General features: G+C 40.9%; 3 protein-coding genes across 3 annotated transcripts; 2 read left to right on the top strand and 1 right to left on the bottom strand.

Moving 5' to 3' along the window:
• The first annotated feature begins 1,074 nt into the window (after positions 1-1,074).
• Positions 1,075-57,208, top strand: col16a1 (collagen, type XVI, alpha 1). Its single transcript, XM_054606036.1, is given in 66 exon segments — positions 1,075-1,338; positions 6,682-6,797; positions 14,739-14,807; positions 14,905-15,022; positions 20,727-20,850; positions 21,552-21,833; positions 22,675-22,755; positions 24,940-25,008; positions 27,906-27,938; positions 30,934-30,969; positions 31,374-31,406; positions 31,558-31,602; positions 32,071-32,109; positions 32,251-32,313; positions 33,259-33,303; positions 33,405-33,500; positions 33,932-33,970; positions 34,161-34,205; positions 34,325-34,360; positions 34,458-34,580; positions 35,209-35,244; positions 35,790-35,825; positions 36,000-36,086; positions 36,270-36,314; positions 37,081-37,188; positions 37,546-37,668; positions 37,878-37,931; positions 38,043-38,084; positions 38,704-38,739; positions 38,822-38,875; positions 38,976-39,044; positions 39,141-39,194; positions 39,642-39,668; positions 40,554-40,610; positions 40,954-40,998; positions 41,142-41,213; positions 41,942-41,995; positions 44,515-44,568; positions 44,796-44,918; positions 45,135-45,176; positions 45,291-45,356; positions 45,461-45,505; positions 46,170-46,214; positions 47,580-47,633; positions 47,735-47,788; positions 47,880-47,933; positions 48,021-48,065; positions 48,179-48,232; positions 48,321-48,356; positions 48,447-48,509; positions 48,599-48,670; positions 48,788-48,841; positions 48,970-49,014; positions 50,118-50,162; positions 50,409-50,462; positions 50,604-50,657; positions 50,753-50,803; positions 50,932-51,021; positions 51,149-51,184; positions 51,296-51,340; positions 54,362-54,410; positions 54,413-54,555; positions 54,789-54,852; positions 55,022-55,195; positions 55,316-55,393; positions 55,599-57,208. Coding segments are annotated over 65 exon segments (4,434 nt in total). The 5' UTR covers positions 1,075-1,338; positions 6,682-6,721; the 3' UTR covers positions 55,793-57,208.
• Positions 57,209-59,055: 1,847 nt separating this feature from the next.
• col9a2 (procollagen, type IX, alpha 2) lies at positions 59,056-74,967 on the bottom strand. Its single transcript, XM_054606647.1, has 32 exons — positions 74,885-74,967; positions 73,646-73,720; positions 72,601-72,636; positions 72,423-72,485; positions 70,522-70,575; positions 70,237-70,272; positions 68,641-68,664; positions 68,458-68,511; positions 68,281-68,334; positions 66,659-66,709; positions 66,512-66,568; positions 66,180-66,233; positions 64,365-64,418; positions 64,144-64,197; positions 63,621-63,674; positions 63,458-63,511; positions 63,249-63,302; positions 63,107-63,160; positions 62,955-63,008; positions 62,127-62,171; positions 61,984-62,037; positions 61,832-61,885; positions 61,699-61,752; positions 61,548-61,619; positions 61,144-61,179; positions 60,979-61,023; positions 60,517-60,549; positions 60,266-60,412; positions 60,126-60,180; positions 59,811-59,999; positions 59,651-59,728; positions 59,056-59,261 (listed from the first exon to the last, which is right to left on the bottom strand). Exons 1-32 carry the CDS (start codon positions 74,954-74,956, stop codon positions 59,056-59,058), a joined length of 2,076 nt encoding a protein of 691 aa, XP_054462622.1. The 5' UTR covers positions 74,957-74,967.
• An 18,433-nt stretch (positions 74,968-93,400) lies between these two features.
• On the top strand, positions 93,401-115,848 carry angpt2b (angiopoietin 2b). Its single transcript, XM_054605859.1, has 9 exons — positions 93,401-94,117; positions 99,353-99,508; positions 100,195-100,316; positions 102,441-102,673; positions 103,174-103,298; positions 106,983-107,084; positions 110,883-111,049; positions 113,820-113,950; positions 114,181-115,848. The coding sequence occupies exons 1-9, from the start codon at positions 93,800-93,802 to the stop codon at positions 114,339-114,341; spliced, it is 1,515 nt and encodes a 504-aa protein (XP_054461834.1). The 5' UTR covers positions 93,401-93,799; the 3' UTR covers positions 114,342-115,848.
• The last annotated feature ends 6,048 nt before the right edge of the window (positions 115,849-121,896 follow it).

Genomic DNA, 121,896 nt, shown 5'->3' with positions numbered 1-121,896 from the left:
AAACAATATGGAGGCTGCGGACCTGGCCGTCAATCAAAGGTAAGTATGATAAGCAAGTTCATTAATTTTAATGGAATAAATTCTTCTCAATAATACACCGGCCACTGCTGCAGTTATCCATATTTCTTGTCCTAATACAGTGCTTTCACCCAGACGGAATGGAAGTTTTCCCCTACCCCTCCGGTAAGCCATGAATCAAACCGTGAAAGGTGAGGGAGGGGGAGGTGGAGGGGGAGGTGGAGGAGGAGGTGGAGGAGGTGGAGGAGGTGGAGGGGGGGTACAGGGCCTGGGAGAGCCTGCTGGAGAGATTAGAGAGATGCCCCGGGCTCATTTTCCAGCTCTATGGACAAGGTGATGTCAATACATGTTCCACTGAGGGATCTCCCATTGAGAGGATGGGAGAAACTGAGGGAGAGAGAGAGAGAGAGAGAGAGAGAGAGAGAGAGAGAGAGAGAGAGAGAGAGGAGAGAGAGAGAGAGAAACAGATCAGGAAGAGAGCTGGGCAGAGAGAAGAGTTAGAGACTGAGAAGAAAAACAAATCAAGGAAGTAAGGAGAAACCAGAACGACTTAGAGAAAGCAAAGGACGAGTAGAAGAGGGGGAGAGAGGGAGAGAGGGGATTTGAGACTGAGCAGAGTGGGAGAGAGAGAGAGAGAGAGAGAGAGAGAGAGAGAGAGAGAGAGAGAGAGAGAGAGAGAGAGAGAGAGAGAGAGAGAGAGAGAGGAGAGAGAGAGAGAGAGAGAGAGAGAGAGAGAGAGAGAGAGAGAGAGAGAGAGAGAGAGAGAGAGAGAGAGAGAGAGAGAGAGAGAGACAGAGAGAGAGAGAGAGAGAGAGAGAGAGAGACAGAGAGGAGAGAGAGAGAGAGAGAGAGAGAGAGAGAGAGAGAGAGAGAGAGAGAGAGAGAGAGAGAGAGAGAGAGAGAGAGAGAGAGAGAGAGAGAGAGAGAGAGAGAGAGAGAGAGAGACAGAGAGAGAGAGAGGCAGAGAGAGAGAGAGAGAGAGAGAGACAGAGAGAGACAGACAGAGAGAGAGAGAGAGAGAGAGAGAGAGAGAGAGAGAGAGAGAGAGAGAGAGAGAGAGAGAGAGAGAGAGAGAGACAGAGAGAGAGAGAGAGAGGGGAGGGGAAAAAGTTGGACACGGAAGATCTCGCCCTAACTTTTGTCTTCTTTCCACTTTCTTCGTGGAAGAAGCCTCGAGAAAATAAAATAAAAATAAAAGTCAACAGGACGGAGACGCGGTGGATTACATGAGACTCACATCAGCATCCCCTCTGGATACACACGCGCTTTGATTTACGGATTAATGTGGACGCAGAGTTGTGGATTTATCAACAACTGAAGGTATTTATGTTTCTCACCTTTCTGTCCCACAGTTTACTCAGTAGAGAGTTCTCCGACTGTAGTTTGTAAAGTGACTGTTCAGGGGGAAACTTTATTCTGAAACTTTCTTTTTTTTTGCAGAAGGTTCATATTGCAACCCGGCGTAATCATATTAGGTTACATCCCACTGTTTCTATTATAGGAGCATTGTTCAGCATATGAGAAGTACACACAGTCAGTGTAAAGTCATTACCAGCACTGTCCCTATTGTTATAGTGATGCTAAAGAAAGCTGTCATGACATTAAAGCATGATTCACTTTCTCCCACTGGGGATCATTAAAGTGATATCTGCTGAGTAGGCTTGTACTTGCTTATGGTAGAATTGTTGTATTTCTTAATGTTTCTTGGAAGAAACTTTTTTTTTTTTAAACCACAACTTTAGTACAGCTGCTGGCAAAAGTGATGCTGATTTCCCCTTCCTATATCCTTAAGCAGCCTTAATACAACGCATTATGGGCTGAGCTGTTACTGTAAGTGTTTGTGGCTCTCCTCCAACCCCTGTGGCATGGAACAGCCTCCATTATTCAGGCTAAGTAATGTCTGAGCATAGCACTGCACTGCTTTGAGACCAGTGTCCATAATCGAAATGTGCCTCTACCTCTAACAGGGAACACTCAAAGAAGGAGGCTTTAATGCCACAGTCACATCTGTTTTCTTCATCACTCAGCCATCCCATCCTGCCTGCACACCCATCTTGAAAGTTTGAAAGAGTCCCCCCCCCCCCATGCAAAATGTGGAACTGCTCAATGTTGCACGTATTTCATTTTCCCAGACAGCTGCCTCTTGAGACAAAGTAAGATTTATTTCTCTGATCAGAGGTGTCCTTCTCTCCACTGTAACATCTTCACCTTCGGTAAACAACAGATATGTTTTTTTTGTTGAACGTCATTTCAACAAAAAACATGATCTGAAAAGCATTGAAGTTACTCCAAGAAGGCTGTTCCCCCCCCCACAGGTTCTACTACTTCTTCAGACCCTGGGGAGAACATCCTGTAAACATTACAAATCGGTGTCCTCAAATTTTACAACACATTAAGCGTTGCTCACTTAACCTGCTGCAGGCTGCACATGCAGTGTTTAGCTGTGGGCCATGCAGTGTTAGTTTCAGATACAATGAGCCTGCAGCTAACTGTATCATGTACTTGAGTCTTTGCTTGTTCAAGTCAGCAGTGAAGTGAACATTGAGCAGAAATGGTCAGCCTTCAGCTGGTCAGGCTGACAAAACCATGCAAACCATGGGCCAACCAGTTCATTCCATCAGAGTAGGCGTCATATTACAACATACTTTTTTGTAAGTGGACCAATAGTGTACATGGCAGTGGAACTTTGAGGAAACCCTGAGCAGAGGGAGGGTTGCATGCATCCACACTCTTGAACATCGCCCAGTATGTAAGACTAGTAAAAACTTGCCTCAGTTTCCTTTGTGTGTCATCCAGCTTGGGCTATTGGTTTTTAATGCCTCCTGGTCTGTTGATATCTAGCGTGTCTATAAAAGCCTCAGGGCATCTTTAGCTACTTTTATTCACTCCAAGTTCCCCGTTGTAACAGGCCTGCAATGCACTCTCCGGTTCGGGCCAAAGTGCATCTGAAATTTCAAGAGCCATAAGTGTATGTGTACTTGTTGTTAGGGTCATGGTGACTTATCAGAATTACAGCAAAGAGAAGCTTCTGATGGTCCAAAAACATTTGATGAAGGGATGCTGCTAATGAAGGCCACAAGCTGAAATGCACTGGTCTAAACAAAAGAGTTTAACTAAATACGGTTTTCCTGGAGTTTGGACCTCTTCACCTTGTCAAAAAACATTTGACAAATAATGCTCTCGTGCTTTTATCTGTCAAAAATAACTCAGTACCTGATAAGATGGCAGCATATGGATTGAACGTCCACCACTTTTTTTTGCCAAGCTAGCAGCATGGCTCTTTGGATGGCAGTGTCAGTATTTTGATCCACCAGTTTGTGGTCCCCAGAGGATGAATCCTAAAGTATTTGGTGACCCAGTAAATGTTCTTATAGCGCCATCAGCTAGTCAAAGTTCTGACTTATCCTGTGAAATATCGCAACAGCTACTTCATGGATTGGCACAACATTTGGCACAAACAGGCATCGTTGGCAGAGGATGAGATTTAGGAGCTCCTCTGACTTTTCCTGCAAACTCATCACTTTCCCATTTGCATCAGCTGTACTTCGGGTTTTGATTCAATAAGTAATTAGCATGCGAGCATGCTTGAATAAAGATGGCAAACGGGGTAAATAATATTCCTGCTTATTGTCGGCATGTTAGCATTGTTATTTTTAGCATGCCGGTCAAAGCATCACGTAAATCTTTGACCCTACTTCAGGACAGACATGAACGTAAACAATTACGGACTTACATCTGGACAGCAGACATGCTGGTGCAAGCGCTGCAATCAGAGGTGTGCTTTACGTGTTCCACACATGCACACCAGGCAACAGGATGGCCACTTCCTGTCAGCAAGATGGAGAGCTCACGTGTTGGTTGTGTTTGGTCTGAAAACATGATATGTCTTGGTTAGATTTGCAGATTGTTCATCTAATCATCTGCCATTTATTTTTGTGCCTGCCTTTTTCCAAACAGTTTCCTAGGAAGGCGTCTCAGATGTTTTTGTGTAACAAACCGTCTGGCGGGTCAGGTTACACATGATGTACTCTATATGAATGTTGTCAATGTATGCATTTGCATCTGCCTGCCTACCTTTTTATAAAGGGTTTCTATTTTATAGCTGCATTCCAGTCAGCTTCTAGTGGACTTTCCTGCACATTCTCTGCTGAGATAGGACTTTCTCTGGAGGATTCAGTCAGGGTCACAATTAAACAGAGCAGGCGGTTGTTTTCACTGCACAGCACCCAAACCACTCTCGACTGTGTGTTTTTTTGTGTGTGATGATAGAGCAGGGAAGATTGGAAACAGATACCCTGTTAGCGAGCTGTCCATCAATCTTCTCGGTACAGAATGCTGGGAGAGACAGCTGGAAAGGCAGTGAACCCACAAATTTTACATGACTGACACATTTATGATGGGTTCTCCCATTCAAACAGATGGAAAGTAGTTGAAACAGTGGGCTACTGGTGCACTGTTATTTAATCATCCGTGTCTGGGTGGCTAATAAGCAATTCTCCTGTCAGGCCATAGAGAGGACATGTTATATTTACCTCTGTCAGAGTGTGTTTCTCTAAACAGGCTTGGGGCTGTTTTTTTTTTATCTGTAAGTTGTGGCAATGATGATGAAATGTGTGACAACAAAAACTGCTAAGCATTGAGCACCACTGACGACCTCCTTCCCTTTTGTCCGTGTATTCAAACCATAAAATGGTGCTGGGACAGGTATCTAGGCAATATGTCTGAACCTCCAACCAAAATGACCCCAAGAAATACTGGGCATGCCTGTATCTTCAAGGGAGACACATTGTTGTCGTGGAAAAATAAATCTGTCCAAGCTGAAATGATGAGGCCTGTGTTTTGATTGTCGAGGTTGGTCACTAATTCTGTCCACCTGTGCTTGTCTTCAGGCTTTTATTGCTGGAAGACTTTCAAATTTGTCATTGTTTTCCTGCCTGTATTGGCTTCGTATTCAGTGACCCGGTCACTAGCCGGCCTGCTTACCGGGCTCAGCGGCCAAGCCCAGTGGCCTAACCCCACATTGCCTTTATCTGCTGTAGCCAGCTGGGTGGCCCATGAAGCTGCAGATGAACTGCAGAGAGAAAGAGAGACATCCGTAGCAATACATATTAGGAAGCCTATTAAATTGTTTTGGATTATGGCCAGATAATAATAGCAATGAGCTGTAACTTTTCCCTCAGCCTATGTTCTCTGGACTGTGATGCATTGTGTATTATGTACTGTGTGGACTTTTTTTTATTATTGCGATCATGTGGCATGAAGCCTATAATAATGGCTGCAGCTTGAAAGTGCCCAAACTCAGCCGTCTAAGGCATTGATTAACTTTCCACCCATCCAACTGCAGGGGAAAACTTTTTTTTTTTTTTTTTTTTTGAAACTGTAATTCTAGCAGTTTAGCTTGCAGCTACTTTTGTATAAAGTGTCCATGTACACACAGATAGATTGTGCCATAATATGATTAATCAGTGTCTTGCTAAGATATTGCTCTTGTCATGAAATGGTAACCTGGCCCCTTTTTTAAAATGGAAGAAAACAATGGACGCCACACCTTGAGTCAGCAGCCCCCAACATTGAATGTATGATTCACAATCTGGAGCATGTCAAGCTGTCCTTGTTATTTCAGTGCATAATTTGAAACGCTGTCCTCCACCACATTGTCTGTTAGCAGCAGGCAGTCGGGTCAGGCTGGATAGAGGTGTCCTCTGCCGGGCAGGAACGCCACATTGTGCACCCCCACGGGAGCATGGGGGTCATTTCTCCTGGCAGACGGGACAGGTGTGTGTACAGACACGCAGTCTGCTCGCTTTCCTGCCTTCAGGGCCCTGCTGTACCTGTAAACACCTAAGAGTTATGGGGTGGCTCGCACACATGCTGAGGGCAAGTCCGGGTCAGCTGGGATGTAAGTGTGTGTGCATTGATGTGTGTGTATATTAAAAAGGGGTTGTAGAAAGGGAGAGTGACTGTGGAGACCGAGTGTAATGATTATCTAGACGTGGCACATATTTTAATCTCTGTGTGTGTGTGTGTGTGTGTGTGTGTGTGTGTGTGTGTGTGTGTGTGTGTGTGTGTGTGTGTGTGTGTGTGTGTGTGTGTGTGTGTGTGTGTGTGTGTACTTGTTGTTGGGCCACGTGGAAGCATCTGGTGCAACACAACCATGGCTCCAGTGGAATAGTCTCCAGATGTGTTTGTGTGTTTTGGCCCCACTGTGTGTTTGCCTTGGGACCAACCAGCCTGCATGCAAATCATTTTAATTTCATGTGTGCATTTTGCTTTGTTGTCTTTGTGTTTGTTTGCAGCACAATGCAAATCTTTCCCAGATATGGTTAAGTGCACCCTGGAAATTCACATGTGTGTTTATGTGTGCTTGTGTGTAGCAGCTGTCCAGTCAAAGGCCAACCAGACGGACAGTATAATGACTATGATCAGACTTTATAGAGTTACACTACTTAATGAGGGACATTCTGGTTAATTCATATGCCACTAACAAAGGCCGCATCATACCACATAATTAACACATCAACTGTGACTGACTCATAAATATACATGAACGTCTATTTAGGAGTCAAGCATAATGTGCAGCTGTCAGCGAGCGGCGTTCTGACAGAATGTACGAATGATTTGACTTTTTTTGACACTCTCTTTTTCTGTTTGTCCGTCCATCAGCTGGTGGCAGAGGTGAGGCGTTTTTCGGCGGAGTGAAACCATGTGGCTTCTCTGCTCCTGTCTGACTCTGTTGGCGCTCAGCTATGGCTCGTGTGACGTGCTGGCGTCTGATCAAGGTGAGTTTCCTCAAATAAAAAAAAAAATGTAAGCTCCAGTAGTGGTTATGAATGGTAGAAATTGTGAACTTCAGACAAAAGAGTACATCCTTCTTTGCAATAATAATTAGTTCAACACACCCTCATTTGTTTTCTTTCACAGATATAGATGAGAAGGCGCATACCACTCTCATATATGTCCTTTAATGCCACAGTCAGCTGCCTGTTCACTCATCCTAGAATGAAAAAATGCCCATCGGTACCTCTAAAAAGCGCTACATAAAACACTTAGTGAGCTTTAGAGGCATTGTCTCCACCGGTTGCCTGTTCCGAGATATAATCTGCAACAAAGCCAAAAGTAAAACCACAATTTGGCATGTTGTACACTTTGATGTTTCTAGGGATTAAGCAAATGAGTTGTAACATGTTGGGTAGTAATCTTTACTGATGCTAGTAGGCTGATTTTGTTACCGTCAAATGGAACCCAGGCTAGCTGTGTTTCTCTAATCCAGGCTTTACACTAATTTAAGCTCACAAGCTGCTCGCTGAAACTTAATATTTTCCGTACATATATAGCAGTATAAATCTTCTCATCTAACTCATGGCAAGAAAACAGATTTGCTAATTTTCAAAAAATGTTGTCGCAGCTCATTGACTGCAGTTAGCTTTTGCTGCTGGATGCTGGAAATACTTACTCATTTTCACTTCCCTGCAGCATGACTAGAACCTAGAGCCAAAAAGGCCATCCTAAGGGGCGCACGTCTCAAATGGCCACAACCAACGAAGGGTCACGCTCACCGACAACGCTGTAATCAGCAATACCGGGAGCCAAGCAATAAGCCCGTTCATATGGGCACGCGCTCCGAACAGGCACACCGCAAACTGGCACTGCACTCTTCATTTAAACGCTAAAAAAGACGATAAAATCCCCAAAACATTCTAACAATTATATATGAGACATATTTTCAATATGGAGTTTTATGCTAGACCAACTCGTCATGCTTTCCATCCCCCCTGAGTTAGATGGAACTGTGTCCATTTGTGTCGGGGTGTGCGCGTGGGTGACGGGGCCCAAGGCTACAATGAAAAGGGACTGTAATTACAGCTTATGTGTGTTGCGAGCTCGTGGCTGTTGGTGGCAGGGTGGTCAGGCTGTGGCAACGAGGCGTATGTGTTTACCATGTGCGGTTGAGTTTCTTTGCGTAGAGGTTTTAAAATGATGAGTGTCTCTATGTGTGTACATGAAATTGTGAGGATGTTCGAGTGTCAGTTTAATTGTCTGTTGGTGTGTTGAGAGATTGTGCATTTAAAGAAACCAAGTGGTAGAGAGGTGAAGAACAATCTGTTGTACTGATTTGTTTAAAATATTTCTTTCTTTCCCAACTGTCAAACTCCCTCACCACATTCTCAGTGTGTTGTCAGGGGCCAGATCTGTCATATCACTTGGGAGGGGGGGCCCGAGCAATCCTCCATAGCTTGAGGAGCTCTGAAGCAAGCTCTTGGCAGGGGGGCGACCCTCTTGGGAGTCTCAGAGCTTTTCAGATGAGAATGAGTCAGCTTGCAGCTCCCCTGAGTCATCTCCCCCGGTGGCGAGGAAGAAAGTGCTTTCTCAAGTGCAGCTATAATACTTTGTACCATACAAACTCACACACTCATATACACACATTCGTCTGACTCATCCAAATCTCTACTTACTGGTGATTTGCTGACATTACAGCAGGAAAGCCGGTTTAGGTAAAACTAGTGTTGAGGAGTCGAGCTGGATGATTGCGCTGCAGTTCTGCCAGTGTATTCAGCCGGACAGACTAGTCCCCATAGTTGAATTAAATTGCTGATATTCCCTGCTTTTGGGGAAGTGTTGCTGAAAGGTCTTTTTTATGTGCACCGCATGCCCTATGCAGTCTGAAGTAATGGATTTGTGCATTGATCTGTTTTCACTCAGTTTCCCTCTGTCTGTGTCTGAGCTAAATTGTAAGTTTTCTGGTGCCAATGAACTGTAGTAGCAATAAGCTAATTTGCACTAAATTGGAAGTTAGAGAAGACAAGCATCGAGCAGCAGAAGCAGACATACATCACTGAGCCTGATTACGGGTACGGCTTGTTGTTTGGGTTAGGATAATAATAATTAAAGTGAATATTCTAAATGCTGTGCTGTATGTGCCTCTACACTGAGAACTGGTTATATTCTGTAGCCTCTTACTATTACTAAATACTGCATTCCTCCATATAGATTCAAATGTATATTTAAATGAAATGACAAGTTATGTAAAAACACCATGAAAGGGCCTCTTAACTCTCAAGTTTAGTTAAAAGTCTTTATTCAACACCCTCATGCCATAGGCCCATATCAAACCATCACTGTAACCATATATACATACATCCTCTACTGCGGGTTCCAGCAGTCTGAGTTAGCAAACATATGTATTGTGAGTGTTGTAGTTAGATAGACTTCAACAAATTTGAATTCAGTTAATGGGCTGTAAATCCAGTTGAAACAGGAAGTTGGGTCAGGACACCAAGGAGGGATCTACTACAATGTCAACCAATGTAATAGGGTAAAGATGCTGTCAGATATGAAAGGAGGGGCAGAGAGCTTGATTTCCTAAAAAAAACAACTTTGTTAGTTCAAATGATTGTGCCCAGGCTATCACAGGCAGTCCCATAACTTCACCAAAGAACTTAAGCAAAACCCTTAAACTTGTAACTGGCTCATGGATGAACCTATCCTGTTATGTCTCTACAGAGCATACAAAACGTGTATTGCAGTAAAGTAATATTGAGTCACATCTCAATGCTGCAGAGTGCATAAAAAAACCAACCAAATGTGATTTAAAAAAATGCTAATGTTTGAAACTAATGTTGAACATTTTGACCTTGCATGTAAGCAACCAGTTTCCTGCAAAGTGTATGTTGTCCCTTTCTCTTAACCAGCCTCACTTACCAATATGTATATATTCACACTTTGCAAACACAAACACACGGGTAGCCAGACATCTTAACAAACAAAACAATCTCGTTGGAGTAGTGTACAACATGTACTCTCTAAAAAGGCTCGTGAAAAGCTTGTCAATGTGCCGTGAGTCCAGTCTGTGTCTGTGTGAGCTTGTGAGAGAGTATTAAATATGGGCCAGAGGCCTTCAAAGGGGGAAAAGAGTGAGCTCATCCCTCTGAAGTGCAGTGTTTTAAGTCTCTCCACTCCTCTGTGCTGTAGTTTTATCTCTGGGAAAAAACAGGAATGTTCTCTCTTGTCTGGCTCATTTGGCCAGGAAGGCAAGTGAGACACACACTCTCACCCTCTGACTGGATTATATAAAAAAAGGGGGGGGGATTGAGACAGTTTGTCATTTTACCAACACTTTAAGCTTACATAGGCTGAATTGAATCATAGTATTGAATCATCAAACTAAACCACCCGGCATGCCCTTTGCCTCCCATATGTTGCATGCGTTTAATAGCTCCGGGACCTGGATGAGTCTGACTTTCTGCTGATCAGCAGCCCAGTCCAATTATCTTGGAATGCCACATTGTAAAGCACATTCAATAACTACCATAGCCTCTCTTATTGCAAACCACACACCAAACACTCCGTAAGCACACTAGTGACCTCTTCTCCCTAATGAAAGTGCTCTGCCAAGTGCTCACTGCTACGGAAACAGTATTAAAACTCGGTGGCAGTGGGTTTCACTAGACCCCGGCCACAACAAAGCACTCGTCGATAAGGCCATTGATTCCTCAACGTTCTGAAGGTTGTTAAATATCTTGCAAGATGCAGGTCACACATCACTTATTTTAGCTGGGAAAAAATGCAGCGGGGCGGCTATAGTTGAGTTGTTCTCTGTCACAATGCACACCCGAGTGGTAGAAGTTTTTTTTCCTTTGGACTATCTAATGTAGGAGTTTTCTATTATTTTTTAATTGATGCATTTACAATAATCAAATCATCCATGTTTGCCCTTGTCTGCTACCTTTCACTCTCTCCAAGTTAATGGTATAAGTCTCTACATCAAAACGCAGGATTTCGCCTCCTTAAAGAATTTGTATCTTTGGCAAAGTGGAAACTTGGGGGAACTCTCACAGCAGTGTACTGCATGACTGCCAGCGTAGTATCATTACCTGCTTTGGCAAGACTCAAAACGCAACCCATCAAAGAGGAAGTGAGCCCAGCCAAGACCATCCAATCTCTTTAAGGCTACATGCAGCTGCTAGCAGGATCCTGGACTCATACTATGTAGTAATTAGCTTGTCAACAAGCAAACACTTTCCTTTGATCACAGCTTGAGAGGAAATGGGGTTCAAGTTCTGAAGTATGTCCTCTGCCAAATTGCCAAGTGCCCGAGTACCCAACAGTCCACTAAAATATCATCCATCCGCCGAGCTATGTAGAAAAAACTTGTGTATCCCGTAAAAGCGAGCAAAAGTCTGAGGCTCTTACAAGTAAACACGACATTTAAATTTAGTCACAGCTTTAAAAGAGGTAACAAATATTTGTTGTCAAATTATTTATGTCAAACCTGCTGTAATTCATATTTTGTATCAACAATGGATGAAGTGGCATCGTATTATGTGAACGGGGTGGCTCATGGTGGTAAACCTACAGAGAATTACCACCCAACTCCAGTTTCTCTCAGCCCTATATGGTACGTTTTAATGTCTTTCAGCTCATTGTTTTGGTTAAATTACCAAATGACCAAATATGTTTCAATCCCACATCAAAATATCCCACTGTAGGTCTCCAGCATCAAATGACAAAGTTAGCTTCTAACTGGACAATAACAGCTTAAACAAGATTAGATCAGGTGGCCAGAAACGCCAATACGAATGAATGCTAATGTTGCTTTGTGTCTTCTGGATCTGTAAATAGAAAATGTTTGCTAACACATTAATCGTACCAACGTCATTATGTGGTGATATCAATGTTGTGTTTACAGCTTGATGCGTTGCTGCATTTAATAACAGGAGACAAGGCTCATTTTTCTTCTGCTAGGATGATCACCCAACAGTTTATCTGCTCAAAGCGTCTCTCTCTCTCTCTCTCTCTCTCTCTCTCTCTCTCTCTCTCTCTCTCTCTCTGTGTGGGTTGAACACACATTACACTACTGTTACACCAAAGAGCATAATAATGTAAACATATGGATAGCACCTAAACCTGGCCTTGTACATTTTCACTCGGTAGTATTGGAAGCATCTAAGCTGGTGTGTGGTATATTACACGTTTACTCCATCCATTGTCCTAGTGATCCAACATCTTTGCGCAGAGATGGCCTCGTCTCGAGAAAACATTTAACCGAACAAAAGGCGCGGGGTAGAAATTGGGATGCTAAATTATTTAGCGCATGTTAAAATCCAGCTCAGATTTAAAAAGGTTGAGCCAGGTCATACCATGTAGAGCAGTTGACTACTTGTGAGACAACACAGTCTTTAAGGTAAAAAAAAAAAAAAAAAAAAAAAAGCTAATATAACATTTTCACCTTCCTTCTTACTGCTCTCTGTTCTTCCACCTCTCTCCACCTTCGCCTGTCTGTGTGTTGCTCATTGACTTTTCATTGTGCTGCCCCCCTTTGCCTCCAGCCAGGATTACTCCAGACAAATCCTTCATTTTGATTTTGTTGGATGGAAAAACAAAACGAGAAAAAAAAGAAAGACTAAGTAGCGACGAAAGGTAGATCTTACCATCTCTTGATTCAAAAAAGGAAGCAGAGTCTTTGTGAGGCTGCAGAGTGTGCACTTTGTGCTGAGTCAGCACTGTGTGTGTGTGTGTGTGTGTGTGTGTGTGTGTGTGTGTGTGTGTGTGTGTGTGTGTGTGTGTGTGTGTGTGTGTGTGTGTGTGTGTGTGTGTGTGTGTGTGTGAACGATAAAAGGATGTACTGTCAGGCAGAGTGTATCCGACAGTATCAGAGGGCTCAGAAGACTGCTTGATATTTCCTGCATTCTTCACTGTATCTGATACTTTGTTCAGAAGTCACGTTCAATTCATACAATTTCTTGAGTTTTCATCTCAAGTTTCTCTTAACGTACTACAACACCACTGTTTGACACCTCTTATCTGCACCTTGATTGGTACTTGCAGGCAGCAACAATAGAATGACACACTGCAGCAGGCAGGCTGAAATGTGCTGGGCTTGGAAACAGCTTTTGATTTGAAACCAAGATGAGCAGAAGCTGCAGGGTGTCAACTGATGAACTTGATAGGAAGTGATGAAGCGCTGCAAGTGATTCAATTCTTTTCTTGAGCCGGCCGGCGTGAAATTAAATTTTGAAACTCTTAATTAAAGTCAGTTATGTGATTATTTAAGTAATTATATTAGGCTCTTTCCCCTTTGTTATGATGTGTCTTCCAGTCTGGATACAGTTTAATTGTGGTTGGAAACATAGACAGTGTGTTGCTGTTGCATGCAGCAAGGCAACTCACCATGCAGTGCATTCACTGTTTCATCAAACAGATGCTCTCAACAACTCAAACCATAAATCCAGGAGACACGAAAACTTTACTTATGGAGGTGAGCAGGGCTGTAGTGAAGACCAACTTTAACGAGTCCAAGTCAAAACCAGGTGCAGTTGGTTCAGAGTCAAGACCAAGTCTAGAGCAAGAATAGGAAATAGTCTTTTCAATGCTGACCCTCTGCTCTCCTGCGTAACTGCGCACACACAGCTTGGATAACAGCTCATTTTGGTTAATGCAGTCAAAATGGTATTAAATAACAGACTAGTTGTGACGAAGGTATTTAGCAAATGTATCCAAGTTATAAGTAGATTACTGGCCCATAAAACGTAATCATTTGCGTTACTATTCATCGCTGGTGTAGACCTTGAATGAAGCTTAAAAAATTGGCTTTTAAACATGTGTGACATTGGGTGTTGAGTCCACCATGATTATTTAACAATGGCACGCAGGACCTTCTCATCACAAATGGTCAGATAATTGGTATTTCCCCTGCCCTTGTTTCTGACTTGTCTAGATGTTCTGATAGCAGTGGATCAAAGTGACTAATTAACTCCAGGCAGCCCCAAAAGAGTCACATTTAGGGCACTCCCAGCAGCTCATAGTTGCCACAGAGGGGCAGATCTAGGAAAGATAGTTGTCTTTTTACGTTTTAAAATGTTGTGGCAAGGAGCCCCTGGCCATGTGCCAAGAATGCGTATGCCGCCTTAATCCTGCTCTGCTTTTGCAGCTGAAGTTAGAGCAAAACCAAGTTTAACCAAGCTCTTGCACTTTTATGTTTTTTTGTTTTCGAAAAGATGCAGCATTGTACCAGGGTTAATTAAAATGCCTAGCCCTCAGCTTTGGCAGAAGGCACACAGTAATGATTTAGAATATTACTAACAGCCGCACGGCTCAAAGAAAATGTATTCTGGTTAATGCAGGGTAACAGCTGCTTCCACATTCTCTGCAGTCATAGCAAAAAAAAAAAAGATAGTTTATGGAAACACTGTGCCCTGTAGAACGTCTTGCTCCAGGCCTTGGTCCTTGGCCCCAAAGAGATCAATTAGCTGTGGATCACAGTGATTCAGAGGGTCCTTGTCTACCTGAACAAGGCCAGTTTTTTCTTCTACACATCTCACATCTCCCCTCTATAGTGAGGCAGGCCGCTCTGACAGGCAACACTTTTCTCTGTAACCTCCCCTGACAGGGTGAGAACATATCCATCAAACGTAGGCTACCGCGACAGACAAGCTTGGTGCAAGACAACCTGTCAAACCGGGCTGTGTTCCCCTCTGCACAGCTTTGCCCTCATTTCATCGCACTCTTTGTCTTATACACTCTTGACTCTCTTTCAACCCCACCAACTCCCCTCAACTTCCCTTTCTTCCAGATCAATATTTCTTTTTCTCATGTATGTTTGCAGTTGCTTCCTCTCTCTCACACAAAACTCTGTCCATTTAACCCAGCAGGAAGTGTGAAAGGTAACATTTGAAGTTACTTTTCCTTGCTTAACCCTCTGTGTCCTCTATTTGTCTCCGCAGACGATCAGTGCCCGTTCTTGCATGTGGATGAGTGGAAGTTTCCTCAGACGACCCGGCACAATGTCACAGGTGAAAAGATTAGCTAAAATACGCTTCCAGACATTTTTTTTTTTTTCTTCTCCAAGTTTTATTTATCCGAGTGCTGATGGATGACATTTGTTGTCAGGTTTTAATCTGGTGAGGCAATTCTCCCTGCTCAAGAGCAAAGATGTCAAGAAGATCCGCAACCCTCGAGGACCCGTCATCCTCCGCCTGGGCAAAACTCCACTCCTACGCCGCACCGAGTAAGTTTCCACCGCCACACTGCTGTTTGCTCTTTTTCCAGCAACCTATTGACAAGCACATCTCACACAGACACATTGTGGTACACTTTAAGGTGGTAGATTATGTATTGCAGGACGTGAAATAAAGCACATTTTCTGATGGATTTTCGGCGTTCTGTAGGCCCATAGTGTCAATAAGCTCTCTCTTCTCATGCCATGTCTGAATAACGAAATAAGCAGAGAGACAGAATACCCTACGGCTAAGTAGCCTCTGAACTCTCACTCAACATGTCAGTGCTGTCCAATGGCTGTTGTGTAAAAAGCAGACAGTTGGCAAGCTATACAGCACGGGTCAGTCTCTGATTGCATTTCCAGAAATACAACTTCATTTCGCTCACCACTGACACTGCCTTGTAAAACTGAACTCTTAACAGCCTTTTTGGTTTTCCGGTGGTGACCGCATATACTTATTGTAACTTGTTTTCACATGAACTGTCTGGCTTATTTGCTCAAGTGCAAACTATAGGAGTGATGCCTTAGTTAGTAGGCATGATGCAGTTGCCAGTAAAGAAGTTACAAGGATATGAATTTTATAGCATTATTTTAGAGCCTGAGCTTTGTCCTGAGCTTGTTTCTGGGCAAAGAGAGCAGCAGCCATAAAATCCACCAGAGCACGGCTTCCCTGCACAACAATATTTTGCAGTATGACGTGGTGTAATTATGCTTTCCTGGGTTTTCATTTAGTTAATACATAGTAGTTGGGTGTAGATTTTGTTAGGAATTGCATGGCAAGTGCTTATTAGGTTTATATGATGGCTGTTTTTCAATCCTCCTTTTTCTTTCTTTTTCAGTTCTTGCTAATTATTGCAGGTTTTCAGACGGCTGAGCTTCTTTTAAACCCACAGATAAAGCAGTTTTTAAGAATTTGCCAATTGGGTCAGCCCAGTATTTTATCACTCTGTCCAGCACTGTGAGCTCCACTTGCTTGAAGGCCTGACAACATCTGTCTACAAAACACTGTTTTTGTTAGAAACATTTTGTTCTAAAAGTGTCACATATATTGTTTGTCACAGGCTAAGAGAGAACCTGTCCTGAGGAAAAGAGGGGTGGGGGGAGTTGTTGTTTTTCCTCTAACCATAAAGAGAGAAGACATCCACTAACTGGTTTGGGATTTAATGATGCTGCAGCATTTATTGAAATATGAATGCCATTGAGAACTCTACTGCCAGTTTTATCATTGAACAGTATTACCTGGGTGACTTCATTTTGAATTAATAATCAATGTTAGTACATCAGCCTCCCAGCTGCCTGTCATTGTGCTTCTCTCTATACATGGAATTCCCTGTCAAATATACATGTTTCTCAAAATGACTAAACAGAATTAGAGGATAGTTTTTTTTTTTTTTTTTTTTTTGCACAGGCTTATTTTTCTTTCTTGCCTCATAAAAAAGTAGATACAAATTTTCCTGCATCAGTTAGTCATGGTGATCCCTTTTTTTCTTTATTCGCTTCCTTTTATTGAACCTTTGCCTTCTGAAATTGCATTTTATGTAAGGGATTCATGTAGAGAACAGGTGGGGGATTGAGAGATGTAGCAGGGAAACAACAGGGTTAAAGGTTTAAATCCAGGCAATAAGTGAATGCATCAGAACAAACCCTCAGGCTTGTTCCATGCCTTTTTCTCTCAGTAACAGTCTGTGTGTGTGTGTGTGTGTGTGTGTGTGTGTGTGTGTGTGTGTGTGTGTGTGTGTGTGTGGGCTGAGCATGTATGCATGTACTTATGTGTGATGCTGAGCATGCATGTGTCTATGCTAGTCTGCTTAAAAATCTGTGTTTGTACAGTATGTGTGCAGTTGAAGCATCGCACATGAAATCCCCCCCCCCCCCCATTTTCTTTTTTTTGTCCATTCCCAGCGTATATATATATATATATACTGTATAGATTTCTGAAGCTGTATACTACGTGGCTCCTTTCCACCACAGACTCATCGTCGCTCAAGCAGCTTTTTAATTCATTGCCAGCTAGGTTGACTGAAGTGCAAGATGTGTGTGTATAGTAATTGGAAAGCAGCGTTTTGCTTTGTATCAGAGGCTAATCCATTCAGCTAATCCAAGCTAAAACAGATGAGTGACAGCCAGATGAAGCTACTTGTCTCTCGCCACTCTCAGTTGTGTGCAAGACAGTGAAATGGGCACTAGTCACAGCTGGTCACATGCATTTTCATTTCTGCAAAATATGAATTGATTGCTTTGGGCCTGTTTCTTTTATGCCGCCTCAGTGTGTAGGCGAGATGGGAGGCAATTCTGTGATATTATGGAATGAAGCCACAATATTTATGACAGAATTCAAATGCATTTGATGAATTTAAGATGTTTATCACATAGGAAATGTGGTACAATTTGTTTACACATTAAGAATTTTGCTGCAGGAATGCTGAAGGACAACTGTAAAAAAAAGAGTTGATAGAACTGATGCTATTAACATGTCTCTGTGACCATGGAAGGATCATACAAGAGAACATGTAGGAGAGGAATAAAAGAAAAGCTTAAAAAAGGAATCGTGATTTTATTTTAGAGAGCAAATGCAAAGGGCAGATTGGGAATGTGAATCAAAGAGGAGAGGGTCATGTACTTTTACAAAAATATTTCACCTTATATCAGCAGAGGAGGGATGATTGCTAGTCTGACTAATGTTGCAATTGTGGTACAGAAAGCCTGTACAGACTCTCTGCAGAAGCCGTACAAAATGACTGCAGCTTTTGGGCTGTAATTTTGTATAATATATATCAACCTTTATTGAGCTGAAGACTGTTATGACCATAGTTTTTAGCAGCTCAACTGCATATGTGCAGATGGAAGCACAAGAAAACAATCACTCGTTTGGTCTGTGGGTTAGTTACCGACCAATTTGGTCCAAACCGAAACATCTCAACATTTATAGTGTATTTGTTGGATTGCATTAACTTTTTTTTACCCCCATATATTGTCTGCTGAGGATAAATTCAAATGACTTTTCCTGTAGCAATACCAGCAGGCAGCTTTGTTATAAAATATCTGATGGACTGATGTGAAATTGTTTACAGATTAAATGCCCAGTGGATTAACCCTAATGATTTTAGTAATTCCATGACTTTTTTTGTGTTTAGCTAATGTTTCCTTACAACATAAACACATATGGGGAAAATCTTTTGCCTGCCAAACATCAGCATGTTAACATCGTCATTCTAACCAAGTTAGAATGCTGATTTAAGCATTTAGCTAAAAGCAACATTTTGCTTTGAGCAGCCTTACAGAGCTGCTAGCATGGCTGTAGACGGCTAGCCTTGTTTTCCAGTATTTAAGTAAAATCAAATCCTGGCAGGTTTATGCCAGTGATGGTAATTGTGATAGAAACCATTGAACTGCATGATCAGCAGTACAGCAATTCCATTATCCCAAAGGACATTTTTTTTACAATGATTGTGAAGTATGTGCTGCTGTCTGCACATTGTTATTTTTTTTCCTAAAGTTTTATACGTATTGGTTAGAATACAAAAGAAAATAGATGGCCATAGGGGAAAAAATGCAACTTGAAACAGCATTTGGTCACTATAGCTTCTTTTACAGCTTATTTTATATTGTCAGCTCCTAGCTATTTGAAATTCCTTTCAGTTAGGTGTGAATAAGACAGTCAGGGATTGAAACCCTTTCCACTGAAATAAATTGATTCCAGCTCAGTTAGAACCCAGTACAAGGGTGCTTATACACCTCTCCAGGTGATATTCCCATCCAAAGATCTGCTTTTTCAACATTATATTTCCTTTCCCCATCTTCCCCTGTGTCTCTCTTGCTTGCACTGACTTTCCTCTGCCTCTCTTTTTAAAAAGAAGAACAAGAGAAGCAGAAGTAACTTTCTTTCAGAGTTGGGGAAGGCTAGATCTGAATCTGTCTGGCCCATACTGAGTGATTTATCTCTCCACTGCATGTTTGTGCATACTGTACGTGTGTGTGTATGTGACTGTGAGGTTTATGTGTTTTTTTCCCAGATTTCTGAACGTAATAGGCAATGGTGAAGTACTTTGAACTTAAAAGTCAATACTTTGTGAGTGGTTTTGTGCCCTGCAGCTCATGTCACAAATCAACAGCAAAACAATCTCTTCTCTCAACATCGGTTTCTCTCTTTCTCTGTCTGTCTGTCTGTCTGTCTGTCTGTCTGTCTGTCTGTCTGTCTGTCTGTCTGTCTCTCTAACGCACACACTCTTTCCATCTTCACATTGTGTACCTACATACAGTTCCGTGCATCAGTTAAAGGGCACATCTCATTAAAAACTCACTTTTTAAGTGCTTGTGCATGTCCATTTGGGTATCTGGAGTGTCTACCAACCCACAAACTGTGAAATAAGACAATAGAATATATATTTTTGTTGTGGGGGGCCTGGATCAGAAAACATGAATTTCAACAAGCCACTCAGATTTGACTCCCCTTCCCATGTCACATGCAGGTTCATTAGAATATACCGCCCCCTATGTAAATATCCGCTTGAAAATACTTTTGCAAAGTTGTGCCATATTTTTCTCATAAGCCAATCAAAGCAGATTGGCCAAAACGAAACGTTTCAGACAGAGGCTGATTACAGGTAAATTCAGACAGACAGAATGACTAAAATAATGTATTTTTTGATAATTAAAGCACATAAACATGTTCTAGTAGAAACCCCAAATACATGTGTGAAGCTGGAAATTAGCATGATAAGCCCCCTTTAATATCAAACTCATGCATTTGCATATCTTGTATTCAGAATTTATTTGTCCCACACCCTACATTTCTCCCCCTCTATGCCTCTCTTTTTGTTTGCACCCCCCTCACCTTCCCTCTCTCTGCAGGTCTCCAGGTCGAATGTGTTTTCTCCCTCACCTTTTTCCCTACTCATCCCATCTTTGTTTTGATGTCCTGTAGTTGGCTGTTTTCCCTTGGATCATCCCTAAGTCATAAATCACTGTCACCCCACTTCTAGGAGCGGGAAACCAGCTGCCAGCATCAACAATTGAGTGTGTGTGTGTTTGTGTTTGTGAGTGTGTGCAAAGAGAGAGCAAGTGAGAATATTTCAAAGTGTTCACCATCTCAGTGAGCATGCATTTCACATGACTTGTTTGTGAACCCTTCATCTCTCAATACATCTACACACATCCATGCAGTGAATATTTTTGTGCGCGTATTTGTATGCTAAGATGCCCTTGACCGAGACTGAGGGAAGAGGCTTGCTGGACTGCATTGGCAATGAAAATGAAATGCTATAGGGGTAACAGTACACACAGCTTTGTGTTGTACTGCTGTCTGCATTCACAAATTCTGGGGAGAAATCCAAAAAAGAAAGAAAATTGGGAGAGAAAAATGCGTAGAATGTAAAGATGCTCACACAGGGAACAGATTACTTTGACATTGTTCTCAGGAGGACATGTATATAGTCTACATTGTTCCAGAGTGAATTTTGCAGGACAAGAAAGGCAGGCCCCTCTGGTCCTCTTATCAGAATTAATTGAAATGAAGAGTGGATTAAGGAGGTCGGTCTGGTGTCATTTATAGCATATCTTTGTCAGACTCTTTCTGCCTGGTTCTCCTGGTTAATGCCCACTGTGTTATAACTAACTAATAATCCCCAGAAACATTCCTGTATTCAGCATCACCGAATGGAGGAGTGACGTGTCACTCCTCCATTCATGCCCCTTCTGATCTTTTGTCTTCCAGTCAGGTGTTTCCTCTTGGCCTTCCTGAGGAGTTCACCCTGATCTTCACTCTGGTGTTAAAGAAAGCTGCCCTGAGAGACACCATATACCTCTTCCAGATATCTGATCAGCAGGGATACCCCCAGGTGCAGCTCACTCTTATTTCCTGATTGCCGGTTTTATGCATTCCTGCATCCTTTTGCCCCAGCACCTATTTACTCCATCACTTTCCCTTCCCCCTCTTCCTCGATCTTTTACCTTTTATTCATCGCGCCTTTTGTCTACTCATCCCTCCTGTCCCTCATCTCTCTTTTGCATAGTCATCCACTTACCCCTTCAATTTCTTTTCTCTCTTGACACCTTTTCAATTCTATCCCCCTTTCATTCCACGCGTCTTTTGTCCTCTCTTTATTTTTCATCTGATCCCCCTCCCTCTCTTGCTCTTCCCTCCATCATCATCTTCTGCTCTCCTCTCTCATTCACCTTCATTGTTATTCATGTGTGTTCCATGATGAAGCACTGGAGTCCCTCAGAGTCCCCATAATCACTAAGAGTCTGAGGCCAGATTTAAATACTCAATGTGTATGATGGATGAAGGCCAAGTCTCCTCATTAGGAGTGATTGATTAGCTGTACTGCCTGCGTGTTTAATTAATATGTCTTCCCTTTTACCTCATCTCTGCGGCTGTGTCTCTACAGCTTTGTTAGGTGGTAGCAGCATGTACATATCATTCTTTGTGGAAAACACTACCAGTCAGACATCTTTTAGATGAAGTACATTTTTCTTGTGCATTGGCATACTGAACACATAGTCTGGTGTTTTAATCAGCGCTTGTGTCGAAACCCAGCTCTCTATAGACTTGAACGGTCCCGATGGCACCCTGACGCTTCGTGCCGCGGGCGTCGAGCCCACAGCTGACCTGGTGAGCTCCACTTTCACCGGGGAGGGAGTGGATGCCCTGATGGACTTGCGCTGGCACAAGGTGGGACTCAGCGTGCGACACGGAGCCGCCTCCCTCCACGTGGATTGCAACTCCATTGAGACCAAACCGCTGGAGCCCCGTGGAGTTTTGCCCACTGACGGACACACTCTGCTGGGCATTCAGGCAGCAGATGCTGGGCCTGTGCAGGTATGGATCTATAAGACAGAGGGGAAGAAAACACTGAAATGAGAGGATGATATCTGTGTGCTTTTGATTAAATATGCAGTGTGTGACAGCCCTTGGCTATTGAAGAGCTTTTTGATTTAGTTTAAGCTATGTAATGTAAATGTCATCTAAACTTACTATTTGAAAGTGTGGTGACCTTTAGTCCTTCTCTGTGTGAAGAACAAACTACTTGTCTGTTTCAAAAGTGTTTTGAATGAACCAAAATCCTTTATTCGGACCTGTACCATTGAGAAAGGTTGGTACTGATGTACTGCATGATATCATTTAATATACCCTTGGTATTGACAATTTTCTATAAAAGAAAAAAACAGGCATTTTTTCAGAACCCCCTGTTTCCAGCATTACATTACATTACATTACAGTCATGTAGCAGACGCTTTTATCCAAAGCGACTTACAGGAAGTGTATTCAACATAGGTATTCAAGAGAACTACTAGTCACCAGAAGTCATAAGTGCATCTCCTTTCTTAAACAAGCATCTTAAAGCATAAACCAGAGCAAAAGTATAGTGCAGAGGCAAATTACTACGAAAACAATAATTGCAACAGACTAATACGAATATAGTAAGTGCTACAAACTACTACGAATAGGATAAGTGCAGTAAACAAATACAAATTCAATAAGTGCAACAACTAATACGAGTGCAATAAGTGCTACGAGGAAGGCTCAGGGTAGTACTTCTTGAAGAGGTGAGTTTTCAGCCTGCGCCTAAAGATGGGCAGCGACTCTGCTGTCCTGATGTTGGTGGGGAGTTCATTCTATATATCATATATTAATGTCTTTCTCTCCCTCCCTTTCTTAGATGGACATTCAACAGGTGATGCTGTATTGTGACCCCTCCCTCGCCATTCAGGAGGCTTGCTGTGAGATCCCTGGAGCACGGGTGAGAGTGGCAACCATCATTTACTGATAAACAATGATTAACAATGACAATACATTTGTGTAGAGCGGAGACTTTACACACCTGCTCCACACTGAATTATCTCCTGCATTGTCCTTTATAACCAAAAACTGATAAACCTGGAAATTAGAGGAAAAGTTAGAATTTTTGGTAAATGGTCTTTGCTTTCTGACAGTTTGATGAGAAGTTGGACACCACACTCGTGTCTGAACACTAAATATCAAGCTTGAGCCAGATGCTGGTTAACCAGGCTAGCAGATCCCTTTGTTTCCATTTTTTTGCTAAGCTAAGCTAACCAGTTGCTGGCTGTAGCTTTGTATTTAATTGACGTAAGAGAAGTTTCCATCTAATGATTTTCAACAAGTGGCTTGAACCTTTTATGCCATCTTAGGGAGCACCCATTTTAACCAGTTTTGCTTGGCCTTATCCCCCCCACAAATTATTGGGGGTAACATCAGTCTTTCCATGGGAATAAGGCGAGGTATTAGTGTGGATCCACATTATTAGGGGAAAAGCCTCTGCTGGGGCTTCACAATTGTTTTTTTTAGAGGTTTTTCACTTACACAAATCTTACCTTCAGGCGCCTCCCTCAATGCCACTTCTTTCCTCAATGAAACCTAGACCGGATTCAGTTATTTGTTAGAAGGTCACTGTGCAACAGCTGCGAGAAAGCTGAGTTCACAAAATCAAAATTCACCATAAATAGTCACTGCATTTGCTCTGGAGGCGTATTTCTTTTGTTAATCAGCAGCATATTGTCTTCAAAATGTGTTATGCTCGACTGTTTTCTTTCAGCTCATTATAGGGGTTCAGAAATAAGAAAATACTTGTTATGCAGTGATAGCAATTACTATATAGGACTCAATCAATTACTTGAGGTAGGCTTCCACACATATGAAAAGCCTGTCTAATGTTAGTAAACACATATTTTCCACCCACCAAAGGGTGTTATGTATACAAATTGACATGGGCTTAGAGTTATTCCATCCTGTGCAATTATGTCACATCAACTGCGGTTTGCCGAATGTTGTTTGTACTCCTAAAGTGTGACTAAAAGGCTAATTAAAAGTGTCACCCTCTTTCTCCTGCAGCCTCAGAAATACCATTTTCTACACCGATTCTTTATTTTTCTCATTCTTTCTTTTGCCTATTTACCTCTTCTCTTGAAGTGTATGTTTTTGTATGCAGGCTTCAAGTAGAAAACAGATTCATTGGCCCTAAATACAACAGCATGTTTCTGTTAGACCGAGAAAAACAAAGCGAGTGATTCTTCACTTCAGGTATGGGGTGAATTAAACAGACAGTTCTTGGGTTTATTTTTAAGCTGAAGGTATTTTTGTGCTCAGCCAACTTTTTGTCAGAATTCTCCAGGGTGTCTGTGCTTGCGTGTCTGTGCGTGCATGTGTGTCTTCTTCATTACCAAATGAATTTTTGAGAGGGATACAAATACGGTGAGAAGTTCCCTCAGAAGTTTGAAACTGTAGAGTCCTCTGGAGGGACGACTGAACGCCGTAGAATTGTTGATTAGAGGGTTTTGAAGAAGGAAACATCCTGTGCTTTGCTTTAGGCATTTGTGCTGCGGGGCTCCCTGCAAGCAGCGTTTAAGTTGGAAATGAAAAGTTGGAGGAGCATGTGTGCACATATCCACTGTAGGTACTCACCAGCATGATGCCACACACCAATGAAGCCCTGAGCTTCCTGAAACACAGAGAACAGATAGAACTGCTTGTTGTCAATTGATCTGACATTGTGATCTGATTGCTACAGTGCATATGACGTTACATGGTACAGAAATTAGACATTTTAGCTAGATATCACGGTGTTAAAGATTGTCTGGTGCTGTACAAAATCCATTTATTAGATGTCATTTTCTATGATTGAGCTGCTAGCATGGCCATATACTCTTAGTCTTGTTTTACATACATTCACAGTTTGACTGTTTCCATTCTGCCTAGAAGAAGAGACTTTTCCCAGAAAGAAATATATCTTGCAATATTACAAATATTGGATTATGCAATAAAGCATGAAGCTAAATCAAGAAATATTTCACCCTTGTACTTAAGGTCAATTTTTTACATTCTGCCCAGAATAGAATTAAAGTATTTAGGTAGGAAATCACAATGTTCTTTTACCCTGTCTTAACGTATGTCTGTTGTATATTTGCAGTGCCCAACAGATGGTTCCAAGAGCCGCCGTGCTGCTGAGAATGACCTGTTTGAAAACACTTTTAACCAGGTAACTCAACAAATGCACACAGACATTTTACCAATGCAAGACATATGTGGTTATACACAAACTCTGTATAACAAAGAATGCAAACATAACTCCATATACAGTATCAAACACTGAAAATACTGTTCCCATACTATGCTTCGGTTATTGTAAAATCAATGATACGCACTTAAATCCAGTAACAAATAGAGAGAAGATGTTTATGAATCTTCCACAAACACTCACACTTCCATCATGAATTATCACAACACATGGCTCCCATCAGGCACAGACCTAACACACACAGACACAGACAAGGACTTGGCCTCAAACAGTTTTGTTTTTGAGACATTTTTCAGTTGTCCTGCTGATGCTACTGCTGGCAGGCGAACGCTGGTCTGTAGGACTTTTACCAAATAGCTTCATTGTTCTTCCTTGCAATTCTTCTGTGGAAAACATGTTTTCGACTCTGCCGCAGACTCCAGCACATCTGAGTTTTATGTAACTTAAGTTCAGTTAAGTCCACTGGTAACAATACTTCACAGCGTCCACGGGGCAGTGTTAAATACATGACTAATAGAGCCTCATGCAACACATGGGTGGCGTTTTTTTCGTCATATTTCACACGGTGTACTTTATGGCTGCTTCAATGATGCATGATACATGAAGTTGGTCCAGTATAACTTAAAGGCAATTTATTTTTTGTTTCCACAGCCGCTTCTTTCATTATTCATATTAATGGGATCTATATCCAATTATCTATTCATTAGGGCCTGTTGTTTGTCTTGTGGAGAGCTGGTGTTAACTTAGAGCTCTGGCAGACTTAGGACACAGTAATCAATCCCATTGGCGCTTTCCAGCCAGACACAGTTACATTAACGCAGGCATGCCAATCTCTCTCTGTTTTTATTTCTCTCTCGCTATCCTGTCATTCTTTCTCTCCCTCTCATCTGCTATCAGTTGCAGACTGACTGATTTGAAATGTGCATTATGATGTTTGTCCTTTTAGTCTGCCTGGGAATGTTTCCACCATCTTCCTTACAGATCTGTAACTGCCATGAACGCTGCCCAGACTCATTCATGTCCTCATTTTGCCATCTCTTTTCACAACATGCTCATACATGCACAGACTAACTTGAGTAGTTTCTATGTTTATCCATATGTTAGCTTTGTACACAGTAAATGACCAATGTAATCCAAGATTCCAATGTGCGGGCCAGATGTTACTGAGCCATAGCACTGCTTTCATTAAACTAAGCCTCAGTGAGTGACAGCGTATTAAACTCTGCTTACGGGGAATGTCATGTGTTCCGTATATGGAAAGAGTGATGTACATTATTGGAATGAAGTGAGCACCGGGTAAGCTGGGGTCAGCTTTTGGTGAAATAGCATTTCTGTGTTAACCCTTTGTTAACCCAGTTAACATACAGTTTTACCCCTTTTTCTCCTTAAGTAGCCTTAAAGATTTTACACATGAAAGTCTGTTTACAGGTCTTTAAGAGTACCACTGAATATGTGAACAAAGTTGTATTAACCCTTGTGTGGCTCTTGAAGTCTCAGCATAACACACCCGTATCTCCAACTGGATTGTCGATGGTCGAGTTCCATTGTGGGTAATGTAGAAGCCAGGTTTTGACAAGGAAGAAGAATGTGTGTAATAAAACATATATATCTGTGGTTCTGCTGCATTGATATTGACTTTTTTTTTTAAGTGTTCATATTAATTCTGATAATTTCAGAGGAGGGCAACGTTAAGTACTCTTTTAAAGCAATAGTTCAATATTTTTTTATTATCTTGCTTGCCAAGAGTTAGATTGCAAGATCGATATTGCCTGCAGTGATGTTAAACAATCTGTTTTTGCAATTACTAGTCAAATCAGGTTTGGTGCAGAGCTGTGTGTGTACCGTTGCTTGTGTCTGTGTTTGGGTCACAGTAGTTACTGCCTTCCTGAGGTACAACAAATCTCTCCCACACTGTCTGTTTTTCATCCTCCAGCACTGTAAACCTCTTTTTTTTTTTCTTGCTTTCAGCTGAACTCCCGACTGAAAGGTCATCTGATCCTCATAGGATCCACATGCTTCTTTGTATTTTATTCCCCGGTCCAAAACCAGCTGTAAAATATCTTCTCCCTTCCTCCCTTTGCTGAAACTCTTCCTTATTTCCACCCCCTTCTAACTTGCCTTCCTGAACAAATTGTTTCCGTTCAGCTTTCCAGTCCTTCTTACATGATTCTTGTCGTCAACTTTATTTATTTTTGCCTGATTTGTAACTCTGTATACAGCAGGGTGCATCTCTTCATTTCCCTCTAGGCTTCACGGGGTACTGTACTTCTCTTTCTCTCTCTGCTTATCCTCTTTCATGTATTTTTTTCCCACTCAGAATAAAGAATAACTGTTAATGAACCGTGTATGAAACCAAGATGGCCCTTATTTGTCCTTTATTTGTTGTGTTTCTGATGCAATGAATTGTAATGGTAGCAAGGTTTAAAGGGTTGCACTCCACATGCAACAGGAAACAACAGTTTGCCTATGCCAAAGATGTAATATGATCTTGATATTATGGGGACTTTCAAGTACAATTGCTGCCATTCCTGGGAACATCTTCAATAGTTTCGGTTACTAAGAAATGCAGCAGAGCTGCCAGTGACTTGGAATAGAAACTATATGCTCAAAGGTTTGAGGAGAATTTTGAAAATTTTGATTCATTTCTTGATAAAAAATTGGGAATGAATTGGGGCTGAAACAAGAACTAGGTTACAGTGCTGTCAAAATGGACAAAACATGTCCATGTGGTTATATTGAGGTCATGTTCAGATATGATGTGAAAGGAAAAAGGCCTAACGTTTTCTTCTATTTTTCTTTTCTTTCTTTTTTTCCATTCTTTCTTACTCTTATTTCATTTTCTTTCTATCTGCCAACAGGAGGTTTTTGCATCAAAGGATCTGGCGGAGAAAGTAAGCCCTACAATTCACACACACACACACACACACACACACACACACACACACACACACACACACACACACACACACACACACACACACACACACACACACACTTGATTTTATTGTATTGCATTTCTAATGCAACTTGTGAGACAGCACAGTGGTTTTGACAAAGACAGTTGCCTTGAAATTTGATTTGAAGACAATATTTGTGTGAACACCTTTATGTTGTGTGTATGCGTGTTGTGCATGGGTCAAAATAAATAGTATGTCTCGATTTCCTTCTCCCTCCCACACACTCATCCAGCTTGCTGCCTGACTGAGGATTGATTTACACCTCTTTATGCGCCGAGCCCCAATTGGGAGTTGCTCATTTTATCATTCACCTACAATAGTCTGTTCACAACTAGAATACAAAACTCCAGACGCTTCATTATGTTGCTCCTGTGTGTGCCTACTGATGCAGCGGGCCACCTCCCCTGACTTCCTCAATGTCAGTTATTACCCGGGTTGGAGAACTCTGCTTGCCCTGCCACTGGGGCAAACACTCGCAGAGAAACAGAAGTGACAATTCTTCTGTTCTTTGAATTTATTATGGTCAAATTACACAGGAGATAGTTTTTTCCAGGGTAAAAATAGGCACAGTACCCAAAGGAATCCATTGATAATACAACATGATAATATGTGCTGCATCACAAAAACCCCAAAATATGACCCAGCAGGCCCGTGTATTAATTTGATAATGGTAATAAATGGTCTGAATAAGGGGTGGATTTGGCTTCTGCTGCACAATCCTAAAGCTCAGACAGAAACCAATTTTCATGGCAGTGTTCATGTCTTGCTGCTTCAGCTATTCCTCTATACCTTGCTCCTGCTCCATAAGTGGCTTCGTGGATTTGTGAATCAAAAGGCTCACCAGGAATCTATTAACTCAAAGATAACATTTCAGCATTTACTTTCTGTCTTTTTCCATTAGATTAAGAGTCAGTGTAAGCAGTGCTTTTGAGAAAGTGGCACTTAAACCCAAATGAAAATAGTTTCTACATATATTGAAACATACATTCCAGTATTTTTATTTGAGTGCTGTGTGTTGCTCTTGATCTGTCAAGTCCTGGCAGCTAGAGAGACAAATTCCAAAAAATAACTGCCCATTTGGATGTTTAATACCAAAATAACAAGACTCAGTGACAGGATTTTGGTGCCAAAATTCAGCCTGTCTTTTGAGCAAAGATTTTGGCTTGCATGATGTAGAATTAGCACCTGTGTATTAGAATGTTTGACATCAATAAGAGAGCCTATTTATTTGGATGTTAAATAGTCAATATGGCACTACTGATTCGGATATTTGTGCAAAAAACAAAAGTTTGTATCCGGATGCCAATTGTTAAGACTGAAACACTTAAGGGAGCACCGGTCAATACTGGTGTATTATCACTGGATAAAATGACTGTGTGTTGCATGATAAAGATGGCTTGTGGTGCGTAAGGTGATCCAGATGCAAAACATCTGGAATGAGGCACCAACAGTCAGGGAGAGAGATAAATAAGGATGACTAATGGTCCACCCCATAACCTGAGTGAAAGGATTGGACAGGGAAGAGGAAATGGAAAAGGGAGAGAGAGAGAGAGAGAGACAGACAGAGATAGACACGAAGGTACACAATGTGGACGCTCATGTGTTTATGAGAAAACAACCAGAGAGTAAGATAGATGCTGAAGTTTTCGGAATACCAGTGCATGTCACTGAATGAATACATACAATATAAATACAAACAACAAAACCTTCGTGGATATACAAACTTAGTATGCAGTGAGCGAGGTGTGTATGGTCTTCAGAGCTTTTCATTTCTGGTCTGTTAATTAAGAGTAATACAGACAGCATAATGTGCTCGGCCACAAAGATATTTTAACTCCATTTCATAATGCACAGCGAAAGTGAGCTGCCCTTTAACAACCATCTGACTCTTCCATTTCAGAGCTGAATGTAGATGATAAACAATATAGGCAAGGCTGCTGAGGTTTTGAGTGGAACTACATCAGGACTTGACTCAGCCCCAACGGCAGACAAGAGCTCGGAAAGAGTGACTCGTCACTGCAGCTGGTCGAGCCAGCCATTGATGGACTTGTAGCTCATAAGGGGGGATGGTGGAGGGAGGGAAGAGAAGAGGGAGAATTACACATTGTCTCTGTGCTGTTACTACCACCCTTTCTTCATGTCAGCGAGCTCATAGTCGCTGCTTCAGTATATGCAAATTATTCTGGTGGGTGAGAGATGACTCGCGGAAACACTGGGTGGGTGATTCAGCTTTAATTACTGGCTTCTGCCAAAAAAAAACATGCTTTTGATTATGGTTAACCTTATTTGGTATGTGTGTGAGTGTGTGTGTGTGTGTGTGTGTGTGTGTGTGTGTGTGTGTGTGTGTGTGTGTGTGTGTGTGTGTGCCCTCCTGTGAGGAGCAGCTGGTCTCCTCACTACGGTGCTATGGGAATCAGACATATTGATCCTGTTGTGTGTGTGTGTGTGTGTGTGTGTGTGTGTGTGTGTGTGTGTGTGTGTGTGTGTGTGTGTGTGTGTGTGTGTGTGTGTGTGTGTGTGTGTGTGTGTGTGTGTGTGTGTGTGTGTGTGTCCTCCTATTTAGCTGTGTACTGTGGCAGCACAGGGGTCCAGCACAATTTAGTTTTGTGTAACAGTGCCACCACCTGGCGACTGCATAAACTACAACCCATTTTACTTCCCTCACAAACTTTGACTCAGCCACACAACACGTTCCAAGACAGTATAATAATTCTCTCTCTCTGTGTGTCTATCTGTCTGTAGTGTGCTGGTTGTTTATTGCTGAATAGGGAAGAAAATGTTAGGATCACTGATCTTTGCTTTCCCATCTTTCCATCAGAAGATGTTATAAGTAGACCACTGCGCAGTGTTTAACTCTACGTGTGTGTGTGTGTGTGTGTGTGTGTGTGTGTGTGTGTGTGTGTGTGTGTGTGTGTGTGTGTGTGTGCAGGTAGCTGCTGGCTTAAAAGGGGAAAAAGGCGACAGGGTGAGTATGAAAGACAAAATGCTTACAGACACACACATCTGTATTGTTGTATGTGTGTGTGTGTGTGTGTGTGTGTGTGTGTGTGTGTGTGTGTGTGTGTGTGTGTGTGTGTGTTTAGTCAGACTTCTATCAGCGGAATGTGTGATTTCATCGCATGTGCTCAGACATGCCTATTAATGAGCACTGATACCTATCCAAACACACACACACACACACACACACACACACACACACACACACACACACACACACACACACACACACACACACACACTTTGATGCCCCTGTAGTGTAATATGATGCTGGCTTGGGACAAATCCACCACCGAGCTGATATGCATTCTCTGCTCGCTGATTCTGTTTCTGATCAATCATTTTCCTTTTCTGCCTCCCTCTCCATCTTAGGGTGATGGTTGTTCTGGCTCAGATTCAGGTCCAGTAAGTAACTTTTCCATTGCGTCTCAGTATCGCACCGTGCCTCGTTTTGCATTGTCTTATTTTTTTTGGCATTCAGCACAGTATAAACCTGAAAATTGGCTCAAAAGTGATCTGCGATAACACATGCCAACTAAGTGTCTCTAACCTCTAGTGCACAGAGGGACCCAAGGGCCAGAAGGGAGAGAAAGGCGAGCTGGTGAGTGCCAATCTTCTGCCACAGGTTACAGAACCACATCCCACTGCTTTCAGACCACGGCAACCCTTCAGCTATTTAGTTTGATCCTTTTTCAAGATTCTCCCAAAATGAATAATGCAGCGGGAGAGTGTGTACTGAGACTTTGTGTGTTTATGATTTATTTATGCAGCTCTCCGTGAGTGTGTTCATGTATACGTTTGATTTGTCCGATTTAAGTATATGCATATCTGTATGTACGTCCATGCCCATGTTTCTCTGGTTGTGTGTGTGTGTGTGTGTGTGTGTGTGTGTGTGTGTGTGTGTGTGTGTGTGTGTGTGTGTGTGTGTGTGTGTGTGTGTGTGTGTGTGTGTGTGTGTGTATGTGACTGTGTCACTGTGTTGTTTGCTATGCACCAGTAGTGTGTGTATTATGCCTCTTTGGTGTATGGTCATTGATCTGGGCCTTGTCTCCATTCCTCCTCTCCACAGGCACTGCCTGCCAACTGGGACGAAGCAGCAGGGTACAAGGTGAAATGTTTGCGACACTTTCAGTGATGAATAATGAAGATACGACCTCTTGATGTTCATCTAATTAATATCTAACCCCTTAATATTTGAAGTTGTCTCTTTTGTATGTTTCTCACCTTGTTTTATGCTGCCTCTGTCTAGGGAGTAAAGGGTCAGAAGGGAGAAGTTGGTCCACAGGGTCTCACCGGCACTCCAGGAAGGGATGTAGGTTAAAAAAAAAATGTTGTATGTATTTTGCCCTTACAAAGTATCTGTAATAAGGATCAATGAAGGCATGGTATTTGCCTTGAGGTTAAGTCAAACAGTTTTTGTAAATCCATATTGTCATTACCACAAATGCTAAAACGAGCATGCATTCACAAACACACTAATACAGCTACACACACACATGCAATTACGATGGCCACTATTATCAGGAGCGGATATTCAGTAAACTTATATGGTATTACTCTTTAAGCTAAGGCTCCTGTTGATATCTGCTCTCTCCCCTCCACTCTCCCATGGCGTTAAGTCGGCCTGTTAATGCCTGTTAGATTAGGCTAGAGCAACAAAGCTTGCACAATCAATGCTGCCTCATTGACTGTGCTGTTCATCTCCCACACAGGCAGGCACCTATTCAGGAAGACTTAAACCTTTTAATCTTCGCTGTTCAGCGCCGTGATCCTGTAGACGCATGGAAAGTTTTGAGGAACAAATTACAACGTGTGTGTGCTCTTCAGATATTCTGCCGGTTTTGGGCAGCAGACACACACACACACACACACACACACATTTAGCGTTTCACCAGGCTAAGTGCTTGTCGAGGGCAGATGGATTTGGTTGAGGATAGATTTTCGTAAGCCTTCCAACCATCTGACATTGTGAATATGAATGCGCTTGTTGATGTGACTTGAACCAGGCAGCCACAATTTATTGCATATGCACCGCTGAAGACGATGTATCTTACAAACACTACAATTCTCTCTTTCCAGTTCCAATCGTAAAATGTCAAACGCATTAGAGAAATCCACAGGTGTCTTTATCAATTCATGAAGACATTTTGGAGATAGATTTGTGTAGAGCTTGCTTCATTATTCTGGGATGACACTGATGATGTCACTGACCGTACTGATGCTGTCACTTCCCTCTCTGTCTGTCACCATTTCCCAGGGTCGATCGGGGTCCATCTGTGTGGCCGGCCCCAAGGGACAGAAGGTCTGTCTCCATTAAGCCTGGGAGTTTCAACAATCAATCTATGTGTCACTTGCATTCAGTTCAGTGGGTTTAATAGAGCTGTGCGCATCTTGTTTTCCCAGGGTACCCCAGGTTTGGTGGGTCCTGAGGGGTTGGCTGGGGAGCCAGGGATGCCCGGATATCCAGGCCCACCGGGAGTTGGAAAGCCAGGCCTACCAGTAAGTGTGTTTTTTTTGCTGCGACCAGCCACTCTATAGCTCGGATGGTCAGTCAGTCCACTAAAATGTCCCCGCCATTTGGCAGCCAGAGCTTTTGCCCTAGGAGGCTGGACTTTGGCATAGGAGTTAAGTGGTTTTGAGGTTTTGTCTGTGAACTCATAAACACATTGTGCATGCACGTCTGTGGTCGCAGCTTTTTCCAATTCAAACTCAGAGGATATAAAGTAACATATATGCACCTTTTGGGTGCTGTAACCCGTCATCTAAATCTCCTTACACTCATCTTAGCAATGGTCTCAGTTTGACTTTTATTAGACCCTGCTTTGAAGTTCAGGGCAGGACTTTGCAGCATTCATTGGCCATGACAGGAGCCTAAAAGCTGTCTTAAGAACAGCTTTTAAAAAGACTTATGTACTTTTATTTCCTGTCAGGGCCTTCCTGGTATACCGGGTGGTGGAAAGGGAGACAAGGTAGGTTCACCATTCGGTACATGACAAATGATTTTGTAAAAGCCACCATATGTAATTCATTTATAAGAACATATTTCTAACATGACGGGAGAGGTGGATTGGCTCACCTGATAGGAATGTGGGTGAACCACTGATCTGTGGGTAAGTGTAATACTATTCTGAAGACAAATGTTGTGATTTGTTTTAACAGGGAGATACAGGACCTCAGGGAGAAGATGGATTTCCAGGAGATCCGGTGAGAGACTCTTTTAAACATTGATTGATATTCAGCAATGTCTGCATGAGCTTCCAATATACAGTATTCTAACTGAGCTGATACATCAGTGTTTGACTGTGATTCTGCTGTTTTCATAGGGACCAAGAGGACCAACAGGGTTTAAAGGAGACAAGGTAACCTGTAAACATTGTCTTTAATCTCTTAATCTACATGCCTGTGTGCTCTCTCTCATCCACATATTGTGACTTGTGACTCATTTTCAATCATCAGGGTGACCCATGCGAAGTGTGCCCTGTGCTGCCTGCAGATATGGGTAACACAGTGGCTCTGCCAGGGAAGCCAGGCCCCAAAGGAGAGCCTGGATTAGCAGGGATAGGAGAGAGAGGACTGCCTGTAAGTACAACAGTTTGAACGTACTCTAATGTCAAACTGTTATGTATTCTGAACTTGCCCTGAGTTTTTAGTTTAACATTTTTATGATCTTGCTGCGTGTTTTATTAGGGAGTTGTAGACACAGTCTGAAAGCTGTAGCTGACGATTGAACCTTGGGCACTTGTTTGATAGTGGATATATTTTATTTTCCTTATCACTCCGAGGGAAGGTATGGCATTTATTTATAGCTCGGGGTTGTATTTGCCCTTGTAATTCTCCCAGCAGCTCAAAGAGAGAAAGAGTATTCTCCCAGGCAAAGGTCATTTTATGAATGCAATCTTAGCACACTGTGCATTGTGTCTCTTATTCTGTTCATTCTACATCTTCCCACTTACCCCAGCAGGTGAAATGGGGAATGATTTGTGTGGAGATAGGGGGCGGTAATATAAATCTAGAGCCTTATGAGATTCTCTGTGCAACGATTTCCAATAATGCCAGCGTCCATCCGTCATACCTGGTTAGGGCAGAGGGAGAAGGAGGTAGAGCAACAGAGAGAGAGAGAGAAAGATATGACCTCACTGTATCAAAGTTGAACTAACAATCCTTCCGACTCATCCCTGCTCCTCTCTTCTGTCCCTATATTTACCAGGGGCTTCGGGGTGCAGATGGCAAGGCAGGAACGAAGGTATAGAGCTCCCGTCTCATTCATTTACAGCTATGGTTCATTCATATTCTGTGGAAGCGTGACCTATACACACTCATCTGCATTCCTACACATTTAGATATGCTAACATCAGCAGTGCAGAAGGCTCCCTCCTAAAACAGATGCAAAGCAAAGTAGCTAAACTAAACTCCACAAGGAACACCAGAGTACACACACACACACACACACACACACACACACACACACACACACACACACACACACACACACACACACACACACACACACACACACACACACACACACACACACACATTCAGTACTGCTACAAATGACAACCTTAGTAAGTGTATACCCAGACGTGCATGAATGCCAACCTGCTCCAGTCCACGCACCCACTCCTACCGACTCTCACATTACTGATGTACGCAAACATCTGGCTAATTGCACCACTGTATGCTTTCAATGTCATGTCGAGACACAGCATCTCTAAGCAAACACGTTGATCAAAGAGAGCTCTGACTACTTTGCCATCTTGGATGTCTAATTTTTGTATGTTTTGGCAGGGCAAAACAGGATCAGATGGCATCAAAGGAGAAAAGGTCAGAGATAACTTTTTTTAGCTGTCATCTTGATAAAGTACCCTAATTTATAAACTTCACATTGCATGTCTTGCTGAAGCTGTACGCATAATTCTTCGTTGCACATGTCTTAGAGCACCAGAAATGTTCTAACCGTGTTAATTTAGTTCGTTTTTATTTGCCTACATGCTTTAGGGAGACCCGTGTTCTGTGTGCCCCGCCATCGGAGAATTACCCCAGAACCTCGTCGCCCGTATCCAGACCCAAACCCTGCAGCCAAAGGTACAGAAAGGAGAGCCTGGGATTGGACAAGAAGGAAAACAAGTCTGTTTGAGGAAGCATTAAAGTTAGTTTAGTGCTAAATGAAAAAAAGCAGAGCAGTAAACTTACAAATGCTTGCATGTGTGAATGGTGATAAGCACCTTCATTAAAATGATGTATCGTTCAATTGTGTGTGCTCCACAGGGAGAGAAAGGAAATGCAGGATCACCTGGCCGTAGAGGAGAAAAGGTAAGTGCTGTAACATAAAAAGAAACAGCACTGAGAGTCCGTGACCTCAATAGTAGACTAGGCTTACATAAAGGGAACTCACTCAGTGGGATGCTGAATGGGGCTCATAATAGACTCCACGAGGAAGATAATCACAGCAGTCTGCTAATTTTAGGGCCTAAAACTGTCCGCCAAAGGGATTTTACTCAGCAGGGAACTTATTAGTGAAAGCTTAGGTAGTGAAAAACCAAAATCATTTCACATGGCTGCCTGTAGGGTGCACCTTACTACAATGTGAACCCAATAGGACTACCTTAAATAACCCAGTTAATAAACTGCTTAGACTATTTGGAGTGTCTTTATAGACAGTAAGACTTTCTTAAATAATTTGACATCTACTGGGACAAAGGTTGTCTTCAGGAAAATCACCCCAAACTGTATGGAGTAATATTTCAAAGGAGCCCAGGCACTCTGCTTTATTTCAGGTCTCCAAGTCTTTCTCTTGGAGCGTTCACATCACTTTACCACAAAAAACTGGGAAATAAATCTGCCAACGATGGAGACAGGCTACTTTGAATTACCCTTGAAGCTCTCCCACATTCACTTTGCCTGGACTTCAAAGCAGAGCCTGTGAACGTACACAATAAAATGAGGACCCGCTCGTAAAAATACGTCTAGACAAGCACCACTTCTATAGTGGCTCTACATGGTGTCTTTAATGTAATCATTGTGAGAGCTATAGAGTTGACTGTTGGTGCCTCTTATCATCATATTTCAACACAACCAGGGTGAAGAAGGCGATCAAGGAGAAACAGGACTCGACGGAGCGCCTGGAGCCTCAGGACTGCCTGGAGAACCTGGTCGGGACGGACTAAGGGGTTTGAGGGGAGAAAAGGTACCTGAACCCGCCTTAGTTGCATCTGCTGACTGAGTTTATAACGAACATTTATTGTATCAATTATAAATGGCTTACAGTACATAAAGTAGCAGCCATGTTTTCTGCATAGCATACGATAGATATCCACAGGTAGTTGTCTGTTTTAAGCTTGAATCGATTTGGCTTTTGTCTCTCCATCCTTGGAGACGTCAAATAACAAGTGATGTCTTCGATACCACTTGTCATACTTTTGGGACAATGATGATTTCAACTTGGACATTGATTGTCTAAATGAAGGCCCTATCATTTTCCTCTTAACTTTGCTTTTTCCAAAAGGTTCCTGAATCATAATTTGGATTTGTTGTGTTTTCCCAGGGCGACGCTTGTACAAGCTGTTCTTCTACTGTCACTACAGAGGGTGATGGTGTAGCTGTTCAAGGCCCCAAAGGAGAGAGAGGAGACCCTGGTCCTCCAGGGGAAGGGAAGCCTGGCAAAAACGTTAGGGAATTCTATATTAATTTATTCATAATATACACAATATGTATTTTATATATACACAATATGTATTTTATATATATATATATATATATATATATATATATATATATATATATATATATATATATATATATATTACGTGTGTGTGTGTGGGTGTTCTTCTGGCTCTCTGTGCTAGGAAAATCGTTGACGATCATTTTTCTCTTCAGGGAAAACCAGGCTTACCAGGTGTGCAGGGGCCTTCTGGTCCCAAGGGAAAAAAGGTGTGAATGTCTATTTATTTTTTTATCATGTCTAGAAATACATGAAGAGGATTGTGTCTTTGCATGCATCACTGACATATTCTAATCTGTGTTGTCTTGTTCCCCCTGTAGGGAGAAGTTGGAGTTCCAGGAGTTGGCCTTCCAGGACCACAAGTAAGACTCATGTGTCCACATCTGGAGTTTTATATTGATAGCTGATGCCACTCTGTCATACTAGGTACACACACAGCTCCTAGGTGGATGTGGTCCTGCTGTGATCTCAGTAATGAACACCATATCCACGATATTGGCGCTTTCCTGTCTTAGATCTAAAAATACATTCATGAGGTTGTAAATAACTATGTAAAAATAACCCTGGGCTGTTCTCTCTGAAATCATTTGATTCAATGTGGAATCTCCCTGCTACTACTTACATAAAATAAGACAACATTGACTTGGCTTCACACAAGACACGAACAGCGGTCTCCTGAGTGAAAGTCTTGTGTTTCTTTGACCAATCCATCCATCCCGACCTCCTTTTTACATGGACAGAGTGAATGGACGGCCAAAGCTGTTCAGGGAGTATACTATTGCCACGGATGGGTTTACTTTGGAAATAGTTTAAAGCCCGGTGTGTTTCATACAGACATTAAAGGGTGCCGTGTGCGTCTGTATCAGAAGCCAAGGTGTTTGACAAAGTGTCTGTATTCAAAGACCTAGTGAGTCTGAGCTGCCCCAGACCACCTAAACCTGTTGCATTTTTTATGTTATATCTTTTTGATTTTTGTTGTAGGGTAAAGAGGGACCAAGAGGGCCCCGAGGACTTGCAGTAAGTAAATCTCATATTTCTCAAGGCCAACGTTTTTACTCTACATTTTCAGATTTTGATCTAATATGTGTGTTTTGTACAGGGACCTTCTGGTGCCGAAGGATTGGCTGGACCTGTTGGCCCTGCAGGGGAGAAGGTAGTATAACATAGAGAGGAAGAAGCCCAACTTATCCTTGCAATATGTGATCAAATGTAAAAAATGAAACCTTGAGATACGGAGAGTTTTCTCTTCATAGGGCTCCGAAGGAGAAGCTGGGCCCCCAGGACCACGTGGACCTGAGGGCATTGGAATAACAGGGCCCCCGGTATGATATTAATACACCTTTTGCATATGCATGTGGGCATATAATGTGATGCTGTTATATTGTCAAACACTGTTTCCTATTTACTTTCTTATCCAGGGTAGAGATGCAACCCCTGGGTCTGAAGGATTGCCAGGGGCTGATGGAAGACCTGTAAGTTGTCTTATTCCTTATTCCTGTTTTTCACTTGCATGTTTTTGAACATGTGCATCAGCAATTAGAAGAGATGTTTTTAATTATTTTATTTTAGTAGCAAACTTAAGTTTTTGCATCAGTGTTAGCGTCTGTTCAGAGTTTTAATTTTCTTTGAGCTTCTTTGGGAATTGCCCTTGATTTAGGCACCATTTGTAACCAAGGATGTCTGCCTCTATCCATAACAGAGGCAATGTCTGCTCCCATCTCATCCTCTGTCCCCTGATCAACACTCAGCTCACTGCCCCGCGAGCTTTCTTCTGGAACAACAAAGCAAGAGTAACTAACTGCTTGTGTGTGTGTGTGTGTGTGTGTGTGTGTGTGTGTGTGTGTGTGTGTGTGTGTGTGTGTGTGTGTGTGTGTGTGTGTGTGTGTGTGTGTGTGTGTGTGTGTCCCCTTCTCTTGCAGGGACTTGATGGAGCTAAGGGGGACAAGGTAAGTCTACCGTTTTGTTTGGATGAAGGGATCTGGAGGGGTTTGAATATAAGGGGGTGGAACAGATGGTAATCGCAAGAGATGGTTCCCCTCATCTCACACACACACAAACAGAAACACACACACACACACACACAGAAACACACACATGTTCTCAGACGCACATGCACATGCACCTGCCTCGAGCCAGAGATAGAGTAGCGGCGAAGGTGACAAGTGTACTGTTGGCTGGCAGACAAGAGTAGTTTCGGGTCCTTAAGAGAGAAAGTGTGTGAGACTATTAATTACCGCATTCATCAGAGCCACCAGTCCAGGCTGTCTGACTGGGAGAGATGAAGGAGCGGTGGAGGCAGTGCTTAAGGGTCGGGAGGGTTGTGAGATGTGGGACACAGTTAAAGAGTAAAAAAAAAGAGAAAACTAGGAGAATGAAATATAGGTTCTGTTTTGTAGAGGATTCAGACTCTTTTTCAGTGTATTTATGCAGTCTTGGGCAATGCTGGAGAGTTGATATGCTGTAGCAGGCAGCAGATGGGTAATTGGGGATATCATTGGCTCTTCATATTACATATGTTAGGTGAAAGGCACCTTTCTTTGCTTCATAGTACCATACATGCATTGTATTCTTACTCTACTTTAAGGTTTTTCAGGACAAATTCATGTTATGCAAGGCAAAAGAACGTTCATGGCATTTTGCCCCCTGCAGTTTTCAATCTGACGCATAAGATACAAGATCTAGAAAAGCTGCACAGAAGAGTCCTGGAAACTCAGAGTTCTGACTAACTGGAGTTTTAATGTTGAATGAGGACTCGGTTTGGCAGCATGTGCTTAGCATTTTGCAGAGTTTCACTTTAGCTGTTTTATGGGTCTTTTTTATGTATATTTCAGGGTGAACCAGGAGAGTGCAACTGCATAATCCCCGTACATACGGGAATAGGAGGACCTGTAAGTACATGCACACACTCACACACATACTCTCACACACACACACACACACACACACACACACATACACACACTGAAATGAACAAAAAGAGATGTAAAATGACTTTATTATAGAGACTTGTTTCCTCACCACAGGAGGTTGAATACATTGATTTTATAAAAACACACTCTAGTATTGAGTTTTCCATATTGAGAAAAAGGTACCTTAATGCTTAGTTATTTCCCTCTCCGTCATTCTCTGCTCTGACATTTGTTGTATTATTCTCAACTTGACACTGTGCACTTACTGTATATTTTGCAAGCATCAGTGCTGCTCTGATTTTGACGACTTTTTTCCTTCCAGGGAGCTCCAGGAACTCCAATAAACACATGGCAGCCCGGGCCTCAGGTCTGATCTGTCAGCCAGCAGTCCTGTCTGATAACTTGGGCTTTGTTTGCAAGCTTTGTTTCTGTTTTTTTACCTTGCAAAGTTTGTTCGTAGAACTTTTCATTTGTGTTTGACTATGAATGTGTGATGTCTTTGTGTCATAGGGCCCACCAGGACCTCCTGGCCCACCTGGCCCCCCTGGGCCTCACGGCGTTATTGGAGTGGAAGGACCACAGGTGAGAGAAAGGGACAGTAGTATGGTGAAGGCGTCTCTCTCCAGTTCAATTCGGTATAGCTGCTCCATACATGTGCAGTAAAAATCAAGCTTGTAATGATTTCAGCTTGGGCAACTGGGGTACTTAAGAAAGGCAATGCTTTGTCATGCTTTGCAGCTTGATGGGGAAATCAAGTTCATAAGATGCATGTAGGAAATGGAGCAACATTATTTACGGAATGTGTGCAATAGCTTGCTTTAAAAAAGTAAAAAAGGATAAATGCGCTAACCTGTCCAGTGCTTACAGCTTTAACCCATGTGGGAACCAGCTGAGCAAGCTTTGGGAATATCCGTCAAGACATGAACAGTTATTTGAAGGTCTTAAATATAAATGTACCAAAAAATAATGCAATGCTTATTTAAAATACCAGTTTGACTAATTTCTAAGTTTCTAAGTTTGTAACTTGCGCAGACCTTCAAATAAGGTGTTACTGTAATCTGTGTTGCTGAATTTAAAGGACAGACAACAAAAGTGGTGATGGAAGGGGTCATGTCTTTGACAAAAAGGTACATTTGGTACAGTGGCTGAACGCAAAATAGCACTAAGTTTCGTAAGACATGTTAAAGAAAGAAACAGGTATTATCATTTTGGACCATGATCCTTTGACTCTGCCTTGACCATTGGTGGAGATGGGAGTGGCTAGCCCTTGGCTGGCAACAAACCAGTTCAACCTCAGTTCCTTCTTTCAGGGTATCCCTGGAAACGATGGGATACAGGGGAAACCGGGTTTGCCTGGATACGTCGTAAGTAAAATTAGAGAAAAAAGGAGGAGAGGCGACTCTTTTCTACTAGTTTGAGATCTGGGGCCTTGTGTATAAATGATGCAAATGCACACAACAAATTCCTGTGTCAGGAAGTGTTAAGGTCCCATAGTTCCTGGAATATTGTTAAATCATAATCATTGAGCGTATTCTGCTGTTGTACTGTTAAAGGATGCTCTGTATGCCAGAATAAGGACAGAGCATTAATAAGGGGTATGTTGATATCTGTTTATGGATAACTATGGGAGTAGACATATGGCTCCTGCATATGCCTGCATAGGTCATAGTGTCTGGGATTAATTACTTGAAACCTGCAGGAATTTTGCAAACACTAAATATGCATATTTTAGCCTTTTGTGCATCTGGCCTCAAATCAGTTTAAACTTCAGAAGTTAGCTAAAGCTAGTTTTCTTAAAGTAAGTGCAAGGACAACATCAAAGTAGAGAAATGAGGTGGAGTGTTGTGAAGTTATCTGTGGATTCCTGTCCTGCATACGATGTTAGTTTTGTTTCTTTCAAGTTTGCTGATGGCTTAATTTCATTAAAGAAACATCAATGCTGATCTCACGCCAGCACTCAAGGGGAACTTCACCTTCATCACCGGAATTAAAGTAATAGTTAAATGGAGAAAGAGAGGTGCTGGAAAAATCACTAAACCACTCTGGAAAATATTTACGGCTGATTTGTAGAGAAACTTTGTGTATATTGATCGCATAAAAGCAACACCTGTTGAAATGGCTACAGACATATACAAACAGCCTTGTTCTATATATTTAAATTCATCCATTGATCATGGGTGAAAAGAAGAGATGCACTTATATTTGACTTTGTAGGGTAAGCTCTGACCTATTGCAGAATTACTAAATACTTGTACCAAGTGTAAGAAGTTTGACTACAGTGGAAAAGTTGGAACCCTCTGCAATCCATAGACGTCAAGATGTATTGTGGCCTTAACCTTGATAGATAAGTCCATCAATGCCTCTTTTTCTTCAGTGGTTCTGCAGGTAATATGTAACTTAAAGTGGCAGCATAACTCTAAAAAGCCTCAAAAAAAGACTTGAAAACATAACGTCTTAGAAAGATAACGGCATGTTGCTCAGAAAAATCACAAAATAAGCAATTTGCGGATCCCTTTAAGTGGGTCAGAAGTGAACATTGCACAGTGACTTATGATTATAGAGAACCTTTCTTTTTGAGCAGGTCTGTTTCTGCACAATGCCTTGTGCCAGTATAATAGCCAATAGCATGCAGCATAAAATAGCCTTTCTAGCTAATGGCTCCAGTTTGAACAATGTAAAATGGGTTTGTAATGACTTTGAAACCCGGCAAGGTGTTATTGACAGACCCTCTCAGTGGAAAAGGTCCCGATGCTATGATAGAGAGCAGACGGCCTTCCACAGTGAATGTGATTGGGCTTGTGGAGTGGGCAGTTCTATTTCAAAAGGCAGTGTAACTCCTTTGTGGCATTTGTCTTTAAGGTTTTTTCTTGCACATTTGCAGCATGTGTGTTTCGTACAATATGTGTGTGCAGAGCCACTGATGTGTGTCTGCGGTCCTTACTTGGTGCAACCTACTACTCTCTGATTTTAAAACTTTTCTGGTGCTGACTTAAGGTCTCGACATACAGCTTCATAATCATTAGTTGAAATGGGCACTTATTATTTTTTTCTGGTCTATGTCTGCTATGGTTTTGTATACCAGTATTATGAGGATTAAGTACAGCATGTAGTGTCAACATTGCTGAATTCCAAAGGTTCATGTAGGCAGGCTGCTTTTTTTTTTTTTTTATCATATAAAACCTTTTGTTGAAAGAGCCTTGTGCATAGAGCCATACACAGAGGGGTGCACTGTGTGAGGTGCAGTGAGGGTGTAATAGACATAAGCCACTGTGTTTTAATGGGAAAATTAAGTTTCATGTTTTATAGAAAACATTGTAAGTCAACAGAGAAGTAAGGCAGGTCTGAAATGAATAGGAATCTTGGATGCTGAATGAGATGGTCCTACACAGACATTTAATAGGTTGTGATGCTTTGTACCATTTATTTTTTATTTTCTTATTCCAGTTTGGTGAAGCATCTTGTGTGTGATTTTAACAGACTCAGCAATTTGCTATCGTACATTTTATTTTGCCTCTTCTTCTATCTGAAGGCCCACACCTATCCTGGTGAGAATAGGAATGCAGCATTTAACAGGCACCAAGGGAGTGTTTTTATCATGTTGAGTCATAAACATGTACGGAACTCAAAATCTATGTGTTACTGACAAAGGCTTATACAATGAGTTAATTAAAACTGGGAAGAGGTGACGTTGAAGAAACAATACTTCATTGTTACACTTTTCCTGAACTGTATTTGAAGAAGAACATCTGTAAACTTTGTTTGGATTTGTCGAATGCGGAAGAGAACAGCTGATTTTGATCATAAGGGTTTCCCCTTAACAATTGTATTTGATCTATTTGAAAGTAAATATTGATTTTATTTTCATTTCCTGCCCCTTCTCTAGAATTACATTGGACCACACCAGCCGCCTCAAGACTCTGCTGGCGGAGATGTTACTGTAAGTACATGAGTAACACTGCATTTGGGGGAGTGGGGCTTTATTGTATTATTTTCCTCTATTTTTGCTTTGAAGTCTTTTTCCATGAAAACTCTTGATAAGTGTGTTTGTGTTTGCTGTGTGTGTGTGTGTGTGTGTGTGTGTGTGTGTGTGTGTGTGTGTGTGTGTGTGTGTGTGTGTGTGTGTGTGTGTGTGTGTGTGTGGTGTGTGTGTGTTCTACAACACAGGAGGGCTGTAAAGAAGGGGACTGCACCCAAGGATTCCCAGGGGTGTCAGGCACAGCTGGTGCCAAGGGAGAAAAAGGAGACCAGGGCAAGCCTGGTGTAACCCCCTTGGACAGCTGTGACAAGGTAAGACTTGGAGGGACCAGGAGTTTCTTGTTGATCCGGAATCGTGTGAAATGCCACTTACAGTTTAGTCACTGTGTTTGTTGTTGTGTTTTCATGAATGCAAAATGGCAATCCCTCATTTTGTATTTGAGTTTTCGTGACTTGATGTGAGTAGCTATCCAATCGGCATACTGTGCCAGCAGTGAGGCATTACTCCAATAACTTGTTTGCTTCCAGTGTTTGGAGAGACTGCAGACAGAGCAGGCGACACAACCAGAGGTCAGTTGAAATCATTATCATATTCTAAGGGAATACACAAATAATTTACACTTACAAACATTCACAGAGAGGTCTGTGCACATGTCCTGACTAATTTATGTGTTGGTCTCATAGTATGACCGACAGGGAATGCCCGGAGCTCCAGGAATGCCTGGATCACCAGGACCAAGAGGAGAGACAGTGAGTCTGACGTGCAAATACTGCTAATTTGACTTTAGAGGTTTGTCAATCTTCGTCCAGGTGAAAATGACTTTACAGAGTTTATTTCGTTATCTTTACTACAGGGTATACAAGGAGAAAGAGGCCAAGCTGGAATAGTAGGAAACATGGTGAGATTCAGCAACACATCTCTGGTTGAACCTTTCTGGACAGCTCAACTTTGACTCCTGTGGAGCTTATTCATAGTAGAGAAACATGCATATTATGCCATGGTGTTAACTAAGACACATCATCAATTAGAGAGCTTTAAAGGTGGACTCTTATTCTGCAATTCTCATCTACATCTGTGTGGATGTACTTACATGCAGATTATTTTAAGTTTCCCAGTACTTTGATGACAACTTTTTCCAACTTACCACTCTTGAAACGTTATTATTAACAACTAAACTTTTTGAAAACTATAAAGTGCATTCTGATCCACTTCATACAGTACTTCTGTGAAGGAAGAGTTTTGATTTTTTTAAAAAATATATATTTTAGGACAGCTCCCTTGGGTGTTTGTCTCAAAGCTTTAGATTTGAAGTGACTTGAGAGGAGCTTGTGTTTGCCACTTTCCATGATTTCTTAGAGCCCCCTACTGGTCTCTAAATGATGTACAACGAGGCCCAACACACTGACCTCCTATATACTGATTTACACACTAGCTCTCTTGCTGTGATTCCAATAATCATTAATTGTTAGGAACAAGTTCAAACCTGCTTTAAGAGGTGTAAATATATGTTATTTCTATTGCTCAGTTTATCTTGTGTTTCTTTCTATGTCTTCTATCCACAGGGACTTCCCGGTTTCCCAGGTCCTCAGGGCCCGCCTGGTCCATCTGTAAGCTTAATGCACACTTCCACTTAATTTTTTACCCCTCTAACTCTCCTTTAATCAGTGATGGAAGAATAACTCACATGAATTAATTCAGTAAATGTATGTTTAGAATACTTCAATGCGAGTAAAAATATTTAATTTAACATCCTACAGAAGTGGTTCAATGGACTTATAGCATCAAAGCGACAGTACAAGTTGTGCAAAAAAATCCACCCAAGGATTTATGACATTATTTAATTGTTAATAGTGATGCTTCAATGCGTGTACCGCCGTTTACTGTTCTAACTGTATGAGGTGAAGCTAGTTTTAATCTAATTCATATACAGTTAAGTGCAGTGATTCCACCTACACAACTTGTAGGTTGCTACTATTGTACACCCCAAATGTAACAGTACTTAACTTTTTATGTGTATGAGGGATAGAAGTATAACCCTGCTGCTAAATATATTTCTCAAATTCAGTGGGTAGGAAGTTACTCACAATGATGAGCTACTAATTAGTTTCTCCTCAGTATAATCAATCACTAATTACTTTCTCTAAATTACAACCCTCAGTAATCACTCCAATAACCAATACTTCACAGTGATATTCTTACCATTTTTGGAAGTTTCATTCATTAGTTCTAAAGGAGTAATTCATATAATACACAGTTATCTTAACAGCTAATTATCACTCACATATGCCACTGCTTTCAAAACACCCAGCTATCATTGACATTCTTTTATTCAATCATCACAAAAAAGAACTTCTATTTTTCTTTTCTTCCAGCACTCATGCGTCTTCCGCTTCCAGCAGCTGTTGCTTAGCAACAGATCAAACTTGCACATGCATGTTAATGTTTGTCAAAACAACATTCAATATTCACTTAGAATTGTGATGGTATGCTTTACAGAAGTAAAGTCAGTCTGTGGTTTGATCACAATACGTTGTTGCTCAGTAACACATTAACCCCACAATTCTGCTCATTTTCTTTGTTTGTTAGATGAAGAAATAAATGATTTAAAGAAGTCTCCATCTTTGAATGAATTTGAAAGAGAACATAATAAGGAAGGAAGGGATGCATAGGGAGGGAAACAACATGTATCATTTATGTGGGGTCAAAAAAAATTGAATTCATCAACCAACTAGGCCGAGCAGGCAATGTTCAGCCTCAGGGTATCCGCGTCAAAGACCTGAATCTCCATCCTGAAGCCTGATAGAGGTGTAGATCCGTGGACAAAATCAAATGTATTCCGTCCCAATGGGAGATGGCACAGGCCAGTTTGCTGTTTTATCTTTTTGATATTGACTTGCCTTGTCCCCAGAGGAGCATACATATCAAATGATCTCCATCGTTTTCTAATTATTCCTCCCTCCCATCATTCTCAGGGTCAGAATGGTGAGGTAGGGTCACCCGGCCTCCCAGGACTGAAGGGCGAACAGGTAAGCATCTGTCAATCACTTTCCATGAAATCATCATGGAATCAACAGGAAGAAAAATAATTTATTTCCAGGTTTTATTGAGTGTATGATCTTCACCTCAGGGCCCTCCGGGGACGTCCGGCTATCCAGGAGCCATGGGACCGCCTGGACTTCCTGTAAGTTACTCTCACCTGCCTCAGCAGCCTGACAGCTTTAATGGATGGATGGGTTGTTTACATTGATTAACCATCCATATGTATTTGTCAGGGACTGAAGGCTGAACGTGGGAGCCCAGGAAGCAGTGGTCAGAAGGGGGAATCAGTAAGCATCATCAATGTTTCATACTACACAATGCATCTGCAGTAAGTGTTGCATATTACTGGCTAACATGTCCTTCCCCCTCTGCAGGGTACTGCTGGTAACCCTGGGTACCAAGGACAGGCTGGCTCCCCGGTCAGTATTTCATCATACATTTTCTTTCCAGCAATATTTAAAGCCTGGCTTTCCTCATTTATCATCACACACTTTAATAACTAAGAGTAATTTGAGTAAATCTGTGTCTACAGGGCATTAAAGGAGACACGGGACCAGCTGGGCCAGTTGGTTCCAAAGGAGATCAGGTGTGTATAACACATACGTACAAATAATTAAGTTTGACCCTTTAGAAACAAAATCCGTATTCTTATGTTACTCTTTTTTTATTTCAAGGGTTTCCAAGGACAACCAGGTTTCCCAGGACCACCAGTATGTGAATGTTTAAACTCATCTATGTAAAGTTCTTACCTTTTTGGAGAAGTTGTAATTACTTTGTATGTTCCTGTGGGGTATTTTTAGGGTGGACCAGGTCCTGCTGGGAAACCTGGAAGGGAAGGGGTCTCTGGGCTCAAAGGTGAAAAAGTAAGTAAAAATCACACATTAAGCAGATTATTCCGCATCCACAATGATCATAATGATGTGTGTACTGAAAATCCCTGCTTTTCTTAAAGGGCAATGATGGAGCTCAAGGCTCACAGGGACCAACTGGGGGCCGAGGCTCATCAGGCTCCCCTGGGCTGATGGTATATGCATGTTATATTACTATATATTATCCAAGTTTGACCAATTCCAACATATTTCTGAACTGTATAATATTTAGAATCATCATGTGCACTAAATGTCAGTGTTTGCAATGAAAGGGCCCCCCTGGCATTGAGGGATTGGATGGAAAAGATGGGAAACCAGGGCTGCAGGTAAATTACACACGAGCATTCCCACACACAAGCAGTATGCTTAAACACACGCTAAGGTCATGCTATAGTTGGTATAGTTAAATACATGCAGTTGACCTTCTGCACTTGCTGTTTTTTTTCATTGGTAGGGAGCAGCAGGCCCAGCAGGCCCAGCAGGACCACGAGGAATCCCAGTAAGTATCACCTCTAACATCTAGATGACCTGCTTTTACCCTCCATCTATACGGTACAGTGAACAACATGCATTAGGTGTGAGAAGTATACTGTGTTTAGCACATACAAAGCATGCTATCTAAACCAGATACTAATATAGACAACAATGTACTTTTTGTACCAATCTTCATGAGTCACTTGTAGCCCTTTGATGTTGTGTATTAATTCATTATTTGTCTGTTTTTGTTATACCATGCTAGTTGCACGGCTTTTCCTCCAGCACCACCGTGAGGTTAACATTTGTGGTTTTGAGTAAATTGTCTCAACAATTATTGGATGGATTGCCATGAAGTTTGGTACAAATATTGATGTCCCCCTAAGGATCACTTTTAATCATTTACTTATCCTTTAACCTTTCCTCTATGACCATCATCAGGTCAGATGTTTTTATTTGTCCAGATCTTTTGGTTTATTACCAAATACCTGCAAAATATTTACATTTCCATAAGCCTCAGCTGTACTTTGTGTTCGGTGCTAATAACCAAATGTTAGCATGCTAACATCTTGAGCTAAGATTTGTTTGCATATAGCGCAAAGTCTAAATGCAACCTCACAGAACTGTTATCATGGCTGTAGACTCTTATGGGACAAATAATAGATAAATGTGAATGTTTCTGTTCTTCCAAACATTCACATCAGCAATGCCCTGGTTATTTTCCACATACAGAAACTGCTTTTTGTGGAAACAACATGGGAGGCATTCTTTTTATACAATGTAGTATGCAAATCAGCCTGCACATCTAAAGTTGTTTCATTGAAAACCATCTAAAGCTCTTAAACTTCTAAGCTTTCCTTCTTATTCTAAGATCTTCTCACATATGTACAGTATATCTTATATACTGACTACACTGTAGTCGATGAAGGAAAAAAAAGAGTAGCTTCCTATCTTCCTCCCTTCTCTTTCTGTTTTATTTTTCTCCCTCACTCGCTGTATTACAGTTTGTGTTCTACCCAAGAGCAGGTATTCGGGATTTCAAAGACCTGCCTGCCTGTTCTTTGGCAGCCTCGACTTTGTGAATTTTGAAGCTGTACTAATCTCATTCTCTCTGATGTCTCTCCTCAGGGATTCAAAGGGAAAACTGGCCATACTGGCTTCCCTGGACAGAAGGTTAGTCAACAACTCGTGGCTTTACCATCAATCTATGTCTATCTATTGGTCTACTTGCCATGGCCACACTCCTGTTGCTTGTGCATTAGGCCAAGTTGTTTTATCGAACTGATAATGACTCTCATGACACAACTCTTGGTGTTATTATTTTGCTACCTCACTGTTTTTAGTCTCCACTAGTAGAAGAGTGATGCATTCCACTCATCCTTCCTCCATTACCTTTTCATTACTTTCTCATGCCTTCAGGGTGAATCTGGACCTTCAGGTCCAGCTGGACCACCAGGCAGGGTGGGACATGAGGTGAGTATTTTTGCTTTCTTTCTGGATTTTGATAAAGATTAAATCATAAATCAATCATCCGAACACAATTCAGGAGGATATAAATCATAGTCAGTGTATAGTCCCTGGAGATTTATAAATATTAATCTGTGACCTTTCAAGGGTGATCCCGGTGCCCCAGGAACTCCAGGGCAACCTGGACCCTCCGGCCACATTGTGAGTTCACTGCCCTTTATGCTGTACATGTATGTTCGGTGGATATTGTAATATGTTAGTGTGTTAATCTAATGTGTGTTTACTATTCTTGTTAGGGTTCTACAGGTCCAGCTGGACCACCAGGACCTGCTGGGCCATCAGGAGTGGTATGCGGAATGCTGTGAAACATATGACCTTCAATAAGGGGAAAATTAGCTATACCGTATATTGTGTGTGTGTCCGCTAAAGTGAAAACAATAGAAGAGAATCTGAATTCTGCATTTTCCCTTTGTAGGGTGTAAAAGGAGACAAGGGCCAATCTGGTGAGAGGGGTCTTCCAGGGATGGGAGGAGCCCCAGGACCACCTGGGCACCCTGGGTCCATGGTGAATACCTCATGACTTTTGTCTACTTCAAAATTGTGTAGCCCAGAAATGTAATAAAATATTAATCTAGCTATAATCATGCCAATATATCTTGCTTATTTATTTATTTTTCGGCTATGGCTTTTAGGGAGAGCCAGGCAGCGATGGTGCAGCTGGTAAAGATGTGAGTAATGTCTTGGTGTAATGTTGGTCCACATTAAAATATAATGTACATAGATTTATGTGGTGAAGTGCGCTTTTCATTGCTTTTATGGATCTTTGTCTGTTTTGAAAGGGATCGGTCGGCCTACCAGGGGACAACGGGCAGCCAGGTCAAAAGGTTAGAGCCGACTCGGGATGCTACAGTTACAGTATATTGTGCCAGTGTTTGTTTGTGTGTGTGTGGGGGGGTTCAAATGGAGCATTAACCAACCATTACCACCGTAGACCATCTTAGAGAGAGACGGTCCCTTTTTTCTGTTCCTTTTAGCTCATGGCAACTTAGGCCAGAGCACTATGGTGCTGAACACGCTTGCTCTCTCCATTTCTGCCCACTCCGCACCTGCACTTAACACAGTCATCAGTTCACTAACCCTTCGACCCTCCCACTGACACCCTCCTTCCTGCTTACCTCACTTCACCCCTCTCCAAACTGGCAACCGGCCGTCTGCTAGCCCTCACTAGCTGTAGAGTGTGTTGGATCTCTCCTTTAGACACAGGCTTACAGTACCGTAGGTGGATGCAGTGATAAAGTTATTCTCTGCCTCTGGGATAATGCTATTAAGCCTGAGGGAAGATGCTAGATGAGGCCATTTGTCAAGCTGACAGGAAGGCATTGTCATGGTTTTAGCAGTACAGAAGAGGAGAGCAGTGGGAAAAAATCAAGAACGGACTCCTCTATTCTTCTCCCTCCTCTCTATCAAGAGCAGCTTGTCCATCGGTGACGTGTAAACATTAGAAGTCCATTATGGGCTGCTTCGTCCTTTATAAATCACTGTCCCTAATGTAGCAGTGCTGTTTTCAGAGAGCATTTAAACAACCAGAATGGTGGGTTCAGTTGTGTGGACATTTCCAAAAGCTGGCTGAGATGGCTTGTTTCTTCTCTGAAATAGAGGTGATAATCAACTTCATATTGTTCTCATATTACAAAAAATAATTCTACTTTTTTTTTTCTTTTTTTATACTATGAATTTTTTTCATATCAGAGTATGACTTATTTTCCATAATGCTATAGTATGACTTTTTACTACATTCTATCCTATGATTATTGTATTTACTTTTCTCGTAAACTTTACTGTGACTTCTTTGTAAAAAAAATCCTGCGTTATATTCTATAAAAATGTTTTGACATAGTATAGTATTACTTTTCTTCCATATACTATACTATGATTTTATTATCGAAATAATTTACTATTACTTTTTTTGACATACTAACCTATATTTTTTTACTTTTTCAACATACTATACTATAACTTTTTTTGCCTACTTCCACATTGTATAAGACTTTTTTTTTTACATCCTATACTATGACGTTTCTTTTACTTTTTTCGACATGCTATATTATGACTTTTTTCGACATGCAATACTATGACTTCTTGTCTCACTTTTTTCAACATACTATACTTTGACTTTTTGTCTCACTTTTTTCAACATACTATACTTTGACTTTTTGTCTCACTTTTTTCGACAGGCTATACTATGACTTCATTTTCTCACTTTTTTTTTTACGTAACATACTATGACTATTTTTCGACATTCTATACTAAGACTTCATTTTCTCACTTTTTACGACATGCTATACTTTGACTTTTTGTTACACTTTTTTCGAAATGCTAAACTATGACTTTGTTCGACCTGCTATACTATATTTTTATACTTTTATACAACATGCTACTATGACTTTATTTTCTCACTTTTTTATACGACATACTATACTTTGACTTTTTCTATACTAAGTTACACTTTTTTCGAAATGCTATACTATAGACTTATGTTCAAGAACAACGTCATCTATTAGAAAGAAGATGCATCCTCATTTCCTTGTAAAATAACCTTTTTGACGACATATACACATAAGAAGACAGTTTTTTTTGTCTACTTTTTTCTACGCACCTGTCGTCATACTGGAGTGCAAAGGTTTTGCTCTTGACATGCTATACTATGACTTTTATATACTATATTACTATATTTTTTATACTTTTTGGACATACTATATTTTGACTTTATTTTCTCACTTTTTTTCGACATACTATACTTTTTTTCCTCACTTTTTTCGACATGCTATAGTATGACTTATTTCAAGATGCTATGCTATGACATTTTTCGACATACTATATTATGACTTTTTTCTTTCTTTCTTTCTTTGGACATGCTTTACTATGACTTTTTTCCCACAAACTATAATTGAGGTTTCTGACACGTGGCTTTTTTTCCAATTACTTTTTTTAAAATATACTATTCAATTACTTTTTTTTGAAATACAATACTATGGCTTTTTTTCCTACTTTACTGTGAATTTTATTGTAAATGTCTTCAACAAGCAATGCTATGATGTTAAGTCGACCAGTGCAATCTAAGTCTCATACTGTATGATCAGTCAAATAATCTAACACCATTAAGTCCATAATTACAAAATGGAAAGGATGTGGTCAAATATTCAAGACAGGCGAGGAGTGCATTAATCTGAGAGGCAACAAAGAGACCAACAATTAGCCTGAAAGAGCCAGAAAGCTCTACAGCAGAGTAGCTCTTAATAGGAACACTTCAAGCCTAAAACTCCACAGAACTAGGTTTTATGGAGGCTTTTTGGGCAGAAAAAAGCCATTGCTTAATGTTTTGAGTTCACTAAAAGTTATGTGGGGTACTCCAAATTTGTCTTTTATTCTATTTTTTTTGCCTTTAAGCAATTGCTTATTTCTGGCCACTCTCCAGTAACACTCACTTATAGAGACTTGAATTGCACACAGGTGGACTTAATTTAACTAATCATGTGACTTCTGAATGCAATTTGTAGCACTAGATCTGATTGAGGGGCTTCATAGCAAAAGTAAATAAGAATCTATTTTAATTACAGGTTGTAATGCAATTAAATAGAGCCATGCCAAGAGGGTTGAATACTTTTGCAAGGCATACTATGACATTTTTGTGAAATAATATACAATAACATTTTAATGATATCCCATACCATAAATTTTTTATGGCATACTATAAACAATGACATATTTAATGCATACTATACTATGACTTCTTTATGGCATACTTTACTATGACATTTGTATCCACTATATAAGCTACGTGACTGACATTGTTGTTTATCTTCTAACAACCTGTGTGTGTGTGTGTGTGTGCGTCTGTCTCCCAGGGTGAAGCAGGGGCAGCAGGCCAGAAGGGTTCTCCAGGGGAGAGAGGTAGACCGGGGCCCCCGGCGGTGGAGGTTACCACTCCAAGGATGCACAGCCCATGATCGGCCCAGTCGGACCCAGAGGAGAGAGGGGAAGCCCAGGTTCAGAGGGTCTCCCGGGGACCCCTGGACCTTCAGGGTCACCTGGAAATGACGTGAGATACAGTTTAATTAAACTTACATCAATGTAACTGTATAAATAAAAAAATAAAAACTGTTGAATCAGCTCCAAATAACCCATCATGCGATGTATACAGCTTGATTGTGAGACAGAGGCCAGAGGCGCTCACTAGCTCCATCTGCTCTTGTAAATAATTAATTTTAAATTATCTTCCTTGATTAATGTTTGCCCTTTTGCTTTTCTCTCAATTTCACTATTCTTAAACAGGCGGTTGTAAATTATGATGAAGTTAAGAACTTCATCCGCCAGCAGGTCATCAAGATCTTTGATGGTGAGGGCATTTCCGTTGTTGCAATGTTTACTGTTTATAATGCTGCAGGTTCTTTTTTTTATCATCTCTTTCTTCCAAATAATTATTCCATTTCTCCTCTCTGACACCTTTTTTTGCTTTTATTGCTACTGATGAATCATTTTTTGTTTTCGCTTTTTCCCCTCCCCAGAGAGAATGGCTTACTACATGTCTCGCATGCAGATGCCAGTAGAGATGGCATCCCCAGGTCGGCCTGGGCCCCCAGGGAAAGACGGAACTCCAGGTACTCCTGGGAATCCCGGTGCATCTGGACTCCCGGGACAGATTGGCAGACAAGGACGGCCAGGAGGCCAAGGACCCCCTGGTAAGCCATCAGATACCAAAACATCTTTCAAGCATCATGACAGTGATAGAAGTGTCATTATTAACAAGCAGTAAACAGTTCATCTGTCATGTGGTCTAAATGAGCGGTGTCTTTCTGTAGGACCACACGGACCACGCGGAGAAAAAGGAGATAAGGGTGTTGGAGAGATGGGAGATGTAGGACCTCCAGGAGCACCAGGTAATTTACCCCACTGGTTCATGGACTAGTTAGTAGTATTGTGGCCTAACGTAACACTGTAGCTAATAGTTAACAACATTTGGCACATTTCACTATGTGCATTGCCAAAAACATTTATTATTTATTTTAGATATTCTGACATTTGGTGTATCTTTTTGAATATATCCTCGTAACCATTACCATCTCTCTTTTCACCTTCTTTCAGGTGTTCCAGGCCCCCAAGGCTACGGTAAGATGGGACCCCCGGGTCCTGTTGGCCAGCAGGGTGTTCCTGGGATCTCAGGCTCTCCTGGGCAGCCTGGTTCAAAGGGACATGATGGCCGGTGTAACCCGGGAGACTGTATGAGCCACCAAGTAGAGTACAGCCCGAAGGGCCCACCTATCAAGGGCCCCTGGTAGAGGGCTAGAGGTGCTAGAGTAGAGGGGCAGAGGGACTTTGGAGGGAGAAGACAAAGACCGTTGACCAAATTTTTTAAATCTGACCACCAGATCAAATCCAGGAGTTACTTTGCTGTTGAATTGTACAGATTTACCCACAAAGATTCTGACTGAATTCCTAAGCAAAAGTCCTTAACATCTTTCTAAGAGCCCACACTAGCAGCATATTTTGTATTGCATCATTCTTTTTTGCCATATTTCCAATTCATTGCAATATTACTGTCTCTTATTTTGGTCTCGCTTCTTTTTTCTCATTGTTTCACTCCTTTTGTACATTTCCAAACAACCCAAGGGATGTGACAAGAATCCGTTTGTATTGTTTTTCATCCTTTACTAATTGTCACCTCTTGTTTTTATTTTCATTGTCTTAATTTGTAGGATTTCACAGTTATTGCAGCACTTTGCTTGCACCTCTCGTATCTTTGTTTTCGTCTCACAGAATCATATTTAGAGTGCAGCCCATGAATTTCTCTTAGTGCTTGTGGTGTGTAAGAGATTATCCAAAGAAATGTATTTCAGTTCTGAAAAAACAGATGCCAAAAACCTACGTTCATGCCCTTTTTGATGAATTGACTGTTTTGTATATATTATATTTATATATTGTGGCTTTTTCTACTTTTTTAACTGATTGGATACAAGACATATTCATGGCTAGCCACCTATTTGTAATTTTGAGGGTTATAAAGCAACACAATAGCCAAAGGGATATTTTTTAATCCAAGGTCTGTAAGCTTTTAAAATTAAATAATGTGTTCAGTTAAAGACATCATTATTTATAATAGAAAAGTGTTGGCATAAAAAACACATTTGTTTTTCTAATTGTGTTACTGAAGTTAATTTGTCATTTTATCTCCAGTAATTTTGCCATACAGCCACTTAAAGCATCTCATCTCTTTCTGTATTCCAAAAGAACTGTAACCGCCATCTGTCTGCTTCAACAGGAAACTAATTAAAAGAATCTGAGCAATAATTGAGCCCATTTACCACAGGTACTGTAATGCAACACACTGAGCATGGCTAGTCATGCAAGGAAAAAGAAAATATTCTAAAAAGCATCACAAATGGATATGTTGCTGTATTTTTGGGGTTGTTTTCTTATTGTTGTTTTTTTTATATCTGGAAGTCTGGAGTTTTAAATCACTACAATCTCAATCAAGTTAAATCAGCTTTGTAAACTATGAGCATGGACAGACTTTCTCACAAACTAACCCATGGGAAATGTTAGTTAAAACTGAATTAAATTACTTTTGAAATATGCTGTATTATGTTATCATTGTCAGCCTGTGTTGTATCAATCACTATTGAACACTGTTGTCCATCCATGCTGGGATTTTTAGACAATCAGATCCTGAGCATAGACGGGGACTTTAAGTAAAGTTGAAGTTGCAATTATCTTCTTCCCTTTTTTGTTCTTTTGTGTCTCTTTTTGTTGTTGATTTGCATTTCTTCCTAGTAGTTTTGCCTGTTTATGTAATTGTTTGCAGTCTCCTTATGTGGTCGTGTTGCATCACCTTGTAGTTGTTTTGTTTCTCTTGGTAAGTTTATTTGCTTATATATATGTCAGTTGTCTCTATAGATACATTCTGCATATATTTGCAACGGGAATAGATTTTGGAAGCAAAAGCGTTCTGGTTTCCATTTGTAGTCAGAGCAGTATTGACGGATCACGTTTCAGCAGGCTTTGGTTGAATGCAGTTCTTGTGGGGAGCAAAAGACATGGACGCGTTGGCTGAAATGCAATCTCAGAACTCACCAGCTATCGCCTGACAGCGATGTAGAGTTTTGTTGGTTTAAAATCAGCTTCTAAACTGGCTACTTGTGAAACAATCCAGTCGTACATGTCGTATCTTAAACCCAGTCTCACATCTCAAGTTGCTAATTGTCCCGGACAGCCGCTGGCTGCGCCTGAACCCCTGAAATATTATTCCTCGTAAAACAGTATCTTAGTGCGGTGGGAACTTTTGACGATGCAGGATATTGAAAAAAGCTAACAACCTGCAGCTTTGGAAGCATGGGACTTTATTAACATGCATAAATTGGTACTATTAAAGATTTCAAATGGGAGAAATGAAAAGAAAAAAGGAGCTGAAGCAGAAACTAAAGAGACTTGTTTCCATGATACAGAAGAGCATTGGAATTGTTAAAAAGTTCCTCTTTATTGGTTTGGGTTGACCTGAACAGCCAAAAGAGAACCCTAACAGATGATTATATTAAGAACAATAAATAGCTTCTGTTGATGAAAATAAATCAGTTATTAAATAGCTGACACGCTGTGGAAAGTTGACAGTGGCATAGGAAGCACATTCGGGCTGATTCGTCTTGAGAAAAAGTAGTTACTTCTGTCGGAATTATTTATTGTTAACTGAATTCAGTAACCCATTCTTTTTTCTCTACATAATAATCAACACACATTTACAAAGATTTACAGCACTGCATTGTGGGAGACGGGAGTGCCCATTGGGATATGCTGTTGCCTGGCAACAAGCGGACAAGATCAAGCTAGTCGTTAGTTTCTAAAATGAGACGGGGGGAGAGCAGGGATTGGGAGGGGAGTGGTGTTTGTGATGGGGGGTAATTTACATGTGGTAAATCATGGACTTCACTAAAGCTTACAGATACTACATTTTACAATACGGTACAGTACGGAGTGTCACTTTCAATCATTTATTGGTCCTTTTTGTACACTTTTAAGACATGAGGTGTGATGTCTCAAGAGAGGCAGGGCATTTAAACTTCAAAACACATCTTTCAACAAAATATTGCATATGTAAAACCATTTAAAGTGACCAAGGTGTAACAGAAAAGTACCTTTCACCAATGCTTGGTTTGTCAGCTCCTCTCAGCTCATAGATGCTGAGGTGGTGGGAGACGAGGAGATGCAATAGAAATCTGTTCCTCTTTCACTGCTAGAACAGGGCTGGGATATTTGAATGGGACTGACACTGACATCATCCAAAAAACACTACAGAATTCAGAAGGATGTGGGTGGGTGAGAGCTGCTGTTGTCATGGTGATGTTGGGGATTAAGATCTGAGTATGTCCCCAGCAGTCAAAACTTCAGGTTGTCAGTTTCAGAAGGGGGCGCTATACATCCAGTCACTATCATTGTCCCCTACCCTTCGGTCTCGATGTTGTCCTACAGAGAAGAGTCGTGTCTCTCCTTTTTTTTTTTTTTTTTTTTCACTCTCTCTCCCAGGTGAGCCGCTGATGGAGAGGCGGGTCCTCTAAACATTGGGTCCTTTGATTGTTCCCGCCTCCTGTAGTCTCGGGGATGTGTATGCTGACGCAGCTAAACACATCGCGGCCTCGCAATAGCCTGGGAGACCTGTCGGACCCGCCTTGCCGGGATGACCTGCCTCTCCGGCTGATCCCTGAGGTCCTCTCTCGCCGTGCCTACCGTTCCGGGCCACGCCATCAACACCAGCAGGACCTATGGAGGGTGAGGGGTCAACATGGGTTTTAACTGAATCCTAGGATCGGAGGAGACTAATTGCACTGAAGTTTATGTTGAGAGCATCTCTTGGATTACACATGTGTACTGTATGCATGCATTTATTTAAATTGTGTGCACAGTGGAGTGTGAGTGTGTTTTCCACTGTTTGAATTAGCTCGTACTGTTGAAATCCTATTATATTCTCATTCAAGAGCATCTCCGAAATGACTGGAGTTAATGATGCTTTTAAAATGCATCACAGCAGCCTCCCGTGTGGCAGAAGCTGTTATGCCTTCAATTTCTTATTGCACTCTTACTTTTCTGAACCTTTGTTCAGTATGACGTACTGTTTTACATTCCATGTTTGTATAGGCTTCAGCTCTTACCTGGTATTCCTGGGGGTCCTGGTTGTCCTGGATGGGGTTTACCAGGATCTCCTCTGTCTCCCTTTAACCCTCTCTTTCCTGGGGAACACAAAAACAGGGTGGTGTCAAATGTAGCCTAAGAAGCTATGATTTCAATTGTGTATTCAGCATATATATCCACCTTTAAGTCCTGTGTTTCCAATCTGTCCAGGTCCTCCAATCATGCCAGGAATGCCACGGGCACCAGGTAAACCATGTTGCCCCTGAGGGCCAGGTGACCCCGAGGGTCCAGGGGGCCCAGGAGGTCCCATTACACCTGCTCCACCAAGCACAGCCCTCTTGGCACTCACTGCTACAGCAGCTAGCCTCTCTGTTACAGAGGAGACAGGATCATCATTTTTGATTAAATTACCTTTGATAATGGGCAACTGATTGTTTAGGAGATTATAGTAGCTTCGGGAAATGAGCTAATCTAATCTCCCCTAAAGACGCTCACCCTGCAACATCTTCAACACCACTTCAATAATATGCTGGTCAGATGCATCGCGTCCCTGGAGAAAAGAAGAGGAGACTGAGCAAAGAGACGGCAGCTAGCCAAGAGCATCATGCCGTGCACATAGAGCGAACTGGACTCACTGAGGACCCCTGAATGCCTGGCATGCCAGGTACTCCTCGCTCGCCATAGAGTCCCCTAGGACCAGGCAGTCCTGGTGGTCCCTGGTCTCCAGGTTTACCAGAGTCTCCAGTGGGTCCATTGTGTCCGGATTCACCCCTGATTCCGTGCTGTGAAGAGAGAATATTCAGACATTAAAGAAAGAGGCAGATGAAAATTGATGGTGTTAAAAAAGGAAGAAAAAACGAATTACAGAAGAATTCAGATTTCTCACCTGTCCTTTCGGCCCAGGTTCACCAGACAAACCCTGTCACAGCAAACAGAGACTTTGTCATTTTCACATCTATCACTTCCATCTATCATTTCCGCCTGAGAGACACCCATCGAGCAATAATTCAAGAATGAATATTGTAAATGAATGTCTAAAAAACGCTGCTTCAGAGAGCCAACGTGCATCATTGCCTCACTGTCATGTAAATAGCTCATTTGCCATCTTGACTATAATGGGGATTTGTATGCAAATTCAAAAACAGACGTCCTCTCCGTCTTAACTTCTGTATGGCTATGACATTTTCTGCTATACATCACTTTGCTTTGATGCCTTCGGAGCCACATTTTAAACCTTTCTTATCTAAAGCCAGCTAGTTTTAGTATTTTGTAGAATCCAAGACTTTTGTGGTTCTTTATAACAATTTCTTTTAAAACGGCTTTAGGTTGTGACGTGATGATTTTTTACCTTTTCACCTTTCTCGCCAGCCAATCCCTCAACACCGGGGTCACCCTGAAAAGCAATGGAGAAAAAAAAAAGATAAAGATGAACAGAGAGAAGGATGACTGTAGAAAAATATTTGTCAGCATTGAGACGTTTCTGACAATCCGGGTAAAAAAAACTGCAACTCACATCGTCTCCCTTTGACCCAACTTTTCCTTGGAAGCCCTGAAAAGAAAGATATTTTGAGTACATATAGATGTGGTTATATCTAGATTGTAATATCCTCCAAAAAAACAAGAACTAAATGTTGATTCGGGCCAGTGACACCACAGATCACAAAGAAAGATGTTGTCTCATCTCTAAAACATGGAAGATGAGGATGCTCAGATTATCATTTATATTGCTTATTTATATTGCTTGCCTCATTCAGTGATTTACTATGGATTGGTGTGACTTTTATTCATGGGTAAACACTGCCCCCAATGGACAAGTCTGGGTAACTCAATCATAATGAAATGTGCTTGAATGTAAGCAATGATGCACATGCTTTCTAAGTACAAGGAACGTGTTCATGCAGACAAACATGCACAGACCTTGTCTGCCTTGGTTCCACTAAGCCCCTGGGCACCTGGAACGCCCATTGGTCCTCTCTCTCCTTTGTTTCCCTGTTAAGATACATTAGAATTTACATAGGAAAGTATAGCTGCAGATGACCTAAAAACTAATTCAAATAAAGACACTTACAGCCTTGCCGACAATTCCCTGTGGCCCAACCTCTCCCCGCTGGCCTCTGTCACCCTGTAACAGTCGTGGAAAGGTCAGAATTCCTTCATAATTGCAGTTGAAATGCTTTCATGTGCTAATTCTGGATTTGTACCTTGGGTCCGGGAACTCCTTCCATACCAGCCTCACCAGGAACACCAGGCTCACCCTAGGAGCATGCAGTTAAAGGGCAATTATTTACCCTACTGCACAATGACACAAGTGGAATAACTGAAAATTAATGTTTTGTGTGTATGTTTATGTTACCAGAGGTCCAGAGGCACCAGACATGCCAACGTGACCCCTAGGTCCAGGCTCGCCCTAACAAGGAAAGAAAAATAATTAGAAAAAGGTATATATATAGTCAAAAAATGAAACTAGTTAGTCAATTATGATATGAAAATGCCTACCTTAGCTCCAGGTCCACCTTTTGTCCCTGGGCTGCCAGGCAATCCCTGCAGGCAGAATTAACAAAACATGAAAAAATCTTCAAAAAGAAAAAAAAGCTACATCTGCAGCTTGTTTTTTCATGTTGTACAATTCATTTCATAATTTGAAATACAGACAATGAACCGGAAAATGCAACTGTTACTGCATATGGATATCAGTATGTGGGTGCTGGTAGTGGGTGGTAATAATGCTGATGCCTTATATAATAACTATGAAAATAGGCCAAGCTGCAGTGTCAGCTACTGGCATACACCTTGCAGCAGGTTTCCTTGCAGTGATTATGTGTGTGTGATGGTATATCACAGTATGGCACAAAGCAGGGTAAGTTATGGTGTTTAAGTTTGCAGCAGCGTTGGTGTCACTGCAATGACCGCACAGCAAAGTGTGCATCTCATGCTCCATTACCCCTTAGTCAGAATGACATGCACACAAACGCAATACACTACATATACACGAACACACACACACACACACACACACACACACACACACACCGTATACCCACTGGTCTGATTGTGATAAATCACTCGCGGTGGGAGGGATAATGCTATTTCAAGGTGGTTGAAATTCTAAAACAGTGTGGGTCACAGGGTCACTGTTGTCTGGATGAGTGCCCAGAAAACAAAACACACCAAAATGTACAGGCTGCTTCACGCTGGTTTCCCCTGTCTAGGTTCTGGCTTTGTTTAATGGAGGAGGAGAACAGATTGACCCCCTACGTGGTGTGAGTGACAATAAGCCTTTATAAACAGACTTATTTGCATGTGCAACACTGAATGATCACTCACCGCTAGTCCCTGAGGACCAGAAGGACCAGGCCTGCCAGCTTGGCCAGGGCTGCCCTGCAAAAAAAAAAAAAAAACAGAACAGAAGAAGAATAAATCGTCAAATTTTACTGCGATTTAACTTTCTTATCATTATCACAGCTGGTAGCTCTTACCTTGATTCCAGGAATACCAGGTGTGCCATCTTTGCCATCAATACCCGGCAGACCCTGAAAAAGCCAGCGGATGAGTCAGTGGACTTCATTTGAACACTGCGGCAACTGTGTAGTGCATAAACAAAATTGTGTGTTCACTCACATTCTCTCCCTTTTTGCCAACCGCGCCCTGTGGGCCCTGGATACCTCGGCCGCCCTACAGAAGATAATCAAACCAGTGTCAAGTGTATTCGCAATGCACATCGAAATCATTGTCCCCATTCAAGTTCCGAGAAATATATCATCTTTTTTTTTTTTTTTGTCCTGCTTTGACAATAAACTCCAGGGGAAAACACAAGGAGAGTCACTTACTTTGTCTCCCTTGTCTCCTGCCTCTCCGGGTGGTCCCTGAGGCCCCTCCTCACCCTGCAAACAACGGAGAGAGACTTTGAGTACCGTAGGTGTATTGTGGGTACCTGTTTCAATATGAATAGTCACATCTGTTTGTGTGTGCTAGCATGTGTGTGTTTCTTACAGGAGGCCCAGGTATTCCTACAGGTCCGTTGATGCCCTTGTAGCCACGAGGCCCCTGGGGGAAAACAATAAGAGTGCCATCAATTACTTCAGATCAGGGAGGATGCTAAGTCATGGTAGGCTACTATTCATTGTGATAAAGGGGTAATTAGTGCTTAACTCACTTCACTAATGGGAGCTACACAGAAAGCAAGCCACTCTTTCTTTGGCACTAAGCCGGGGCGCTAACTTGGCTAACGCGGCTAATGTTAACAGTAAGACGGATGGCTGCAGCGGATCATTAACTACAGATGGAGGCACGGTAGACCCAGACAACCTCAACTCATTAGAGGAGGGGAGAGATTTGTGTTAGCATCATTTCCATATGTCCCCATTGCTGGTAATGGATGATGTTTGTATAGTGGGGGCAGGTCTGGCTGTGCCTCCTTGGTGCTCCTCTTAGAATGAGAGCAGCCTTGTGCCCAAAGAGAAAGAGGACAAAAATAACTGGATGTGACTGTGGAAAAAAGAAAGGTGGTACTCACTGCTTCACCTTTAGGACCCATCATTCCTGGATAACCTCTCAGACCCATCGGACCCTTAGAAGGAAGCAAAATATAACAGGGTGAGAGAGACCAGATATAGAGCAAACGCTGCACTACTATGCTCTGTCAAATCAAAATGATCCTATGTGATAATCAGCAGCATAAGCCTACTGTTCTAATTTTTCAAAATGAGTGACTAAAAAGTAGATTTTGCTGCATACCGAAGGTCCTGGGATTCCCTGTTCCCCAGAGATGCCCACTTCTCCCTTGGGACCCTATTTGAGGAAAGGAAAAAGAACAGGATGATTAGAGATTCTCTTTCTGTGCTGCTCTGAATTTTGATTTTGGCTACATGTCCACAGAGTTTGACCCAAGAAACTCTGAGCTGGACAGAAAAAAAAAAAAAAAAAAAAAAGTTGAAACTAGTCTTTGACAGCTGCTGGTTGCTTCTGATGTCTGACCTGGTCTTTGATGGTTGTATATGTCGGTGGTCGAGCTAGTTGCAAATCTAGCAACTATCTCGAACACCCCCTAGAAGCTAGTCAAATTTACCCTATGCTGCTGTAAGCCTGCAAATGTCCCCGCTGCGGGACTAATAAAGGATTATCTTATCTTATCTTATCTTATCTCTTATTTTAAATAACCATTGTCAGGTGGTCAAACTGGTTTATCTGTGTTATTAATGGAAAAAGTTGGACATTTTGAGAAACACACTCATTTGGTTTCTTGCCAAGAGTTAGATGAGAAGATCTCTCATGTATGTTTCTTGAATTGCTAGAGACAGGTGGTGATTAGCTTAGATTAGCAGTAATACCTGAAGCAGAGGGTAACAACATAAAAAACCCACCTCTAAAGCTCTTTAATTAACACGACAAGGTGTGTTTTTCTGTAACTATTTCTAAGCCAGGCCAGTGACTTGCTGAAGCTCCGTTGTCACTGTGAGGTGGCCAAACAACGAACTAAGACTCCAGGAAGTCAGTGCTCTGTGTTACATAAATAACTTGTGGTTCTTAAATTCCTGTTTGTGTACAAATTTGACAAACAAGTTAAATTAGCCATTTTCCTTTAAAACTGGCGTAGGCGACTCTGGAGAAAGATTGGATTTGAATAGTCTCATGTGGCTGAGCCACTTCATTAGTTTCCTATTTACTGAGCCAGTGCATTGTATGAACAGCTCGCATACTGTGAGCTGATATTCGCTGAATTTGACAAAACTTGGACTATACTGGATCACGGGCGCTGACTATACCTTTAAGAACAAATACAAACACAAACAATGATAAAACAACTATATTTTGAGCTGATACTATTGGTCTACCAGTCTCAGTGATCTCATTTACTACCCTCACCAGAGTCTAGTATAAGACCTGTGAAATCCATGAAAAACTGCTGGTCAAGTTTGATTTTTCAGCAGCCTAAAAATAAATGTGGTACTGGTCTTGCTATGATAAAGCACATGTATCATAGATGGTATTGGTGTTTTAGCTTAAACAGCTTGTTGGGATGTGAACAGCTCTTGCTTGCTGTCCTGCTAAGAAGAAGAAAAAAGGAGAGCAGCACTTACAGGGATACCTCGAGTAAAAGGTAGGTCCTCTAAAATACCAGTCTGACCTGCAGGAACCGTAACTGGGTGCGTTGAGTGTTTTTCAGTGTCTTAGGCACCTTGTGTGGGAAGATCAGAGGCTAATTCCTGAGGCTTGGCTAGCCGCTCCCCTTGGAACCCACTGTGTGCTCATTAGCTGTGCTTAATACAGCAAGGTGAGAGGGCTGTGCGAACCCCGACTCTCTCATCCTCCCCTTCATGTACCTGGCTCTTCACCACCCCTTTCATCTAGCGCGCTGCATGCTGACTGCAGGGCCCGGGCCAGGCCTGACTAATCGCAGCCAGATTAGTGCCAGTCCTGTGCCTCTGGGGGGGCTTCATTAAAGCTAATCCTCACCTCTGCTGGTCCTGAATGGTGGGTGAGTGTCCAACATGTGCATGTATGGGTGTTTGAGTGCATGTGTGAATCCGTTCTGGAAGAGATTGTGCTCACCGATTTTCCTATGCTTCCAGGCTCTCCGAGAACACCAGAACGTCCTTTGTGTCCCTAAGAGGCAACAATCAGTCAGTAGGGTGTCGTAAAAATGTTGTGATATAACATAATTTAGTTAGTTAGAGTTTGTATTCAGTCATCACACACAGTACAATGTATACGGCCTATATATAATATGGTATACAATATAACTGAGAAGGCATAGGCAGAAGCATTAAGCTTATATATGCCTATCCTACTTTCCCATCAAGCCACCCTCAAGAAAACAAAATATACAAAAAAAGAAAAGAAAAAAAATGTTTATTCCTTCTGTGTTACTGCCAACTTCTCACCTTGACTCCCTGCAGTCCCTGGGGGCCTTTAGGTCCTGCTGGACAGTTAAGCGGACACTGTTGTTGGGAGAACAAAACATATAGATTATGAAAGGTGAAGTTGTGTCAAATCGGATTTGTGATAACGTGGATGTCATTAGCTCTTACCTGGAAGTCTGCACTTCCCTCTTCTACACCAATGAACTTCCCTGGAGGACCCTAGATGGACAGATAGGTGGATAGAGAGGTAAATGGATGAAGAAAGTCACCTGGTCACAGTTGCCCTCAGCAACCATGAGCTGAGCCAGCACTCTCATTTTTCTCCCTCCATCTTTCCTTCGCCCTGTTTATAGATTGAGTTAGGAAGTGAAGTATCTGTACAGGGGCTGATGCATTCCCACTACAGTCAGATGAGACAGCCCACTGATCTACTGGGGGTTTATTTACCCTAGGATAGCACTAAAGCTAAACAAATACACTACTCTGGGTTTTGGAAACATCACTCTCGATGAGGACACACCCCCTCCTTGGAAGCACTCAGAGATGCACACGGGACTGCATACACCATTGGAAAATAGACTAGAAAGAGTACATCTCAAAACAGTTTGTGGTATTTCATCACTTGCTGTCTGTTGGGACCTGTCCCAGCAGCAGGGAGCTCCGGCAGTACGAGATGCTTTGTTATCATACAGCGCATTCTGAAAGCGTGGTAATTGCTGCTTGTTTTGCAGAACAGAGCACACTTTAACATAGGATTAGCAGAAGTGATGTACAGCGCTACACCGCAATCACATTCAATGATTTAAGTAAACCGCAATTAGATTGATGTAACTATTTGCTTGATTGAGCCCATTGAACTCCTGGCAGCTCATTTCTCTCACTCTCTTTACAGCTGATGTCACCAATGCCACTCAATGAAAAACTCTTTAGAGATGACATGATTTACTGTGACTTCTTTTCTGTGAATGAAGTTTGAGTTTATCCAAGCAGCACTGTTTTATTCACTGTTAATTCATCAGCCAAGAAGAGCTTATTGCAGATGTATTAGTATCAGCGTCTATGTCTGCCAATACAACAAGAAATCACAGCAGTTATTCATAAATAGTTGTATAGTTTGACTGCCAGAGGGAAATGACAAGTTTATTTGGAGTACTGGAAAATGTTTGTGTTATATATTTATGTAAAAAATAATAATTGGCCAATACATGGTTTTCAAATCTTATAAACTCTCAAATATCAATATCAGTGTTGTTATTGCTCTAAACGCCAACCAATTATTTTATACCTGACTAACTGTGTTGAGATTCAAAACATAAACATTTAGAAAAACATGATCAGTGAGCTGCGAGGAAATGATGTGGTTAGATGGCATAATTTATAGCTAAGGAAACCAGGGCATGTAGAGTATTTTGGGATGTGTCTCAGGAGATTGACAGTCCACTAATTGGAAGATCGGCTGTTTGATCCCTGGTTCAACAAGTTTGCATGTCATCGTGTCCTTGGGCAAGATACTGTGGACCACTGCTCTACCTCCCTGCGGCTGTGCCTTCAGTATGTACGGGTGAATGTTGAGACGTAGCCGGATTAGAAAGGCACTGTGTATATATGCCAGGTTTTTTTACATGGTACCGGTTATTTCATCCATTCCTGCTACAACTACATGATACTTAAAAGCATTCCAACCTCTTGATCCAAGGTTTTCCAAAAGCCTTTTACCACTAACATATTCTTTGTTCCATTGAAAATCAGAAAGATATACCCTGGACAACCAGTCTTTGGCAGACACTTACTGGCTTGCCAGGAGGTCCAGGTAGTCCTGGAGCTCCAGGTGGTCCCATGATACCCTAAATGAAGCAAAAGGGAAGAAGCTGTGAATAAGAAGGTAAGGGTTCTGGCAGCTTGGAACCTGCCTTTAAGATATTTCCAGGTCATGAAGGCGGTATAATAAACTGAAGATGGTGTCCTACCTTTGTACCAGATGTTCCAATTTCACCTGGAAGACCAATTGGCCCTGGAGCGCCCTAGACAGAGAGACACATAGAGCAAGAAAGAACAATGCATAAACATCCCAGGGGCCACAAATGTATTCTCACACCTCAAAGTCATTAAGTGATAAGGCACAACTGTGTTATACCATGCAAGCTACTTACCGCCAGTCCTGGAAGGCCGGGTCCCTGCGTGGACAGAAGGGACGAGGGGTTAAACTACTGTATGACAAGTGGAACCGATCCGTCAAAGTATCAATTAACATTTGTGAAAGCCAATTAATAATGGCGGCAGTAATTCAGTAATGCTGGTGCCAGAGCGCAGCGTAAACAGTGCTCAAGAAGAGCAAAGACACAGAACGCAATCAGTTTATGTTTGCTGTGTCTTTGCTTGGAATTAATTATAAACAAAGTAATTAAATAAGTAAGCCTTCTTGGAGGAAACAGCCCACAGGGCAGGATCTCCAGTCTGTGCAGCATGAGGCAGCTGGGTGTACGAGCACAGCCCCCAGACAGGACGCCTGTTAATGCTAAACAAGGGATTTAACTAATAGTGTTGCATTCAAGCATGACATTGAACGGCTCTGGATGATGTCTGATAGATGGACACTGAGCACCACCTAGTGGTAGTGAACTGTTATACAGATGATGTGCTGGTATATTTATTGGCCCTGCATTGCTTGACAGCGGTTGCATTTAGTGTTAATGTGTACATCAAATGTGGATCATTGATAGCACATTTCTTCTTTATTAAGGAATGTGAAGATGTAAGGCTCATGTCAGCTGTAGAAGGCATATTCCACATCTGGGTAAACTAAATCCAAAAGGGGGCACAGCTGGTCAGGCATTCAGGCATGAGGACAAAGGGACTCAGGAGGTTGCCGTATGAGACCAGCTGGGTTACAATATGTTTGTTGGGAAACTGACTAGGCATTAAACAATGTTTAATTCAGCCCGTCATAACTCATTTTCATAAGAATGAATAAGTGAATAAGTGTAAATAATAAGTGATCTTATTAGTCATAATGTACCTTACATGTATATAAATAGGCAAGTGTATTTACTCTATACTTAGGTATGAAGTAAGTACTTTACTTAGTATTTCAATTTAATGCCACTTCTACTCCTTTACTTTACATCAAAAAAAACCCATATAAGCTTGTATAATACGATGCAGCACAGATCAAACCAGTGGTTACCCACCTTTCTTGTCTCTAACCGCTTAAAAAAAAGCAGTGTCTAGTTGGAGCTCCTTCTCATGTTTTAGAGTTCTATGAAAAATTTGACTTCTCCTCAGATGTTTAGTTTAAATAAATGAAACATATCCAGGAGCCAAAAGCGCAAAATGATCAAATATTTCACAGAGAGGTAACTGTTAGAAATATCTAAAAAAAATGAAATAGAATTTTAAATAGCAGAACATTGTTTTTATCTTCTTTGATACCCAATAGATAATCTTGGTACCTAACCTGACCCTAAAGTTGCCAACCACTGGACTAAACTAAACTGTATTTAAAGTACTTAAAAATTAGTTCAACTCAATGAGTAAAATGCTACTTATGCATGGACATGGTAACAATTTCATAATGTAACATTATTACATTAGTAACATATCACTCAAATAGTACTTTTGAAGTAAGGAATCTGGTTATTTCTTCCACCATTGTGTAAAGTATAAAGACATTAATCAAAAATGTTAGATTTGTACTTATCATACTTCATCATAGCAAAAAAATGATAGACAATGAATATTTTTCTTACAGGAAGTCCAGGCTCTCCACTTGGTCCAGGTTTACCCTGCAGGCAACAGAAAGCAAAACTATAACTACAGTAATGACACGCTAGGATCTTACACAAATATATGACACTATCCTCAGTTACTTATTCTCTTCTCAGCAGCGGTTAATTGTCATGTTCAACATCACTATGACAAGACGATGGGAACATGACCCGTGTTAAATATGACAGCTTAGGTGTTCCACACAATAGCATTAGAATGGTGCACTTGTTCTAATCATCTTTTCAGGTTGATGTTTAGATCCTTGCCTTAGGCCCGGGGTTTCCAAAAGGACCTCGATCACCCTTTGCTCCAATCAAACCCTGGAAACAGACATAAAGACATGTTAGAAGGCCGATATGCTAGACATGTATAAATAATTCAAAATAGCGAAGGCAAAAAAAAAACATTAAAGAGGTTGAAAAGTAAATTATTCAGTTACCACTGTGCTTTCCACAGTTTATATGGGACTTGAAATCGCCTTACAATTCAGCTAATCACGCATTTGATCGAAGCTGACACTGTTCTGAGGTAATTAGGAAAAACAACCAGAGATTGAGATTCCAGGGAGGATTACTGGCTAAATCTCTGAGGAATGCATGCGAGTATGTGTGTGTGTGTGTGTGTGTGTGTGTGTGTGTGTGTGTGTGTGTGTGTGTGTGTGTGTGTGTGTGTGTGTGTTGTGTGTGTGTGTGTGTTAGCATGTGACCAAAAGGCATTGACACTCAATTCACCTCCAACCAAGACTGAAGCAGCAAAGAAAGCTTCACCACAATTTAAGTAATATGAGGATAATCATTTAGTGCCCTAAAGCTATAAAATAATTTTAAACTCATCTGATTGTCTTTAACTCCAGCTCCTCATTTCTAGAGATGTAATAGTTATCAGAGTGTTATCGGTAAAGGATAATGGGTTTGAAAAAGAAATGTATTAACCTCATCATCTAGGATGTCTCATATTCTGTCCTCAAAGCTATTAAATCAGTTTGCAAAGAACATTTCTATGATTTAAATGGTGAAATAAGCTTTAAAAACTGAATCCCTCTTTTGAAAATGAAACCAATAATTTAGAGAAAAATAGCCCACTGAGAGGATTCTGAATGCTTAAATATATAAAAATAACTCAACAAATGCACATAAGATGTAAGTACAGCAGCTTCATTATTTAAGTTACCTTGTTTAATTATAAATCTTGAGGTGGAAAAAAGGAAAAGTGAGACGAGAAATGCTTTAAATATGCCATTAAATCAACCAAAAAAAAGGATGATGACTTTTGATTTGAAATGATGTAATGCCAACCTTACTGACTTTAAAATGACTTAAAGGACCCTGTGGACTTTTTATTGTGAACAGTTTTGTTTACATTCCATATTTCTCATCAAAATCTATAGTGTGCATCCTTAAAGTGTAATACTTCTAAAACATTTTCTACCTCATAAAGCATCTGCAAAAGGGGACTTTGAGTTTGGATTGTTTGGACATACTAGTACTTTAATTCTCCAAGTACTAAATGTGCAGTGGTTATATCAGGAGCTGGCCTAAATCAATGAAAAAACCTCTCCAGTCAGAACAAATGTCCATCCCAAAAACTCATGCTGCAAATATGCGTCGTCATGCATGTAATGGTGGACCAAGTGATACAAACAACACAAGGATCCGCCAAAAAAACAATTGCTTTACAACCCCTTCAGTGTGCAAAATCACTACAGGGTACCTTTGAGAGTTGGAGCTCATTATCTTTTTGCAGTGTTGTGCTTCCTTGCTACTTTGATAACCTACGCTGATCCATCATGCAACATCCGATTTATTCGATGTTGATGAAGTATTAAAAAAAACAAAAAAACGATTAGGGGCACTATTTTCTTCTTACAGATTCTACTTTTACTATAGCAATAACTAAAGAGAAGATTTGGTGATGATTCTATTACAATGTTGCTAGGTCTTGCTGCTCTTGTGGGAATTTTTTCAACTTTGATTCCTCAAGGCTTTTTTTTTTCTTTTCCTTATTAAGCTGATTAAGCATTAAGCCTCTGAGAATGTTTCTTTAGGTAAACAGCTTGTAATAATTGTTTTTAGCATTTTAAGATTCATTTCCCCTCTTTCTTGCACTCGTTTTCTCTTTCTTTCTCTCAAACACACACCAAACTACAGACATCAGTCAGTTTACTTACATCAATTCCATTCTCTCCTGGTACTCCATCAGTACCTGGCTCTCCTGGCTCTCCCTTCAGTCCCTACAATGACAAACAAAAAACAAAAAAAACAATGTTGACACGGACAATTTGATTTCGATAAATCAAATGCTAAAAGTTTGTGATTATAAAATCTAACAGTCCAGTTCACACTTACTGGTGGACCAGGGGGCCCAGGTGGTCCTTTGTCTCCCTGCAAAGACACAGAGAGGAGACGTCAACCCTTTTGATTTGGAATTTGTTAGTTTACCAATAATAGTATGGAAAGGGTTTTACGATGTGGCCTTTTCAACTCATTCATAATACTCATTGATTCAGCCCATATCTGGGTCTATCTTTCACCCTAATGTCCTTCCTCACTGATAAATCTGCCCCGTGTTTCACTATGGATGTTCTCACAAAAATGCATCAAACACCTTTAATTATAGTGAATCAGTTTCCCTTTTTTTTTTAACTTTTTATGTTGCCATCTTGGCCTTGCAGAAGAAGTTCTTCCAGGCAGACACATGTTCCAAATTTCAAACAGTGATTATGCTATAAATATCCGTCAGGTAAAGTCTACCTTAACATCATACCTTTCCTGTGGCCCTAAAGGGGAAAGCTACAGTGTAGAAACTACACCACCCAGTCTGGACCACACAACATTTGCAGTATGAGGTGTTAATGCAATAACTTATCACAGCTCCATAATGGTGGCAACCAAATACTGACAGGTTACAGTATTTCAGCATTTTGATAAGTAAAAATGCTTATTCCTATAATTAAGGTGGTACAGCATTGGTTAAGACCATAGAGTGGAGTTTATTGTTCCGAAATATTAGCTGATCTAAATAAATCCAATACTTAATCACATTGGACTCTGTGTCATGGAACCAGGTTGTACAGGCAGTTTGTGTCCTGCTCCACTGGCCCAGCAGCCTCCATTTACAACATATTTATACAACCTGTGTGTAGTTAACCCTGAGAATATCTCCAATGTATCACATTACTGTGACACAGACCCAGGATTGAGGCAAGGGTCCCTTCTCAAACACAACCCCTCTCTGCTGGGAACAGAGCTCTTTTGTGCAAACGTGTTTTCATTCGTGGTGCGACCTGCTGGTAAGACTCCAGTACTGCAGAGCAGCACAGTGTTGGTATTTCTCCAGCACAATGATGGTCTTTGTGACAAATCTGCTGGGCAAACCTGTGCGGGTACTCACATCAATGCCGTCTGACCCAGGAGTGCCAGAGGGGCCTGGTGGGCCGGCTTGGCCCTGAGGTCCAGGTGGACCCCTCTGAAACACAGGCAGAAATACATTTCAAGACTGTCAAGTAATGACAGACAACAGTCAACCCTATGTTATGATACTGTGCAATGTATGAGTATTAGACATTCAAATGAGTATAATGGTGACACAATAAGGTGTAAAACCAGAAGGTACAAATAAATCAAAACAAGCTCAAAATGTTTTGGGGATTTAAATGACACAAATAAACGATAAAACAACATAAGCTAACCTGCCATAGGAAGCAGGAAAGACCTTCATCAAATTGGTCAATTCAAAGTTATTTTCTTTACGTGATATATGAAAGCATCACACCAAAAAAACGCAGAAAAAACACCAAAACAAGGAAAACAACAAAGGAATGAGGAGGAATGTGGAAGGAGGGGTCATGAGACTGGCACTGTTTACCCCCAAAACCCCACCTCACCCCCCCATCCCAATGTCCCCTCAGCTTGTCTTGAATATCATCTCATATGATCAGTCAGTGCATTGGATGTTAAAATCAATTTAAAATCCAACTTTGATTTCCTCAACTGTTGAAATGTGTGAAAGGAATAATCCTAAAGAGTGAACACTGTTAGACGTCCGGTAGATAACATCTAGGTGTCTGTTTGAATAGTGGCTTTGATGCTCAGTGGACACACTCAGTGTGTGTGTTGTAGGCTATGTGTGTTTCTTAGTGTGGCAGTCTGATTTCCATCTCTGCCCTGGCCATGAAAAATAAATCAAATTAATCTTCAACGTTTTCCTTCATTCATTCATTGATAAAAATCTTCTCGACTCCCCCCCCCAAAAAAAGGAACCAAGGTAATGGCAAATCCTTGACTTTCAATAGTACCCCTCTGTTAAATCTTCAAAAAAGATAAGAGTCCAAACGTGATGAGGATGAAAATCCACAGAGGATCCACAGACTCCAGTTTCATTCCCATTATAGCTCTTTATTTTACATGCAAACTATGAAGCCAGAAGAACATCACAATTAGACCTGTGTTGGTTCAACCCAAAGCATTCTGATCACTTCAACCAGCACCGAGACAGAACACAGCTTACAAAATCACATCAAGACATCCAGCGCCCGCTGGCCCTTCTTTAGGGGCCCTTATCCCCACTGAACCCCAGAATAAAGGAGCTAAGCCTGAGCATGGCAGGTCTCAACATCCCCTGTCCACTCACCACTTGGGCCAGAGCCAGGCACAGGGTCTGCAGTAATACCCAGGTCTTCAGTAAGGCAGAGAGAGCAGCCATGGTCCCTCTCCCCTGTCTGTCTCTCCTCGGTTCACCAAATCCTCTCTTCTAGCTCCTCTTTCCGCTCCCTTACTCCTCTCCAGGCCAGCACAGAGCGAAACTGGTGGAGCAGAGCTGTCTGAGAGGCACGGGTGGGGGTGGGGGTGGGGGGCTCCAAAAAAAAAAAAAAAAAAAAATCCACTCAGGAGGAAGGAGAGAGCTGAGGGTGGAGAGGGGATGCGGACGAGGGAAGAGGACAGAGAAGGAGGTGTAATCCTGCCCCACAGCCGGCCTCTGAAAGGCAGAAGCAAAATACTCTATGCACCCATCAACAGTGTGGGAAACACACACACATGCATCAAAACATAGTTACACACACACACACACACACACACACACACACACACACACACACACACACACACACACACACACACACACAGTATGTCGAAACATCTCAAGTTTTCACATTAGAATTTGGGGGATAAGGTAACTTCTGTGATTGGTTGATTTATGGATAATTAGCATATTGGGTACAAAGTTCTGAAGCCAATAGGGCTATGAAGCCATCAAGCTCCTCCCAAAGCTGTGGGAGTGGACCAATGAATGAAACCTCAAACACCTAAACACAGGCCTTTGGACAACTGTCTGCCTTTGCTTCTGTCTCTCTCTGCGAATGCGCGTTGTTGTTGTTGTTGTTGTTGTTGTTGTTGTTTTTTTCTCACCCTCAGGCGCTCATTTGCATAGTGGTGTAAATATCTCCAAACATTTGAGAGGAAGCGGGGAAGCTAATTGGAGGATATAGCATATACTATACATCAACAGGATTTAATTAAAGTGGAGGAGGAGGGGCCAGTATTCACTTTGTCAAAACATAAATTAAATGTTAATTGACATAAAGGGGTGGGTAAGGATAGCAAATAATCTACCTAATAAACAACTCCCTCTTTATGTTTTTTAAGTCATTTACTGACATCTAGTGGTCATCTTACGTATAGCAGGTTAGTTCCCACAGTATTCCAAAGCGGCCTTCTGAGGGTGAATAAACGAGACTCATGGAAATGTGAATAATAACCGTATAGTGACCCCCCTGGTGCAGACATTATATTAAAGCAAACACAGCAACTACCTCTGTGTCCACTAGATGGAAGCAAATACACATTCAATTGGCAGAGTAGTTTAGGTGCTATGGAGTCCTACGCTGCTACAACTGGTGATAATACATTTGTTCTCCTCAGGGATGATGAAGACGAGACTGAGGATGCTGAGGAGAGATGCATTTAGTCGCAAATTGAGATTCATTGCATACAACAGGGAATCTCCACAGACCCCATTAAATAAATTAGGAAACCTTATGTGTAGTATTTGTTTTGCACATTATAATTTACACTGCATTTATCACACTAACTCAAAATTGGTACTCCCTTTTGCATACTCTGCCCAAAATGATAAAATATGAACTACTGCATGGTGAACACTTATATTCATGTCATATTTTTGAAAAGAGGGAATGCTAATTAAATACAATCATTAAAATTAAACGCACAGAAACATGGTTTAGTTAAAAGCAGTATTGTGTAAGATTAATCTATTTTTGCACTTGTTTTACAACAACCTCAAAAAAGGTTTCTTAGCCAAGAGTTGTGATATTGCATACACAAGGAAATATTGTAATACATTTTTTTTGGTTTGAAAGTAAAGAAATTCAAAAGTATATGACAAAATGACAGACATACTGGAAAAACCTTACAATATAAAGCGATTCATGACAACATCACAACAGACAATGTCTTAAGAAATAGTTAAAGTAATTTCTCTCTTTTAAACAAGCAGACAGACTACTCTTGTATTGTACTGCTCTAGATTCTAAAGTTTTACAGTTTGATTGTCCATTAATTGCATGTTCCCTCTGTGCATTCATGTAATGAGGTAGACAAGATTAGTGCTGTGGATAGCAGTATCCAAAAAGGATGTGCAAATTCTACATTTTGCAGGGACCACGAGAAGGCACCGTAAATGATCTTCTAATTCATCATGCTCCAGTGAACTTTGCCTCAATGCCACTTTTACAAGTACGTTTTCAAAAGTGACAATGTCAGCAAATCCAAATGACACAATAGTATTTTCAGTAATCCTTATGAGGCAGTTGAAAATTGCGACATAAAGAAAAAAAACTTGGTTTAGAGCCCATTAACCCTTTGCAGCTCTATATAAAAAAAGTGCATGACATTCTCTAAATTATCCTCAAACTATGTTTCGTATGTACTGTGTGTGTGTGGTGTTGGTATGGCACAGTTTATGTGGACTGCCTTGTATGATGAGAAACTGCATACCTATTAGAGAAATACACTTAGTGAGATTAGATGAGAACATTGATATACCACTCTAATGCATGAGAGTTGTATTAATCTTTTCACCTCTTGGCAAGAAAGTAAAGAAGCACATTTCCCAAAATGTTGAACTAAGGCTTTTAACAATTATATCATGTCAGCTTCAATGAACATAAGCTAACAAATTGTATTTCAGGCAACTGTCTGATACACATCGACTGAGCCTGGCTACCTAATGCTGCTCTGCTGTTAAAAATAATGCGAGAGCGAACCAATGCTTTTTGAATTCCACGGAATTGAGTGATCAAATGCATGGAAATGCGAGGCATCTATATCCCAAAAAAAACAGATCTTCTCACGGGTGAAAAACTGAAAAAGAATCATCATCCAGTTGTTGTATTTCTCATTATAGACAACTCCCCAGCCTCCTTGGACTTCGAAAATAGACAAGAAAAACATTGGGCTCGCCCAAAGTTTTTTCTCAGTCCCTCTCAGTCTGTCTCCGTCTCTTTCTCCCTGCTCATGTTTAAATTCTCAGGGGGGGAATTACTTAACTGTTACTTTTCTAAATGAAAGCAATCACATCTTGTTCCAGGAGTTGATAGCCTACTTATCGCAGCTTATTAAGAGATGCAGGAGGCAACATTCATTTCTCAATAAGCTGCATAACATCCAAAATCAACCAATAAATTACCATCAAACAAATCTCCCCTTTACACACACACACAATTATTATCTGGCCTCCAGACAAATGCACAAACCAGAGCAAAGCAAGCAGTACACACATGCGTGCTCATGCATTTAAGTAGCCCCTAATTGAAATATTATGAGTGACCAGGGAGGTTTCGGTTCTGTGCTGGTATTCAGCTCTTTGCTCCCACTTTTCCTGAGAAAATATCTGTTTCACACAGACTGGTTGTCCATTCCTTCTCTAATAAGACACCTGAGAGAAGGGGGGAGAATGGAAGTCATCATTAAAGTCTGAGGCAAAGGCAGGAAGGCACACACAAACACCCCCCCGTACAATGATGACAGACAGGGTAAATATTGTTCTTGAGTGCAGGTGTGAGGAGTAGCGGCAAAGTGATAACAGAGGAGGCCATTAACAGTCCAGCAGCGTTTGAGGCCGACCCCGAAGCCCCGCACTGTGTCAAGCCTTCCATTGAGAAAGGCATAGTTTACAGTCAGAGCAGAGGGAGGAGAGGTCCACACTGACAGACTGATGATTTACAGGCAGAGGATATTAGTCTGTCTGGTATGAAACACATTCATTAGGGTGTTTCATGGTTAGTCCCTCGATGTGAAAATCGCTCCAGTCAGCCGGAGGATAACGCTTCTTTGACACGTTAAATTATCGGGGAATTCAGCAAATGAAGACATCTTTTCGAGGTGCGATTTGCTTGTCCATCATGAAGCTAACGGCGCAGTTCATTTGAGGGTGTTTGCATGTGTGTGTGACAGAGATAAATGTTCACACATGCCTTCAGACTTCTTTCTTCCTCATTCTAGAATGACTTCAACTCCTAAAAAGACACCAGTTAAAAACCCCATTGTGCAAAAAAAAAAAAAAAAAAAAAAAAAAAGCACCAATCTTGAAGTGCAGTGAGCGTCCGGTTCAACTTCTCAGCTACAACACTTGAACCTGATGTAGTGGCGTGACCCAGCTGTGCTGTGAGAACTGGCCCAGAGTCGCAGGCTGACAAAGCGATGACTGCTGCAGGGATTTCATTTTTTTTTTTTAAAACGCACCGTTTGGCAGCCACTGACCCCAGTCTGAGCGAGGTGAGGTGTTTCTAAGCAACGAGGCATGGTAACACATCGAATGTCCGACCAAAGCCCAGAGCTGTGCTTCACCACCATCAAAGATAAGGGGTGAGGGGGGGAGGGGCAGCAGATTGTTAATATTGCTTTAATGTGTTTGCACTGGCTTACACATACGGATATTTCAAACTCTGACATTATTATGGTAGCTAGAAAACATTATCATAGTTGTTTCCCAGCCTCCCCCTGAATTTGATTTAACCTTTCTAGGCGATGAAATGCTGTTTTCAGCAAACTGTGGAGGTGGTCTGGCGTGTAGCTATGTGGTCTTTAAATCCTATCGGAGCTTTAAGTGTGAGATTTCCAAACTTTAAACATCATAAATAACACACAGTAAATCCAAGTTATCAAAATACATGTGTTGCAGATGTAAAGTGGAAACAGGCAGATTATGTCTAAGTGGTGTTTTCAGGCTGTGTAGGGATTTTGCTGCCACATGTTACACATTTCAAGCTGGTGCACTCATGTGTGCCGCTTAACATTTGTATTTTGGGTTTCTACTAGAACATGTTTAAACGCTTTAATGTTCAGAAACACATTCTTATTCTTATTCTGTCTGTCTTAAATCACCCTCTGTCTGAAACACTCAGTGCTGCTTGAGGGCCGACACTTAAAGCCCCCCTTCCAAAAAGGCAAAGTCTGATTGGATTAGCTTACAAGAAAAGTCTGGTGCACCTTTGCAAAGGTAGTTCTCAAGCCGTGGGTGGAGAAAATCAAATGGTGGGCCGTTTTTTTTCTTCGAATGAGCCTGAATGTGACATTGAAAATTAAGCCGATCTAAATGGTATGTCGAATCACATGTTTTCTGATCCAGGCAGCCAACCACAAAGTGACTAGGTTGTCTTATCACGAAAGTTTATGTGTTGTTATGCACTCCAGATACCCAAATGTGTTTAAACAGGCACTTAAAAAAGTGACGGTTTTATGATAAGTCTGAAGCTAGCCATGTAAACACAAACGTGGCTTTTGTTAGGACTCTCAGCTGTCATGACAGCAGCTTTGGTAAAGTGTGCCAATGCATTGATAGAATGCAAAATAAATCAACAATAGAGTGCTGTCCAATTTTGTTTCAAAAAGCTCTTAACCCTAAATTACCCAAGACAACTTAACAATGGTCCTAAACAATCCAGCTTTATGCACCATGGATGATCCCCAAAAAAATACTTTAAAGGGATACACAGGGATTCAGCTGTATCTGATCAGTTTCAAATGTGTGTCTGTGGAACAGAAAAGGTGTAAATTCCATGCTGGATGTGATCCCACAAAGCTGGTGTGTCTTATTCTTTTATAGTTTTTTTTATCTTTTATAGATACTTTTTGATATGTGTTATCTTTATTGTCAGTGATAGTCAAATGAATTAAGTAGTAAATTAAGTAATTCATTACTTAATGTATGTATGAGGATGAATGTGATGTTACTGTGGTGAAGTGGTCATGTGACATCACAGGAGGCAGAACAATTTCGTGCAGGTTTGCTGTAATCAATCCCATTTCCTACATTTAGGAATTAAGGAGGTCTTCGTACAGTAACCTGACATGTTTTCTTTAGTGCACATTATTCTATTACAATAGAATTATAATACATGTACAGATAACTTTTATAAAGTAAAAACATTTTAAAGCGAATATTTAGATGAGAACAAGAGGGAAAAAAAGAGGAATGAGGTGAAGGCAAAATATCTTAGGTTTAAAATTATTTTGTAATGTCTTTTTTTTTTTTTTTTTTTTTTACATATAACTTAAAGCTGCACTTATAGTTTTAGGTAAAAAGTGGGAAAAGTGTTGTCCTGAAAAATCCACAAAAATATTCATTGTTTTGATTTTACTTTTGATTCAGTCTCACCATCCTCATCAAACTCATCCACATCTGTTTTCAGTTAAAGGGTTGGATAAACCCACGTTATGCTACCTGCCCAGCACCAAACAGCAGACAGATAGTCACAGTCTGAGAGATAAGGGGATAAAAAAAACGAACATATTTGCACATTCTGTCAGAGAAAGAAAAATAAAACAGCTCTATCTGTTGTAGATTTTGGAAAATAACGAACAAATTTGATTTGAAATGGAAACTCAGCTGAAACTAAGCTCTCTATTTTAACCCGTGCTTTATTTCTGTCTCATATAACATGCCTTCAAGATCATTTGCCAGTGAAAAGAGATGATAACCTCCAGACTCAATTCTGCATTAGTCATAAAATACAAAGTTGTTAAATAGTAACGATGTATCTTAATTACTGTATTACATCTGGATGGCATGCACAAATGGATTGTTAACAATGGCACATTTAAACTGTTAAAGAGATCTGTAATTAAATCTTACGCCTGCTGTGACATTCAAACATCAGCTCTGAATTAGATTAAGCAGAGAATAAAGTAGAGCATGATTTATTTTTAACAAGCTCGTATTCATACTATAGCATTCATCCTCTCCTTTTCCTTTATGTTCTTAAGAACAAATTATCCGAGATGGTCCAGGTGAAACTTATTAAACAATTCTACACAACAGATATGTCTGACAGATACACGCCTGTATATCATGAGATGAGTTAGAGGACACACAGGACAGTTGTCAGGGAAATATACACCTGACACAATAAATAATCCGGACAAACATTAAAGCTGCACTTATCAATGTTTTCATATCGTGAATCAAGTGACCATGTGTACTGCGACGACTTATTTGCAGTGACAAATCCACATAGAATTTAATCTCAGCTCTATGAACAGTTTTAGCATATTTCAGATCTTTGTTTTGGTTTAACTGACTGTAATTTTAATGTTTTGCTTCCGTCTGACTGCCCTCATCAATCTCGTTTACACACTTTCAGTGAAAAAAACAACTGTGCACTTGCAGTACAGCACCAAACAGCAGACAGTCAAGGTTAGCGGCTAGTTGGTAAACATAGTGGAACATTTAGATACTCAAAAGACAGATATGATATTGCCTGTGATCTGTCTTTTGAGAACAGTTTGCTGCAGCAGAACGCAAGATTAGCCGTGGATGGACACAGAGGTGCACACTCACTCACTCACTCAATCGCATGATCCTCCATGCAGATTAACAGCATTGAGAGAACGTGTATTGCACTTGGCTATATATGGATCATACGCCAGTGGCTTCTTAATGTGAAGGTTAAATTGGATTCTGTTTTTGTTATCTGAAACCAATAGGAAAAGTTCAGATAAACTGACCACCTCCATGTGTGTAGGGACAAGTCGGCCAATGGCCTTTAGTCATCTGGACTCGCTACAACTACTTTTGTGTGTTCAGTCCAACTTGTAAATTAGAAATGATTTCTTTGTAATGTATGATTTAAAGCACTTCTGACAAATAGGGCACAGTTGGAAACTATGGCACTCAATAATAAACGATTATGTATGAAACTTAAAAGCACCTTTCTGCACACTCTTACAGACACGCCTGGCTAAACACACATAAATTCAACTTCAGTTCCATGCTGACATTGTCTGACATTTAATTCCTAAGTAGAAAGCATTGAAATCATTTATAAGCAGAAAGCATTAAAACTGGATAATAACCAACATTCCCAAAATAACACACACACAAGCACATTTAGGCTCTTGAGTAACACCAGATGCTCCACGACCAGCCTTATTACAAGCAGATTTAAGTTCTGATGCTGACGTTTCTTGCTCTGTATGGTGATGAAAGCTAGCACAAGGTTATTTAAGGCAAGACATAACTATTTTTTCTTTAACCAAATAACAAGAGCGAGTGTTTCATTTATAACAGTAAACCTAACCCTGCATCTCCTCTGTTTAGCAGGTTGCTATGAAGTAAACCAGCTGTAACATTCCCATCATCTACTCCTTTCTTTGTCCAGACTCCAACTGTGGAGGATTCCCATCCCGTCCCTCAGGCTGATCTTGTACGATAAGAAAACACCAACCTTCTTTGGCTTTGTGTCTTATTATATATTATACCAAATTCTTCCTTCTTTGGACTATATATATATATATAAAATTCATGCTGAGTTGCATGATAGATGTGACATTGATCACAATTTGTATGACAAAGGAAAAAAAATGCTTTCTAAATTGAAAGACATGTGAAAAGAAGCTGGAACAAATCAAACACGATTGTTTGAGATTTACTTTTCTTTCAACTTTCTTACAAAAGTAAAACTGGTCATGAAACATAATAAATCTGTATATGATGGAGGCACGCCGTTGTCAAGGCTTGTTATGCAAATCAATCTTCAATCAGCGCTGATAAACAAAAGTTTAATAACATGTTTGTGTGGGACCAGAGACAATTTCATTACACAAGTGATAATAATGAGCTTGTATATAACACACATTTATGTGTGTGTAATTGGGTTTTTCAGCCAAGCAATGTTTGTGCACGTAGGACTTTCTGACCTCACTCCAGTTCTCTCTTTTCCTTACTTTGCAGCAAATGCAAACAGACTCCTAAACAACATGGGACCTAGATATTGAATTCGGAGGCGGTGTTGAAATGGCTTTTTTAGTTCATGCAAGTCTAAACAGGCCACTGATGTGTTTTAATATTGTTTGGATCCCACCTGATGTCAAGTACACTTTTTCCAGAGCTAATTCTGTGGCAAGGGACCATGCAACGACTAAATGAGAAAAGACAGACACACTCGCAGAACAACACACGGCTCTTTTTTCTCAGTCAGAGCAGCCGGCAGTGGTTATCAGTATTGGAGGAATCTCAATCCCTCCCTCCCTCATCACCATCAATCTGTCTAAATGGCTTATTTTTTCCTCCCTGTCTCTCCTCTGCTGCTGTTGCTCTCCAATTTATAACACACATTTTATCTTCTGCGAGTCATAGCAACAACTCTCGCCCTCTGTTTAATTCCTTTGTCTACTTATTGGCGTGCGTTCTTTTCCACTTTTTTCACCCTTTTTTTCCACTATTCTCCCAACTTTTTGCTATATTTCTCTCATTGATGTGCATGTCTCCCCTTCTCCCCTCACCCTTTCCCCCTTGATGAAACTGCTTCATGACTAAGCGAGCACCGGTGTGATGGATCGCCTAATGGGAACGGATGAAGCATTAAAAAGCATAATTCACAGGGACGTAATGTTCTGAAGACTTCAGCGAGATCCACTCGTGATCCTGTATGTGTGTTTGTGTCAGATTATCTGTGTTTGTGCACACATCCATGAATGGAGTACATGCTTATTTTTGGTGGGCGTGGATACACTTTGTCGTTTGTTAAAAATATTACTCTGTTTTTTTGTGTACAGTTTTGGTTCAGCATGCCATTAAAAAAAATTACATATCAAAGATCATCGTTCTCTGTTAGTGTCACTGTAAACCAGAGGCTGTAAAATGGAGCACTGCCATATTCCCACATCTAGGCGAGGCAGCAATTTTCCACCATGTCTCATTACGTTTAGGTACATATAGAAGTAAGTGTGATATATATATATTTTTTTCATCTGTCTCACAGGCTGCATGTATCTCACTTTGTAGTCTCAAGGCACTTACCATTTTGGACTAGAGAGCTATTTCAAGTGTGCTAGCTAAAAGATAACATTTGCATTTCCACTCAGCTGTATCTGTAATAAAAAAAAATCTTGTTTTTTATGATGAACAAACATATTCACAAATCATCTTAAAATACAGCAAGAGCTATATCCAATGATGATGATGATGGAGAAAAAACGAAAAGTAAAGCTAGAAAGGTCAAGCTAAACGTTTGCCTAACTTGCTTAACAGAGAATCAGTAAACTCTAGTGGGATTAATATAATTTGGGGTAGTTTAACTACCCTTAAATAAATAATTAATTGTAGATCCTTATAATATACATTTAAATAAATAAATAAATATAAAGATAATAAGAATTATATGTACAGACAAGCAACAAAACACATACAATCTATTTCCTTTCTTAAATAAATGTGCTTTAGATACATAATACAAACATAGGGTCTTACCATGCAGTATGCCCCTTGCATTCTTGGAGTAGACCTGATCTATATTCACTTTTTTTAGGCGTTATGTTTTGTATATGCCAACAATGTTTCGTCAGGGCTAAAATAGTCAGCATTGAAAAAGGCATATTCATAAGGAATTTCAACATTTCTATCTGGTACAGTATGCTGTGTGCCGCCCAGCCTACAACCTGAAACCGTTTTGTCTCACCTGCAGTGTGTCTGCAGTTACAGCTTTGACATTTTAGCAAAGGAAAATTCACATTGACACACACTCTGCCTACACACAAATGAGCTCCAATCAGTGACCATGTTACTGCCTTCAGAACCAGACGCTAGGGACCTAAAATATACGTGCACATGCCCACACAAACATGCGCGTGTACACGCACACACACGCACACACACACACACACACACACACACACACACACATAGGATGCCCCCAGGGTGTAAGATGCAAAGTACAAAACTGCACCCAGGTGCAAATGTCAGGAAAAGGAAGTGGACTACTAAGTGTGTGAGGGGTCGGAGGTCATGTTACACGTGTTTCGCATGAAACCTAATGTTAGACATGTAAAACCATATTCAGTGGATATAATGCTGTTTATATGTTTCTCTGGTTCTCTTTCAAACCTATCATTTTCTAAAACAGTGACACAACAGTATCTTGACACTGCAGCCAGGACGGTCGGTAAAAGCAAACAGATTAAAGCCTGCATGCCCATAAGTCTATATTTTTCATTAGCTTGGAAGGTAGCAGCGGTACCAGGGCGGGCTTCCTGATCCTCAGCACACAACAAAAGGCGATGCAAAAGCAGCTGGGGAGAAGCAGCTGCTTCCAATATGCATTTTCATCCATAAAATTGTATTACCTAATCTCACTGCACAACAAGAGAGGTGCCTCCTAATCATACACACACCTCACACATTGCAGTTTAAAGAAAAGAAAAAAAAAAAAAAGAAATCACATACGAAGCACATTATAGCCTGGCCTTCATAATGGGGAGGGAAAACAGACGGGTTTGAAGGAGCAAAAGGGGAACTGATTGCACAAAGCACATGATTTTCCTGACAGCTTACAGTTTAGCCCGTTCTGTGACGAAACCATTTATGGCTCATTCAATGCCATCATCACACCCTTACCAAGCACCACAACCACTTCTGTTAAAATTCTACACCAGTCACCGTTGGGCAGGAAGCAACAGCGGTAAAAACATGCCACATCACTGTTGATCATCTGCCCTTTTCTCTAATTAATTACGCCCAGGCTTCGAAACTAATTCTTGTGCCGTTTTACAAGAGACAGCTTGCTATGAATAATGGTCTCTGGGCAGCGTAACAGGCAGCTCTCACGTAGCCGACTGTATGTCTCACAGACGGATAGGAATAGCAATTTAAATGGTTAAAGAGAGGGAGAAGCTGCAGGAGAGAGTGATGTCAGGATGTTTTAAATTCAGGAGAAGTGGATCAAATGGGGAACGGATGAGAAAGGTCGATGGGAGACAGACGAGGATCTGGACCTGTTTTGCTTAATGTTTCTTTTTTTTTTTTTTTTACGAGGGGCTGTTAAACTGTCTATGTAGAGTGGTTGGCAGGCCTGAAGATTGCCACATTCTCACAGCTGTCTACCTGTCTATTTTTAACATCCAACTGAATGCTGGAGCATGACTGAGATACCGTTATTTCCTCAAGTTCTCATTTGTCAACGACATTATTATTTTATGTCTGCATCAACCGCAGTCAATAACACACAACTACACTAAATTTTTTTTTAGTAAGGTTGGAGTTTATGGTCAATAACAATAGGAATTGCATCTTTGGAACAGCCTGGCAGCTTTCATATAGGGTTCAGGGGAGGTTAAACTGTCCTGTATTGAGTAACAGGAACACCTACCGTTCTATTTGTTTAGTCTCCATGGAAATTAACGCGAATCATTGGGTACACAATAAAAAAGGGTCCACGGGTGAAGCGTTCTCCATGGCTTTTGAGTTAAAATCCTCTCAAATGCCATGGAGTCTAGTCGCCATCTCTCACTGTGGTGCTTTGTTTATTCTGGACCTGTTAGTGTGTGATTATGTCATCTTCAAGCGTCTTTGCCTGGGCGAGTTGACCCACCAGGAGTTTGATTTAGCTTCACTGTATGTCTTTTATGAACATGGACTAAAGCAAGACCTGTCTCACTCTTTGATTTGTCCGATGCGGTTCATTCAAGTTCATGTTATTGCCAGTTCAAATTAACGGAGCTAAACTTTGTTTTCTTTTCTGAATAGCTCCCCTGGGCTCTGCCTGGATGCCTTGTTCTCCCAGAAACAGTATGAGGGGAGGCAGTAAAGCTATGCTAACATCATCAACGTTGTTATCATAATTATTATTAACCCACTGGACAGAGTTACAGGCCAGTATGCACCGGGCATTTCTCACATTTCTCTCAGTTACCAGTCTGAAATGAACAGATTTTAAAACGATGATCATTAGTTAGAGACAGGCTGAACATATGGGAGTGGATGAGGATGTTAAGTATTTTGGAAAGGCCTTGAAAGGATGAACTTTTAAGGGGAATGTGGAGCAGTTCTGTTCTCTCTGTGGTGTTCCCACTCTGCCCAGGAGGCAGGTTTAGATTGCGGTGTGGAGTGATGGGTCCCAGTGCGAGAGGCTACAGAGGATTTCAGCAAAGTGAAAACTTTCAGCAAGTTTAGCATAAAAAAAAAAAAGAAATATTGCATATAACTTGTTTTCATGATTCTTTTTAAAAGAAAACAATTGCTATCATGTTTTTTTGCACTGTTGTTTCTGTCACTGTCATAGCTCTTTTCTCAGGGGACAGGGTTGGGTGACAAGCGGTGCAGACAAGGAAGAAACCCAGTCGCTATAACCGGACCAAAGGAAGGGGAGGCTGAATGTCACCTTCAAATCAAGAAGGCGGATTGATTCAGGGCCTTCAGGGAGCAGTGGGAAATACCTCGGCCTGACAGGAGACACTAAACTAAACAACCAGTGTTCCACTGGGAGACCGTCAACGGCGGCACACTATGCGTTATGGGCCCCCGGCAATTTCTTTTTACATCTTACTTTGTTTAATATGGCAAGAAGGGTGTTTATCTTTAAAATATACAATTCAATAAGCAAAGCACTTAACCTTGTACATGAGATGTTTCCTTCAAACTCCTGGGACAAATGACTGATGTGGAGATATATAACACAGTTTATTTTTTATTGTAACACATAATTCATCAAATGAAGGATATTTCCGTGTCTGGCTATTTATATGTTATACTTTGGTGATCATAAAGTATGATGTTCCGATTTTACAACCCCAAGCATGCAGTAACAAAGAAGAGTCTATAGCAAACTAATGGCTCTCTCAGGCTATATCTACTTTGGCACAGCAGTGCTTTGAGCTAACATTAGCATGCTAACGTGTTCAAGAGAATAATACTGACTTGCTGATGTTTAGCTACCTACTGTAGATGTTTACTATGTTCTCTATCTTAGTTTGTTTGACTGTTTGTGTGTTTGTGTGCCACACAACATTATATAGATATAGATATATTTCACAGATTAATAATAAACTTCAATGTTTTTCCCAACCTTTGCCTTAAAAAAAGGAAACTGAATATTTGATGAAACTAAATTATGTGCACTCATTTCAGCTCATTGTGTGCTGTCCTGTCATGTTAGTTTATCTCTCCTTTTTTCTGTAATTCACTGAGGGCAGAGCTATTCACTCCAATATGCATGATGTGTGTGAGACAGCAGCGAATATTAGATGGCCGTCACTCTGATGAACAATTAATCAGTCACACTGCAATAGCACCTCCATTTTGCACTATTACCTCCATTCTGCTCTTTTAATTCCATTTAATTGTTGTTGTGTTTTTATGTTCATATATGTACTTTTGTATATATATATATATAGATTTATATTTACACTTGTAAATATAAGTTAAATGTTTATGCTCCTTATCCTACTTTGCTGTCCTTGTTTTCTGTTTATTTATTTGTCTATTTCTATGTATGTACTCTGAGAGCGACAGAAAACCGAAATCAAATTCCTTGTATGCGTACGCATACTTGGCAAATAAAGCTGATTCTGATTAATCTGACAAAAGGTACATGCAGGCAGAAATGCAATAGTGTTGCTCTGTCGGGAGATGCAGTGACTTAAAACCAAGTAAGAGTAGAAAGCTTTGAGGCCGGAAAAGTCTGTTAGCCACTAGGCTACTTTATATAGTGTAAAATGCCATAGACCCATGCTAATGGTCTACCCATATATCGGTTAGGTTTTAATCCTTAGGGGCAATGATGTCATGGCGATCATCACATAGTTCAGTATATTATAGTCAGGACCACAGTGGTTTAGCATGGCTAAAGATAAGCATGTAATGCATAAGTGAAAAATGTGAGAAAGAGGAAGGAGTCTGTCTGTTTGTTCCACATGTGTCCCACAGCTTACCTACATGCACGGCATACAGTATATTATGTGTGATGCTATAATTTATGGGATGTTGGCCTTGTTTATGAACAGATATTTGTTTTATGAAATAATACTGGAGCAGTCAAGCTGCTCCCTGCACTCAGCAATGACTACTTTCCAGTTTCACTCACATCCAGTTGCGTAACTGAAAGCAAACTGTGTTTAGTATTAAATATTTAATCTCATGTTTTGCTTCAACAGTGGAAACAGTCTGATGATACATAGTGTATTTCTTCACACACAACAGACCTGAGGCAGTTTGACTGTTGAAGCCATCTCCATAAATAATCACATCGATAGTTCGCTCTCCAACGTGACTCACTTAGATTGCCATTTGGTTTATTTTTGCTCGACCCCGACCTCTGCCAAGAAGATCTTATCCCGTCGTCCATTTTGGTCTCTCTTTACATGAAAAAACTATGTGCAATAAAATGTGAATGTGTTTTTTTTTTTTCTTTCCTTATTCTGCAGAAAGGGGCCACAAGGGGAGTTCTCGTTCTGGGTTTTACTGTGTCAGTGAGTTTGCACGAGATCATTACTCTGTTGTGTCCTGTTACCCAATACACTTGCAGCATCCATCTTAAATTTCACCTCAGACAAGTCTTACATGCAAATATGTTTTAAGACATAAAAACAGCAGCATGCCTTCATAAATCATCTCAGTGGGAAAACTTTTTTTTTTTTCAATAAAGCTGAGTTGCTCATATCCAAGTTTCAAGATTTTCGCAACAGTTGGACTGCACTGGACACAAAGTGACATCTGATTATTATCCATGGTTGGAATAGATACTAAAGGGAATTCTATGTGCTGTTAACAGTAGTTGGAAGTCAGTTAATTGAATCAACATCCAAGTCAATTTGATGTTTGACCAATGTCTACAGAGACACACTGCTCAGAATAAAACAAAGGCTGCCATGAAACATTCTTTGTTTTTCTAGTTTTCATCCGAAATACTTCACTTACTGGTATCTCTGCTTTAGAAATCAGCGCCATCATCTATGCAATGAAATTAATTTCCCTAATGAAAATCAACCAATCGTGCTGAGTTTGCAAGGGTACTATACAGTGCATGCATGGATATGAATTGATGCAGATCGCTATAGATCAAAGTCACTGGTATTCTTAACGATGGGGCCACACACTGGGCTCTAAAGCTGCTGGGTCATTAAGCGTCCACACAACAGTACCAGTGTGGAATGCCCGTCAGAGATGAGGGCTAAGACTCTATAGTGCATGAAAAGCATATGCAAGATTAAGACTTTCATACTGTACACTTGTCTCCTAATGCATTAATTACATGGGAAAACATAAAAAAAGGAGTAAAGTCTGAGGAAGAGAAAACATTTTTGACTTTGAAAGATGAATGGTTATTCTTTGCAGCGTTTATTCCTCTTTGGAAGTATTGGTAGCAAACAAACAACCTTCGTGTCAGATATGTGACAGGGCAACTTCCTGTCTTGCTATCTTTGGATATTTTTTTTTTTAAGTCAGTGGTACTTCATCAATGTCACAGGAGTGCATTGAAAAGAAACAGGATGTACTGAAAGTGAGTTTGGTGGCATGTGGAGGCGCGTCCATTTAGATTGTACTTAAGTGGGAAATCTGTGTTGCAGTGTGGATTTAATCTTTTATAGCACAGCGGGAGAGCAGGCTGGGAGGGCATTTATGATGCATCAGAAAAAAGTAGCTATGAACGAAACCAAAATGGTGTAGATGGAGGAAATGGGAAGTGATGGAGAGGCAGGTTTGGCTAACAAGAGAACAGATGTAACAGAACAAACAGTGGATGCTAAGCTGTACTAGGTAAATGGGTACCTTTGATAAGTATATTGAAAATGGGCAATATATTTCCATAAACACACAAAAGAAAAGGCACTGAAGCCACTTCCTACCATTGTATAGTTCATCAAGCTGGTCTGGAGCCTCATATCCTCTATGACATTCTGGATCAACAGCACCTATATGAAGAAAGAAAAGAGAAATAATTATATATACAACAGAAACCTCAGCTAAGCGGGCTAAACAATGCTATTAAACACTTAACAGACAATACCGGGTGACAGATTAAGTCAAAAAACATGTCAAGAAATAGTTATTTGGTCACCAGTTAGGTAATTCTTCAAGGGGTGGGAATTTTGGCGCCAATTGACAATACTGGTACTGGCAATTTAATTGGTACATCTGTGTGGGTGGGCACTGAATTGTTTGCAATAAGGATAAATAATGATATTGCCTCAGTTCAAATGGCCACACATCCAGTTAACTAGCAGGAGGGGATGACATCAATGGTTTTAGAACATTCAATAATTTTGACAGAAATACAAACTTAACAGCATCAAGGTTCCTTCCAAATGCTGAATGTTGTAAAGAGGTTTAACAGCTGATAGCCAACTTTATACAGTCTTGAAGAAAAAGGGAGGGGAAATGGTTGACATGCTCCATTGAGCAGTGAATTGCGTCATTTAGATATCAGTCAAAAATTGCCATAGTAAACTTCCACCAAGACTCTTGGCGCATAGAAAAACAAACATGTCCAAAAACGTTCTTCTATTAAAATAAAAACACCAGACATACAGAACACAATAGGTGCAGTATCACTATAGTTATTTCCACAAAAAGGAGGGGAATTCAAATATCAGACTGACTTTAACTAAATACATTATTTAAATACAAAAAGAGAGCTAGACAGAGACAAACTTGGTAAACCAGAGAAAAGAGACAGTGTTAGTTCAATCAACAAAGAGAAGCAGAGACAGAGCAACACTGGGTGCTACACTTCAGCCTGTGTAAAAACAGTAAAAAAAAACAAAAAACTCCAATACCAACAATAAGATACACAAAAAAATCAATATCAACTTTGGGAAAAACTGACATTGCCATGAAGGCAGTAAAATATGTCAAAGCATGGCACAGCCTGAGGAAATACCATCAGAACAACACCACCTTCAAAATCTGTCTCCTGTTTTTTATTTTTTTGTAATCCCTTTCCTTTCACAGATCTCAAATTTCATAACTTTTGTAAATAACTTTTTTTTTTACAACAATGAAGTTTTATAGTGCATTGAAGTATACATTGTTTAGTGTAGAGTATACAGTGCTTTATACAAGTTACAGTGTAGCAGTGAGAAAACCATTTGAAATAACATTGAGCTTAATTCTAAATGGTGACACATATCTGATGAAAAGTCAAATCTCAAGGTAAACTTACTAACTTTTTTTTACCCAGAGCTTTTGACCAAATATCACAGTTTTCGTCTAAACTTTAGAAAAAGCTTTTGAAAAAATGTGTTACTGAGCCTTGAATATAAAATATTTTATTACAGATCATTTGTTGTCCTTTTTATTTACATTCTAAATTATTTGGTTCATTATTTTACTTCTACCTTATTAAAATACATTTTAAAGCTTGTATAACATGTTTGTTGCAGTTCCGTACTATTATGTAATTATGGTCATGCCAAATAAAGCAAACTTAAATAGAGAGAAAACTTCATATTGACAGAAAAAAAGAAAGAGTGGGAGGGAGGGAGCAAAACATTATCAAAGAAAGTTCCTAGCTCTCGCTCTTGTGGTGAGCAGTGTGTATGTCTTCTAGCTTCCTCTTCTAACATCCGCGAAAAACAGGAGTACCGTAAGAGGGAGGGAGAAAGAGAAAGAGGGAAGGCTGGTTGAGTGATTATGTGCTAAGGAGTTGCGTGTGTGTGTGTGTGTGTGTGTGTGTGTGTGTGTGTGTGTGTGTGTGTGTGTGTGTGTGTGTGTGTGTGTGTGTGTGTGTGTGTGTGTGTTGAAGAGGTACGCCACTCTCTCTCTCTCTCTCTCTCTCTCTTTACTAAGAGCTTACCGCTTCAGCCAACATCCTGAAGCGGGCCAGTCTCCACTACGAGCCCTCCTCTCCCCTTTCCTCCAACACCAACGCAGGGACTCCTGCTGTCTGAGAGAAGGCAGTGAGGAAGGCAACTTTTCAGAAGAGAGATAAATGGTGAGAGAGAAAAGTCTGCTGTTGGGGTTTCCTGGACTGGATTGTTGGAGTTACAATAGAAGGCAATCCACCTTTCCTGTGTGAGCTTTCTGTTCGCCCTCAACAGAAACAGAGACAGGAGCAGCAGGAGTTGGACTAAGAAGACAGGAAGAGGACACAGTCAGAGTCTTAAGGGACTTTTTTTTAACAAAAGACGGAAAAAAGATACAGGTGATATATAGAGTACCAAAGGGGTCAATTCACCTGACTCGCTTCTCTGCTCTGCCAGAGGGAGCATCCTCCCTCTCCCCCCTCTCCTCCCTCCCTTCCCCTCTCCCCCTGACATGGGCCGCCTGCTGGCAGTGACCCTCGCCTACCTGGCTCACCTGCTGGCCACCGCGACCGGCTCAGAGCGCCAACAGCACCGAGTGCAGCACGGCCACTGCAGCTACACCTTCATCCTGCCCGAGGTGGAGCACTGCCATCCCTTGAAGGACTTCCAGGTCACCAACACCCTCCAGAGGGACTCCCCGCCCGAGGCAGAACCTGATACGAGCCAACTCAAGCCGGGTGAGGCCCACAAGGAGAGGCCTTCCTTGCAGGAGAGGAAGCTGGTGAATCTAGAGAGCGCCATGGAGAATAACACGCAGTGGCTGCAGAAGGTATGGTTGACTTAAACCAGGTCTTTCTCCTCCATCATCTGACCATTGTTACTCCACATCTTTGCTGTCTCACTCTCCTCTTCTCATCCATTTCACATGACACATTTTAGCCTGCAGACCTTCAAACCAAATGCTGAAAATTGCATGTTCATGGAATACACCATGTGATTACTTCTGTTGACAAGCTGTCATGAACTTATTGAGGTTCAATGCTTAGCTGGGATTTCCTGGATGCTTGCTGTATGCATATCTGGCACATGTCAACACCTTCTACATGAGCCTGTGTGTGTGTGTGTGTGTGTGTGTGTGTGTGTGTGTGTGTGTGTGTGTGTGTGTGTGTGTGTGTGTGTGTGTGTGTGTGTGTGTGTGTGTGTCTGTATTTAAGACCACTGGGACGCAGGATCTCCCTGTTGCATGTGAGAGGAAAAAGACGTGATGAAATAATTGTATTAATATCAGAAGTTGTCAAATATGTCATTCAGAATTAGTATCGTCACCCCCAAAGACAACAAGTGCTCGGAAACGTCTTCCGCCATGTTTTAGCCCGTTTGAAGCAAAAGTTAGCTGAAAACTTTGGGTATGAAACTCCGCTGACACATAAATATATAATCTATAAATATGTTCCTCAGTGGAAAAATAAGAGTTTATCTGCTGGCAACACATTTCAGTATGGCCATTAGCCTTTGCAGTTCCATTTGGCTTGGATTACGACTGACTAAAATGTAATGATGCGATTAAAAGTGGCCTCACAATAGTGTTTTCATTGCAAAGGTCATCAGGGCACAGAAACAGTGTCGGGCCATTGTCTGGGACGGACTGACTGACACGCCATCCCTCTCCACTCGCCTCTCCATTCTTGTCTGCATCACTCAGAGTATTTATGGTACACATTAATCCTCCGGCCGATTATAAGGGTTTGTGTCGAGTGTTCAGATTTGCGGGCTGTTGGTTATATTTCAATATTTGAAAATGAGGTATTAAGAATGCCGAAGCGCTCCCTGTGCTTCTGTCCCTCACCACTCTCACTTATCATGAGATGGAGTGTGTTTTTCTTTCCTTTCCTCAGTCTCCTTCTTTCTTTTGACACTCTGTTCCTCTCCTTCCATCTCCTTCGCTTCTATCTGGACCGTTCTGCAACTCGGCGATGATGAATGTGTCCCACATCACACCTTGACTTGCCGAGACCACCAGTTCTCAAGCTCTTCGTCTATCTGGCTCACGCTCTCTCAACATGTACCCAGAAACACACACACTCAATTCCCATGTGCCCACTCTGTCTGATGCTCAGTCAATGAACAGGGGACCTGGCTTCCATGTGAAGCATCCCACGAGGCCACACTAGTGTGTGTGTATGTGTGTTTGAGAGACAGTGTGAGGAAGAGATAGTGTTAGAGTGCACACACTCTCCCCCATGTGTAAATTATATTATTCATGCATACAGTCTGCAAAACACCACGTAATGCATTCATCTTGGTCATGTTCTGTGTAGCATACTGCCTCTCTCTCTCTCTCGCTCTCTCTCTCACACTCCCTCTACACCAGAGCTGTGATATGAGAGGCCATGGAGGAGATGCACTTTTTTACCTCCAGCTATAGAACAAGCTCTGCTGACGCATATCTTGTTCTGTTGCCAAACCTCCTCCACATAACATCTGGAATGAACACAAAGATCTAACATTTCGTCAAGTTACCTCAACCCCCGGCCGTAGTGATGCATAAATGATCGCACTGTATGTGGGATTTCCTACGAAAAACCAAGGCAGGACCATAGAGGCCTCTTTTAGAAATGCAGGAGGTTATACTGACCTTTGACCTCCAGATGGCAAAGCCTTTTCAACACCTTGTGGAGCTCATTGAGCCTATCTGCATAAGTTCTGGGAGAAAGTGTTTACGCGGAAGAGCTTGAAACGTGGCAACGATGTGTCGGTTTTTGTCTGTGAAACTTTGCACGATCTCCCTCGAGGCTCCCCCTGGGATAACATGACCCTTACTGTGAGCCTTCAACCCAAACCCCTTGAAAGAAAACACACCAGCACACACAGACACACACTTATCCAGCATGTTCCGCTGAGGAATCTCCAAGTGGACGAGTGCAACTTTGTATGTATTAGTGTTCCAGATTCCTTCTTTGGTGTTTCCAAGAAGAAAATGGTGTTTGTTTTCCTTTGTTCTAACCCCCAACACAGCCCCCCATCGAGTCTCTTTAGCCTTCGACTGCCCTGAGGGATTGACTAAAAGGGATGCAAACGTGCTTTTGTTAGTGCTTTTAAGAGCCTGTGTGGATTATGCTAATGCAAAAATATTGCATAGAGAGTAAGGTGGCGAGGCTACCCTCAGGTGACCTGATTTCCTGGCACAGCAATATTTCATAAAGCAAGTATGTAACATTCATCTAATTTTCTTTTTAATTCCCTTAAACATTCATGCCTTTTTTTCTGTATTGAACATTCCCAAACGACGGCCTCTGACTTGACAACTTAATCAGCCAGTCACAGCAGCAGCCTTTTTTTTATTGGTGCAGCATGGTATTAATCAGTGGGGGCGGAAAGTAAGTAAAAACATTTACTCAAGGGCTGAAAACATTTTTGCCACTTTCTACTCCACCACATTACAAAAGGGAAATATTGTTCTTTTTATGTCCATGGTACTTTGTAGCATGTTTACCATCTTAGTTTAATGGGCTAGAGTGATAACATATCAACAACAAATCTAATGGCAATCTATCCAGTAGCTGAGCAGATGTTTTAATCAAACCCGGAGATGATGGCACTAGAGATACAGTCAGTGGTGACACCAAAGTCATTATGATACATGATCATCTGGGAACCATGACATCCGTACAGTAAGTATGGTCCTAATCCGTCTGTAGCTGTTGAGCTTTTTTACTTAGATAAGTGGAAATGTGGACCCGCTCTTGGCACAAGATAAAATGTCAGGGATCAAAAATTTCATTAGAGATCCTTTGGAGACCATGAATGTCTGAACAAAAATTTCATGAACCATCCACCTTTTTCAGATTAAAGAGGTGGCTAAATCAACATCACCGTCCTTTGATTAAAAAAATATATAAAATCAGGATCATCGGTTTCCAAGGATACTATCCTGGTTACTTTGGATAATCTACAGAACACCCTGTCAACCATTTCCAAAAGGACAATCAACAGCAAGTTTCAATTAAAACTGTGAGGTGTGTGGATTGCCAATAGTATCAGGGAGATTGTTTCTGGAAAGATATATGTTTTTTTATCTTTTTCATTTTTTGTAAATCACATTATAAAATGCTGTGGGAACCACAACCAAACTTTACCTCTGGTGAAAAGTGGATTTACATGGTGCTGCACTGACATATCAATCAAGTTGCCATTTTCAAGGGAAACATAATCATTCCTGTTCCTCATAATCAAAGCCATCCTACTTAACATCATAAATGACACCATGAATCTGTTCCCCCTCTTCTCTGTAATAGTAACCAAGAACAAATGTGTCTATTGGCTCAACAGTTATGATATTAAGTCATACAACTCAAATGATTTTCTCAGCACTGATCCCTACCTCTGAGACACAATAAGTAAGACTTATGTTTCATCCCATATGTGATTTATCTTGTGGCCTAGTGCAGCATGTGACAGAGCTGCAATAAATACACTTGTGAGTGAGAGATGTAGTGTATCAAAACCTCTGGATTGAGTTAAATCACACAGGGCTGTTATATGAACACTTTGGACAGGCGACTCATAGCAGCGTCAATAAATAGGCTGATTATAATGCAGGGGTCTTTGCTTCTTCCTTTCGAGTCAGCTATAATCCGCTTGGTAATCTCTTCATAACCTTCTTTATGTAGGGATTTTTTTCAGCTTTAGCAAAATGTGACAAATGTATTTATAGAGCACGAGGGAGGATGAGGGAAAGTTTAAATCAAAGAGGGAGATAGTGAGAGTGATCAAGAGCAAGTAAGAGACTAGGGATGCAACAATATACCGATATAGATATCAGATATTCTGGGCCCATCCTGTTGATGTGTTAGTTCAGTAAATGTATATCAACGTATATGTGAGTTACATATCATTTCACAAAGTAAGAAAAGCAATGTTTTAGTCAAGCCTGTTGTTGCCTTACAAATGAAAGAATGATTTCAGTCACATTCACACAGTGAGGCATACAGTTCATTAATTAAACACTGGTATTGGATTGGTACTTGGTATCTACCAATACCCAAAGCCCATGCATCTGTATTGTATTGGGACTAAAAAAGTCAGATTAGTGCATCCCTAGAAGAGACAATGCTAGAAAGATAACTAGAAGGCAAACTATTTAAATGCAGATTCATCTCTATTTGTCCACTCAGATCAGTATTTATATACTACATAAACTATAGAAAAAGGCTTCTCCTGTGACAATGCATTATCATAACCCAATTCCTATCTGAACGAAACATTTGTATTGACAAAACAAACAATCGTAGTCTCATTTGAATTCTCTTCGATCTTTTGCAAATAACCACTCATTAGCTGGATACTTCTGAATGCTTTCTCCTAAGAGACTTCATTTTCCAGTCATGTGGTTTAACGAGTGAAGTCTGATCTTTTATCCGCACAAAAGTCATAAATATTAATGTCCTCCAGTTCGATATCCCACTTCGCTTTATTGCAATGCACAGGCCATTGCCCGTTAAACGTCAAACAAAATGCCATCGTTCACAGCATTGAATGCCAAATTTGTCTTCCAGATTCTGTTTGCTGAAACCTAACACATTAATTACTAAATCTATTTATTGGAGCAAGAAGGATGCCATCCTATTTTTACTCCCTCTGCAACATATGATGGTTTTGCCAATGCTTCTTTATCCGACCTTGTGATTGATTAAAGTGTAGGCGACTATCCCTGAAGTCCTGCACATGAATATGTCAGCCTTTTGTTGAATATCTTTACTGCTCTTTTCTGAAATTCCATTGAAACTCCTTTACAGTGCTACATTGTATTAATGTACAGGTTAGTATTTGCCTGAGGTAGATCTGTCAATGGATAGATGGGGGGTACTATATTCAATGACTCCATCAAAGTACCGGAAAAAATTGAGGTGAAAAAGACAGATGACTCACTACGGGTTGCTACTTTCACACCGCATCAAGCTGTCAGTGAATGTATTACCTTCTAAAATATGATTATCGCTACAATGAAACTAAGGAATCTGACATGCAATATAATATTCTCAGAGTCTGCTTGTTCCCTGTACAGCTAGAGAACTTCATCCAGGAGAATGTGCGCTCTGGGATGGAGGAAATGAAAATAACTGCGGTACACACCCAGACAGCTGCCATGCTAGAAATGGGAACCAACCTCCTCAGCCAATCAGCGGAGCAGACCCGCAAACTGACAGACGTTGAGACCCAGGTGAGCCCATCAGGAAGCATTTGAGTGAGCCAGGGCCGACTTGTTTGCAGCCAATCCAAATGAACAACTGTGTGGGGTGTCACACCCATGCAAAAACAAATGATGTTACTTGCGAAACGCTTGGCGAATAGCTAATTAAATGTAAATCAGATGTAACCCGCTGAGAAGCCATGCCCAAAGGTGGCGGCAACCACTTTAAAACAGCTGGTATTCTGGTTCCACAAGCTCTGATTGACACCATGAATTGAGCTAGGCGTCTGACAACCAGCCAATTAAAACATAAAGCTCAGTAGCACAACACAGATGTGTCTTCAATCATGCCACAAAGCTGTTATTACAGATTGGTCCGTTTTGGTCCTCATGCCTTTTTCTTTTTTTTTCTTTCTCTTATCAGATTTCATATGAAACTGCAACCTGTACAAATATCTGAGCCGCTTTGTTCCAAGTTTTTGTTTCATCTGCAACTTCAAAACATGTCACAGGTCCATGTGAGAAAATTATTGCTCAAGTTTTCATTGTGAGATCAAAGACTGAATCATTATGGGCCTTGTGATGTGCTGCGCGACATTGTGTTTATCCCCCAGGGTGCTTTACAGCCATTTTACCCCACAGTCAATCAATCAGTCCATTGTTCAACACTGTACATACTGTGATAGAGTTATTCTTCTTTTTTCATCATTCTATAGGTGTTAAACCAGACAAGTCGCCTGGAGATACAGCTGCTCGAGTACTCGCTCTTCACGAACCGGCTGGAGAAACATATTCTCCTGCAGACTCAAGAGATCTCACGCCTCAGTGATAAAAACAGGTGAAAAAACAAGCTTAAAAGATTATTCAGGCAAGTCACTTTTTAGACACCGCAAGACTTCCAGGATATGTTTTTTTACTGTTTACAGGAAAGTTTTAAGTTCCATTTTGGACAATAATTGGTACTTTATGAGGCACTTTCACTCTCATTTTGAACATCGCAAGGTCATGATATGAAGTCACTTCTGAGGTTATTTTTGCTTTTCACTTTCCAGAAAAATCAGCCAAGAACTGAGCTTAACCCAATGTCGATTGTTATTGAGTCTTTCATTACTGTAGATGGCACTATTTTCTTGGTCCGTTTAGCTGCTGTCTTTCCTTAACTGATCCCAAATGAGCTGCCGTGGCTGCTGTAGGAAACAATTAACACATCATTAGCGCTAAATATTTTTATTCTCAGGAAGTAGCTATTTGACATTAAGGTGGCAAATATAAAGACAGTGTAAAAAAAACTGTATATGATCATGCACATGTATAAAACCAGTCGATTTAATCAAACTTCCGGAAGAGAATATGTTGAATGACTCTGACAAACAGGGCAGTTCACAACCATTAATGTGCATAGTGTAAGCATGTGTGTTTGCCATATGAATATATATATATATATATATGGCAGTGCGTGTTAGGAGGGGTTTCCCATTCTTCTCTCTAGAAACACAAGGTCACATTAGGGCCAGCAGAGGTTAAGAACAGGCTGTGGGGCGGTGTGAAAGGGGGCGCTTGTTTTTCTCTCTTTGTATCTGATTGTTTATCATTTCATCCATCTGTACCAAGTGTGACGGGGAGTACAGAGTGCCCCAGCACCAACACCTGTTACACATCTGGCCACGGCTCTGCCCTTTTGGCCCTCGTCCTTCAAGTCACTGACATGGCACTGACATGGCAAATAAATTTATACATCCATACAAGTAAACACCATGACGGGGGACATGAAATTAGGAAGGTCATAGTAGAGTTGCTGCCAAGCAGCTGTGAAATAAAAGGGAACTGTAGTGGTTGTTTGGGGGCTACTGCTGCCGATCCGTGAGGCGATGAGGCCATTGTTTTTAACTACTGCCAACTGAAAAGAGCTGAAAGTCATGTTTGTTTTCATAAGCGTTACATTTAAAATACTGTTGGCAGGAAGAGCAACATTTTGCAGATTGAGGGTAAGAGCAGTCTATTAACAATATTTATTTCTATAATAATAAATAGCGCAATATCATAAGCATAACAGTTTAATTGCCCAGGATGCAATGGAATCCGAAAATAACATGTTTGTTTTGTGAAGCCCTCTTACTCTATAAACACTGCTGTGATGGTTTACCGCTTCACTTTTCACTTTGACTGTTCCTCAAAGTAAAACACACAAAATGAAAAAAAACAAATTGTTAGCTTGCTTTGCCACTTTTATGGAGTGTTCCCCCACAAGGCAAATATATGAAATTGAAGTGATGTTTGGATTGATCCAGCTTTCATTCCGGGCCACATGCTGAGTCGCCGCCTGAAGTGAGGGATGGAGGATACACGTTGGGTGTAGCAGTTGCGTGTGCACGGGGCTGAAAAAGGAGCTTGTTCAATCTGGGTGGCTGGATTGTTTCAATAAATAACTGCTGCACAGTCGTTAGTCAAAGCCATAAAGATCAGGCTGCAGGGATTTATGATCTTCATTTTGAAGTGGGGGGTGTGGCACAGACACACACACACACACACACACACACACACACACACACACACACACACACACACACACACACACACACACACACACACACACACACACACACACACTGTCGGATTGTTGCCTCATGGCTGTGATCGAGAGGCTTAGCATGCAGGCCCATCTGTGAATGCCGCTGCAGTACAGGTGTTTATATGATGTTAGCCAAATGAGCCTGTCGCCTTGATGTCTATTAGTCATCATCATGTAAATCTGCAAGTTTGTGCAACCTCCGCAGAGACAGGTAAATGTTGAACAGATGTATTTTCCATATGCACCCACTGCTTATCTTCTACCACCCATACGATTCAAGATGCAACTTAGCACTTGATATAGTATGACATCTTCAAGATGATTTATGAAAAATAAACCAATACCAGACACAGTGTTTGTTTTGTTTTTTTGTTTGCTTTTTGTCTTTGGTAGTTTCCTGGAACAGAGGCTCTTGGCGCTGGAGGCTCGTTATGGGAAGGAGCTGCAGGGCTTGCAGAGCGAAAAGCAGCAGCTCCAAGAGCTTGTGGAAAGGCAGAGTGGACTGGTCAGTCAGCTCCAGGGTGAACTGGTCAGCTCCACGCTCAACAGCACCTCATTACAGACACAGCAGGCCGTGCTCACAGACACTGTTCAGCAGCTGCTGGCTATGGTCAACCACTGCAACGGTAAGGCTGAGGCATTTGCTGTTTTTGCTTGTGCAAGATACACATTTGCGTGATGAAAATGTCATGTGGGTTCAACACAGATTAACAAATATAACTCAATATGAAATAGAGGACGGTGCTTTCATATGCTAGTATTCAGCACACATTAAATATTGCATTCCTATGATTCATTATTTACTTACTGCAAAAATTACTAGAGCATCAATAAACACCAGAATTTCATTTTGGCAAAAGATGAGATCAACAGCACTTAAATTAATTTACATGAGATTTGTGATTTAGGCTAAAAAAGTAAAATATTTAATGGAAAAATATAACTTAGAACAGCTTGTATTTCAAATCCCAGACACCCAACACACATGCATGCACTGCAGATACTGCAGGCTTAAGCCAGGGCTTAACATTACAAGATGTCTCACACATGGGGGTTGGAGTTTTGTGTGCAAAACCCATAAGGTTGCCATCTGTAAATAAATGTCTGCATGTTTTTTTTTTTTCAGAAATCTTCAATATGCCCAAGGAGGAGCCGCTTAGTTTCAGGGACTGTGCGGAGATCCTGCGATCCGGAGTGACAGAGAGTGGAATGTATGGCATACGCCTCCCAAACTCTACGCAGACTGTCAAGGTAGTAAGGCTTTAAAAAGGTCATTGGCCTTTTCCTGCAAATATCACCTAACTGAATGTGACATGGAACTGTTTTTTGTTAGACATTGTACCCATTCGTTAACACTGGGTTCATTTCTTTTTGCCCAGCCTGCGTAATGTCAAGCTCACACACTTCACATTATGACATTCTGAGGGCTTATCAATGCTTTTTCGGACGCAGTAAACACCGGAAGGAAAAACTAGTGGGATGTAATGGTACTTTGCAGGGGCCTTTTGGTAAAGAGCTTGATGGAAATGCCATGCTGGGTTACAGCGGGCTAAAATAATAAGTAACAGGAGCATTATGCCCCACAGGCTTTGTGGTGCGCGAATGTGCTCTGCTGAATGCAGAGTCAGAAAAGCTTAGGAGGAACCTCCGCTGACCTGAAGTAGCTATCCTTTGCTAACTCAACCGTGGCCTCCACCAGCAGGCTATCCCTTCTTTGTATAACAGCTAGCAGTCCTTGCTGGGATATTCACTCTCAGAGTTACCACAGAAAAAAGAAAGATAGCAGTGAAACAGGTTTTTTTGTGTGTGTGTTATTCATTTCTTTCAGTCTACTTTGCTGGTTGGCACCACCTCCCTCCGCTTGTGTTTTCCCCTGTTCTTCCTCTTCATTTCCTGTGGGCAAGACAGCCAGGTGTTAGGCACTGGTGCCATGTGTTTCCTGCCAACTGGGGCCAATGTGTGTTTCCACTGATGCGAGTTTGTACTCCCCGAATCATCGCTGCTTTCAATCTTTGCCATCTAATTCCAATGTGGCTGGCTATCTGGGTGGCTGCGTAAAAAAATGGGGCAGATACAAATTGCCCTATTTTCAAAAGCATGGAGCGGGCTTTCTCAGCTGAACAAGTGACAAACGGCATACACATATTTGTGGAATGCATCCAGCTATGCATCTTTTAATCACCAAGGTTGTGAATAATGATGGTGTTTACAAACCAAATAATTCATAGTGTGGATCGGCTTCTATTTTAAATATTTCATAACTCTGTTGTGCATGCTTTTGAGAGCTACATTATGCTAAAGGCTCTAAACACATAAGGGATTCTCTCTGAGCACACATTGTGATTCAACAATTGTGTCCCTTGAAAGCCCGAGCCACAGCAAAATATATAAAAAAAACTAAAAAAAAACTAAATACTGCTTAAATTGTCTGGATTTTTGCATTTTATTCCAATGGGTTTGTCCCTAACTGACTCCTTGGCTTATAATAAGTGAATAGAGTATTAAATATGCATCTGTTCTAAATCAGAATAACAACCACATTTGGGAAAAGGCTTAAATTAATCTATTTCAAGATCCTATTTTTGTATTCAGTGTGATGCCTTTAAGGCCAAAACATTTGCTTAATGTGCCCGAGAATAATCACAGCATATTGTCAGTCTACTCTGGTTTTCAGAGGTAAAAGACCTAAGTGCCTTTTGACCTTGATTTAGCTTTCCTATTCTGGGAAAATGCTGGAAACTTTAATTTCATTTCTAGCAGAAAAAAGCCACTTGAGTTGTCAAAATAGAGAGAGCCCTTGGGATGCTGTCCACATACCAGCATCTGCACTGCCTGTCTCTTGAGACAGGTCAGGCTGGTTTATATGGTGGACAACACTCAAGCTACCAGCCAAGCGAATCAATTTTGTCTCATCAGTAATTGCTCACAATGCAGGTTGTAGAGGTTGTTATTGAGTCAGACATGTCACTAACAATAGGGCTGGGCGATAGGCCAACATCTTCTATCCTGGTATAGGTCATTTCATGTCTCAAAAATTGATATATATATATATTGATATAGCATGTTTTAGCGTACTTCAATAAATGTGTAGTCTTTATGAAACCATATGCTAATGCCTATTTCTTGTATAGGCCGACTCCTGTGGGAATTCAAAAACTTGAGAAATTAAAAGGAATGAGTATTTTCCTTATCCAATTAAGAACTTATGTGCAAAAGTGAAAATACCCCAACTATGTTTATATGCATGTACTAGTGCTGTAACAGACCATGGTTGATCCATGATACCTACTTTATATACGTAAAAAATACAATCATTTTCATAATTAAAATGTTATTTTTTATGCAAATAACCAATAAAGAAGTCAAGCACAAAAAAAAAAAAAAACACTGCTGTCAGACAATTTGTTACAGTTTACACTGCTGTCAGAGCAGTAGAAATTATGTTAGGGACTGTGGTTAAAAATGAGTCTGGAGCCTTGTGTACTAGCTAACAACAAATCAAAACAACAAAAGATCTGTATCTGATATGGATCATCATCGATCGCATTAGGAATAGCCCTAACATTCACACAAATAAAGAGAGATCAGAGATCAGATTCAAACAATAGCTTGATAGTTTGATAATTTTTTTTCTGAGAAATTTCAGTTAGTATGTGCTTGTTATTATCAATTTAGACAACTTAATTGTGTATAACAAAATCTCTATATGATTGAATATGCCTCCAATGAAATAAATGATCTTATTGAATAATTGCCCAGCCCTTTATCTATTATTCAATGTTACAATATTGGGTAGTGATCATTTTCAGATTCAAACAAAGTGCCTTAGAAAACCGTCAGAGTCCCAAACTGTAACCTTGAGTTATGCACTCTGAATACACTTGCTAAATTGAAAAAGATCTAATCTTACCACTCAGGGGGAAAAAATCATGTTATAACAGTACAAGGGGAGCTGGATTATGTCCAGTCAAACACCTCAAATATGTAAAACAAATCCCTAAACAAGTTTATATTTCAATTTATGTCACTAGATGAACAAGAAATCCCTATCCATTCCTATTTGTTCCCCACAAAAAATATCTCCATATGGCAAAATGTGAAGCCAAGTAAGAAAGAAAACAATGTATGTAACCAAAAACGTAGATGTCTCCTCCTCAACTCCCACCTAAGGGGATGAGAGGACATGTTGAAATGTTGTTTTTTTCCTTCCCACCGTACAGATATCATTGCATGAAATGGCCAAACTGTGAATCAGTTTTGAACAGAAAGAACATTGTCTAAAATGTAGACTCTAAATTAACTATGGTTTAAAGCTGCACTAATCAATACATTCGATTTGTCATACATACATGTTGTCTTCTCAAGGCCTTATTGTTCAGTTTTTTTCACCCCACAAATTTATGGTTTTGGTTCATTTTCATCGACTTTGTTGGTCTTAACAGCAGGTAGGTGTTTGCTAGCGAAAAGGCTCTGGTATACCAACTACACACTTGGCCCAGCGCCAATCAACTGCAAGGGACTAGCTGGTTAACGCAGTGGGGCATTTGGCTGCTACAGAGCCAAGTATTTCCCTCAGCAGCTGTGGAGATCAAGGGAGGCTGAATATTTAGACTGACATTTGCCAAGATGTCTTGAAACACAACTCCAAAATAATGCTGTGTATCTGGTCAATGTGTTAAAATGATTGTGGCAAATCAGACTTAGGCTGCTAGAAGGTGATAATATGTCAACGTTGTGTTTACCACTTGGGGCAAAATCAATTATTGCTCCTTTAAAGTTTAAATTTGTTTTCTTATTTGATAAGGAATAGTGTATCATCAACTATATAGAGCAAAGAATGTGATTAGAATTTTTTTTCAGTATTAAAAATGCTATTATTTGGTTATCCAGACACAGGAAATAAAAGCATCTTGTAATTTGCCTTTTTTTTCACAGGTGTTCTGCGACATGAAGACTAGAGGTGGTGGGTGGACGGTGCTGCAGCATCGGAGAAACGGCTCCTTGAACTTCCACCGTGGGTGGAGAGATTACAAATTGGTGAGTTCTGCGGGTGGGGAGGGTTAAAGTGCATCATTATCAGTATAGGCAGTATGGATCGGTATTATGGGACTGGACAGGAGGTTCCAATAGCCTCTCATGGGTGCTTTGGCACTGGGAGGCGTGGGATACGGGCTAGCTTGTGATCACAGGTGACCTGTGGTTGTTGTATTTGGCCGCCCTCGTGTAGTCTACCAACCCCCATGTTATTGCACCTGTTCTCTTTCCTTCTCCCCGTCATACTCCCACACATCCATAAACACATGCACATACATGCACATACATGCACATACATGCACTTCAACGACACAAAAAGTACAACTGTTTGTACCCGACCTTAATCCAAATAGCTTTCCTCTGTAGTGAAGAAAGCTCCAAAAAACAAACGGTCTAATCAAGAGACTATGAAGTTGTTCCAGAACTTTGGACCGAATCAAGCATGTTTAAACACCTTTGGCTTTTGTTTTGTTTGGACTAACATTTAGATATTGCTTTTTCTGAACCTCATCACAAAGATTTCTCAATCGAATCAATGTTCTGTTCCTGCAATAGAGAAAAAAAAAATCACATGCTTCCAAGCCTTTTTCAACTTTGTTAAATTACACACAGAACAAAAGAGAGAGGCTAGTTTTGGATTGAGCGCGGTAGCAATTTGTCTCTCACCCACGCCAACAAATCAGTTACTGCAGCTGGGATTGAAAACAGAATGGAGAGAAGACCGTGACTGCAAAAAGAAGGCAAAAAAAAAAAAAAAAAAAAAAAGCTTAAAAAAAACTCTTTCAAGAATAATATTTTTACAAGAGGATGATAAATATTTGGTTCCAGATGGGGCGTGGGAGCACAGCGGCCCTGTAGATGGCAGATAACGTATGTACTAAAATGCTTTACCGCCTCAGGACACACTCTATATTCTCAGAAGATGTGGTCAGTGCTGATCAAATGTTTCACCCAGGCATCGCTGGTCAAATGATGGATGTGCCAAGGCTCTCAGTATATATTCACTCTCACTTAAGACCAATAACAAACAGAGAGTTTGACAGCGAGATAAAGTGACTGAAAATGCAGAGGTAAACAAGGAGAAGATGGTCTTCTGTTCAAAGAATGCTAAATATAGGGCTTGGCAATGTGGCAGAAATCTTCTTTCCTTCAGGCCACTTCATATCTTGATAATTTATTATAACACATAGAAAAGGTAATTCAATACATACATAATCTATATTGAATAAACTCATGTTAAAACCTATTTTGGAACTTCTGTGTGAAACCAATACTTGACAAATGAGTATTATCTCATATTATTAAGAACTTGCTGTTTCAAGTGAAATTAAAAGAAAATAATAAATAAATACAGGCCTAGCTGATATCTTAAAAAGGGACAGAAAATGTAATATGAATTTTAAAAAAGAAGCTAATGAATGCATTTTACAGGACAGGTGGCACACATTAAGGCCAACAATAAATAATAGACACGAATCCTGGTCTGAGGTAACTGCATGTAAATTCTATATTACCAAACTAATTATTATATTTTTAGTTATAGCAACCAAGTTTAGCTATAGAGCGTTGTTTTGTACTGGTTTTAGTTCTGCTTTGCTTACATTCTGTGTCTTTGCAATGTACAAGTAATGGACATGTAGTGTGATTGAGTAAAACATGAACATACATTTAATCATTAACTGTGCTACCTGGGAATGTGCATGTGTCTTTCATACAATATGGTTGTCCTGTTAAGCATTGCATTTTGTACAACAGTGACACAGTTTCTTCATGAGCAGCCACAAACAAAACACTGTGTTAGCTAATGTCTGCGTACAGTAGTCTCTAGTCTGTTTAAGGAGAAGAAGAAAAAGGGGATGCTGTGTTGTTTAATGACAACGGATAGCCAGCTCTCCAAATGTGTCTGTAGTGGGGACCAGTGTGTCGCATATTTTGTAGAAGAAATTTTTCTGTAAAGCATCGTCCAACTGACATAAATAATGCTGAAACACAGTTCAGCAGTTGTTTTTTCCACATTGCGATAGAAACAATATAGAAAAAAATACAAACTATAGACATTTTTTGTTAAATGTCATCCCAGCCTTAAATCTGCAGATGTACAGTTCGATTATGTACAGTGCTGGTCTTTATGGAAAAATGCTTATTGCTTGGTCATATAACATATGCATTCTCAAATCTGTTTGGCATTTTCACACTGTGAGACCATGGCCTCTAAACATTCGCTTGCATCAGTCAAACAAGGGACATTTTGTATTTGACAGCCCTCCATGAGATTCATCAGCAGAAGCCACATCATGCCCCTCCTCTTAAGCGGCCTCTTTAAATGAACGTTACGTGTTATTATGACTTCCCTGCAGTGACAGCATCCATTCCCACAGCGTAACCATTTCTGTCAAACCCATCATGCCTGTGTGGCTCACTGTATCAGTTTTCATTTAATGCAGAAATGATGTTCATATTACTGTGTCTTCAGCCTGTTAACATAATCTAACATTGACTCCTGGTGCAGAGGTTTGTCCTTGATAGTTCTCTTTTGTACCCGTTTCTTTATATTCCACACCAATACTGTTTGATATACAAATGGTTGATAAATGAATGTAAAGCTGCCAAAACAGCTTCAGTGATCATCTCTAAACTCTACTGGAGGAATGAACATAATTCCTACGAAAAGAATTCAATAAATTGATGTTTGAGAATGGCAGTGGAGAATGCTGTCTAACATTAGTTCAAAATCTCCCACAGGCATAATAGATTGGAGTCTGGATCAATAAACACTGCTGTGAAAACTGTACCCCTGTTGAGTGCAGTAAATTAAACCATAAATGATTAAAGCCCTATTACAGTTTACATATAACTATTTTCAAAGAAATAAATGATAAACTCCCATTAAGTCCGGTGTGCAAACATCCTTTCAGTACGCTTTTGGACCCAAACAGCTGTTTTCTGTCTACAACTCGCACGTGCCTAAAATAAATTCTGGAACTTGAGTTGAGCTGGGTTTACACTGGACAGGAACAAGTGTGGCGCTGTGTTATTTGTCACAGTCAGTAGCCTGGCTGTTCACACTATAAGCACATTTCTCTGCGCCGGTTCACAAGCAAAAAACGGTCTCCACAGCCCACTGAAAATTCAGAGTCAGGCAGTTAAAGTAATAACTAATGCTTTAGAGTGTTAGTCGCTAAATATAGGCATCCACGCTCGGTCGTAGACAATGTTGATTCAAAGCACATGGTAAAAGTTAATCCGTGCATATTATTCAGTCCGTGGGCCTGACCTGTACAAACAACCGCAAGCTGCCTTATGATGGAGCATTGCATTTATATTATAAACTTTTGTGATATTTATTTTGGTTATTTTCATTATTTTTATTGACAACATGCCAGTTTTTGAGTGCCTCAACTTCCGTATATATATTAGAATTCTTATATTATTATATATTTCTTTTTTATTGTTTTCCCTGCTGTACTAAAAACATACCAAAATAAAGTTTCATACCGAACCCACCCCTCAGTTCTTATTTAACTGTAAGTGTTGGTTGCACAGATAGATCATTTGTAGGATATTAAGGTATAATTAAAGTATAATTTGAATGGCCCATTGCTTTGGGAGTGGATTATTTATCTTCATGGACTCAGTGGACTGTCTAAAGCCATCAAAATGATAAATGTGGATTCTTAAGTTGAAGGTCTTTTCATAATAACTCCAAAAAAAACACTTGGCAGGTCTCTCAGGTAAAAACAACCCCCCCTTGTTAGAATAGTTTCTCGTTCAATTGTTTCTCTGTCTTTGTGTCTAATCCAGGGCTTTGGAGAGCCGTCTGGGGAACACTGGCTGGGGAATGATATCATCCACAAGCTGACCAGCTCCCAAGAATACAGTCTGCATGTCCAGCTAAAAGACAGAGAGGGGAACGAGGCTTTCTCACATTACGATCGCTTCTACATCGATGGAGAGGACAACAACTACAGGTACCAGCATTACATATCATTTTAATTCATTACTGTATACGCAGGCTTTATTCTTGCATGAGAAATAACACCGAGATCAAAATGTATTATTTTTACTTATTAAATCATCCTATTATCCAAAAGTGATCAGTATATCACAGTTTATGACAAACTGCTAAACTAAAACACTTCATGTTCACCCGGGTCTCCAATTAAATTCGTTCACTTTGTCAGATATCAGACATGAATAGCACTATAATGAAGGTGCTTTATTTCAGCAAAGTGTTTTATTAAAAGCCTTCTAATGTGAAATGCATAATTGCAATGCAGTAACACCCATTCAATCGTTGCCTTCCCTCTGGGTGTAAGACTTTTTAATATCACGACAGATTAGAAAAACTGTTATCGACAGTTTAAACTCCCTCCTATTTTCTCGTTTTTTTAAGCTTTTCTCATCACGGAGCACTGAGGTTAAGGAACCACTTGGGCCATTTTTAAGAATGTCTTTCAAAATGATGAGCTCAGTGGAAGGCATGCAGTCACTGTTGTCTGGGTCTATTTTTCTTCTCCCATCACTGTGGCTACCGCTGCCTCAGTTAAAACCCCATGGGGAGCCACCTCCAACGCTCTGCTATACCTGCCCCCCGCCAGGAACTGACAACTCAAACCAAGCTCCTCAGTAACCTTGCAATCACTAACAAGATAATGTGTGGGTGTGCTGAAGCCGTGCATCCTCCAAAAACAGACAGAAATGAAAAACAATCATAAATAGTGTGTTAGATTTCACATAATTTAACAGGAATTTCCACTTGTTTTTTGTGAAAGTTTATGGAGACTGATGCTCTGAGAGATGAAAAATCATAATCATATGTGGGTGTATGCTTTCCAAGATCCCTAATAGTGCAGCAAATTGCATTTGCCTGAGTTTGTTCCACAAAATTAGCGCGATGGACCTGAATGTTTCACAGTTTTGCCGTAGGCTACCCTGCGTGAGGTGAAAGCACCTGAATGAATTAGTCACCTCTGAAGCTTGCTACCTCTGAGACCATGTTCTGTGTGTAACTAGTTCAATATGTAGCAGCTTTACTAGCATGCTAGAGAGGCTGGCCTCATCCGTGGGTTCATATTAAAACTCAGCCCAGCCAGAGCTGTGGAGCTACACAGTTTGTCAGCCAAAGCAATCCTCCGACTCCCCGGAGCAACATGGAGGTCTTCACCTAAAACGCAGTAACATGATTCATACATAAATAATCAGCTTGGAAGACCACTTTCCACTGAGGTAAGCCAGTTTCAGAGTAAAAACCAATGGCATCTCTTTGTATGTAACAGTATATTTGTCATTAAAGGGTACAATAACAATATGAAAAGACAGTCACCATGAAAAGGATTCATTTTCATGGTGACTGTCTTGCTGCGGTAGTGGTGGAATATCTGAACTAATACATCTGGAAGTAATGGCTAGTGCAAAAGTTTTGCAGAGTAAGAAAAGCTGGCGCAGTTCACAGGCCACTCCCTCAAATAAGATATCCCATAACCAGCGGTTGCCATCTTCTTTAATTTGATCATTTTTAATTTTCTCCATATTTTTTCCCCTCATGTATTATAACAGCATCTCTCCTATTCCATTTTCATTTTCCGTCCCAAGCAAAGCCATTTCAGCGCCCTCCCCTCCTCTTGCTAAACCTCATGATGTGTTTCCCTGGCCCTGCATGTGAACTTACAAATTCAAGAGGAGGATTCTTCACTTAGTCATCACAGACAGCGTGCCCCGGGCAACGAAGAGGGGTCACATAACTCAGGGGGAGAGCCAGGTACTAACTAGACAGAATGGCAGGGCAGAGGAGAGGCCAGTCAGCAGTCCTGACCCGCCTGTCCACCCCCCTTCAACCAGTACTGACACACACAGTCACACATGCACACATGCTCCATTGCTGGGGATGCTGTATGAAATAATTGAGGGAATCTATTCATTTGTGCAGAGTTCCCGTTCAGACTTGTTCAAAAAGCCGTTCAAAAAGCACAGCATGGATGAAAATAATGAGCAGTTCTTTAAGATAGTTTTCGTCTTGATGCTTGGCAACAATGGGAACCTGTGGGGGGTGGGGGGGTGGTACCTTGTATTAAAAAGTATTGTTCACATACTAAACAGGCTATGATCTCCTACAGTGGTTTATAAGTGGTTTTAATTGGCTATTCTTTGATTAATTTTCATTTATCTTTATTATCTACAATTGTGTAATTTATACTTTTTTTAATGTAATATTGCACAAGGCTCAGCTCTATACAGACGCTAACTACAAGATGGAGTTGAAACAAAGAACATTGGGTCTTTTTAAGATATTTATGTCTTTTCGCTATTTTTGCCAAAATGAAATCCCAAAGTCTGTAATGCCCGGAGGCTTATTGCAAGCCAGACAAAGAGTGACAAATTCAAAGTGAAACCAAAAACTCCCAAACTGCAGCTCCAACAAAAGAAAGTTAAACTCACCAAGTTAGATATTTTGTCTTTCTCATCCCTCTGGTATCCCGTGGTATTAAGGAATCACAGACCAGCTGGTTTGGTAAACATCAGTTTGTTGTGTTCACTTTGCCAACAAAACATAAAATCAGATGATTTCACAAAAGAAGTTCCAACTGTTTTTGAGCAGTAACTGCTCACTGCAATGTGGAGCTGCCAACAAGCAAAATTGCCCAACACAGCGCTAAATAATGAAAGCTGCCTGTGGCTGAGCTTAAAATCTTAAAATCCTTTGCTCTTTTTTTTTTTTTACCCACTCTTCCCAAACTCCAGTCTTCATGCCGAGGGCTTCAGCGGCACAGCTGGACGGACCAGCAGCCTCACCCACACTGGCACCCAATTCAGCACCAAGGACAGAGACAATGACCGCTGCACCTGCAAGTGCTCCCAGCTCGCATCTGGAGGTACGCAGCTTCCATCTACTTCTACGTCTGTCTCAATCTGTGTCTCCTTGTTAAACATTTCTATCCACCCCCCCTTGTAAATGTCCAAATGTGCATTTCATTTTTCCCTCCGCGCCGATATAAAGTCACTGCTGACTTACAGCTGTACATTTGGGTGTTACATTTCATGGGCTTGGATTTAATTAATTCAGACTTTTTTTCCCTTGAACTCTGGCACATTCCCTCTGCAGGTTGGTGGTTTGAGGCGTGCGGTCCATCCAACCTGAACGGCATATATTACCCCAGCTCGTCCAGTGTGGTTCGCTACAACGGCATTAAGTGGTACTACTGGAAGGGTCCAAATCTGATGGCTACCATAACAACCATGATGGTGCGCCCGGTAAACTTCTGACGGCATGACACGTTCGTGATGTCAGATTATGCCTCTGATGAATAAAATGAACAATATCCAGGAAATGGTATCTTTGGTTAGGGGGATTTGTTATCCCACTGTTGGTGGTTTCAGCTTCTGGAAATCTTGGAGAGGGGCTTTAGCAATTGCCTGGGGGCATGTGTGGACTCCCAACAAATGACTGTGGTTTAAGAGAATTACTAAATGAAAATTTCAAACAACAATATCTATTCACAAATGGTGTCCAGATAGTATTTCAATAGGGATTTTTCAGCTGACAGAGGAAGAGGGTATGAACTTTGCTACAGTTGAAAAAATAATAAAAAAAACAACTGTATCACATCACATTATGTCCTGACCAGTTACTCAATTCAAATACAATTCAACAGATTAATGGATAAAACTGTAGAGACACTATTGCAATGCCTACCTTTTTTATATTAATGTGTAAAACTTGTTGTGCGTTTGTCTGTTTGCTGTAAATAAATGTGATCAAACTGCATCATTTACAGATTTAGCCTTGTATAGTTTAGAGAAAGGCAACTGCTTAGAATACTCTACTATAAAGTCTTACCTTCACACTAACTGTATAATGTCCAACATGTAGATATACTTCTCCTATGATTGTAACTTAATTCCAGTAGCATTTTCAGACTGTAAAATGCCAGCACTTGTTTAAAACAGTAGTTCAAGTCCATACACAATATAAGGTAAGATAACCCACAGTGACTTCATTGGTTTACCACCGTTAATAAAACAACACCATAAAAAAAACAGCAACAATAACAGGCTTTGCCCTTTGCTGTATCTTCCACAGGGTTTTGCAAAATGAAATATCTCTGTTTCTTTCCAGGCACAGCTCTAATAAAACTTTATATGTGAGAGATCCTTCATAAAAGTACAGCATACACTTTCAATGGTGTGATTTAATTTCACAAGTGAAATATTAGTGATACAAAGTCAAAGTTTATTTTGCTAAAACAATAAAAGTCATAGATGCCAGGTTCTTGTTACCATGTAAGCTACATAAACTCCAACAAGCCCCACATGCTCGACTCAGGAAGTCAGATGGGAGCTGCCGACCATTGATCTGATGAATCATCCAATAACACTGGTCCCTGTGGTACCTATTAGAAAAGCAGATGGATTTCACCTTCACTAACTATGACCTGGATGTCCCGGTGTAGGCCGGGGACATCAGCCGTTGCTAACTGGAAGATAACACATACGCTGGCATGGTCATGTCTACAACATCTGCTAATTGTTGTGCTTCATTCACTTAAGGACAGACAGAACACTTAAAAGATTGCATCTTCCTCGCCTGATGCAACTCCCAAGAGTCACTTCTGACTGGCATCCATTTAATACAAGTGCAGAAATGAGACATTAAGCATAATGAGCTGTGAGCCAGGTCTCTGTGTTTTCAAATGTCCTGCTTATTCAAATCAATGCCAAAGATGCGTGAAGAAATATACACTGAACAAGAATGGATAATTCTTTTTCTTTTTTCCACAACAAATAAATAGCTTAAATAAATAGCTCTTTCTGTGAATCACTTTACTGAATCTGTTAAGGAATTATGTGTGCTCAATTGCCTTTGATTTACTACTCTTTTGGGGAATATGCAGGAGGTGCTCTACAGTGAAACTACTCAGAGGAATAACACTGCTTTTACAATTGCCTGACCAAAGCTTAAATCTGTGTGTGTGTGTGTGTGTGTGTGTGTGTGTGTGTGTGTGTGTGTGTGTGTGTGTGTGTGTGTGTGTGTGTGTGTGTGTGTGTGTGTGTGTGTGTAAATATATATGATGCAATCTTCCTAGAATCTGTGAAAAAGCTACAAAATATCATCATAAGTGGAAACAGTCCAAGCAGCTATTGATACAAAACCTACAGGTTGTGACAACAGACCCGAGCCATGTGCCGTACTGTACGAGCAGTAAAACACCCACACACAAACACACTCGCACGCTCTGCTTGCATGCAGTGACCCCGTTGCTAAACAAGTTTATTACGACCTCCAAGGGCTGGACAGGCGATAGATCACAGCGGGGGAGGCCAGGGGTGAATCCATCAAAGAGACTTTAATAAAGACCACTTGATTTGGCCCGCCGGCTCAACAGATGAAATGCTTGTGTTCAGGTCCAGTGAAGCAGACCACAGTCTCGGGCCGCATTGCTTCTCTACTTGTCCCAGTCAGTGTTTATTAGATGGATTATTGTTAATATAGGCGGGAGGACAAGGAGATGGTAACTTTAGAAGTGTGTTATAAATAATTGTGACAGTCTGTTATTGTATTATTCTAGTTCTCACAGCAATGACCTTTTGTTGAGTCTGTTATTTGTGTTTTTATGTAGTATTTGTGTGAAACTTATGTTGCCATCTTGACTAGGACCCACTTGAAATGTGATTCAAAATAAAATGTTATTCTGGCTGAATAACTTTTAAAACGTACTCGCAGTGTAAACACTTCTACAATCTAGTACTTCATCTCTTGTAGAACAGGTCCATCAACACAAATCCATGTTGTCCCCGATGAATTCTACTAAGATTTTTTGAAGGTATCAACTATGGGTGTTTAGATACATTTTTTCAACCAGTGCCATATGATTTGAAGGGACCTATGGGACAAGCAAACGCGGAAATACAACGTATGTGAGAGAGTCAAACAAATTTATTTTACTATGAAGCTTCTTTAAGGAATAGTTTGACATTGTGTGACATATGCTTATACCCTTTCTTACTGAGAGGTACATTTCATGTCTTTACAGCTAATATGTAAGGTAGCTAAAGCCATTGGTAAATGATCTTAGGTAAGCATAAAGACTGGAAACAGGGGGGAAACTGCTAGCCTGGCTCTGTCCGAAGGTAACAAAATATGTCTAACAGCACTCTAAATCTCACTACTGTACATGTTGTATCTCATTTCTTTGAGGCATACAAAACCTGAAGTGCAACCGTGTTCTGAGAAAGAAGGTGGAAGGAATTGTTTTATTTGTGTTCGATTACCCACCAGACAGTTTGTACATTCTGTGTTAATTTGCTTATTAACAACAATGTACCAAGAACATTTTGTTACCTTTGGTCTAAGCCAGGCTAACTGTTTCACCCTCTTCTCAGTGTTTATGCTAAGCTAAGCTAAGCTAAAATAGCTGGCTGCTGGCTGTAGTTTACTTTAACATGAGATATAATTATTGCAAAAGTAGGAAATTAGGCTTCAGAATATCTGAATTAAAGTGTTTCAAACCCAATAATATGATTTCAATGATCAGTATAAGCTGTTGTTTTGTTGCTTTTTCTTGCATGCTGTATTGACGGTATTTTTTTTCTACAAATAGTTCTGTCAATAAAGCAACTCAATACGCCTAAGCTGAAGGAGAAATGTGCTTGTGGGCGGATGGACGGGCGGAGGCTGGGGAAGGCTTGCATGTTATCCTCAGACGTGTTGACCTGCTATGTACAGTATATTAACTGATGTGTACAGAGTGTAAAGCGGGGCACTTTCTGCTCCGCGGGTGCTTTAAACCTTGCTTGAGAAATTATCATACAACCCAGCTAGACAGAACAAAAAAATACAGGACAAGAGGGAGAAAAATGTACAGACTGCAGGAGAGGAAAATAACAAAACAGGGAGGTAGAGCCGAGTGCTCATGAGTCCTCGTCTCTCCCTTCTTCTGCTCCAGTGTCTTTGATTCATAAGGGGCATGATGATGGCGGCCCCGGGGCCAGGGGTCAGGTAGGGCATTTTGGCAGGAGGAGGAAGAGGGAGGGCTGGGAACTGATTTGTAATAGTCCCCGCTGCTGCTTTGTGGTTCACTGTGTCAGCATGCCGCCCATTTAACAGTGGTCATCGAAAAAGCAATAGCATCGCTGTATCTGTTTGCAGTGCATCAGCTCATATGTCTCTGGAGTTTTTCTTTACAGAAAGAGAAAAAGGCAAAGCAGCAGTCGGCATGTCATGTTTGAAAAGATGAAAGAAAGCAGGAGTAAATGCTACCTCAGGCCACTGGGGGGCACTTGTGGCACAATAAATCTTTTTACCTTCCTCTCTCTTTTACTTTGTCAAGAGGTGACGATCTGGCTGCTGCTCACTCTCCGTCTCTCCCTCCACCACAGATCTTGATTATATAACTATGTACTCATTAACACCTCATCTACCATGTGCTCCACTCACAGCAGATGGTTAACTGAAGGCTGTAATGGACAGTTTGGTGTGTATGTGTGTGTGTATGTGTGTGTTCTTGACTACCTCAAGAACATCACATTAGAATCTCTTTTAGAAAAGGGAAAGCACTTTAAGTTCTATCCGTGAAGGCTGAAAATACATGTTCGATTAAAGGCGTTTAATGTTGATGCTGCTCTAAAAAAAAGAAAAAGAAGTGCAAACCTTTGCTGTCAAGAAAACTTTACACATAATGAGGTTCACAGCTGAATAACTTTGGATGTCTTGCTTTAAAATAACACACAGCAACACTATAGAGAGTGAGATTCAATTATCAGTGAAATAAATCCAGTAAGTCCAGCGGAACTGTCTGGCTTTTCTGTTGTCATATCAGCTCGCAGGCTGTACCCTCACTTCTGTTTCTTTTCTCTCTTCATCTCTATCCCCCCCCCAAAAAAATGCTCTCACTTCATATCTTTCCCCTTTTTATGCAGACAGCATGCCCTCCCCGACTGAGTGAAGTGTAAATAAGACATAAGGCAGGCAGACATAGTTGAGAGGCTCAGTTGCTGTTCAACTAAATGTTGGAATGGGCAAGATGTGAGATTTAAGTCCCTTTGACGATGCTGTGATCAAATACATGCACGTCTGTTTCCGCATCTGACAAACAGACATCACACTGGGGTATTTTGACTTTACAGAGGATAGCAGCACAAACAAATCAGAAAAAAAAAAGAACAATCCTGACAACAACAGCGATGCTTGGGAGAAAAAAAATGCATCGTAGACGAACGAGGTCAGTGGAGAGTGGCAAGAAGTGCTCATGCTAGCTGACAGGCTGCAAATGTGAACTTGCGTATAGAGCAACAGTGATGTGGGGGGGATGTCTTAGAACGCCCTACTTGCACATGGACAAGGTTTTAGTCCCCTCAGCTAAGAACTACAAGATAAGGCTACAATGTTCATGTGATCTCCAGTGACTGGAAGTTGAAAATGTCACCTTGTTCAACAAATCCCATGACACATAGCACCAACTGAGCATCTGTTGAACTCCACCGTATACCCACACTTGTTTGTTGCTGACCAAGTTCAGCCATTTATCACTGTGGTCCAAATGGATGCTTCCAGCAGTATAATGTGCCACCGGTGCATTAATGCGCCCTTGGAAATGTTAGCAGCAACTGTGTGATGCTATCAAGTCAGCATGGGCTAAAGAATCCCAGTGGAAAGCTTACAGCGTCTAGTTGAGTCAGTGCTTCAGGGAGCTCAATGTTGTTTATAAGAAGAAAAAAAAGTATCCAGCAGTCCTCTGAAGGGAAAAGTCTACTGATATCCTACAGTTTTCAAAACATGATAAAAATCTAAAGGCAACAATACATTTACTTAAACCTATTAACGCTTACTGTTTGTGTAGCCAAAGCTTGATATGGTTTATTCCTCTGTGCCATAGAGCGCCAATAATGTCCCAAACAAATGATAACACATCAGTCAATTCAATTCAATTCAATATATTTTGTATAGTAATTTGCCTCAGAGGGCTTTACAAAAACCACACTGTTGCAATTTCCTTCGGGGGGGGGGAGCATGCACTCGGACCGATGCAGAGGGTCCAAGGTCTGACCACCATAGCCTCTTTTTTAATCAGTCCCACATGCCCCATTCTGCTGCAGTAAATACTCACTAGGGAACCAAATCCGCAGTTGAAAAAAGTTGCCGACAACGCAGCATGTACTCCTGTTTGAGTAACGTCTGCCAAGAACTAAAGACTAGCTTTGTGCCCCACAGTGTGTTCGTCTTGAGTGGGTGAAAATGGGTGTAAAGCCCAAAGACGAAGAGGGTGGGGAAGTTGGAAATGATTGAGGTGGACTGTTTTTTTTGTTTTGTTTTTCATGTAATTTGTTGACAATACCAAATTACTGGAAAAGCATATCCCAGAATTATCATTTAGGAAGGTAAAGGTACATCTATTGCCTCTATTTGGTACGCAAGTTTTTCTCAATCTTCAGTCATCAGATATTCCTTCTGAAATATCCAAGAGATGTCGGTGCTCTTTTGACCCTTGGGTGTGTGTGTGTGTGATTTATTAATCAAGAGATGGAGAAATGCAAATTGTAATAAAGTATTCAACACTTAACACTAAGTATTGAGTAGAGAATACGTAGCATTAAGTATTCACTACTCAGTGCAAAACGGACCTGCATGTTTAACCCAAGGATGTTTGCAGTCATAGTATAGACTTTGCTGCCATTAACGTGTGTTTGAAGAACTAGCTATACAGTAAACATATGCATAGGTGTTATATATCAGTATATGTCTCCATGCACATTATTCTGTGTGGGTGCTCAAGTTTCGTGGAAATGGCAGCTTGTCTCTCGGGCGGCGTGTGTTTGGCCGTGTCCTCTAGTATGTGGGCAGAAAACAGAGAAGCTGCTTTTCTCAACCCATCACAGCCCTGACAGTGAGAGGAGTCACTGTGGGGAAACATGGCATGCTGGGAGAAATGTTTGCAGAAGGATATATAGGCTTACCTATGAGAAAACTTCTGGAGCATCGTATACCAGAGGCAGAAAGTTCCTCTGAACGTTACGCCTCTTTTTTATTTAAATGAATGTGGCTTGTAATAATTTCCTGTAATGTGAGAGTTTATGTAATTAAGGCAGACTAGAATATGATAATTGTTTATTTTTGTTCTTCAGTTGAAACTGTTCACATCAGACTTTTGAGGGCCAGTCCCTCGAACAATAAATTAATATCTGAAAAATGGGTCTATTTCTGTCCCTCGGTTTGGTACCTGGCTGGGCCAAGCAGAACAGGTTTTCTCTCCTCATAAGCCCGAACGCCAAGAGCTCTGCAATTACTGCTGTAATTGGATCGAATTGGCCATTAGTATTCAGTTTGAGTCAGAGCCCAAAACACACATCCACAGACAGATGCGAATTCAATCAAACGACCAGAGTCCCCCACTAACGCACCAACTAAGCTTTTTATTTTTCATTTATTTTTTTAACTTCAGGAGTGATTAAAAATGAGGTTTTTAGGTTCTTTTTATTAGTGGAAAACCGGCGGGACTAAGTTTCAAAGGTTTTCAGAGGTTACGTCACTTCTGGGGTTAGAAACATTTCCAAATGAATTAATGGGGCTGACAGTGATCATGGAGGTATGTATCAAGAGAATATGGTGATCGGATGAATTAATAAGAGAAAATATAAAAATATACTGGGACATTTTAAATTGTAATTCAGCACTGTCGTCTTCAGGATAATTGTTTTCTTTTGTTCTATTCATTCATACCGCCAATTGTCATTATGAGTACCTGACACTCTTCATCACATCTCACACTTGTAATGAGTGTTGTTGGGTATGCTGAGTATCATTCAGTTGATGGTTGCCATACAT

This window comes from Anoplopoma fimbria, chromosome 10, assembly GCF_027596085.1.
Source record: "Anoplopoma fimbria isolate UVic2021 breed Golden Eagle Sablefish chromosome 10, Afim_UVic_2022, whole genome shotgun sequence".
Taxonomy (NCBI): Eukaryota; Metazoa; Chordata; class Actinopteri; order Perciformes; family Anoplopomatidae; genus Anoplopoma; species Anoplopoma fimbria.
The sequence above is the reverse complement of the archived record's forward strand: the minus strand, read 5'-3'. Positions and strand labels throughout refer to the sequence as shown.

Bases quoted from the DNA above. Each gene is read 5' to 3' on its own strand.
- angpt2b (XM_054605859.1), top strand. From the start codon at position 93,800: ATGGGCCGCCTGCTGGCAGTGACCCTCGCCTACCTGGCTCACCTGCTG. The intron at 103,299-106,982 runs GTAGTAAGGCTT...TTTTTTTCACAG, and splicing joins ACTCTACGCAGACTGTCAAG to GTGTTCTGCGACATGAAGAC. The intron at 111,050-113,819 runs GTACCAGCATTA...CCCAAACTCCAG, and splicing joins GGAGAGGACAACAACTACAG to TCTTCATGCCGAGGGCTTCA.
- col9a2 (XM_054606647.1), bottom strand. From the start codon at position 74,956: ATGGCTGCTCTCTCTGCCTTACTGAAGACCTGGGTATTACTGCAGACC. The intron at 66,710-68,280 runs GTAAGTGTCTGC...CTGTCCATCTAG, and splicing joins CTGGACCTCCTGGCAAGCCA to GGTCCTCCAGGGAAGTTCAT. The intron at 66,234-66,511 runs GTGAGAAGTTGG...GTTGCCTCTTAG, and splicing joins AGGGACTGCAGGGAGTCAAG to GGACACAAAGGACGTTCTGG.